The sequence below is a fragment of the Urtica dioica genome, chromosome 4 (genome assembly GCF_054948205.1).
Source record: "Urtica dioica subsp. dioica isolate 48M chromosome 4, U.dioica_male_clone48M_v1_H2, whole genome shotgun sequence".
Classification (NCBI taxonomy): domain Eukaryota; kingdom Viridiplantae; phylum Streptophyta; class Magnoliopsida; order Rosales; family Urticaceae; genus Urtica; species Urtica dioica.
This window is the reverse complement of record NC_142759.1, coordinates 12,632,475-12,751,169: the sequence shown is the minus strand read 5'-3', so window position 1 is coordinate 12,751,169 and position 118,695 is coordinate 12,632,475. Positions and strand designations below refer to the sequence as shown.

Below are 118,695 nucleotides of genomic sequence, written 5' to 3'. Positions count from 1 at the left end.
GGAACTAAAACAGTTTAATTGTGATTGTGAAGGTACGACCGTCGTCGGTGTACGAGTTCGAGGTCATTGACAGGGATGGTCAGTCATGGGCTGTAAATTTGACGAATAAGACATGCACGTGTCGAATGTTTCAAGTAGACAACTTTATATGTCCTCACGGGATCGCATGTTGCCGCTTTCGGAACTATGTTGTTGAGGACTACATTTCTTTGTTTTACACTACAGAGTATTGGAAATCTTCTTATACAGGTGTAATCCATCCACACGGCAACGTTGAATCATGGTTGATTCCCGACAACGTGAAACAGATCATAGTCAAACCACCCTCAACGTACGCACGTCAGGCTGGCAGACCGAAAAAGAGAAGAATACCATCTCAAGGCGAAGGTAATACCAATGGTTGTCGAAAATGTTCTCGATGCGGAGGAGTAGGACACAATCGGGCAACTTGTCGTAGTCCAATTCCGTTGAACGAAATGCAATAATAAATTTGTTATGAACTTTTAATTTCAGTTTTATGGTGTATGTGACTTTGAATTTTACAATAAATGTAGCTTAAAATTAAATCCAACATTACTATATGAAGCACTGAATACTATTTATAATCGATCATTTAGTTACGTACATATAACTGAAATCGATAATGTAGTTACAAACAGGTAACTATTTGTTACGTACGTATAACTATAATCGATAATTTAGTTACAAACAGGTAACTATTAGTTACGTACGTATAACTATAATCGATAATTTAGTTACAAACAGGTAACTATTTGTTACGTACGTATAACTATAATGGCTAATTTAGTTACAAACAGGTAACTAACATCGATAAGTCGTTACAAACAGCTAACTAAATGTTGTTGACGGCAATAAATGCAAATGTAAACATTATGGTGTAGGGCTAACTATAAATTCCCTCAACCATAATTCTACGAAGCATTGAATGCTATTTAATATAGTCAACAATATAAATGTATCAGGTTTGAAAGCTTCCATTATCGTTATTAAATGCCCTCAACCATAATTCTAAGAAGCATTGAATGCTATTTAGTATCAGGTTTGAAAGCTGCATTTGTTATTAAAGGCACTCAGCCATAATTCTTAAATCTGCATTTATTGTCGTCGTCATTATCCGATTGGGAATGGTTTTCCCTATCAGTTACGAATCGATCATTTAGTTACGTACGTATAACTATAATCGATAATTTAGTTACAAACAGGTAACTATTAGTTACGTACGTATAACTATAATCGATAATTTAGTTACAAACAGGTAACTAACATCGATAAGTCGTTACAAACAGGTAACTAAATGTTGTTGACGGCAATAAATGCAAATGTAAACATTATGGTGTAGGGCTAACTATAAATTCCCTCAACCATAATTCTACGAAGCATTGAATGCTATTTAATATAGTCAACAATATAAAGGTATCAGGTTTGAAAGCTGCATTTGTTATTAAAGGCACTCAACCATAATTCTTAAATCTGCATTTATTGTCGTCGTCATTATCCGATTGGGAATGGTTTTCCCTATCAGTTACGAATCGATCATTTAGTTACGTACATATAACTATAATCGATCAGTTTGTTACAAACAGGTAACTATAATCGATCAGTTTGTTACAAACAGGTAACTACAGTCGATCATTTTGTTACAAATCGGTAACTACACTCGATCGTTACAAACAAGGAACTATTATTAGGAAAAGTAGGAAGTACAATTAGAAATCCGAAGAACTAGAATAACAAAATAAGTTGAACTATTATCAGTCCTTCTTCTCCGCTTCCGAGGTTGGCGCAGAAACCTTGCCTCTAGTGTTTGGGACTTCCGCCATAGCTCCATTGGCTTTCAAAAATTCCTCCCAATTCTGGCCGAATAGTTCTTCCATCACGGACGGAGCAACCAATATGGGACTATTATCCTCACATCCTCTATTCTCCAAATATTCATTGTATTCAGCTTCTGTTAGGTCTGCCCCATACTTGAGCCTTCTTTTTGTAGAACCCGATGAAGAAGCTTCATCGCGTATTATGATTACGTTCGGAGTCGCTTTGGTCGTGTCAGGCTTTCCTTCCATTCTGAATTCTAAAAGTACTTATTCCTAGGGTTTTTTGTGTACTAATCATAACATATGTATATATAACGTTTTTTGGGGGCTTTTTTGGGGCTTCTTGGGCCTGAGAGACTATAAACGTCTTGGGCCTGGGAGAGGCTTCATAGTTATATGTAACTAATTTTATGAATTAGTTATATATAAGAAACTACTAAACTCTAATTTCTAGACTGTAGTTACGTATACATAACTACTATTATGATTTAGTTACAAATGAGTAACTACAATATAGATTTTAGTTGCATGTGCGTAACTAATTAACAGATAGAATTTGATAATATATAACTAATATTATGTTTTAGTTACATATGAGGAACTATTCTGAACTCATATTACGTTTTAGTTACATAATTACAAAATACTTGTCCCAAAATACAACGTCTAATCTTAAATAACACATACATACTTGTCTCCAAATATGAACCCTATATATAATTTTCCGAGTCCGAATTAACATTCGGACTTGCGTTTTTAAGTGCCCCGTGCTTATACAAGTCGATACACAGCTTCTGTCTAAACATTATCATGTCGTCTTGTTTCAGATTGGCCAATGGAGAGTAATGTACAAGAAATTCTGCAGCTTTGATGGTGAACATGCCGCAGTCACCACTACAAAAAAAGTCACCAAAGTAGTGTTGTTAGATTCAAGTAACTCATGATCACATCAATGGTATAATATGTTTCTTTCATTACCCGTTACGTTGTTGTGGCATGAAAGACGCGTACACTACGTCGAAAGGCAGTGAGCTATGATATTCATCTGTGCGAATATCCCAAACTCGTTTACAGAGTATGATTGGAATCAGCTCTGCCATGTGATCGATGACAGCATATCTTCCGGTGAGCAACGAGTCGTAAACAGTGACAGACCTCTCAGGGATGGAAATCACCGCAAGGACCCAATGGTTGCCTTTGACATGGACGGGAACATATATAGTCCCGGCTTTCACCCACGGCCTTTCTGCTCTATTCCGGGGTCTCTCAGCCAGAATTTGCTCAACCAAGGCGTGTCGTCCAGTCCAATCGTAATTATCTTTATCTTTCAATTCATCCCACTCTTTGTATGTTTTTTCCACTAGCTGACAAAAGTGACTGTCCGCAGTAGTGTACCTATGCGTCACCAGTTTTGCTTTTTTCCTCAGGTAGTAGAAAGCCACATTTAAGTGCTGCAAATTAACATAAGTAACAAAAACAATGTAATTAATTATTCATACGTATCTATGTTAGAGTAATTATTTATCCATAGTTACTAAATTATAGTCATTAGTTATCAACATGTAACTAAATTATATTCATTAGTAATTCGGACGTAACTAAATTAGAGTAACTAGTTGTCCATAGTAACTAAATTCTAGTTATTAGTTATCAACATGTAACTAATCAGTTCTCCATAGTAACTAAATTATCGTAATTAGTTATACGTACGTAACTAAATTATGAGTACTTAGTTATTAGGACGCCACTAAATTAGTTATCCACATGAAACTTACGGAACCACTGAGCCAAGCTGCCGGTGTCCAAATCTTGTAGAACCAGGTCTTCTGTGAAATGACCTCTACACGAAAATCAAACACCCTTGGCCATAGTTCTTCTTCCAATTTGGTGTACATAAGCTCATCGTCAACATCAATAACCCTGTTCATCAAAACAAAAATTAATAACCACCATTCAATCATCCTCAAACAACAAATTAAACAAAGGGGACTAACTTCTTTAATCCCTTCAACACCCACTCCTGCATTACTGGCACATCGCCATCGTTCGGGGGCGCGAATGGGTCCGCCAGTGGATGCTTTAAAGGTTTGGGCCGCCCTCTTGTGAACTTTGAGTAGATCTTCGGCTCTACTGTTGGCGTAAAATGTATTGGCGCCCGCCTTACACGTGATTGTCTTTCCGGTGATTCACAAAGGGAAATCACCTGGTCAGTGGTCACCTCAGATGCCTCTCCATCCACTGTTTGAGATCTTTCGGGTACAGTGAAATTACATTCAGATCCCGACATGGCATAAGACTCAACCCCTCCATAAGAATATGGTTGAGGAGAGCGAAGAGGTCCTAGTGTGGCCGATATGCCATCACTGTCGTTGTCGTCTGAGTCAGACGCTTCAACGCCACCTTTACCTCCCCCACCACCACCAGGACACTCACTATCAGTTGTTTTATCTTCTTCTGTCTTGCACAATCCCTCATCGTTGTGTGTCTTGCGGGTGTCGTTGTGGTTCCCTCCTTTTTTGTCCTCTTCGTCGTCGTCTTTTTTTTGGACTGAATCTTCTTTGCACTTCGTAACCAACTCCTCCTCATTATCATCTTCTTCCCTCTTTCCATTTTGGTTATCTTTCTCTGTTTCTTCTTCTCCTTTCTCTTTCTCTAATGCTATCTTTTCTTTCCCATCTTTCTCTTTTGGTTGTTCCTTTTCTTCTTGCTCTTCTTTCTCTTCTCTCGCTTCTTGTTGCTCTTCTTTCCCATCTTTCTCTTTTGGTTGTTCATTTTCTTCTTGCTCTTCTTTCTCTTCTCTCTGTTGTTGTTGCTCTTCTTTCTCTTTCTCTTCCTCATGGTCACGTTTCCGTCTCTCCTCTGACAGCTTCTCTGCCTGGTCCTCCATAAGCTTTTCCTTCGCAGCCTTTTGTGCCGAGAAGGTGGTCAGCGTATCCAGGACAAACTTCATGTCCTCTGATATCCTTTTGATCTCTCGATGAAGATCAATGAAATCAGTATGCATGTTACTGAACTCTTTCTCCAGATTGGCTAATCTATCCTGAAACAACGTCATTAACAATGTGATTTAGTTACATACACGTCACTACAATCTGTAAATTAGATACATACAACTCACTAAAATCTGTAACTACAATAGAAACAAGTCACTAATATAATAAATTAGTTACATACACGTCACTACAATCTGTAAATTAGATACATACAACTCACTAAAATCTGTAACTAAAATAGAAACAAGTCACTAATATAATAAATTAGTTACATACACGTCACTACAATCTGTAAATTAGATACATACAACTCACTAAAATCTGTAACTAAAATAGATACAAGTCACTAATATTATAAATTAGTTACATACACGTCACTACAATCTGTAAATTAGATACAAACATCCACTAAAATCTATAACTTAGATACAAACATGTCACTAAAATCTATAACTTAGTTACATACAAGTCACTAAAATGTATAATTTAGTGACATACATGTCACTAAAATCTATAACGTAGTGACATACATGTCACTGAAATCTATAACGTAGTTACATGTATGTCACTAAAATGTATAATTTAGTGACATACATGTCACTAAAATCTATAACGTAGTTACATACAAGTCACTAATGATCATGTCACTAAATTACCTCATGATCAGCACAAGAGTTTTCATTCTCCGCAAATGTTTTCAATTTCTTTCGACTGCGACTAATGGTTGAGTCGGGCTGAGAGGGGGGTTGTACGATGTCACTCCCAATGGCTCTAAACTCAACCTGGAAAACATTATAAACACTTCTTAGGATCTGTGCATAAACTATGGTACCTCTTGAAATGTAAATTTTGGTACCTCTTGTAACCGAATGGACTGCAATGCAGATTCGGATACTCTGGCGGAAGAAGACCATCGCAGAATCAACGGTCTAGCATCGTCTTTAAATACTGTGCATAAACCCAAAGACTCCAATTTGGGTATACACTCGTACGCCCATACCTGCAAAGGTAGCAGGAAGGCCTCGAAATGAACCTTTTTGGTTTTGGATGGGCTACTTGGGCTGGCAGCTTTCTTCACAAAACTCCTCACGGTCAGCATGAAGTGATCCCATACAACATTTCCCCAGGGGAATCCGTTGAATGTAGCCGGATCATCAACCATCTTTATGTATGATTTGTTCTTCATGGCAACTGTTCGTTGGCCCGGGAGAAGCACATTGTAGAGGAAGTGGAGAAGAAGAAACCGGACTCGCTTCTCAACGTCATTCCAGTCCGTGCTGTCCTTGATGAGTGCTGCAATGTTGCCCCGAGTGGCAAGTGCCCCTTGCTTGAAGGTTTCAACATATAGACCCCCTGGTGCAACCTGGTCGTACTCCGTCGCCTTGTACGACTCATCTACTCGGAGACCTGTGATAAGACTGAAATCTTCCCTGGTGAACTCCCTAGGGACGCCACCAATCTCTATATGTAATCTATCTTCTGCTTTGGGAAGTCCGTCAAAGTAACCCGTCCTCATCATAAGGTTACTGAGGATCTTAGACGAGCGGGTTATCGAGGGCATCTCCAAAAAATGGCCAAAGCAGGACTCTCTAAACAGGTCTGATTCCTGTTTCGACATGGCAGCTTCTTCAACGAAAGACATGACGTTCCCGTGGAAGTTGAAGTTGAACTGCCCCACAGAATCATCTGTCACGTATCTAGTCCAACCCTATAAATATATACATAAAAACCAGTAACAATTAGTTACATTTAACAAAAAAAACAGTAACGTCACAAAAAATGGTCTCCATCCATGGGTCTTCGAAATCAAACTTCTAGTCACAATCAAATTCCAACATCATTACAACCAATCCAAACATGCACCCAAACAAGTTTTGAAAAAACTACCTAAACTCACTCACCGGAATTACGAGTAAATTATCCTATACAAACAAATTTCAACATCTCTACAACCGATCCAAACATGCACCCCTATAAGTTTCGCAAAAATGACCTCAACACACCTGAATCAGGTTTTCCTGCCTCTGATTAACGTCACAGTAGGAATCGGACTCCTCACCGTCGCTCGCTCTCCGACGCTTTGAATTTGGGGTTCTATTTGCTGGACTCTTTTTCTTTGACCTAGATGACTCCGCCTCAGTTTTCTTCTCCGTCGTTTTCTTCATCGGCGACGAAGCGACCCTAACACTCCGCCGCGGTGGCGTTTGATCGGGAAGTTTGGATTTTTGGTTTTTTTGGGAGTTTCCATCGCCTTCTACCAGTTTTCTTTTCTTCATTTTTGGGTAATCTCTTTTCGTCATTTTGGGTATTCTGCAAATGGTATGGGTTTCGAACAAGGACAATGGTGGTTGAACTTGGTTCGCGATTTGGGTTCGCGACTGCTTGAACTTAGGTTCGCGATTTGGGGATTTCGCGATTTGGGGGTTTGCGATTTGGGGATAAAGCAGAGATCGTGGGAGAGAAACAGGAAAAAGGGGATAAACCAGAGATCGTGGGAGAAACAGGAAAAAGGAGAGGGAGGTGACGATGAATGTGAAGGACTCGGCGGCGGTTTCCTTGGTTACGTTGAATCGGTGGAGAAAGAAATGAAGAGGAAAATGAACAGTCGCGGGATAACAAACGTTTATATAGAGGGAAACAAATTGGGGATAAGGGCATATTTGTAATTGTACACATCAAATTCAAATACCTACTCCTAGATGTGCCATTTTTCAAAAAAGATAGTAATGTGTCCAAATCTAATAATTTACTCCTACTTGTGGCAATTTTTTGAAGGGAAACAGGCCTCTTCGAGGACCGGCAGGGGAAGCCAGTCATGAAGGAGGCCCAGGCAACGATTTCATTAAAGCTCTTTCAAAAGGTTGTCCCGAAACTCAAGCATGTGACTCATATGGTCTAATTTATCAAGATAAAAGGAATACTTTAATGTGAGTCATTGCAAAATCAATTATTGTACAAAATCTCAAGTTTTTGCACAATTCTGGGTCTTCAGTCCAAAATTTGATGCCAAAGTTTCCGAAGATCATGGACTCCTAATGCCAAACGAATCAGGGAACCAATTTTCCACAACTCGCAAAATTCAAAGGCAGTGGATAAAAAAAAAAAAAAAAATCCTAAATAGAAAGATTTCGCTAAAATAATAATAGTTTCCCAATCGTACATTTAACAAAAATAATATACATACATATATATATATATATACATACATATATATATATATATATATATATATATATATATATATATATATATATATATGCCTATATATTTCTAAACTTGTTGCAAAAATGATAGACTCCAATTATTTTTCAACTTTTTAGCTTAATATAAATACAACGAATTAATCATCTTGGACTTTGTTTGTTTTTCGTGAATACTACAACAAATAGCACTTTCAGTCACGACATTCGCCGCGGCTGTTGCACAAAATGTCACGGCTAAATTTGTAGTGGAGGAAATAGCGAAAATTTATTAATCTTTCATTATCGTAGTTCTTGAACTACTTTAATAAATTGCACTCGCCTTTTAAGCACATAAAATGTATATACGTTTCTATTTACAAATTGAGAATAGCTAGAGAACCGTCAACTCCATCTACCGTCCATATACAATGCATTCTATATCTGATTTTGTAGGAGCTACATAAGCAATTAATTATTGATATTTATTTAATAAAACTAATCGCATGTCGGAATTGAATTAAAAGGAAGCTTTACGAGGGCGAGCTACGTGGAACTATAATTTTCATTAGAATAGAACAAAAGCTACTCTATTTCAACTTGACCGAATCTGCATGCGTTACTAGGACATAATTTTGTAGTTCAAATCGCTCGCACGGTTGCAATATTATTTTCCGTTAGCTTATGTATACAGTTGTACCAGTTTTGTAGTACCGTTGTCGAAACCAAATTTTCCACAATCTGTAAAATTCAAAGGCAGCGAATACCAAAAAAAAAAAAAATCCTAAATGGAAAGATTTCTCTAAAATAATAGTGTCCCAATCGTACATTTAACAAAATATATATATATATATATATATATACACACATATATAATTCTTACACATTTCTAAACTTGTTGCAAAAATTATAGACTCGGATTATTTTTTTTAACATTTTAGCTTAATATAAATACAAAGAAATAATCAGCTTGCACTTTGTTCGTTTTTTCGCGAACACTACAACAAAATAGCATTTCCAACCACGATAATTGTCGATGCTGTTGCACAAAATGTTATGGCTAAATTTGTAGTGGAGGCAATAGTGAAAATCTATTAATCTTTCATTATCTTAGTTCTTGAACTATTAATTGCACTCGCCTTTTAACCACAAAAAATGTATATACGTTTTTATTTACAAATTGAGAATAGCTAGAGAGCCGTCAACTCCATCTACCGTCCATATACGATGCATTCTAAATCTGATTTTGTAGGAGCTACATGGGCAATCAATTCTTGATATTTATTTAATAAGATTATTCGCATGTTAGAATTAATTTAAAAGGAAGCTTTATATGAGGACGAGCTATGTGGAACTATATTTTTAATTAGAATAGAATAAAAGCTATTCTATTGCAGCTTGACCGAATCCGCATGTGTTATTAGGGTATAGATTTTAGTTCAAACCGCTCGCACGGTTGCAATATTATTTTTCGTTAGCTTATATTACTATTAAATAGTGTCTAATTGATACTGATTTCACAGTCATGTAAATTCTAAAGCTATTCAATTTAACAATGGAAGCAATTTAGTTTCTAGAAAATGAGGAATAATATAGAGAAAATGGAAACAATATACGAGTATGGTATGGGTTTGTATTTACTTTGTATAGGTTTCAAAAACAAAAAAAGGAAAAAAAATATAAGAGCTAGCGTTACCATTTTAACAGCCCGAACCAGCTAAGCACATTGGAAAGCAAGGCAAGCCTTTAACGACGCAATAATGGATTACTATTATCCTTATAGCAATTTTGCCTGTACTCACCTTCTGAATTATCAATATTCATGCATCTATTTATTAGTTTTTGGAAACATTACATGGACAATATAGAGTACCAATTATGCAATTTGTTTTCTCAAATCCTCACTACTATTTAGCCAACCTCTAATAACAAAACTCTATTTTAAAAGTTAAAAGAATAATTTAAGACACTGTATATGAAATGCAACAAAGGGAATAAAAGACCAGATATCATGGAATTCCATTTCTTCCCATATATACATAAAAATAATAATAAATAAACCCACCGTTACCAACTGTAGTAGTAATGTTGGTCTGAGAGAGAACCCTGAATAGGCCTTGTTCTTCACACCCCATAAACACCAAACATACACATATAAATACACTCTATTTGGTATTTGGCCTATAGCCACAAACTTAAATTTGTTCTTACACCTCTCTCTTGCTCTCTATACAGTGATATCAATGGATGCCACCACTCCGGTGCCAGCTGGCAAGATCAAACAGAACAATGGCGAGGTCGAAGATGTGGGGCCAAGCAGTGGCGTGAGAAGGAAGGAACAATGCAGGTCTGTGCTAAACCCTAACGCAAGGGAATGGAGACCAAAGAGAGATAAAGCTCCTGTGGAAGATAGGTGCTTGTTCCTCACTTTTTCCAACGGCTCTCCTTTGTCCCAACGCCAAATCTATGAGTTCTTCACCAGGTATTCGTTTTAACAAAACCTCTATATATCACTCCCTTTTCTCTTTTCTCTAATTTTGTTTCAGATAAAACGTCGTCTACATATCTTATATTATAATATTCCAATATTAATTTATGTTGCGGTATGTATGTTAGTTGTGGATTGTGTATAGATGTGCAAATCTGTATGGGTGAAGATTAATTAGTTGTAGATCAAATGGCCACTGAAATTTTGTAGATTTTTAAGTAATTATGTTTTAGCACTTTCGTTATGATTTTTTTCTTCAACGTGACTCGAGTCTCCTTTGTACATAATCCCCATTTTGTAGTGGTGAATCTCATTTTTTAGGACGGAGGTGTTTATTAATTAGCTAATAACCCATTCTGTCAACTTATAAAGAATAAGTTGTATGAAATACTTACATGTCTATCTTCAATTAAATTAACAACCTAATTATTCAAATATTAAACACTAGTCCAATTGTGGTAGCTAGTTTGGTCTAGTGTTAATAATCTCACTCATACCACAGTTGAGAGGTCTTGGATTCAAACTCAATATGGGTTGCAAAACTGCTTGCCTCCTTAAAAATTTACAAAAAAGAATTGGGTAACCAGCCAATTAAAACGTTTGATATTGTTATATAACCAACGTTTCGTAAATTTTAAGTAAGTAGCCATAAGGATGATGTGACATTTCTTATTTTCCCTTTCATTGAAATAAAATGATGGGGTATTTATGTAAATTTACACTTGTAAATAATGGACGTGACTATTTATCTAAGATTTACGAAACGTTGACTATATAACAATGTGATATAAATATGGCTATATACCTAATGGACCCTAAAATTTATCCTAAATTATGTAATCTTGACCTATAGTGCCACACACGCTTTGCACTGCTAATATACCATATAATCTTAGTCAATAATATCAATTTAAAAAAAAAAAAAAAAAAAAAAAAAAAAAACTCCGACTCATGATTGACTACATCTGTGGAAAAATGAGGCAAACATCTTGTCTTAGTTTAGACTAATTTTTTAATTTTCTAGATGGCTAAGCAAAAATTTAACAAAACGGGTTTAAATATATGCCAACCCCCTATTTATAAAATGGGAGTACTAAACTACATAGTTCGCAAGGGGGTGGATGAATATTTTCCAATACAGATATAGTTTCAAAATTAGATTGCATAAAGAGTCTCTAGATCCAATATATTTAGCTTTTCATTGGTACACATAGTTAATACTTATATAAGCAGTAAGTATATTATAGCGATAGTTAATGAATAATTCTACGCTAAATCAAGTTTTATTGTATGGGTGATGGGATGTTTTTATTACAGGGGACGATGTATGAACTAAAATGGATAAAAAAAATATATTATATTATAGGGATGGTTAGACTACGCTACATGATACCCGTAACGGTCTCAGTAGTTTATTTAAGATTAAGAATTATATTACTTACTTATGATAAAATTTCTATGAAACAGGTTATACAAGATTAAGAAACATATTTCATCATACTATTTATCTTCGATCATCCGTAATTTGAATTTTTGGTATAGGGATTACGTGAAAGTAGACTCTAATAAAGTATTAATAGGGATAACTACGACTAGATAGGTACTTGTTAAGGATTAAGCACATTCTCATATGCGGATGTATTAGATTTGAAACATGGAAAATAAATTTGTATAGAAACGGAAATTTGATAATTAGTAACTAGTATGTTTCTTAATCCTGAATAACTCATTTAATATGATAGAAATTTAACCATTAGCAAATTATTCAATCATATAGTGAAAAAAAATCCAACCTTATTTAATCAGTCATCTGATTAGTATTTTATAATACTACGCACATTTACGTTTTTTTTTTTCCTTTCTCTCTAAAGTCATTCTGAATGTAAACAGAAAGTATGGGCTGTGTGTGGAAAAGGTTTACGTACAAACGCAGGACAAGAAAGACAAACCACCGATGTTTGGGAAAGTGCTTTTCGATAAATCGGCGATAGCAGTGGCGGTGATGGGCGGTCAAACTCAAGTCAAGTTCATTGTTGACGAAAAGCCTCTTTGGTGCAAGAGGTTTCAGATCAAGGATGTTAATATGAGCAAAAAAAAGTACTTCTTTTGAGAAAAGGCTGTATGATATGATAATATAAGCCGTAACAAGGAAATGAGAATAGTTATAAAAAATGGAATTACATTAGTTGAGTTTTTGTGTTTATATATATATGTTCATCAGCCATTAGTCTTTGTTTATTTTTTGCTGTTATCGTGAAATGTATGGCTAATTTTCTCTCCGAAATTTGGGCTTAATTAGTTCTGATTTTTACTAATCAAAGCTTCAAAATTTCATCGTCAATAATATGACGATGACCTTGGATCACAAAAGTGCGTTGACGGCTATTGAAGATGCGGATGGAAAAATTACATAAAATGAAATATTTTGGTGGAAATTTTTTGAGAAATTACCCTATTTGTCACTCTTTTGATAACTTTTTCCCACATTCCACTAAAACCTTAATTTGTCCCAAAATGCCACCAAGACAAGTGTAAAAAGTCAAGTTTGCCCTTCACTATCTATTTTCTTTACAAATTGGCATCTATGTTTACTCAGCCATTTTCTCCCGAAATGAAGACCGAATTGTTCTCCTATTTCTCATATCAAACTCAAACTTTTCTCATTTTCCCTCTCTCTCACGTCAAAACCGTCGAACTTCTCTCTCTCTCTCTCTCTCTCTCTCTCTCTCTCTCTCTCTCTCTCTCTCTCTCTCTCTCTCTGTAACTGCATGTAACCTCCGGGAAACCGTCGACTCAAACCCAACCATTTCGTCTCTACAGTAACTCTTTTTCTGAACCCACTCAAACCCATCACTTCTCACCCGAACCCCTAACATCGAGAAGAAAAATGGCGGACTCAAATCCATCACCCCTGCGTCCGACACCCCCGCGTCGGAGTCCTCGAATCGTAACTAAAGTCCCGGAGGAGCCGGCAAGTCTAATGCCGGCTCGGAAACGGAAAACAACAACTTCGCCCAAACCCAAACCCCGGACGAAAATCGCGGCGGCGAAGCCCCCAAAGAGGAAGAACATCATGGCGAGTTCGTCCGACACGGAAGAGGAAGAACTGGTTCCCAAAAAACCCCGTAGAAGAATGGGAACTTCAAAGGTTAGTGTTGTTGATGAAATTTTCTTGATTTTTCCGAATATTAGTCTCTGAACATGGGAATCGGTTCATCTCTGAATATTTGTTGGTGATTTTGTCTCTGAATACGTGTTGGAATATTTGTCTCTGAACATGAGAATCGGTCTGTATTGTTGTTGTATTTGTCTCTGAATACTCATAATGTTGTTGTATTTGTCTCTGAGTAGATATCAACAATGTTGACATCGATGTCAACATTGTAGACATATATGTCAACATTGTTGAAATCTATAAGAACAGTGGACAATGATGTCAACAATGTTGACATCAGATGTCTACAATGTTGACATCAGATGTCTTCAATGTTGACATCTGATGTCAACATTGTTGACATAGATGTCAACAATTTATTGTTTTTTTTTTCTTGATTCTCATATCATTTTCTGATCTGTTAAATCTTTATTTTCAGGGTTGGTCGAGATTTGTTCCCGAAGGGAACATTGTTGACCATAATTTCAGTTTCTTTGGATCCCTCGAGAAATTCGAGGAAGCTGCAGATATGAACGAAGAAGAGATGTCATTGTTTAGCAACTGCTGCTTTGGCCAGTTTCTGCAACTACCAAAAATCAACCGCTCTTCGAAGATTATCAACCACTTGCTAATGAGGGTTGGTAGGTATGATGGCGAGGAGGAGTGCGAATATGCAATATTTATTGAGGTTGCCGGACAACCACGTGCTTTCACGATAAAGCACTTCGCGGAAATCACTGGTCTCCGCGTCGTCGACAACTTTGAAGCTCTCGAGTACAATGAAGTTGCTGACGGTGGTTTGTACTCGGACATTTTTCAGAAGAGATGGACTGGAAGAGAGAGACTGGAAGAGAGAGACATAAGAGATGGTCGAATGAGGAGAGTGAGAGAGACTGAGACCTAGATGTACTGGACAAGAAAGAGAGAAGAGATGGACGAAGGAGAGAGATTGACTGAGACTCACCTATTAATCGGTCTTCATTTCGGGAGAAAAGGGCAAACTTGACTTTTTAAACTTGTCATTGTGGCATCTATGTCTAATGTCAACATTGCAGACATATATGTCTACAATGTTGACATCGGGTGTCAATATTGTAGACACATATGTCTACAATGTTGACATCTGATGTCTACTTTGTAGACACATATGTCTACAATGTTGACATATGATGTCTACATTGTTGACATAGATGTCAACAATTTATTGTTTTTTTTTCTTGATTCTCATATCATTTCCTTATCTGTTAATCTTCATTGTTGACCATAATTTCCACTTCACATCCTTCGAAATCCTCTTAAAAGCAGTCTTCAAATTACCGGCGAGATGGAACATGCAAAAACCATGATAACCATGATAACATGCAATTCACAACATTACACATATATAAGACATAGTGTAAATAGACATATTAAGCAGTTTCAAGCATTCAAGTCATACAAAAACCCATACAAAAATATAAATATTACGAAGTTTAGACCAATGATGTGGGGAATTCATCGTCAGAGTCATTTTTTGTTGATCATCATCCTCCTATAATAGAGAAGTTCATCTCTCTGGGTTTTCAGCATAAACAGTCGTGTCCCCTTGGGCACGACTTCCATAAAATCTCCTTTTTTCTTCAACTGAGTCTCCCAGTCGTCCCCGATGATTTCTTTCATAACACTTTCGAGACACATGATCGGACTCGATTCAGTTTCACTACAAAAAGTATTCAAGTACCATATGTACTCAGCCTGGCTCATTTGAAACTCCGTGAGTTGTGCATCACCGAGTTCCGATCCGCTTGCCTTATTAACATCAATTGACTACAATTTTAGTAATTGTCTACAATTATAGGTACGAATGTCTACAATCATAAAAAATAATAACAAAAAATCAGCTTTGCTTGGCATCAAAATGTACCTCATTTTTAGAACATTTTCTCTTTCGGGGCTCGAAGTCATCATAGCTTGTCACCGGAGATTCAATGGAGCGTTTTTCTGACATTTCTGCATATTTTTGGCAATATTAGAGTCAACAACGTTCATTAGTTGTTGACATCAGATGTCAACAGTTGACGTCCATTGTTGACATCTAATGTCAACAAGACTTCCAACGGCTTTCCATCTCACAAGTTCACATCAACATTAAGCAAAACCCCACACTCTGATTCACAGTCACAAAAACATGCAATGTAGAACAAAAACTCACCATCATGTAATGCGAGCAAATGAACAAAATCTGATTCAAGTATTAATCACAATGCATTAACATAACAGTCACATGTCAGTTCAAATTGAGGTGAACTTGTCAGAGAAAATGAAATAAAAGAGCTAACTATATAGATTAACAAACTTGTCTACTAGCATTTATGTCAACATTGTTGGCATTTATGTCAACATTGTTGACATCTAATGTCAACATTGTTGACATATATGTCAACAAATAATGAACGTCATCTTCAAAAATTACATAACATACCCATAACAAACCCATGCTTTTAAACAACAAAAACTTCATTATTTCAAGATGAAAAGCTTTTTTTATACCCGAAAAAATGAAAAAAAAAAAAAAAAAAAAACGAACCTAGGGTTTTATTTCGTGGATTGCAACTTCTCTTTTCAAAAATCACATAACATACCCATAACAAACCCATGCTTTTAAACAACAAAAACTTCATTACTTCAAAATGAAAAGCTTTTTTTTATACCCGAAAAATTAAAAAAAAAAAAAAAAAAAAAACGAACCTAGTGTTTTATTTCGTGGATTGCAACTTCTCTTTTTTGGGTCGGAATGCTCCTACGACGATAACTGAGCTCCTCCGACGAATTTTTTGAGCTGTGTTCACGAGTTTTCTCAGGTTGGACGAGATGCGGGAGAGTGAGGGAGAGAGAGAGAAGATCAGGAAGACAAACAGAAGAGATGGACGGGAGAAGAGATGGGTTTGACTGAGTATTAATCGGTCTTCATTTCGGGAGAAAATGGCTGAGTAAACATAGATGCCAATTTGTAAAGAAAATAGATAGTGAAGGGCAAACTTGACTTTTTACACTTGTCTTAGTGGCATTTTGGGACAAATTAAGGTTTTAGTGGAATGTGGGAAAAAATTATCAAAAGAGTGGCAAATAGAGCAATTTCTCAATTATTTTTCGGCAGAAAAGTCAGTGGAACGCCGACGGATAATACATTGCATAATATAATACAAAACACGCACTAACATTTACATATGCATATTTTTTTTCAATCTCTAAGAAAATAAAAATTTATTGTATATTGGAAGAAAAAAAACCTTTAACTATGTATTAAAACTATTAGTGAGGTACTCCCTGATATCATAAGGGAGATGGACATACCTATGAGTAAATTTGGACAAGTTTTTTTTTTATTTTTTTTTATTTTTAAGCGGACATATCCATGATCACTTTGTGACAATATTGTTACAATATTGAGTATTGTTGAATGCTGTCACGGAATTGAGTATTTTGTGATAGAATGTTGTCACAAAATTGAGTAATTTGTGACAACATTCTCACAAACACTAATAGATGTATCCTTTTTGCGCATATAAAAAAGAAAATCTGCCCAAATTTACTCATATATATACGCCATTTCTCAGTATCAAAGTTGTCCTGCAAACAAGACTAGATAAAATCAGAGTGGGCGTGTCCTAAAGTTGAGAATTGGACATGAATATAACTGTTACTATGTATTTGGATACAAAAATTATAACCAAAGTTTTATTTTTGACATTCCCAACACCATTTTATGACAATGACGTATTAAAAAATTTCAAATTTATGACGACAATGTTATCGAGTATCATAATATCATAAAAAATAGTGATTAAAGTATTAAAAAAAAACATATGATGTTTTTGTCCAAGTCTTCGTTATTGGTAATATTAATTAGATATGACATCTAAATGAGAAAAAAAAAAAACCAGAAACAAAAATACCCATGTCTAAGCTTATTCTCTTATTCCCTATTAATCAAGACAAAGTGCACGTTTGTCTTAGGCTCCAAAACTACCCCTATTGATCGTGTTGTTCGTATAAGTTCTATCCTTGGTGAATTACAATTTGAGATCTCTTAACTCCCAAAGAAATTCTCCCTGCTTCCATACGCAATTCTCAGTTGATTTACACCATGCTCAAATGACTCACCCATCCAAATATCACACTTAAACCCGTAAAACTTGAAGAGGTTCTTGAAAAACTCGTGCGCACGTACTCTCTTTATGTTAATTTTAATTTTGCCACTCAATTGGACGAGGTCGCTAGAGTCCTGATTATTCCATTATTTTTTGTTGTTAGCAATGTATAGGGATTAAATTGTCGGGATGGCATTGAGAAGATTTCTGGCCCTCGGATGGTCAAGAATACTTATTTTTGGTGATTTTTCTTTTTAATTTGAATTTACTGCGAGACGATGTTGTCGCATTATAATGACTTAGGTCTCTTGGTGACATTTTTACTCCCAAAACGCATCCTTGTAATTTCAATTCAATCTGAGAATAGTTGATCACGTCTAGGAAACTAACCAGCATGATCTAGATCAAAACATGTGTGGTTGATGATCAGTTCTTATAGGCAAATTATAGACTAGTCGTTAAAAGCACAAATTATAAACATGTGTGGTTGACATTCTTCTATTGAGCGTTAAATCTATATTATTATCATGCATACATCAGTATTATTGTTTTTATTTATTTTTCTTGCGGTAATTTTCATGTTATTACTTACTCCATCGTGCTCAAAAGAGTTGACAATATTTTTCTTCGACCTAGTCTTGTATGATAACACTGCGAACTTTCTTAATTAATGAAAAGTCCTCGAGTGCTTGTGGCGGATATAATATAATATATATATATATATATATATATATATATATATATATATATATATCAAACTTCACTTATGATAAAGATTTACATACGGCTTACCATTAACGTATTGCAACTATAATTTCAATTAATGATAATTTATTTACTGTTTGTAGATACGGTTGGTATTTCTCAAGGAAACTAATAATCATTAGTGTTTGATAAATAGACTTGTAAATCATTCCTTAAAGTGGAGGAATCTAAAATGAATATCGAAGACCTTCTTCACCACTAAATTGTCGCAATTAGAGCTTAAAATCGAAGAATCCTTCACATAATAAAACAAAAATACCTGATAAGTTCGTATAAAATTAGAGATATGAAAAACTTAAATCTATAAATCAAATATTATATACTTAAGACTAACTCACTAAACTCAAAATCAAATTTATAATGCAAAAACCCATCAGAAAAATAAATAAATAAATCACAAAGTGGTAAAGTGAAATGAGTCGTGATAAGGGGTACGTAATAGTAAGGTGCAATTTTCTTCTAAAATATAGTGGATCGAATCAATTAACCTTATAATATTATGACGTAATAATGGCGGATTAGATATCTAGCCCAAACAGTCCTCTTATTTTAAAATTATTACCATATTTAGGAAAATAGCGAATTTATTATAATAACATTCCAATATTCTAATAATACCCTTAATGGTTGTTATTATTAACTGTCAGAGTAAATAATATTAACGGTTACAAGAAAAATAGTAAATCTCATTATGCGTAACAAAAACAACAGTAAATCTTATTCACTGTAACAAGAACAATAATGAATCTTATTAACTTTCATCTCCGCCGTCTCCGGCCCAAAATCTGAGTTTTCATCAAAGTTTCAAACGGCGAAATCTTAACCCTACCTTCAAACGGTCGGATCTGTGCAGCCGCATGACTCGCTGATGTTCGAGATCGTTTCTAGAGGAGGATCGTCATTGTTAATCGAATTAACCTTCATACTTAATCCGATTAACTATCACAGTTAATATGCAGAACTTAACTTGCGACCTTCGAACGGTCGGATCGGCGCAACCACAAGACTCGCCGATGTTCGAAATCGCTTTCGGAAGAAGTTCGTCGCAGTTAATCAGATTAATGGTGATAATTAATCATATTATCTGTGACAGACTGATAATCAGATTAACCGTGACAGTTAATCCGATTAACTGTCGAACGAAAAACCCTAGAATCTGAAAATCGCACCTATACCTCTGCGTGCGCCGGCCCCGCCTCCGCCGCCCTCGAGTTCGACAAGCGATTTAACCCGGACTTTGGCGACCTGAGCGACAACCACGTAGGAATCAACCTAGGAACCACCGGTGAGGAGAACCGGTGCGAGCTTCTCCGGAAGGGACAGATGCAGTGGCGATCGAGTCCGAAGCTCTTTCTTTGTCGCCGGCGACGGCGAGCCTCCGGCGAAAATTCGATGGATCGAAGAGGAAGATTGTGGTGTGGTATTTGGGTGTGATGTTTGGTTGTTTAGGTATAAGAGAGAATGATTTTTTGAGACTTTAATTAATATCGACTATCTTTTAAAATAAATGGATAACTTTACTACTATTTCAATCTCTCCTTAGGATATTTGCAAACCCCCTCAATATTTGCAAAGTCTCGGGATTTGCGAGATATTTATGGTATATAGTGACCTTTTAAATTCCCCATCCATATATATTTTAGCTGACAAGTACAACTTCAACTTCTTTTCCGATGCAACTTCATGGAAATAACCAACAAATAAAAGAAAATTACAAAAATGTGGACCGAGTCACGGGAATATTTCGTTGTCAGACCACAATCATGCGGGGGGCAAACGTGATGCAACAAGATTCTAAATTGTCGATGTATCATAATTTTTCATCTTAGTCGACGAGTCAACGCGCAAATGTCACGAAAAGAATGGCAAAACATTTGACGTCACAATTTGTGACTCACAACGCATAACTCTTTTTTGAAACCCCCATTTAAATAGAGAACCTCATCTCCTCTTTGCTCAATCCACTCACAGCGTGCTTGAAGAATTTGTCTTCCAAGGTAGCTCATTAGTCATGCTTGGTTCTTATTAATTCTGTTTAATATTAAATGTCTTTCTTTTTTTCTTGCCTCTTAACCCCAAAGTCCAAACAATTAAATAGAAACACCCCCGCCTTTATGCCAAATCCATTGAGAGCGTAAAAAATAGCGAATTCATAACACGTCACAATGGCTCATCAGCCATGCTTTGGTTATTGCTTCAGTTTAATATTTAAAGTAATTTTTTTTCTACCAAAAAAGTAAAACAATAATGGAGCAAGTCAACGTGGCAGATATGTATAAAAACTTGCTTATTGCTAACTTTTATTTTTATTTATAGGAATAGTTGAAAAGAGAAAAAAAAATCGATAGGATTCAATCGTCGCATCTTATTCCGTTATTAATTAATTCGTTAATGACAATGCTAATCACACTTCTAGTTCTAGTGTCCTCACTCAAAAAACCTCTCTCTTCAAAGTCTCATTCCCATTCTCAGCCTCAGTCCGCGATCCGATTCTCTCTCTCTCGCCCAATGGAAACCCTTAAACCTACGGAGGTGTACCAGAACGTGGTCGTGATGCGCCACGGCGATCGGCTCGACAACGTCGAACCTCTGTGGCTCTCCACGGCGGCGCGTCCGTGGGACCCGCCGCTCCACGACTCCGGCCTCAGCCGCGCGTTCTGCACCGGCCGGCGACTCCGCGGCCACCTCGGATTCCCGATCCACCGCGTCTTCGTCTCGCCGTTCCTCCGCTGCGTCCAGACCGCCGCCGAGGCCGTCTCCGGACTCTGCGCCGTCTCCGACGACCCCGCCGCCGCCGTATCCGGTGACGTGTCCGTCGATCCTACCGGGATGAAGGTCTCGATTGAGCTCGGACTCTGCGAGATGCTCAACAATGTCGCGATTCGGCCGATTTCGGCTCCTAAGGACGGACAGTTCAGCTTTGATTTGGCTAAGCTTGAAGCCTTGTTGCCTTCAGGCACTGTCGATCGCTCCGTCGAACCAGTCTTCAAAGAGGTGACAATATCTATTCAGCCTAATTTCATTGAAAAAGTCTCAACCTCTGTTTTTTTTTTCTATTGATTTTTTTTTTATATAGTTACCGAAATGGCAAGAGGAGACGGAATCTGCAAGACACAGATATCTCCAAGTGATCAAAGCATTAGCAGATAAACATCCGAACGAAAATCTTCTTCTTGTAACGCACGGTAACTAAAAGATTAGGTCATTTGATTTTTGGTTCATTTCACAAGTAATCGAAATGTTTTCTTCTCTCCTTTTTAGGCGAAGGTGTTGGTGTTGCTGTGTCGACTTTCATGGGAGTGGATGTGTACGAGGCGGAGTATTGTGCGTATGTGGTTCTGAACAGGCAGATTCTCCCCGTCTCCGGCGAGTTTCAGGTCGATCAGTCTCCTAGAGGACGTTACGGCCTCCGATTCCTCTCTCGCGGAAAGGACGAACTCTAGTTGATGAATCGGGACTTGTGAATTGGGACACAAGCATTTATGGGTCTGGAATTTGGTTGTTTTGCTTTGTTCTGTTTACTCTGTTAATTCTGCTTCGCAAAGTCAAGCGCAAGTAATGATGGCATTATTGATTGGGACTTGATGTGTTGGTGTTGGGTTTAATAAAGGAAAGGACGATTTGGACGTCATAAGTGAGTATATACCGGTCGGAAACCGGATTTTGGGCGGAGACCGGTACTGATTCGAACATATTTCGTTTTTCCCGAGTAAATCGGGAGGACCCAATCGATTCCCGGTTTGGTTTCCATTAGACAAAACTCGGATCGCTGAAGGCTTTAAATTGCAAAAAATCGGGGTTTCAAAACTAGGTTATGACCTCTAAATTCAAAACCAGATCTACTTCTTCGATATATTTTTTCGTCGCCCAGCTCGCCAATTCTCACTGCAAACCGTCGATTCCCGCCGAAGTCATCACTTTCCCGACGTCGTAGAGCCATAATCTCACCAGTTTTCGGTAAAATCGTCGATGCCTTTTTTTTTTCTTTTTTTTTTTTGTGAGTTCACTGATTTTGTTTAAAATATGGTTCATTAAGTATATACCCAACTTAAATGTTTGCTTTTGTAAAATAGTCAACGTTTCGTAAATCTTAGATAAATAATTATTGCATTTTATTTACGTTTATTTACAAGCATATACTTATAAAGAAACCCATAAATACAAAAAAAAAATGAACTTATTTATGGGTATTTTTGTAAAAATACACTTGTAAATAAAATACACTGGCTGTTTACGTAAGATTTACGATATGTTGGCTATTTTGCTAAACTCAAACGACGATTAAATTAGCTATTTTGCTAAAAAAAATGTGTAAAATCACCGTTGTTATGTTTGAGGTTTGAGTTATTAAAGATGAAGTAGAATAGTTGGGCCCACTTTTGAAATGTATTTTTAAAAAATAAGTAATAAGTCAAAGAGTCTCACCCTCTTTTTTGAGAAAAAAATATAACAAATGTATGTGTATTTATGATGACATGACTAAGTTAAGAATTATTGGTTTACTTTTTTTTTAAATCAAAATATAAAAGTTTATTAGTTAGTAGTTAGTACCAAGGGTTAAAATATATATATATATATATATATATATATAGTTAATAAATAAAATATTAAGAATGCCAAAATAAAAATAAAAAATAAAACATCTTTGATGTTATTTAGCTAATAAATAAAGTTCTCCTTATTGTGAAATTAAAAAAATTGAATCACTCCATATAAACCTATGTGGTTCTATGAATTTTCATAAACAACAATGGGCCTTCATCGATCCAAGAACTCAAGTTTAAATTTTGAGCCTATTTAGAGTTATAAAAATCGGTATTTCAGGAATAATTTTTTTATTTTATTTTGGCTATTATAAAATTGAAAGAAATCACTCTATATAAATCTACGTATATGAATTTTCAGAAGCAAACATGGGTCTTCATCGGCCAAAGAACTTAAGTTTAAATTTTGAGCCTGGTTAGAGCTATAAAAATTGGTATTCAGGAATAACTTTTTTATTTTGGCTTTCATAGTAATATTTCTATAGATATCGGTATTTGATGAATAAAAACGATATTTAAACTGTTATAGTAATTTTTATAACGAAGTTCAAATTTTTTCTTGATATCGTCGGTATTTTTCCTTGATATCAACCTTGGTTAGTACTTAGTAATTAAGAGCAAGAGCAAATGTAGATAATGATTTGTTTATCTTATTTATGTATATGTATAATCATTTAATAGTTCATTAAGTTTGTTAATTTATTTATTTTACAAAAAATTAGAAAAATAGCCAACTTAAACGTTTGATATTGCTAAATAGCCAAGGTTTGGTAAATATTAAGTAAATAGCCATAAATGATGACGTGGCTTAATATGGCAGTGGCTATTTACTTGATATTTACGTTTGTAAATATATAAAAATGGCTATTTACCTACTATTTACCAAACCTTGGTTATTTAGCAATTCTCAACGTTTAAATTGGCTATTTTGCTAAATTACCCTTTATTTTAATACCTACGGTTAAATTTAATTATATTATATAAACTTAATTTTATTTATCTGTAGATAATAGTAATGAAGTCTTATTTTGCTCGAGAGTCTAAACCAAAGATATTGTAAATTATTTTCATTTTTAGCTTATGATATATATAAAATTTTATAAATATATGTTCATTTGATACTCTCTTGATGGTAAATTGGTAAATCATATCGGTAACGGTAAGTTCACCGGTACGATTTACCTTTACTTTTATTGGGTACCCCGGTAAACTAATGATATCTCTCGATAACCCAACAAAATTTGAGTACCGGTACAGCATCGATCGATAATGGTATTCGAAACCTTGATCATAACAAACAGAAAAATATCAGGTGTTGAATTAGTGATGATGACAGCAAAAGTCTGTCACAAAGAATTAAAGTGGAACGCCACAAGCTGATAAATAAAAATTATAAAAAAATGATAATAACAATGATCTAAAAGAAGTACAAATTAGATTTGGGTTTTGCTCATGGGATCATCAGAGGTCGGAAGGGCTCGGGAGAGGCTCGATTTGGTCGAACATGTCGACCGGGAAATCATCGAAGAAGCAATCGGGCGCGGTCGTGGATTCGTCCTCGACAAACAGAGGAAATTCGTGCCCGGGCCCGAACACGTCGTAGTAAGGGTCGAGCATATCGTGGCTCTCCGCCGAGAACCCGGGCTCGGGCTGTTCTATCTGGGCCTGAAGAGGAGGATAGTAAGTAGACACGGGCCTACGATCATCGCACTCCTCGGCTCGGTGCTGGTCCTGAGTACACAAACCCTCCTCGAAGCTAACCAGCCTCGGCCCAAAAAGATCCGGCAGCGACACCATTCGCATCGTCTCATTTCCTTCTGACGAAGAAGATAAAACTCCCACCTTCAAAAACAATCACAAGGTTTTTTTTTACTTGGAACAATAAAAAAGCATTTTATGAGAAAGTAAAATTCATCCCAATAAGTGTTACCTCGGAAATAAGTGGCTGCTCGTCTTCTTGCTCGGACATGGCGTTGCGAGGCTTGGAAGATGAAGAAGAAGAAGTGTTGGAGTTGTGAAGAAGCCTCGCGAGCCTCTTCTGACGGCTGCTCCAGAAATTCTTGACGTCGTTGTCGGTTCGGCCGGCCAAATACGTGGCAATCCTCGCCCACTTGTTCCCGAACTCGCTCTGTAACTCTATCACCACTCTCTCCTCCTCCAGAGAAAACTTGCACCCACTGAAAACCTTTTTTCTTTTAAAAAAAATACTGTGATTTATTTGAATAGGATTTTAAAGTTAATTAGACAACCTCTTCAAGTTGGGGCGGAGCTTGTTGACCCATCGGAGACGGCACGATTTCCCGGTCCTCTGAAGAAGCCCTTTGGATTGAATGGAGCTCCAGTCTCTCGGGCCGTACTTGCTGACGTGGCTTATCAGCACTTCGTCTTCTTCGGCCTTCCATGGTCCTTTTCGTATGCCTTCCACTTCTCTGTTTCCCTCCATTTTTCTTTTTTTTCTATTCACTCGCCTTTGTTGATCTGTGGATCGTTGGTTTTTTTTTTTTTTTTTTTTTTTTGCATAAGACCGAAAGATCAAAAGCTTGTGTTTGTGTAGTGTTTTTGAATTGTCTGATAAATATTTTCAATTTTGTTTTTGAAAAAAGTAGATATATAATTGTTTTTTAAAAATACAAATGTTTGTAAGTGTTCGTGTGTGTTGTAGTGGCGGTTATTGACACCCCACGTAGTTACCCACTTTCGCAAGAGTCTCTCCGGCTATTTTACTACTTATTTACATAATTGACACGAGAATATTTGAAATCACGGTCTTTCCCTTCGACTTCCAAATATAGTTCAAAATTTAATTGACCGAAAGATTTTTTTTTTCTTTTGAATTTGAAATTAAAGCCTTTGGAAATCGGAAGAGCGAATCTGAGAGAGAGAAGGTGGAGACTCACAGGAAAACTTAAGCTCTTGAGGCTCGATATTGAGAAGATCGCCTGTACTCATTTCTACACAGGAAAACGAGCTAGTCTGAACCTGTACATACATTTCACACAGTGATACAATGAATATACACATGAACATATTTGGCATAACTTCGATGCAGAGACGATCATTTTGTCATACTTCGATAATTCAAATTAATTTTCCTTGTCAAAATCACGGCATGCATATGGGATGGTCAGTGACAGAGAAGCAAAGCCAGCTTCATTTTATAACCGAGGAAAAATAGAGGCCATTGACTCTATGAGAACTTAAAGCCTAAGGCTTCACAAAAACGATACTAACGGCCTTCAACATCAAAAGGGTTAGTACATTTCAAAACTACGGCAACACACAAGTGTTGTATGTACAAATTAGGCCTGAATAATGCCAAAACAAAAAAGTTATTCAACAAAATGCTCGCTCCATTAAGTTAAATTACATCAAAAGTTAATGTAAATAACAATAATAATAATAAGAAAACCAGATCAGAAATAGAATAAAGTACCTCAGACGAGTGGTTATCTTGAGTCGCCTCAGCTCTACCCGAGTGCTCAACAGTGCCTCTCGAAGCCTACAAAGCACAAAATCACGTAAACCAGATTAGATCATCCGTCAACCAGATATGAAAAGAAAACACTGATGAATCCAATTAGAAACACCAACAAGAATATCACTCACGGTGATGCTGAAATCAGCAGAGACCCCATTGTCGGATATGGAAGCCCTCGGGGACGAACTCTCCTCCGATCCCTCTCTGACCGGCGACGGCGGCCGAGGAGGAGGCACATACAGAACCTTCAACTTGCAGTCCTCAACGAGATGACCCGATTCCTTATTGAACTAAACACCACATGACAAGAACAAAGAGAATCCGTTATAGACACAGCTTTGCTTTGCTAATCTATCGATTTGATGGCTCTAGTAATATTACCATCTCAGCAGTAACATCCTTTGCGGCCGCACCGGCGCTGGCAATTACGCTCTGAACCAAAAACTTGTCCTTGCATTGCATGTCAATTGGGGCTTCCTTTTGCGCTTGCATAGTCACTGAAAATACCCAAATTTTGATCAGATCATAAGATTTTAAATAAATAACAAACATTCAAACTCTGCTGAATTGCACAGGACTTCATTAGAACCAAAAAAAAGGTTCGAGTCTTTACCAGTAACATCGCAAGTTGACCTTGGCAACGCAATCCCAGTGTTAGGCCTCACACAATACTTCTTAGGATTCGTCGTCTTTACCTGTGGAAAATGAGAAACCCATATTTTAATCACGAAATTGAGGTTATAAAATACAAATCTTCGGAAAAATAAATCCCTAATAATGAAATCGACAGAATTTACCTTGAAAGCAACATAATTGTCGGAAGAAGAAGAAGAAGAAGAGTGGGAGATGTTACGTGATGTTTGAGTTGACAGTGACACACAATGACACAATCAATACAAACATTATATTAAGCATTTTTTTTTTATTACGTTTGCCCACTTTTTTTTTTAAGACGTGGGAGAGTTTTTTTTTTTAAAACGTGGGAGACATTTTTTTTAGAACGCGGGAGATTTTTTTTTTAAACGTGGGGTTCTCTCTCTCTCTCTCTCTCTCTCTCTCTCTCAGTGGGTGGACACAATCAACCAACGTTAACCTATGACTCATATGAACAAAAGATTATATAAATACACATATATATCATTACAATATTATATAAAAATAATTTAAATGAAAATTTCAATATGAAAATGTATATACACTAGAAAAAGAAACATATATACCATTATGTATAAGTCTATATATTAGATCTATAAATATTATTATAGCTTCAAATTTAAATATCATGTAAATTACAAAGTTAAAAAATTAAATGATGTATATATGTATGTATTTATATATTTTATTATAATGTGCAACATTATTTCCGTTCGGTTTTCCATCGGCGTGTCGATTTTCCATGGAAAACGGCATTTGAAAACGGCATATCAGTTGCCATTTTCCATATTTTTTCCGTTCGATTTTCCGTCAATCATGAGGTTCGAAACGGCGTCGAAAACGACATTTCAAACCTTGGTTTAGTTGCTAGGGTAATTCTATCTTTTCCTAAATTGCTTTTGGAAATTAAAATAATAATAGCCTAAAACAAGAGTATTATCTATTATGTATATAAATCTTGACAGTCCCTCCAGCCCAGAGACTTGAGCAAAATAATAAATATAAAAAGATTTGTTTCTTTCATTAATATCTCCCCACCCCACTATACAGAGGAATTATCACATTCACATAAACCAAAATTCAGAATATGAATTTACGAACAGAAATAAAATCCTTTTAAAAGAAGTGACAAACGTTGGAAAATTCAAGAGGAAACGAGACAATAAAAAAAAAGTTAGGTTACACTAATTCGTAATACATCATGCGCTAAAAATAAAAATTATTCTATGATGTTGCTATTACTTTATTATATAGTACAAAATTTAAAATCATTTATTTTAAGTTACGACAGAATTTGAGTTACACTTATCCATGGTCTTTTTGCGATAACTATGATTGGAGTGGACTTCACTTTTAAATTTGATCACGAGCTACAGTTGCCTTTGAAATTCAGTTTTTAAAGTCATATCCCAAATATTTTCAACACATCACGTATGCTTCAAAATCAAATCACTACCAAATTTGTAACGCCATTCAATGGCTAACCAACTCAGTCAAACAGTTAGGTGACAAATTTGATGTATTTTATCATTACATATACAGTGACATAGTACACTATATGAGTATAACTTCATATTAACTTTGCCTATAAATTTTCGCCAAATTTTCCACTCTCCCACAACACTAAAACACAATCATGTCCGCTTAGTAAACTCTTGGTTGTAAATTGACATTAAGTTGCTTTGTCGGAAAACGAGCAGTCACTGCTTTAAGGTTTTCCAATGAAAGAGTTATTGAAAATGGTGTTGGTAGTTGGTGTTGTTGGTTCCTAGAAGATATTGTCGTTTAATGGTATTGTCAAAAGGAAACGACATTTCATGATGCAATGCAATGTCGTTCGGCGTTAAAAGGAAACGACCAAGGAGCACATCAACCATGTCCCCAAAATCAATCATCTGATTTTACACTGTGGGTTCTCATGAGGGATCGGTCTAGAACAACGAATGAACGACGGGACGTGAATGAGCTTATCATTCTTTTTTATGAGCCCAAACAACATTTGAGAAATGACCTCCAGCATTTTTTTTAACTCAATCCTTCAAATTCTATCTATGTTTTATTTTTCTTTTTGTTTACATTTTTTTTAACTGAGTTTACAGTTTCATTTAAAGTAAATTAAAAAATTCTCTGAAAATTAAAATAAATTTATTTGGGTAAATTTTGAAATTTGAGATTTTCTGAGTTTTAGCATTGAGGTAATTATGTAACTCTCCCAAAGGGATTGATTTTAGTTTGAAGGGATTATACCACAAGTATGACATTTCCAATAATTTTGAACTAAAATCTAATAAATCTATTTAAATTCAAAAATATAACTTCTCATTTTGTGTTTTTACGTTTTTAACCTCTCTCTCTCTCTCTCTCTCTCTCTCTCTCTCTCTCTCTCTCTCTCTCTCTCTCTCTCTCTCTCTCTCTCTCGTGCGTGGTTGGTTTTTTTGTTTCTAAATTGTTGAATCCTCGTGTTGTTCACTTTCGCTCTCATAAAACTGTTTGAATTTTTTTTTTCATTTGAATAAGGGATTATTCTAGAAGTATGATTTACTCAATACTTCTGGACCAAAATCCAATATGTTCAAATGAATAAAAAAACTATGACTTATTATTTTGTACAACTACTATTTTATCCTTTGTATTTCACACTTATTTGTCATTTCATTCTCTCTCTCTCTCTCTCTCTCTCTCTCTCTCTCTCTCTCTCCTTGATTCATGTTCCTCAATCCGTGGCCAAACTCTAAAATCGAAACCTAAACCGTAAAAGTAAATTTGTGGCCAAAAATCCAAATCCTTATCGGCCAAAGCTGGTACTACTTGAAGGAGCTTTTGCAGAGAATCAATGACCTCCACAACGAGCTGGAGCGAGCGCGTCGCGGTGAAGATAGAGAGCGTGATATGGCTTGGATCCTAGCGTGTGATTGATTCGATGGCCTATGACTACTTGAAGAACAACAGCTAAAAGGATTTGTCTTATTCGGATCTCCTTATCAGGAAGTCCCACATCGATTAGGGATGTATCATTTGTGCTCCTTATAAAGGTCATGGGTTACTCATCCTATTGCCAATTGGTTTTAAGATGAAACCTCATGATACTTTAACATGGTATCAGAGTCAAACTCATTCTCGATGCTGAGCCACCTGTTTCTACAAACTTCACGCACCAGTTGTTCAATCCTGGGCGTGAGGGGATGTATCAGGAAGTCTCACAACGACTGGGGATGTATCATTTGTGCTCCTTATAAAGGTCATGGGTTACTCCTCATATTGCCAATTGGTTTTAAGATGGAACCCCATGATCCTTTAACAGGACCGGCTTAAGAGAATCGGAGGCCTAAAGCGAAAATATAATGAAATCATAATAACGATATCATCAAATAATAAAAATATTTAACAAAAATATGTTTTTACTTGACATAATTATACCAAACAAAAAACAATTGGCAATTAACACTACAATTTCAAGAAGGAAAAAAAAAACACACTATCACACACACATCACAAACTAATTTAAATCTAAAAAACAAACATGCAAATAAGCAATACACACGTGAGAAAGAAAAAAATATAGATGAATAAAACCTGAAATATAAGAGTTTTTTTTTCTTTTTCATGAGCATTAAAAATGTAGGTTGCGGCTGTTCTTCAAACGTCAATCAATCATCAATGGTGTGGAGTTTGGAGAAGTCAAAGATGAAGTGTCTCACTTCCTTTTCTCTTTTCTTTTTAATCGTTGGTTTACATTACGTTACATTTTATTCTGCCTTATTATGATGTAAAAGGTAAAATGAGCTTTTCTAATCAAAGGCCCAATAACATATGTACATTCAGTCAAAGTAACCACATGTACAATCACGTATGTTCACTTGCTCTTTGATTCCAGGAGCATCAATTTTATTATTGTCACATTATATACATATAATTTTTTTTGGGCCTTCTTTTAAGAGTGGGCCTAAAGCCTTTGCTTTAACTGCCTAGAAGGTGGGTCGGGCCTGTACTTTAACACTCCTCGATCGGCATGGTCTCCGACTCGAACGAGTTGCTCAGGTGGGTCGCCGAGCTTACTCGGGCCAAGTCGGATTATGAGCGTGTCGTGTGCCTAGGCAAAAATTATGAAAAAATCTTCAGGGTTTCTAAGTCGATGCCGAGCCGTTTGCTCAAGGTGTTACTAAGTCGGTAAGGACTTTGTTATTTTTAGCCTTCTTTTCAAGTCATAATAGAGTTTTAATATCGATTTTATTGAAATTATGTTTAATTTGATTGGAATTGGGAAGTGGAGAATGTGGAGACAGTTCATAGAGAGGCCGTCGATGGTGGGTTGGTGATGGATTGCCTTGAATTGAGAAGCAAAAGCTTGAAGGGTTTGGTTCAAATACTCAAAGATTTAGCCTTGCAATATGCTTCTTCTCATGCTGAAAATAATACCCAAACTGACATGTGACATTTTGTAGATATCAACACTTACGAGCTTTACTTTTATTTTGGGTTCTTTTTTTTTTTTTGGTGATAACTGCAGTTAATTGTTTGTAGGACTAGGAACAAATGGATTTCAAACCCACTTTATACAGAAATGTAACAATGATTTTGCAACGAAATTGTTTTTTTGTTTTTTTTTTTTGTGTGTGTAATTTAATGATTTACATTTCTATGAGTACTTGAATTTTTATGATTTATGGACATACACTTCAATAAATCTAGTAATTTATTGATATATTGGTCAATAAATACAGTGATTTATTGACATGTTTATCAATAAATCCAGTGATTTATTGATACATTTGTCATAAAAATTATTTAATAAATCTTCAAAGAATAATCCTAGATTTTTTGAAGACTTATTGACATCCATATAATTTATTGACAAAGAAGTCAATAAATCTTCAAAGAAATTCTCAAATTTTTTGAAGATTTATTCCCATATATTTTGAAGATTTATTGACATCTAGAAAATTTGATGACAAAAATGTCAATGAATCTTCAGATGAATTATTTTTACAGATTACAAAAAACTTAAAAAACAAAAACAAAAAAACACCTTAAATGCATAATTTTAACCAAGGTTCGAAATGCCGTTTTCGTTGCCGTTTCGAGCCTCATGATTTACGGAAAATCGTCATGCCGATGGAAAATCGGACGAAAAAATTATGGAAAATGGCAATCGAAATGCCGTTTCGATGGAAAACCGACGTGCCAATGTAAAACTGAACGGAAAAGACTTCTCTCTTATGTCTTGGTCATAGCTTGAGATTAAGTTGATTTTGATAAATAATAAAAAAAAAAAAGTATTGAGAATGTCATACTTTTGAATAATCTAGAAATTCGTTTGAATATTTTTTGATATTTTGTCAATTTATTGACATGGATGTCAATATATATTCAAAATTGAAAATGTCATATTGGTATAATCCATATTTGAATGCGTTAGGTTTGGTTGGATTGGGCTTTTCCATATTTACAGCCTATAACCTTTAATTACGTCTTTAATATAAGTTTTATTGAATATTTCGAGTTATTTCACAAAGCTAGTCTTTATCACATCTATCAGCAAAATTGTCTCAAAATATTAACTTTCTTACAAGTTTCTTATATAAAAAAAGGATTCGTAACAACTTTGATATGGGAAAAAACCAATTTTGAAAAAAGTATCCAATATGGTAATAGTCATGTCCGATTCCCTTGGACATGTGTGGAAAAAAATGCCGTTTTCATTGCCGTTTCGAGCCTCCTGATTTACGGAAAATCATTATGCCGATGGAAAATCGAACGGAAAAATTGTGGAAAAAGGCAAGTGAAATGCCGTTTTCAAATGTCGTTTTCGATGGAAAACTGACGTGCCGACGGAAAACTGAAAGGATATAATGTGGCGAAACAAACACATAAATATATATATATTTTTAAATGTAGTTCAAATTTAAAACACTTCAAACTAAATGTCTAATTTTAAACTCAAACTAAAATAATCAAACAAACATAACTAATATATATATATATATATATATATATATATATATATGAAAAAAATAAGAAAAATCAAGATATTATTTTTCTTATATATGTATAGATGTTTAGAAAAATAATATATATATATATATATATATATATTGTTCTTAATATTGGGCTCTCACGTATTATAATGGAGCATTTTCAAATAATATATATTATATAAAGAAACTGAAAAGAAAAAAAAAAAGAAAAAAAAAAGAGTACATGTCAGACTCTCAATTGCAATTTTTCTTATTAAACAAAAAGCTTTTTTTTTTTCCTCTCTCCTCTCTCTAGTCTGCGTTCTCCATTCTCATTCTCCCTATTTTGTTCTTTCCCAGTTCAGAGTTCACGCTCAAAAAAACTCACACCCAAAATCTCCGACATTTTTTTTCTTCCCTTTTCTCCGAACTTTAGTCGACTTCCACAGAAAAATGGAGGGTTTTATACTCCAAGTGCAGCGAAAATGACCGGCCGTTTGTCATCGAAACGACATGTCGTTTCGCCGAATTTCCACCGAAATAAACGGCGAAACGAGCTTCAGGCGTGTCGTCGGCCGCTGACTCTCCGGCAACGACTTTCGGGCCGACTTTCCAGGAATTTCGGCGACATTTTATTCCTTGGTATAAAGTATAAACCAAGGACATGTGCATATATCACCGCAAACCAAAGTTTGAGATACCGTTTACCGTTATCGTGTCGCGACTTATATATCATGGGTTTATATCATGGGTTGTCTTGAAAAGAAATTGGTAGATTTTCCATAATAAATAAATATAAAATAAAATTTCATACATTTTATTTTTATTTAAATTTATTTTATTTAGAATTGCCATAACCCCCGATCTTTATGAAGTTTTTAACTGGATCGGACCGGTTCTTTGCATCACATAATTTTCTACCGGTACCTGCGCAGTAAACCCCGATTTTATGGGTATTTCACGATTTTGGGATTTGGGTAAGCGGTATATTGTGTGGTAATCCACCGGTTATCCGGGTAACTCAAACTTTGCTGCAAATTATTTCATTTTTCATTTAATTTTGAGGCGCTCCTAAATTACAGAAAAATAGATTTACTTTTGAAAAATCGAACGAAAAAGTGTAGCAAACAGAAAATATATTTCGACGGAAAACCAAAATGCGAATGAAAATGACTATGAAAGAATTGTTGAAAAACATACCAAAAATTATAGTTTTTAATAAAGTTAAAACATTACAAATTATGCATCAAGTATGATCCACACTTAAAATCAGACAATAGACTATTGATCATATAGAAATAATAAGTTTAAACATTATAAATCATGAATTAATAATAAAGAATTTTGAATCATCGCAATACAATAATCAATTAGTATTTTAGATTTCAATTCAATTTCAATTAATTTTAATTTAATTTACAATGTTAATATAATTGAACAAATATGAACTTGCTGCTGATGAAAAAGTTCAATTTTTTTTCTTAGAATTGTCGCCAAAAAATATGGTTCGCCGGAATAGATAGAATTATGTATATATCATGCGGAATTAATATTATTGCAAGCTGTTAAAGAGGTGTGCGCACGAGCAGTAAGGTACAGATATATCATTTTCCTTTTTGCTACAAAACAAAGTTCTATCTTTTGCTAGGAAAACAAAGTTCTATTCAAGTCAAAACATGTCGTTAGTTAGTGTGGATTAGTTCATTTCATGATCCTTTTTCAGTTTTGATCTATACTGCTTCCTATATTATTGATCTAAACTGGTTCGTATATATTTCTAAGATCAATATATAATATTGACTTATGCCACTCCTATTTTCTAACGTCTTCTAATTGAAATTGTGGAACCAGTAAAAGCCTAGTGGTTTCGGATACGAATATTATTTTTGCAATCCATTTCCAAGATATTATTCAACCATGACAAAGGTGGAGGAACCGGTGTGATTACTGCGGCCAGACTACAGAAATCTGGCATTGATATTGTGTGTTTAGTGAGAAATGAACACGTTTCTACCAGTCGAATAAATGTGAAGCATTTTAAAGGGAAAAAAAAATATAAAATGGATATAAAAGCCAATCAATCTCACAATAAAGACAATTAATTCTAATTTTTTCTAGGGTAGTAGTATTTAATCATGAAGTGATTTATTAAAAATAAAAAGTTACTAGTGTCATTTATGTTGAAAATTGTCGTATTACATGTAATTGCGTCAAACATGTTTAAGTAGAAGGAAAAAAAATTAGAATAATAAAAAAACCCACCAGTGTTATTAACTTTTGTGTTATTTTATCTATCTCCCTCTTTTTTTATATATATTGGGAAGATGTGTCATATATGATTCGTGATCCGATATAGCGCATCATTTAAACCATTTAATTTGCATTCGAATTGTTTATTTTAAATATTAAATTAGGTCATTAATTTTTTTTTTTTTTAAATTACGTAGAAAATCTGTCGATTGGTATTCATCTTTAGCCACTGAACTCAAGCTACCTCAAACCTTTACGTAGCCAATGTATACGGTGTCCTTAAGCGAAAAGATAATATTTTAGGCCCGTTAAAGAAAAAAAAATAAAAAAATAATGACATATTTAAATAAGAACAATAATTTTAACACACATATATTAAAATCAGGCATTGTCCCATGTACAATATATATTTCGTGTTATCTCATCTTATTTTCGCTAATTAAGCCATCAGATCTTACACACATTTCAAAATTCTTCACAGTGATTGTAAAGCATTTCAAATCCATATGTTTATATTTTATTTTTACCATAAAACCTATAGTAATAAGAATAGAGCTTGTTAACATATTAGAAGTTCAATATGTAATCATGTGGTGTTTTCTAAATCGTCTTGGCCTCAAATTCCCATTGATTATTTGTTCAAAACCTTAGCCTCATTCTTATGAGCGATCATCTTGTTCAGGTTGGAGTGTATATTCTGATATTTTATTTGTGGATCTTTATTCTGTACTTCATTCTGTCGTCGGTTGCGTGGACGGTTCAAATTTACGGAAATACCGACAATCAATAAGAATGTGGACGGAAATGTTATAGAACAAATTTTTATATATAAAAAAAATGAAATTGGCCGGAAAGTGGCCAAATTTTGCTGGAATTTCAAGGAAATTAGTAAAGAAACGAATTAAGTGGCTCGATCCACTGTAAACAATATCAGCCATTTTTTACTCCTTGTTCATATAGACTGTGAGTTATTGTTGGCTTGTAGTGTGAGAATATGAAATTCCATTTGATGCCATGAGCTTCTCTCATTGCAGATCGACGTGGATATATATATGTACTAGTTTCAAAAACGCGCTATGTGCGGGTCTGTAAAATTATTATTAATTTTTAATAAAAAAAAAATTGTCAACTCTTGAAGAAGAGAAAAATATAGAGAGATTTTATAGGAAAAATAAATATATTATATTTCAACACTATAATATAAAGGTACTACGCAATTCTAAACTTTAAGAAGGATACAAATCATATTTGTTTTCGGAATATGTCTAATTCATATATTTATAATTTGATAACTTTGTTAATCATTCGTGTGTGCTGCATATATATAAACTCTACATTGTGCTATGTTATTACGGGTTTAATTGTTACTTACTTACAATAACGAGCGAATATCATTCTTCGATAATAGACACGGTATACTTCATTCCTAAAAACAATAAAAGGATCTAAATGCAAATCTGTTACCAATAAAAATCAGTCCCCATCTCCTTCATTTTCAATCCATCGATCGATGACTGCATAGAATAACAACACATATTGAATACTGTTTCTACCAGTCAAGTTAGAGAATACCCTGTTTCAACCATCTTGAGGAGATATATATATATATATATATATATATATATATATATATATATATATATATATATAAGAAGCACGCGTTTACTGTTCAATCAGACTCAAAATATTGTTACGCAATTCCCTGAAATTACGAAAATGCCATTTATTGATATCATAATTACAACAATGCCACTGTGACTCTAGACAGAGTCTGGACAAATCTTACGAGATATTAAAAAAAATGCCACTGTGACTCTAGACATCTCCAGAGTCTGGACAAATCTTACGAGATATTAAAAAAATAAATCTATACAATTTACAAATTACAATGCCACTTCTCTAGAAGAATCTGTTTTTGGATAAGTCTTACAATGCCACTTCTCTAGAACAATCTTCTCTAGAACAATCTGTTTATGGATAAGTCTTTTATATATATATATATATATACACACACACATAGCCATCAGACAGGCGCCACTCAACCCCACCCTACCGCACCGCTTGCTCTTCAAGAATCCCTGTAAACACAACAAACTCAGGTAATTACAAGAACCACACTATTTATGAGAGAGGTCGGGAAGTGTAACATACAAAAAAATATCCTTACTAAGTATTGTTTTTCACCAGAGAGATATATATATATAAATACCTGCGCGTTGCTGCGGGTTCGTTAATATATTTTATTGTTAATAAGTTATCAAATAATTGATAACATTCTTTTTATGAAAAATTTGGGTTCCTTAGAATATTGTTATCAAATAATTGATAACATTCTTTTTTGTGAATATGAGTTATTCAAAATAACACAATAAAGTTTCTGACATGTAAATTAGTAATATAAGATTAGTTTTAGTTCATATTACATTAGTGACATATCATATACATACACCAAAAAATCAAAATAAAAGTTGCACAAAAATAAAAAATTATTATAGCCCATAAATTGTTTGCGGTGTTAATTCAAAATATTTATAAAAGGTAAAACACATATTTTGAAATTAATCATCATTCAGTTTCCTTTTTTTGTTGATTTCTTTGTCGCTGCATAAAAAAAATTAAAGAAAACAAATTAGTTTTGATAATTAAAATGCGAATGATAATTTTTTTTTGCATATAAAGTAGAAATATGAAATACCTGGATGAGGCGCGTTTTCGTGAATCGTTCGAGCTGTATATTAACATTCTATAAATTCTTACTCGGATAAAATTGCATCTTTGTTTTGCCTTCAATTCTCTAATAGGGGTTGCCATTTTCTAAAATTTTTATGTACATATATTCAAAAATTAAAAAATATTTGTTAATATTATGTGTTAAAAGAAAATTTTCAAGCTAACTAACAAAGTAAAATTTCCAAAATAAATAAATTGATTGTATTATAGATAAATTGTCATTTGCTAAACATTTAATATGTTAATTAATAAATAACTGTTTTACAAACATAATATATAAATTTTGAGAATAAGTAAATTGGTTGTATTCTAGATTTTGTAAGAATTTAATACGTTAACAAATAATTGTTTTACAAACATATTTATAGAAGCTATATGGATATGCCTTCCAAGGTATGTGGTTTGATTTGATCCTTTTAAATTATTTTCAATTAATTTTCCAGCTAAGCTACAATACCAAACGGCAGTTATATCTAAGATCAAATATATTTTTTATAGGACTGTATACAATTTTAGAAAGAAAAAAAAAACACTATAATATATTGCATATACTAACTATATGGAAATACACAAACGTAATTAAATGAAAATGGAAGTCCAGTTAGAAAGCCCAAACAAAAAGACTACCGCCATAATTATAATAACAAAGGCCAAGTTCAATTAAAAAAAAAAAAAACCAAAGTAAATGAAAAAAGCATTTAATTAAATGAACTTGGCCTTTGTTATTATAATTATGGCGGTAATCTTTTTGTTTGGGCTTTCTAACTGGGCTTCTATTTTCATTTAATTATGTTTGTGTATTTCCATATAGTTAGTATATGCAATATATTGTAGTGGTATTTGCATCTTATGTCACAAATTGGTAATCCAATTGCAAATAAGTCACACGCAAAAATTTTAGAAAGTTTTAGAGGAAAATAAAGTGATTTTTAATGAGGTATTGTAAAAATTCAGAAGATATTGAGTAACTAATAAAAAGATTAAATGATGAGAGAGAGTAATTTGAAATTTGCACATGTGACACGAATATAAATACGTGACACAAATGCAATTTTGACAACTTTGTGACATAAATGCAAAAACCCGACGAATTTGTGACATTGACGCAAATCTCCCTATATTATAGTGTTTTTTTTTTCTTTCTAAAATTGTATACAGTCCTATAAAAAATATATTTGATCTTAGATATAACTGCCGTTTGGTATTGTAACTTAGCTGGGAAAATTAATAATAAATCATTTAAAAGGATCAAATCAAACCACATACCTTGGAAGGCATATCCATATAGCTTCTATAAATATGTTTGTAAAACAATTATTTGTTAACTCAAAATTTATATATTATGTTTGTAAAACAGTTATTTGTTAATTAACATATTTAATGTTTAGCAAATGACAATTTACAATCTATAATACAATCAATTTATTTATTTTGGAAATTTTACTTTGTTAGCTTGAAAATTTTCTTTTAACACATAATATTAACAAATATTTTTTAATTTTTGAATATATGTATATAAAAATTTCAGAAAATGGCGACCCCTATTAGAGAATTGAAGGCAAAGCAAAGATGCAATTTTATCCGAGTAAGAATTTGTAGAATGTTAATATACAGCTCGAACGATTCACGAAAACGCGCCTCATCCAGGTATTTCATATTTTTACTTTATATGCAAAAAAAATTATCATTCGCATTTTAATTATCAAAATTAATTTGTTTTCTTTATTTTTTTTTTATGCAGTGACAAAGAAATCAGCAAAAAAAGGAAACTGAATGATGATTAATTTCAAAATATGTGTTTTACCTTTTATAAATATTTTGAATTAACACCGCAAACAATTTATGGGCTGTAATAATTTTTTTATTTTTGTGCAACTTTTATTTTGATTTTTTGGTGTATGTATATGATATGTCACTAACGTAATATGAACTAAAACTAATCTTATATTATTAATTTACATGCCAGAAACTTTATTGTGTTATTTTGAATAAGTCATATTCATAAAAAAGAATGTTATCAATTATTTGATAACAATATTCTAAGGAACCCAAATTTTTCATAAAAAGAATGTTATCAATTATTTGATAACTCATTAACAACAAAATATATTAACGAACCCGCAGCAACGCGCGGGTATTTAAGCTTGTGTCTTAATAAAAAGGACTTCAACTCTGTTTCACATGTAAAATCTTCACAACGCATGATAAGGAAAAAAAAAAAGGACAGCCTAAAGAAAACAGATCTTTTCATGAAAACCAGATTAGAACTAACCAGCAACAGTAACCACGTTTTGTGTGAATGTAAGTTAACTGTGAAAAATAGAAAATTGAGCATCAAACATAGCACACAATTCCGATAAGATAGGAATATTAAATATAACGAATTCCGAATAAAAAAATTTCAAATGAAAAAAACTAAGGAGAGAATTGAAACCTTGAACAAGTATGGTTTGAAATAGGTTATTGCATCATTAGTTGTTAGTTTCTGCGAATTAGCCCTGTCTACACTTCCTCTTCCTTCATCTTCTAGTCCATGAATCGAGAACTGCCTGGGGCTTCTCATAACACCCAAAAAATAAAAATAAAAAACTCATCATGTTTTGGCCAAAATAACTTATGCACGGTTTCTCAAGTGTACATTTTCATTGGGTTTGATTTTTATCTAATATTAGCATGTAGATAACTTTATGTTTACCTCTAAAATGCGAATTTATCATAATATATGAGTTTCAATCAAACAAGGAGAAACAAAGAGCTCACCCGACACATCATGACTGGCCCGATCCTTTGACGAATTCGCAGTCAAACTCGAATTGCCGTAAAATCGCTATCAAAGTCTAGCTCCTACATGTCATCCAACTTTTCCAAAGCCACATCGTTCTTAGGATTAAAGGTCTAATTGACCTTGTAATCTTCTGACTGTAATCTCTCAGTAGCCTTATTAAACAAAATAAAATAAAAAATTCATAAGCTTGAAAGCTTTTAATGGATAGCATGTTGTGTACTTCACACATCTAAAAAGCATTCCTTCACTACCAAACAAAAAATACATCAAGATAGTCTACACATTAATAAATGATCAAATAAAGTCTACAAACTGAGTAGAGTAAGTTTAACTTGATAACTTCTCAAATAAAGTGTACAAGTCAATACTTAATAGCATATTACAAATTTTGCAAACCAATATTGCAGTTAATAATGATACCAACTTCATGTTTTCCAGTAGAGTAGTACCTAATTAAGTCTTTGTCGACGGACTGGACGATTCCGTATGCGCTATTCCTCCGTGCAGCTTCGAAGAAGCTCAACATCGCTGAGCCAAACACTAAAGATGAATTTAAACATTGATTTTGACTTAGAACCTGGATTATTCCTATGATTTCATCCTATATATTTCAAATTTCTCTGTTATTTTGATTTGAATAACCCGTTTTTTATTTAACCAAAAAGAAAAAGAAAAAAAGAGCTTACATATGGCCACCCTTTTTGCAAGTGAGAGAATCCAAAGTAAAATCAAGATTAGCTGATAAATGCAAAGCCATTACTTGGCTAGTGTCTCGAGGTTTACCTGTATCTGCAGACAATAAAGTTTTCTCCCTTTCGGCTCTCGACAAACTCGTAAGAATTAGTTCCAAAGACCCACAACGGTTTCGAAGACTCTGTGTCCAAGGAATAAATTGATGCGACCGTGTTGTCATTCTCAACCTGTGGAAAAACAGTAGAGCATGTGATGATCGGCATGTTGAATTTTTACCAATTGATACACGGCATAAAAAATCGAGGTTGTACCCATTTATGAAGATTCCAAAACCCGCTTTTCCGATCAGTGACGAAAAATTGTTCCCACCCATGCATCTATTCAAATATGATGATGAATAAAGAAATGAATTTATGATCAAAACAAAACGTTTTAGCTTCCAAACTCGTATATCCCAATAAGGCTATACAATTACAAAACTAATTCTTAATTATAAATTTGTTATAAAAAAAGACTAATTCTTAAACTACCAGTTGATGACCAATTGGATTTAGTTGGAGCCTCGCGAATAGAAGGGTCAGAGTCGGCAATACAGACGCGCTTCTCAATAGCTCTTCACACAAAAAACTTGTCAACTTTGGAGTGAACAGCACATCGACGAAATTGAGAGGTGAAGAAACAAAACGTGAATTACCCAGTTTCGAAAATATATCCGACCCAGAGCTCCGTTTTGTCCCATGACATGTTGAGGTGACTCCACTCGATCCCCGTGATTCGCTTGCCGCTCAGGTCGATACGAGAGAATGCGTAAAAGTCATTTCCTCCGATCGCTACACGCGGTTCTGTTCATAGCATCACATTTCAGCCAAATTTGATCACAAAGAAAAACCGATTCGGTGAGATAACTAACCACGAATGTTGTCGCATCCAAGCTGAACCGCAACAATCTCGGTGGTCGCACCTGTGCTGCTTCGGCGGCGATATGCAAATCCCATCAATGCAATAAAGCTTTTTTTTCGATGCTAAAACGAGTATGACCATCTCAGGGGCAGCGAAAATGTACCTTCTCGGACATTGACAAATAGATTAAACTGTGGATTGAACACTCCGTTGGTAAAAGTGGGAAAAGACAGAGAGTATTAGATACAAGTCCAACCTTATCTAATGGTGTTTGTAAAGGACTTTTTTAAGAAAATAATAAGGAAGAAGTTGAAAGGTCGGGACCAGATTTGCTTCAGAATCGCCACAAAATAATGAGGAAGAAGTAGAAACGTCACCAATTTTGATCGCTACGTGTCGCTCATATAGATAGCCACGTGTCAGATCGTGGAGAAAAGTTGGAAGACGCCTCCTCTTTATTACTTATATATAATTATAATATAACTAGTTTTATAAACGCGCTACGCCCGAATGATTTAAAATAATATAAATTATAAAAATTAATAATGGCATCGTTTGGCATAGCTTTGTTTTAAAAAAAAACGCTTTTAGATTCAGTTTTTGGAAAAAAAAAAAAAAAAATTTAAACTGATAGGTGTTTGGTAAGCAGTTTATAAAACAGTTGTTGCTGGTAACAAAAGCTGATTTTGCGTTTGGTAAAATAAATATATTATAGTAAAAAGACTAAAATAGACATAAAATAAATATTTAACAGTGATATGAATAATCGCGTGAGGATATTAAAGTAATTTTATATCAAATACAAAAACGTTTTTTCTAAAAGCTAAGATTCGTAGCTTTTGTGACTCATGTACAATTTTTAAAATCGTTTTTGAATTTTTTTCTAAAAACTGTTTTACCAAACAGTAAGATTGTATTTTGGTTTTTGTTAACAGCAAAAACAGGCTTAAAAAAGCTGTGCCAAACACAGCCAATATTACATAAGTTAAAAAAAAAGTTCTTCACAGTTTCCATTCAATCAATAGGCATCACAAAATATAAAGATCTAAAAAAAACTATGAAAAGTGATAAATAATTAAAATGTAAATAACACTTTATCTAATTTTTTTAAAATGGATAAGCATGAAATATTGAGAGAAATAATAGATCAAAGAAAAAGATTGTGCCCTTTATTTTTTTGGACCAAGACATCCATGTAAAGTCTTGATTCGAGTATTATCGAACATTTACGTCTCTAATTACTTTGCCACATTAAATCTACAGCTAGTTCTCCATTAGAGCACTACAAAGATGCATTTCCTAAGAATAATCAGTTGTAAAATACAATAACATATGACCAATTGAACACAACAATATATAACAGAGAGAGCTTCTCTTATAATAAATATAACGGGGGGAGCTTATAAACACTGAACAGTAATACCAAATTTAGAAATGAACTAAAGTTTTTACATTAACCGAAATAGTAATAGAAGGCTAACAAAATCTCATAGAGACAACACCTGCCATATTCTCTCAAACTAAAAAACAAACAGCCTGCAACACAACTTGCCCAAAAACAGCAGAACCCAACCTCCTAAAACATGCAAAATACCTGTAGATTAAATATCAAAAGGGTAGGTTCAAAAACCAAAAGCTGCAACAGTTCAGTTAATTCTTGGTTTTTTCTCAAGTCTGGTGCTTTCTTCCTTATGAGTGTCGGATATAGGTGCTTCAGCTATCTTCGTGTCTTGTTTTTCCTTTTCCACAGCTAAAACGATGGCACCGTCATTTTTTTCCTGATATTCTTGATGTGGTAATGACTGAGAAGATGAAACAGGGGCAGCGTCTTCAGCAGCGAAAACTATCGTGAACTTTGTTCCCGTGGTGTAGGATGCCTCATTCTTTTGGGTCTTTAAATAAACAATGTAGTTGTCTTTTCCAGAGAGGTCAAAGAATGGAACCAAAGTTTCTTGATCAATTGCCTAGCAAATAAACATAAATAATAATTAATCCTAAATCGAATAAGGATTGACAACTCAATTAGCAAACTGCATTTTAAGCCTAGGTAAAGTACAACGAAGACACCTTTTTTTGTCGGGCCCAAAACATTAGAAAGCAATAGCTAAAGTGTCATGAATTGCATGATTTCTCAATAATAAAATTTCCTTTTGTCTAAAATTAAATTCACCACGTTTGAGCAATAGTGAGACATTATAATTCAGTTAAAAAAATAAAACAATAAATGATCATTTCTTTCAAAAAATAAAAGACAACATTTTAATTTTATTCATGCGGTCTAAAAATGTGTTGGTAACATTTGGTTAGGTTAATGACTTACTTTTGATGTTGCATCAACAAAGTCCGATGCAGTCCCAGAAAATATTTTCTCAGCGACCCCTCCGAAAACAGTGGCCGATATGCAACCAGATGAGTCTTCAATATCCACAACAACTCTAGGCCTAATATAAAATTGATGTTTATATGATATTATATATTGTATAACAATGTACCTAGAATAAATAACTATTTTGCATCGTACCAAGGTATGGCTTTGGCTTGGGGAGTGTCACAAAAAAGGCATTCGAACAAGCTTCGCAGAGCTGATCCGGTCGATCTATGACATCTATCACAAGATGTGTACCAAAAAGGTTGTTTGGTGTTTGTAACAACAAGCTTACCCTTCACCCAGAATGTTGGTCTCTGTAAATTTAAAGAAATAAATAAATGATGATAAATCCGAAGAACTATGCATAAACAGCAAGAAGACTATTTGATTAAAAAAAAATTAAGCGAATAATGATGGGTTGCTATGGTTTAAATGTAAAATCAGGAAAGAATTCAGCATGTGAAAAAAGAAAATATTATACCGTTAGAAGCATATCATCGACAAGGCTGATTGGAACAATGTGATCAACGGGAGGAGGACGGAGAGGGATGGATGAAGCTTCATAATTTTTGTTGGTTATGATATCAAAAAGTCTAGAAGAGTTTTCGATGATCCTGTTTTACAATAGGAAGATACAAGTTAATTGACAAATATAATTTGACAAAATAAATTTTACTATTAATTTTTTTTTGTTTAGTAATATACCATTCGCGAAGCTGTTTTGCACCGTTGAATTGAGGTTCGATGACAAAGCAAGTTATAGGTTTTGTCTGGACATTAATAGTACCTGAAAAAAAATGCAAAAAGATAAGCGACATAAGCTACATTTTTTTTCTTCTTATTTATAAAAAGTTTTAACTAAGAAATTTGATGGTACATTAAACATAGACAATCAAAGTTTTTTTATATATGGTTTAAAAAGCCTTGTAAAGCTTATCTGAAATGTTCATTAAATGATCTAAATAGCACATTATGCATCTTCTAGTTCTAGCCTAGCACTGTCAACTTATCACCTAAATGACAAAATTCATGATAAGCCAATGATATGCCAAGTAATTTTACCGAATGTCCTGCTTGTAACTTTGTATTAGAGGACTGACCATTGTGCGACACAACACGTAACTGAAGTCCAGCAATGATTGGCTTCTTATGAATCATGGCTGAGAGTGTTTCGCATTCATTTTCGGTGAAAGAATCCCACATAGTTAGGGTGACGGTTTGTAATCTGAAAATGAGAATTTGAGGTAATGTATGAGTCAATATTGACTTGATATATAAGACTAATTGCATAAAATTCTTGAAGGGTGAAATTTCATACTCTGCATTCATAAGAATCAGCTCTTGGATTGTGCTTGAAGTTGACGCCTTTGTCTGGATTTTTCTTTTCGGACGAATATCTAAAACAACAGCCATGATATCTGCAGAAAAAAAGAAATGAGAATAGTTAATAAGAAATGAGAAGAGTTCAGCGAACAAATAAAAAAAGAAAGCTAGATGTAAGTTATATTACTGATATCTGAGACTTTGTCCATATAAGATTGAAGTTCAGAGAAAGGAGTAAAGTTGTAAGTAGACTCCAATAAAGTGGCATTGTTTTCTTCAACTTCTTGAATAGTTGTTCTCGAGTTTAGAATCCAATACAGCTCGTCATTGCGCTCTCTATATTCTAGTTTTGCTTCCTTGACAGACGCATTAGATATGAGATACGTTTTTGTCAGTTGCAATTTGTTTTGAAATGCGTTAATGGCTGAATCAAAAACAACAGCGCGGATCTTGTTTCCCTGAGAAAATAAAAGCAAAGATAAATATCATAGCTTTACAAAGTTTAGATATTAGTTTTGTTATAAAATAAAGAGACCTGTGGATCCACTAAGATCAGCGACTGATATTTTGTAGGACTTCGAGTTGATGAACGAGGTGTTGTTTTTTCAGCAACAACTATCTTTGCTGTCCAGCCCAATTCATCTTTTTGCACCTCTGGAATCAACTTGTATTTTTTTGATGCAACAAGAGTACTACAAATGTAGGCATGACTTGATGAATGATAAAGGTTGACAAAGTTGGGAAAATGAGTGTTTCGTGTAGCAGTGACATAAATGAATTATCAAATGTAGTGATGGAGTTAATATTTCTGAAACTAAATAGAAGCTTACCATGAACTCATCATGTGGAGAGAGAGTCAATATCTCAGATAAGTTGAGAGTAAAAAGATTGTGACAAGTGAAGTAATTTGATATAAAAGCATTGGTTATGGTATTTAAAGACCTGTAAGAAAAACAAAAATTGGCTGATTATTTTTCTATTAAATGTAATCTGTAGGTTCTTCATATTCTTGCTTCTTCATATTCTAGTGGAATGATAGAAGTGACATTATAATGTCAGAGTTGTTTCTTGGCTTAAAGTAATAATGTGACTCTTCATATTCCATTTGGTGTATGGTAAGAAAATGCAAAAGAAAAAGTTACATTTTTACTTGAGCTTCATACCTCAAGTTCCCTGACTCTTCCAGGAAATAACAATGAATTAAAAAAATGAGATATATTTTTAACTAAAAGTAACGTAACTTTTTGTCAGCCTAGAATTTAGAGGAGAAAGAAAAGCTTATTTCTTAACCAAAATTGCACATTATTTTACTAATTGTTTTTTAAGTATGTATATATATATATATATATATATATATATATATATATATATATATACATATTATAAATAATTGCCTAATATAATTCTTATTATGTATTTTCTGAATGTCCATTAAGAATCACAGTGACTTAGAAGTAATGTTGTAGCATTATTTAAAAATGGATTGGGAAAAAGGCAGAAGTGACCACAATACTTGAAGGAAATGAACAATGCCAATACGTTAAGGAAATAAACAATGTCAATACGTGAAGGAAATGAACAATGTCAATACCTGAAGGAAATAAACAATGTCAATGCCACCATATCGAGCTTAGGAAATCAGTTTAAACTCCAAAAATGAGGTTGTCTTAATGACCACAATACCTGAAGGAAATGAATAATGTCAATACCACCATATCGAGCTTAGGAAATCAGTTTAAACTACAAAAATGAGTTTGTTCTCATGTGAAGGAAATGAACAATGTCAACAATGGCAATACCACCATAACAAAAAAAAAAATACTACTTTTACTGGAAATTCATCTTCCTAAAAAAAAGTTTCATAGCTTAAAGTCTAAAAAAATACAAAAAGTAAGTAATATACAAATGTAATGGAATATCATGTACCTCATGTGTTACAAGATGAGGTAATTATGCAATTGGAATCAGTATTCGCCAAGGATAAGACCTCGTGATAAACAACATTCTTTGTGCACGGAAGAGAAATATTGTCACCATCATTTGGCTTGATCAACACCTTTATAGAACCAGAATTTCTAGCCCTCGACAAAGCAACGTATAATTGTCCGTGTGAGAACACATGCTCCGGTAAATATAAACCAACATAGTCCAAAGTCTGTCCTTGAGCTTTATTAATTGTCATTGCAAAACATGGGCGTATCGGAAATTGTCTACGCTTGAAAGCAAATGGACATGAGTTGGTGTCAAGTGGGATAAAAGGAATCCTAGGTAGGAAAACTATTTTCCCTGAGTAATCACCCCCAACTACTTCAGCATGAATAACATTTCTTTCAAAATGTTTGCAAATTAGCCTTGTTCCATTGCATAGTCCCTCTGATGAGTTGATATTTCGCAGAAGCATCACCGGGCAATTTTTTTTTAGGATCAATTCGTGAGGAGGTATTCCATTAGGCACCAAAGTATTGAGAAAATCTTCAGTAAAATGTTGACCCACACCATCAAGGGGTTCATCAAAGCTGTAATACTTGACAACATCTCCAGGGAAGCGATCCATCAGCAACTTGTTGATTTTATCAACACATTCATTTTTAGGTGTCAGAATGACGCGACTAATTATGAAACGCAATTGATCGGGATGTAGACTAACCTTCGGAAAGACAACATCTACTAATCGGGTTAAAGATGTGCCATCATCAATAAATGGTAAAACCATATTATTTTGTAAATGAATTCTATCAGAAGAATCACATGGTTCTTGTCCATCTCCGACCCTGAGCAAGAAATCTGAAAATGTAGAGTCTAACCTTGCTCTCATATTTTGAACCAACTTGATCTTCGTAAAATATTTCCATAAATGCGAATGAACAAGGCTAGCATTCATAATATCTTTTTTAGAACCTTTTGGCACCACCGGCAACACTTGACGAAAATCACCTCCCAGAACAACGACCTTTGCACCAAAAGGTAAGGAAGAATTGTTCACATCTCGCAACATTCGATCAACAGCCTCAATCGCTCGCCGGGGCATCATTGGTGCTTCATCCCATATTATAAGCTTTGTTAACTTAAATAGTTTGGCAAGAGACGACTGTTTGGTCACACCGCAAACAGAGTTCTCATCTACCTGGAGTGGAATTTTAAATCTTGAATGAGCAGTGCGTCCGCCAGGCAATATACCTGCTGCTACTCCAGAAGATGCTGTTGCAAGAGCAATTTGATTTTTAGATCTTACGGCAGCAAGCAATACACGGTACAAAAATGTTTTCCCTGTCCCTCCAGGACCGTCAATAAAAAATAAACCAGGCTCCTCTGAAGAAACTTTATGAAGAATCTGATCAAATGCTTTTTTTTGCTCGGTGTTTAGCATATTCACGGCGTGGATATCATCATCGGAAACGCATAACTCCATTTCTTCGGAAATAAGTTCTGATGTATTGTCAAATAATCGAGAATCAACCTAAAAATTTACAGAGAATCAATTATCGTAATTTTTTCCCATTGGTTAAAAAATAAATAATATTTCATGCACTATGTATAAAGCCATCACCAACCTGGAAATTGACGAGAAAATAGTCGTTGATATTTTTCCCCATTGGTTCAAGAATGGAGTTGATGTTTTGCAATGCTAGAACTTCTGATGTGTGATGTTCTGAATGAACATTAGTATAGTCTTCTGACATTGGTCCTTTGAATTGGTCCCACAATAACCGTGGGTCACGAGGGCTGCAAAACGAAAGAATAGTGGCAAACAATCTGCGGAGTGCACAAGGCATTTGATAGGTAGAAGCTTCTCTCAAACATACTTCATAGCTATCATCTCCATCAAGAAGTCCGTGGAGCAAAGCAGCTTCTCGAAATGTAGGAGCATGGATCCCATTTACAGTTTTCAAGTCATCAAAGGATGTGGGGCCAGTAACATGGTTTAATAACAGCCGCATATAGTATCTTTCACCCTCAGCAAGACTGGCAGTAACTACTCTTCCAATGGCACCTTTTATTTTCCTTCGAGTCCATATTTTTTCACGTTTATTCCACACAAAGTGCTCGGGAAATTCCCTATACAACAAAGATTTAGCCTTTGAATTTTTCAGATTCATCTCAAAGAACTCTGTAAGCATAGTTCTTTTAATCATTTCATCATTGACCAATGAGTGAAGATCAGCATCATTATCGAACGTGACAAGTTGACCTTCCAGGAGATGCAACTGCAATGAGCAAATTGGAGGATGCATTTCTGTTACAGCAAAACCATAGAGTCGCCATGTTGCCTCAGGTGGAGAAATCCATCTAGCTGTTTGGTAGACATCTATCTCATTTAGCATATCTGTCGAGGAATTTTCGCCAACCCCGAAACATACCCGATCATGGCCTTTGTACACATATTTATACAAATATTTAACAGCCTTGATGGTACAACAAACCTCAACATTTAGGTGACAGTCAAACTTTGCCAACAAATATGGATTGTAAGGAACAACCCACTTATTGTTTAAATCATGGCCACGAACCCGAACTTTGCAACCATTATCTCGGCGCCGATAAATGGGATAAGAGTCATCACTTTTTTGTGTACGAGAACAAAATGACTTCGGGTAGGCACTCTTGCATTTTCCACTACTTTTCATGCATACATTTTTTGGATTCAACGAACCGCAAGGACCATGCATCATGTGTTTTGCAACAAGAGAGTGTAAATGAGGATGTTTGTCTTGGTTTGGGATTTCAGCTGAAACAATGTTATCGTAGTTTTCAGGTCCGATGAGCTTCGAGTTTTGATGGAGAATAAGCAAGAAATGAGCATGCGGAAGACCTCGCTTCTGAAACTCGATCACGTAAACATAGGCAGCAACAAACCCCAAAATTTGTCTCTTAAGTACGTCGTTCTTCAACTCTTTAACTTTTGCTCTAAACACACGCGACACCAAGTCTGGCCTATCTTGAGCCAAATCAGTACTTCCTAATTGTTGCTTGATCTCTGGCCAATTTGGGTTGCAAGTCATGGTTAAGAAGATATCCGGCTTTCCGAATCGTTGAACCAGAGTCATAGCATCCATGTACCTCCTACGCATATCTCGAGGACCACCTGTAAAAGTAGCGGGTAAAATAACTCGTTTACCAATGTCATGGCCTTTAGATTGACCCATATCAACACTGTCTATGATTCCTTGGTAAAGATCCGCTCGTATTTCTTTTTGTTTATGCCGAAAGTAGTCTAGCCTTTGTGTCTCCAATTTGACGTACATATCAACCACATACTGCTGCAATAAACGGCCCGAAGGCAACAACAAAGTCTTCTGTAACGGCCTTATCTGCAATCTATAACAGTAGTACTCACGACAAGAAACTGAAGCTCTAGCATTACTTTCAAAAGCTGTGGGAAAAAAAAAAGAAATTGGAAAGAGCTCATGTCAATTAACATGAAAAACTAAAGTATTTCCAAGTAGCATGTACCAAACACCACAAACATACATGTCGTCTCATTTGTTATTAGCTCGTCAATCGAATCCATTTCATTCATATGAGGGAGAGATGAGTGAACAAAGTTGGTTCGAGTTCCACTTCTTTTAGCTTTAATTATGCCTCGGTGCCATCCAGCATCTCCATAGGGAAATAATAACGGATATTGAAGATGATCATAACACCCAAAATAATAATTAATTCTGTATTTATCTCCGGCTTTAGCTGAAACAAGGATATCACGAGCGTTGATGCCATTAGTTGAATCCACATCAACCCATAAGGCAGCAACTTGAGACGCTGAAGGGGCATTATAAACCCGTTGATCAAGCCCAGGATCGCAACGAATTGATATTTTCAGGTCCTCCAAATCTGGAACATCTTTAAGACTCCGGAAAAATTGACAGTACGGATTAACTTGTAGGATTTCACGTATCTTTGCAAGCAATTCCATATTCAATGAATTAGAGAACTGTAATCGATTTTCCAGTTCATGCTCAGTGTCGTAAAAATACAATTGTAGAAAGGCTGGACTCTTATCTTTTGGTATCAACTGATTGATAGTATGGTGAACTTGCCCTTGGATACGAAAAGTATATATACCTTTATCCATTGAGCTCAGTTTTTTGTCACAATTAACTCCAAGGGACGTGAAAGCGAAGCTACTGTTATAAATTCGAGCGCATCTTTTGAATTGTCGTGCTTCCTCGGCCGGAGACACAAATAACTCGTACAGTTCTTGAGGCACGTCATTAAGTTTTAGCGTAACATATCCATTGGAGCAACACAACCCCTTCCTTTCAAACTGAAATAACAAAGCCCCACAATATGTGCAAACAGTTGGCTCGTCAAGCACGCTAGATTTCACAGGAATTACATTCAAGCTGAAGTTGTTTTGTCTTCTCCTTCTGAATTTGAGGCGGCAAGACGAAGACGAGGAGCCTAAAATAGAAAGAAAATAAAATAATAACAAAAATTAAAAACGTAGGGCTTCAAGTTGTGAAGCGACCAGAAATTGTTAAACTGAATGCAGATCATGAACTTGATACGAGGACAAAACCTGGTATTGGATCAAAAGAAGTTCGTTCATGAGCGGTTGGAAATGTTTCGCAAGAAGTATTTTTCTCCGACACTTGTGGAGCATGGGCAGTGATGAAACGGCGCCTCTTGCATTTTTTTTTCATTCAGTATCAAAGACCTTTTCTTTCGTGCAGCAGCCGCAAGATGAAGTTTTCGTAATTTTTCTGGATCCACGACGGTCCCATGAGGTAAGTTATGAGAGCCAAATGTTTCAGTAGAAGGACACGTAGTCTTATTTATAGAACAATCAAATGTTTTTTTTCTTTTCTCGTTTAACAAGAAAGTTCGCCTATTACGTGCATTTGCCGTTTGAATGTGTTTCTCTATATCCATCGGTATATCATGAGAAGAAAGCGAAGTGTTAGGTGTACAAGTAGTACATGTATTAACAATCGTAGTAAGAATTTTAGGTACAATGTTTTTAATTTTTTTTTTCCTCATGGACATGGCTTAAGAGTTTGCTGGAGATCCTTGGATGAAGGCTAAGCCTAAAAAGTTCAAAGCAAGAATTCTCAATTTCGTTTGTTATCAGTTCTGTGGGAAATGAAGTGCAAGTTTAGGAAAAATTAAAACGAAGAATTGCAAAATACTAATTAAAAAAATTTCTGTTGTCATCGGCAAACTTGGTAAGTAAAGATAAGACTCTGAAATTTCAGTGCTCTCGGAAAACATATAACACCCAGCCCCTCAACTATATTGTTAAAAAGAAGGGCTAACCTATAGAACGACGTGAATGCCTATGCGGTGACGAGACCACAATCTAAGTCCGAATCCGACAAAAGCTAACTATTTCTTTTTTGCCTGTGAAAACAAGCCAAATAAAATTATTATGGATGTATGGGATGAATAAAAAAAATGCCAAATTAATATCAATAGATAGCTCAAATAACAGTAATTTTTTTTATATAAAAACAAGCACATCAGAACCATAACATTATACAGTGTCATCAAACCAAGAAAGCAGTAATAAATAAACTAAGACTAAAAAATGGTAGTACAAAGGAAAGAGAACAACTAATCTCCGCTGACCTTCACACTGGTTGAGAACGATGGCCTCGCTGCGACAGCATTGGGCGTCGAAGTATTTCTCCTCCGGAGACTTTACCTACCTATCACCCAAAAAAATTCTAATGGGTCTCTCTCTCTCAGCAAGGATTTCAATCTGTCTATATATGGAATCTCATAAATTTGCAAAGCTATGTAAAGTTTTCGGGTATTAAACCTTGGTAATAACTGAGCAATGTAACGTACAGCAATTGAAGTTCCATACCCCCCATTTCATACCAATATTTACACGGATACCAAAATTTTATCTTCAAAGCGTATTAAAAAAATTTCCAGATAAATTCATCAACATCAGGAAGTGGTTCAAAGTTTTTTTGTTTTGTCCTATGTAAGTTTTCTCAGGAAAAAAACAGAGTAAAGAGAACAATTATTTGCTAGTGACCTCCACCTTAATCGAGAACGATGTCCTTGGCGCGACATCGATAAGCAGCAAGAGAACGAGGTGCTTCGAGTTTCAGCGAAGGAGTTTCAACAGAGTTAAACCTACAAAACTTCCTTGGCGTCGCCGCCTTCAGCGACAAAGCCGAGAACAAAGCTGAAATGTTCGGAGCAGATTCTCAAAGCGAAAGATCCCGAATCGAATTCCCAACTGGAGAACAGAGGCGAAACGATCGCTGGCTCAGAATGAAGTTGAAGAAAACGAGTAAGATCTCTGAGATTGTTGGGTCCAAAGAAGAAGAGACTGAGAGGAAATCCCAAACGGAAAGACTCGTAGCTTAGCTGAACAAGAGAAAGAGGTAGTGATCGAAGAACTAAGTATGAAGCTGAAGAGAACATAGAGTGGACCGAGACCCGAAATCAACTAACGAAAGAATGAGAAACGCTGAAGAAACGGAAAGGTCTCAAGCTCAGAGCCGAAATGAGAGTGAAGCGTATGGGAATGAATTGTTAATAGCCACGTGTCTTTCATTGAGGTGCCGACGTGGCAGCCATATAAGAGGTGCGATAATAGGAGGTTCTCCTTATTAACTTTGTTATGGATATAATATATATATATATACTAGTTTTTTAGCATCGCGCGTAATGATTTTAGCATATTATAAATGATAATAACAAGTAAAATTTGTAGAGGTTAATTTGTGTTATCAAGATTTGTAAACAATGGACACCAAAGAAATCGGCAATCAAGAAAAAACCCTTAAAAATCATAAACGAATAATAAAATGTAAAAAATTTATATTGTACATTGATTAGACTTTCATGGGTAAATAAGACTTGCGTTCGCTTTCCAATGAAATATGGAGACACATATAAGGTGAAGGAAAATAAATATCAAAGAGAAACTAATAAAGAAAATATAAAACTAACATACACTCAAAATAATATATATTTAATTATTAAGAACATGGTTATTTTCGTTTTTTTACTATAATATATTTATTTTACAAAACGCTAAATCAGTTTTTGTTACCAGGAACAACTGTTTTATAAACAATTTACCAAACACTTTGTCATTTTTTGAAAAAAAAAACAGTTTTTTATAAAAGCACTTTTTTAAAAAACAAAACTATGTCAAACGGGGCCATAGTATAATATAGCATTAGTAATTATGATTATAAATACATAAAAAAAATTACACAAAATATATTGATGAGAGAGAGAGGAAAAAAACAATATATATATATATATATATATATATATATAAATTACAAAATAGATTGGAAAAAAACTAAAAAAAACAAAAAAAAAAAACGAACCAATGAAATATGGAGACACATATAAGATGAAGGGAAATAAATATCAAAGAGAAAAAGAAAGATAATCTAATAAAGAAAATATAAAACTAATATACACTCAAAATAATGTATGTTATTGATATAGTATAATATAGCATCAGTAATTATGATTATAAAATAAAAAAAAATTATACAAAATATATTGATGAGAGAGGGAGAAAAAAAAACAATATACATAAATTTTTTTTTACAAAATAGATTGAAAAAAAAAACCCCCCCCAAAAAGGCAAAGGCAAAAAGAAAAAAGAAAAGAAAAGAAAAAAAAAAAACCAACCGGAAAAGGCAAAGGCAAAGAAAAGAAAAGAAAAGAAAAACCTAAAAGGCCGTCACGTGTCGCCTCCTGGAGACGCCACGTGGCGGCCCCAGGATGAAAGTTGGAGGAGAGTTCCTCTTTATTATCTATGTTATAGATATATAGATTGACATGAGAATATTTGAAATCATGGTCTTGCCCTTCGACTTTCAAATATAGTTCAAAATTTCATTTACCCCCGGTTTCCTCTAGAGTGTAGACCTGAGGAAATTCCTAAAAATAATTATCAATGTTTTTCCCCGTTTTATATCCACGTCATTTTGCTGTTACACAATCAAGTAGTAGCACTACTCGTTATTTTTTGTCTTTTAAAGTGAAAACGTTGAATAAAAAAAGCAAGTAGTAATTAACAGAAATTCGTGATTACTAAGATAATTGATACGTTTCAAACGGTGTTTTACATAGTAAAAAATAAGTGAGGACTCACACTCTCATCAACAATATTTACTTACTTCATCACATATATATATATATATATATATATATATATATTGATTTTGTTAATTATATATGTTAATCGCGTTTTTGGATTAGCACTAAGAACCGTCCGTAGTTTGATCTAGGGTCGGACCCTATGACCGCACGTAGGTTGAGTTTGGTGAAGTTATTCTCTTCTCGTTGTGTTTGTGTTCTTCGTGTTCATCGTGTTCTTCGGATCTTCTAGCGTCCGGGTCTTCAGATCTTCGAGTCTCCGGGCTTTCGAATCTTCCACGTTCTTCGCGCTCTTCGTCGGGTGTTTGAATCCTTGCACTTTCACCTAACCACAAGAAAACGTGAATCTAGAGGGACGCGGAGTGTTTTCCCTCGACGCGTTCTCCGACGCTCAACATTAGTCGTGTTGTATTGTGTTTTTGGTAAACGATTTGTACTTGTCTCTATGTTTTCTAGAGAGAGAAAGTGGTGGTGTGATTTTTGTAGAGTTTTGACAAGTTGAGAGAAACTTACCTTGTGTTGTGAATGAGTGAGATATTTATAGGGACCAAGGAGTTTGGTGAAGAGTGCTTGGTTGAGTGGTGGAGATGACCGGGTGGTCTTGGTCGAGTGAAGACGACCGGGTGATCTTGGCCGAGTGAAGACGACCGGGTGATTTTTGCCGAACGAAGACGACCAGGTGATCTTGGCCAAGTGAAGACGACCGGGTGATCTTGGCCGAGTGAAGACGACCGGGTGGTTTTGACCGAGTGAAGACGACCGGGTGGTTTTGACCGAGTGAAGACGACCGGGTGGTCTTGACCGGGCGAAGATGACCGGGTGGTCTTGACCGGGTGAAAATGACCGGGTGGGTCTTCTTTTTTGGCCGACCGGGTGGTCTTGGCCGGGTGAAAATGACCGGGTGATCTTCCTTTTTGGCCGACCGGGTGGTCATTCTTGTGATTTTGTCTTGAAGATTTCTCAAGGAACCTAACTTGAAAACATTATTTAAAAGTATTTTGAAATACATTTTATGAGAATTAGACTCGGGTTTGACTTCATGCATATGTTCATGGGTTTGGGCCTTGTGCGTTGACTTGACGTGTCATTTTTTGTTCTTGGGGTAATTTCTACCTTGTAAAAATCTGACCCAACAATATATTTATTACTGGATATCAATTGGTATGGTAATCGGTATATCATTGGTATAATAGGTGGTAAGTATTGTTATCTATTTATAGGTACCAATCCATATATCAGTCGTCAATAATCTATATATTAGTCAAATCATAACTTCAGTCGGTATATTTTAACCATTGCCCCAAACCATTATTTCTACAGTTTCCAATTTGATATCCCTATTTTGTAACACAAAATCTACACTCATAATATTATTGCTAAATAAATAATGGACAAAAAAAAAATATTGTCACGAGTTTGGCAACCCAAACATTTTCTTTTCCCTCCCTCTCTCTCTGGCTAGCTTTTTTCTTGGGACAGAAACTTCTCCAGTGCATTGACATCACGGCCTTAAGTCATTCTTCCTGAGATTAAGGTGTTAGAAAACGCAACATCAGTTAATATGACATAAATATCCTCTTTGACAGGGTTTTGCTTGTTCCAAAAGTATAAGCTGTACTAAGTACTAAACACTAAAGGAAATGTGAAGTACATGTCGGAGAGTTTTAGAAACATTGGTAACAAATGTTTTTGGGTCACACTTTAAGTACATACTGCAGAATTTATCTTTAGTAGTCAAGTCATATAATGTACTTCCAACTCTGATGGCTTAATTGCATGCCCACTTAACTCGTGTATAACTATCCCCTCTGTTTATGATCTTGAAAATAAGTTTTTTTTTTGTCTGAAAGTGGGCTGGGAACGAAGTAGCTTGTCTTGATTTGTTAGGCCACAACTAAAGGACTTTGAAGTTTGAAAACCAGTGCAGTGTTTCTTTGGCGCGAAGACTGAAAACGAAATCCTTTATTTGTGGCCGGATGCGAAACAAGACAAGTTGTTAGGCACCGAAATCTTGTGAAACACATTACAGTTTGCTCGAGCATCGATAACCAAGGTAATGTAATCAAAGGCCTAATCTCTGAGTTTATGGAAAATGGTAGTCTGGTAAGCTTGTTGCACGCAAACCCACAAGCAGAGAGCCATTGTCCTTTAGCTTTGTCAAAGAGAATCGACATTGCTATCGATGTAGCCTGGAATTTATCTTCACAACAATATCGAACCTCCAATAGTACATTGTGACTTGAAGCCGATAAATAATCTACTTGACCAAGAAAGTATCGCATATGGTGATTTCAGTTTGTCAGGAACTATTCCAAACGAAAATACAGAAAATGTCCACAATCATATAGACATGAGCAGACTAAAAGGAACTACTGGATATGCTGCTCCATGTATTTTAAAATATTTCTCATGTTCTATACTCGAGATTATTATAGAAAGAAAAAACGTGAGATTTCGTAGAATAAGGCATGGGAATCGAGGTATCAATGGAAGGAGATGTGTCTAGTTTCGGAATCTTCTTGCTCGAGATGTTCACGGGAAAGAGACCCAACAGCAGAAACTTACTTTTGAGGAATTAAAAGTAATGAAACCTCAGACAAACACTATCTTCAGCTCATGTCTTTCAATGTAACCCACAGTGATCTATTTCCATTGTTTTGCAGGAATTAAAAGTAAGCCTAGCCTCCCCAACTAGCTTTTTTGAGGAAGGTATTCGATCGAGGTCATCGTACGGATTCTTTCAGCGTAATTTTTCCATTGTACCAGCGAATTATAAGTTATAATTTGATGTACGAATATGAACTTCGAACCGACAAGTGTAAGCTCTATATGTTCATTCACTTCAAAGTAAATCATATTGAATATTTAGAAAAAAAAAATACCTCGAACTGAAGGCTCATTCTACGCCTCCGGCGGCTTAATCTGAGCCCTAATGCTGGCTCCGAGCTCAACCGCGTCTTTCATCTGCGATACCATACAACGACAAGAAGCGAGTTATATAAATAGAAATCAGAGAAGGAATTTCGGCGCGGCGAGTGTTGCGACGGTTACCTGGCGGATTCCGGCGGCGTGGAGGAGCGAAACGGCGGCGCAGGCGAAGGAGCTGACGAAGAGAGTAGCGACGCCGAAGGCTTTGACCGGCATCAGGTTCGGATTTCCGTTACTCTTCCGTCGCACCGCCGTGACGGCCCACGCGAGCTGGCCGGCGCTCCCCGCCGCCCACCACCACTCGCTCCTCCGCTCCTCCATCTTCTCTCTCTCCCGGAACGGACTTGCCTTTACTTAACACGGGCTTTCGCTTTTTGGGCTCGATATTGCCCACAAAGCCCAAAAGGTTTGAAGCAAGGGAAATGACTGCTAGTAATTTCAGTACTTGCACAGTAACTTTATTTTCTTCAATTAGACAGATCTAGTATGCTGTGCCTAATGTGCAATCTCTATAATTATCCTAATGTGCATATTTTTGTAGAATTCCACACTACTTAATGTGCCTAATTGGACATTTCTGGTGCATATTTTGTAGAATCAACCATTTATTACTTCAATAATATGTATTATGTGCAATGTCTATTTTGGTCTTAAATTTATTTTCTTTAAATTATTGTTCTCTTTTTTCTTATTTTCCCTCTGTTTTTTTTTTTTTTTTTTTTTTTTTTTTTTTTTTTTTTTTTCCTCTCTTTCAATGAAATAATAGAGGAATGAGTGCAACAAAGCTTCGACTCCGAGAAATGGCCGATCAACAAATAATAGCCGCAATCAGGCTCATTATAAACGCTGCACAAGAAAATATAACAGGTTCTATATTTTCAACAAAATGATCATGTATTATGCACAACTTGGGATTTTGAACGGACAACTCAATCGCGAGTAGGAATAAAGAGAAAGGCCATTTATGGAAGAGATCCAAGGAAAGATTGCATAGTGCATAACAATCCAGCCTAATGCTTAAAGCCAACGTATCCACACAAAATAACAAGGTACCTTGACCAAATGGTCACCTAGCTATCACATAAACAATCAATTATTGCTGGATAAATAATGAGTAAAGTTTCATGCAAGATTAACGGAACATGAAAGAAAATTGAAAAAGAGAATAAAGTCTCCAACTGTCAACGAGAATAAAGTCAAGTCAGACGATGATAAAAGAGAAAACTATAAATGATGTAGTTGATAACAAGATCCAACAATGAGTTAAAACTAAGACCCTCAAAATGATTCACCAAGAACATGTCCATAAGACTGAGAGGCCAATGTAAAACCAGATCTTCTTACAGAAACAATGAACAGAAAAGCCAAAAAGAAAGAACCCACAATCCACATTTGGGAGTGAGCGCGATCTGAATGAGGCCATATGCCAGGGCTTGATGCTTTCCTTCAATCAAATAAAACTATGCTTCTTTTATATTGACAACATCAAACATACAAAAAATATTTAGATTCGAAACCTGCTGTCACAACTCAGAACACATGAGATGATAGTTACAAGGCAGAAAATTTGCGAGTCGGTATACCTATGATGCAATAGAGAAGATGTTCAAGGAACTCACTGAACCTTGTGAATGGTTTCACAACATTATTAGTCTCTTCTTCGCATTTGTTGTGTGCCATATGGAACTAAATCGGGAAGGGTTTGCCTAGGTGGAAAGCGAGTTATCCTAATGTGCATTTTTTGTAGAATTAAAGTGGAACGCCACAAGCTGATTAAAAAAGCAATGATAATAACAATGATCTAAAAGACGTACAAATTAGATTTATGGGTTTTGCTCATGGGATCATCAGAGGTCGGAAGGGCTCGGGAGAGGCTCGATTTGGTCGAACATGTCGACCGGGAAATCATCGAAGAAGCAATCGGGCGCGGTCGTGGATTCGTCCTCGAAAAACAGAGGAAATTCGTGCCCGGGCCCGAACACGTCGTAGTAAGGGTCGAGCCCGGCCAGGATATCGTGGCTCTTGGCCGAGAACCCGGGCTCGGGCTGTTCTATCTGGGCCTGAAGAGGAGGATAGTAAGTAGACACGGGCCTAGGATCATCGCACTCCTCAGCTCGGTGCTGGTCCTGAGTACACAAACCCTCCTCGAAGCTAACCAGCCTCGGCCCAAAAAGATCCGGCAGCGACACCATTCGCATCGTCTCATCTCCTTCCGACGAAGAAGATAAAACTCCCACCTTCAAAAACAATCACAAGTTTTTTTTACTTGAAACAATAAAAAAGCATTTTATGAGAAAGTAAAATTCATCCCAATAAGCGTTACCTTGGAAATAAGTGGCTGCTCTTCTTCTTGCTCGGACATGGCGTTGCAAGGCTTGGAAGACGAAGAAGAAGAAGTGTTGGAGTTGTGAAGAAGCCTCGCAAGCCTCTTCTGACGGCTGCTCCAGAAATTCTTGACGTCGTTGTCGGTTCGACCGGGCAAATACGTGGCAATCCTCGCCCACTTGTTCCCGAACTCGCTCTGTAACTCTATCACCACTCTCTCCTCCTCCAGAGAAAACTTGCACCCACTGAAAACCTTTTTTCTTTTAAAAAAAAAATACTGTGATTCATTTGAATGGGATTTTAAAGTTAATTAGACAACCTCTTCAAGTTGGGGCGGAGCTTGTTGACCCATCGGAGACGGCACGATTTCCCGGTCCTCTGAAGAAGCCCTTTGGATCGAATGGAGCTCCAGTCTCTCGGGCCGTACTTGCTGACGTGGCTTATCAGCACTTCATCTTCTTCGGCCTTCCATGGTCCTTTTCGTATGCCTTCCACTTCTCTGTTTCCCTCCTGTGTTTGTGTAGTCTTTTTGAATTGTCTGATAAATATTTTCAATTTTGTTTTTGAAAAAATTAGATATATAATTGTTTTTTAAAAATACAAATGTTTGTAAGTGTTCGTGTGTGTTTATTATATATCAATTTATTTTTCTCTATCTATCTCTTGAAAAGTAAAAATTGTCCCGTTTGAAACAACAACAGACTCAACTGTTCACTTCGACCATTTATTCATTCATTAATCACTGCACACACAAAACCCTCGTCTCCCGTGCCACACGGATTATTGCCCAAAGTCTTCTACTCTCACACACATAAGCTATTCTTTATATTATTATTTGATACAAAATTTTCACAGAGACGTACGAACAAACCCAACCAGAAGAAGAACGATCCACAAACTAAAATAAAATAAAATGAAGAAAAAACGTTTAAAGAACGTTAATTACCAGCCCTAATTTAACAAATATTTGGGGTTTTGTTTTACCTGCAAATGGCTTTTGACATGAGCCAGTGTGAGGTCTTTCACATCCATGAGTTCCAATACTGATTTTGGAGTCGCTCCTATATTACAAGAAAAAAGAAAGAAAAAATAATTTAATTAATGAACATGAAGAGGTTAGGAATATAAAGAAGGGAATGAGTACTTTCGTGGCCTCCGAGGAGGTTACAAAAAATAAAATGTTTGTAAGAGAGATCGTACGGCGGTTTACGTCGAAGTGTCGCGGTTTGACGGCGACGGAAGTGGATATTCCGAAGAGAGAGAGAGAGAGAGATTTCGAACCCAACGAAGCGAGGCAGAAGAGAGTGAGAGATAAAAAGCAACAACGTGGGACAGTGGTTATATTTTTGTCTCTCTTTGATCTCGACTTTGCGGTTTCTCCCACTATCACCACCACTCGCTCCTTTTCTTTTACAACGTGCGTTCTGAGTTTTGTTTTACAAAATAGACTTGATCGCTATTTTGAAGGAAACGTGGTCAGATTTATGACTCGAACTTACAAATAGTGTGCGATCATTTGAAGAAGGATTATAATTTATAAGTAAACACAGATCTCCCCACCCCACTATACAGAGGAATTATCACATTCACATAAACCAAAATTCAGAATATGAATTTATGGCGGTTATGGCGGTTATTGGTACCCCCACGTAGTTACCCACTTTCGCAAGAGTTATTTTACTACTTATTTACATAATTGACACGAGAATATCTCCTGAACTACAATTACAGTAATGTCCTCATTTATTTTTGAAATTCCGAAATTATTTCCTAATAACCCTTTAACAAACACACTACCTTCTTCTTCAGACTCACGTACAAACCAAAAATATCTCCTAAAATTTCTCAACAGATTATCATGAATATCTCATATACAGCTTAAGTGTATAAATAAATTAGCAGATTATCAAAAGCAATCAGATCAATCAACCTCTGAACATTACGCTGGGGAAGAAACTGAAAAGAACATATTCCAAGTTAGTCTTTTTTTTTCTATTCCGAAATGATCTGAGTAGACAGTAAACCTAAAGTGCAAAACAATGAAGAAATAAAACAAACCTAGTTGGAGAAGACACATTTGCCGATATGGCTCGAGTACAGAGTTATCTGAAAGAGCGGTTCATCTTGGAGCAGAAGATCAACGAGCTCTGGCCAATGACCCCGAGAACTACACCAAAGTCCAGACCAAGGCCTGGAGCCACGTGGCGGACGATGGCGACGGCGACGTGGACCCCTCATTGGACGACGCTGGGAACAAGCTCGACTACACTTTTGGGAGGCGCGGAAAGCTCCCGATGGCGAAACAAACAAAAAAACAGATCAAAACCCAAACAAAATAATCCCGGATTTGAAATAAAAAACCTAGAAAACCCCTAAACCAGAAAACCTAGAAATAAAAAAACCCCCCACTTATAAATCAGCTCAACAATTTGAAAATCGACCTCGAGCACAAAGGATTTGAAGAAAAAATCAGCTCATAGCCTCATTCCCCGGCGTTCTGCGCGCTCGCTCGCTCTCTCTCTAAAAGAAAAATGTCGCGAGGTTTTTGAAAGTTGAGGAAGAAAAGAATTAACTTCGGTTAGTCTCACCACCGAGTGAGTTAAGTAAACCCGTGTATATCCTGTCACCGAAAATTTGTTTCCTTAAGAATGATTTTATATGAGAAACTTGATAAACCAAGCATTTTGTAACACCACATTTGAAAATAAAGTCATGTTTTGGTACTTTTAAGAAAACCAAGCATTTTTACTTATGAAAAGTCATAAATACCCTTAATTAAAACTCTCTTCTCTTATCCTTACCTTCATTCTTCTTCAGTAACGTTCAATAAAATCAAAACAAAAACGTGGAGCAAAACCCAAAACATCGAGAACGGAAGAAACCCACGCGAAAGCTCAACGTCCAAGTCAGCCACTTCGTCACGAGTCAGTCCAGCCCTCTTCGTCGTTACACAGAGCGCCCAAGCAGGAACGGACGATATCCACGCCCTAATTCCTTTAAACTCAAATTTTTTGGGTCTTCTACGTAGTTAACCACTTGAGAGAAGAAAAATGGGTAAGTTTCGATCCCTAATTCGATGATATTTTGTAAGAGATTTGTTTGATTTGTTGAAAAAATGAGTTTGTGTTCGTCATTTTATTTGGGATCCTGGAAAAAGTTCGAATTTGTTGTCTGTAATTTTGAACTTTATAGCTGTTATTTCGATTGCATTTCGAACTTTTTAACTTGTACAGATTTGACTTCTAATGAATACTTTTTAACTTCTTAACAGGTCCAAACGTTAATATATGTTGTTTATTTGATGGTACTTGGGTGAACAAATATACAAAATGGGAATATACTGATGAATCGCGATTCAGACTTTTAAGTTATTTTATGTCGTGGATTTCAGACATTTCAGTTCTTTTATGTCGTGGATTTCAGACATTTCATAAAAGACCCTCCGGCGAAAAAAGACCCTCCAGCGAAAGAATGGTATCGTTTGGCATAGCTTTGTTTTAAAAAAAAGTGTTTTTAGATTTAGTTTTTGAAAAAAACTGTTTTTTTTAAAAACTGACATGTGTTTGGTAAACTGTTTAAAAAACAGTTGTTGCTGATAACAAAAACTGATTTGGCGTTTGGTGAAATAAATATATTATAGTAAAAAGACTAAAATATACATGTTTTTAAAAATTAAATAATATAAAAGACAAGAAGAACTAATATAATGTTAATGTGCATATATAATTGAACGTCTTTGTCTTTTATAATAACCAAACCTTGGGAATAGTTTTTTTTATATATTATATAATAGTTTTTTTTTTTTTTTTGGATGTAATTGGGAATAGTTTTTTACGTACATACATTGCTTTGCTCAGAGATGTTTGTTTGCTTCGCTCAGAGAAGAAGAGAGAACAAGTAATTGTGCAAGTAATTGTGCAGGCTGAATAAAAATAAAAAACATGATACTGAGAAAAGTAAAAGGGGTGAGGAAAGAAAAGTCCAGGACGCGTGGCATAGAATGTGGTGAGATAAGGGATAAAGACACGGACGCGTGTACTGTCAAATTTCCAGGAACTAAAAAGCAAAGGACAGACACTGAGGATATTAAAGTAATTATATACCACAAACATAAACGCTTTTTCCAAAAGCTAAGATTTCTAGCTTTTTGGAATCACGTACAATTTTTAAAATCGCTTTTAAAGTTTTTTCCAAAAACTGTTTTACCAAACGCAAACAAACAGTTTAGTTTTTTTAAAAAACAAAAACAGGGATTAATAATCTGTACCAAACGGGGCCAATATGTCCGCGTCTATAGTAAGTTCATGTTTATTTCACACTGTTTTGCCTATATTTAATGTTTTATTTTCTCAATTTCAAAGTTTTTGGTTTTTAATTATTTTATGTTGGAATGTGTAGTTTCGAAGAGAAGGAGCAAGCGGCCCATAAAGTATGATGATTACACTACGTTGTACATAGCCAAACTGAAAACAATGAAAAAGGGGTGATGAAAATTGGATGAAAACAATGAAAAAGTTTGTACTATTTTTGAAGACTAGTTTTTTGGATGAAAATTGAGTTTGTAATGTTTAATGATAATTACTTTGGTAGTTTTGGTAGTTTAATGAAATCCCTTACATAAAATTTCTGAAATGTCTGAAATCCACGACATAAAAGAATTGAAATGTCTGAAATCCACGACATAAAATAACTGAAAAGTCTGAAATCCATTACATAAAATACCTGAAATGTTTGAAATCCAACACATTAATAAGTGGAAGTTTTGAACTAAAAAACATAAAATAACTGAAAAGTCTGAAATCCATTACATAAAAGAACTGAAAACTCTGAAATCTATTACATAAAAGAACTGAAATGTATGAAATACACGACATAAAATAACTGAAAAGTCTGAAATCCAACACGCAAATAACTGGAAAGTATGAAATCCATTACATAAAATTTCTGAAATGTCTGAAATCCACGACACAAAATAACTGAAATGTCTGAAATTCACGACACAAAATAACTGAAAAGTCTGAAATCCAACACATAAATAACTGAAAAGTATTAAATCCATTACATAAAATTTCTGAAATGTCTGAAATCCTCTGAAATCCACGACATAAAATAACTGAAATGCCTGAAATCCACAACATAAAATAGTTGAAATGTCTGAAATCCACGATATTAAATAACTGAAAAGTCTGAAATCTATTACATAAAATACCTGAAATGTCTGAAATCCGCGACATAAAAGAACTGAAATGTCTGAAATCCACGACATAAAATAACTTAAATGTCTGAAATTAATTACATAAAATACCTGAAATGTCTGAAATCCACGACATAAAATAACTGAAATATCTTAAATCCACGACATAAAATAACTTAAAAGTCTGAAATCCATTACATAAATAACTGGAAGTTTTGAAATCAAAGACATAAAATAACTGAAATGTCTTCAATCCACGACATAAAATAACTAAAATGTCTTCAATCCGCCCGAGATATGTCTTTCGCTAGTGCACGCAGTTCGAATCGCGATTCATTAGTATATTCCCATTTTGTACCTTTGTTCACCCAAGTATCATCAAATAAACAACATATATTAACGTTTGGACCTGTTAAGAAGTTAAAAAGTATACATTAGAAGTCAAATCTGTACAAGTTAAAAAGTTCGAAATGCAATCGAAATAACAGCTGTAAAGTTCGAAATTACAGACAACAAATTCGAACTTTTTCCTAGATCCAAAATAAAATGACGAACACAAACTCCTTTTTTCAACAAATCAAACAAATCTCTTACAAAATATCATTGAATTAGGGATCGAAACTTACCCATTTTTCTTCTCTCAAGTGGTTAACTACGTAGAAGGTCCAACAAATTTGAGTTTAAAGGAATTAGGGCGTGGGCATCGTCCGTTCCTGCTTGGACGCTCAGTGTAGCGACGAGGAGGGCTGTGCTGACTCGCGATGAAGTGGCTGGCTTGGGCGCTGAGCTTTCGTGTGGGTTTCTTCCGTTCTCGGTGTTTTGGGTTTTGCTCCACGTTTTTGTTTTGATTTTATTGAACGTTACTGAAGAAGAAGGAATGTAAGGATAAGAGGAGATAGGTTTAATTAAGGGTATTTCTGACTTTTCATAAGTAAAAATGTTTGGTTTTTCTAAGAGTACCAAAACATGGCTTTATTTTCAAATGTGGTGTCACAAAATGCTTGGTTTATCAAGTCTCCCTTTTATATTATCCTGTGAAGTAATTAGTTGACCATCTTACACTGCGCTATTCCGGGAATTGAGTCAAAATCAAGCCTTAGATTTCCGATTAGCACGCTGGCCGGATGAGCAACTCTACCTATCCTTCTAATTTTATACTCCTTTTCAGGTGGTCGTACCCTCGCTTACCAATTCTTATCATTTCTATCTTTGTAGACCTCTATATAATAAAATACGATGGATTAAATAACTAATTCAAAATTCTAAAAATTATTTCATTTTGATTCATTCGAGTTTTTAATGAATTTTTAAAGTCGAATGTGGATTTGAATAGTGGGAACTGTAGTAATATTGAATACAAATTTAATTTTTCTTATATTTGATCGTAACATTTCTAGATTTGATCTTAAATAGATTAATAGAGATATTTTATCAATTTTTTTTTTTTTTTTTTTTATTGCAAAATCTTTTTCCTCTTCTATGAGAGGTGAGAGCTCAAATTCCCTTTCCATGACAGCATTTTCGACGCCGCAATCCTTCAGTGCAGACAACAGCGACGTCAATTTAAGTTCCAAAATATAAGTTTCTCTAAAGATTTAATGGAACAAAATGTGGCTTTCGAAATCGATCAGCATTGCTATGTTTTGTGCATGTTCGTGGTATTAGATTCTGGGCGTGTGTGTATCAGTTTTCTCATTCAGTACCATAAGATTTTTCCCTTCTTTATGTGCGTCTTTATTTAAATTTTATTGCTTCACTTTTAAAAAACCATTTGGCAGGCAATGATGAATTGAAGCAAAGCTGTAGAAGATCTGCTTGTATATCCGAAGGTGTTCGCCAAAGACGGAACTGGGCAGTCTTTGACTATTTCAATGTCTATGACAAACGATTTTAGGTGAGTGAAGCATTATTATCAATTGAGTTGTTTCCTTAATTTGGAGAGTGTTTATTGGATTATCACCTAATTAATTCCCAAACTAAAGAGAAAAATCAGCAAATGTTGAATGCGATTTGTGCATTGTTCTTACTGCGTATCCCTAATTTTTCTTGAACATTTGAGTCGTTGAATCACGATTTCTTAAATTCCTGAAACTCCTTGGAATATAAAGATACTTTACGATCAATTTCTTATGATGCATTTCTGACCCCGTACGAACAGGTTCCCAACTCTGAACCGATGAGATACAAATGAAAACTCTTAAGAGGTTTTAAGAGCTTCTCGCTGTTGATTTCCAATCTCCCAGTTCTAATGCTTTCTTAAGCTTTCTCTCCAAGGCTGAAAGATCGGGAGATCAAATGTTGAACTATTTAACGTCCATGGGAGGGTGTTTTTTTTTCATCTCTGAAGCTTGGGAGTTAACCAGTGAGCTATGTTATGTTATGTTCTTGTTTATGAAGAAACTTACAAGGTATATATTTATATTTATTTTATTTTATTTTAATTAGCATCAAATTAACGGCAAAACAAGTATTTCTTGGAATCTCAGGTCTCAATGAACCAGAGGACGGTAGTTATGATCTGAACAAGGACGACGGAGAAATAAATAACAGTTATGTCAGCACAGACGAAACCCATGACGGAGAAGCTAATTCCTCAAAAAACTGATGGAAGACAAGTGCAGCCTTAATACGTGAAGGAAAAAAATACAGTATGTATTGAGCCTAGGTTTAGATATGTAAGTCTTTTCCAACACTTGTTACTAACGTTTGGTTTCATAGATAGCAGTGAAAGAGCATGTTAAACCGGAGATGCTTCTGGGTTGGCAAGATTTTTTGTATTGGTGTTGTGACTAACACTTTGTTTGGTATGAAGGATTTTGGAGGGATGGATTAGAATAAATGGATTTGAGAGGATGGATTGTATTTATTTGTTGTTTGGTATTAAAGAGGGAAATGTTGTGAGGTATGGAGGGATGGATTTAAATCCATGGGACCCACCAAAAATGCTCCCCCCCCCATTTTGCACGGATGAAGAAATGAGAGCAACAAATTTTTATAAAATTACAAAACTAACCTTCACTTATAATATCTATATAATATATTAGAGTAAAAATGACTTTTTCACTTCCATAACTTCATCTTCTACATCTCACACATCTCACATAACAATGGAGTTTGGTGAATGAGTTTCTCCACCATTGACAACTTGAGTTCACAAGTAAGTTTTTTTTATTTTAAATATTTTAACTATCTAATGCTTAATAAAATTCTTGTATGTTACTAGAATCAAGGTCTTGAGCTTATTCTAATCTCTTCATAATATATTGCTTCATTGGTATGTATTTTATCTCTTTTGATTTCCTCTTTTTTATATATCTATATGAAATTTATGTGCATTCTAGTCTTTTTTTTTTTTTTTTTATGTTGCTTATTAAGTACATTTATTTCCATTTTCATTGTGTGGTTATGTTCTTTCATCACCAATTTATGACTAGCTTTTCTTTTGTCATGATCAAATAATTGTTTACTCGAACAAAAGTTTGAATATTTTTATCACTTTGCATATCGATTTATTTTTCTTTGCTTGAATTTTGTGTATTTGGTAATACAACTTATTTGCTATATGGTTAAAAATTATTTTTTTTACATAGATGGATGAACAAGAAAACTCAACAAATGATTGGGAGATAAGTTCAAGAGATGAGAATTTAGGAGAGAATGTCATTGTAACATTCCAAGAAAATATTAGAAGGTTCAAGAATGAATGGGAAAGACAAAGACGCATAGCTACTATCCAACTCGTGTGCTACATAGTGGAGATGATTTGCATGATGGAATTGTTTTATTGCTCCAATTACGTAGATCCGGGCTTACGTAATAGTAGTGTCGATAGTGAAACAATTAGGAATCAACTTATAAACCGTATGAGTGTTGACGAGAAATGCCGTGATGTCATACGAATGAGTCCATTTGCATTTGTTAAGTTGTGTGATCTACTTCGACAATCGGGTCGCCTCAAGGATAACAAAAACTCAATAATAGAGGAACAAGTGGCTAAGTTCCTCTATGTAATATCACATTGTGCTAAAAATCGTCTTGTATCATTTTTCTTTCGTCGGAGTGGTGAGACAATAAGTAGACATTTCCACGAAGTGTTAAGAGCAATAATATCATTAGAAGACACTTTTTTGAGGCAACCCGATGGAGAAAAAATACCCGATGAAATACTCAACAACTTCAGATTCTACCCTTATTTTAAGGTATTCATTACCACTAATATAATTCATATAATTGACTTGATAGGAATATTTAGTTAGAAATTGAAGTATAAGTTAATTTCAGGATTGTGTTGGAGCAATTGATGGAACTCATGTCCGAGTGAAAGTGCCTCGAAATGAGGCTTCGCGATATCGAGGAAGAAAAGAATATCCTACACAAAATATAATGGCCGCATGTGGATTTGATATGAAATTTACTTATGTTTTGCCCGGGTGGAAAGGAACGGCGTCGGATTCAAGGATTATCAAAGATGCTTTAGTAAGGGAAGATAAACTAATGATTCCTAAAGGTAGACAAGTAGACTATTTTCATATATATAAATATAATTTTATGCTAACATAACTAACTAAACACAAAATTCTTTTGTATAGGAAAATATTATTTAGTTGATGCGGGCTATATGTTACGAAGCGGGCTTATCACCCCATATAGAGGAGTGCGCTATCATTTGAAAGAGTACTCACAACGTGGTCCGGAAAATCTAGAAGAGTTATTTAATCTTCGACACGCGTCATTACGCAATGTCATAGAGAGAGCCTTTGGTGTGTTAAAAAAACGGTTTACAATCATATCGAGTGGTACCGAGCCTCAATATCCTATCAAGACACTCACGGAAATTGTATTAGCTTGTTTTATTTTGCATAACTATCTAATGGGCGTGGATCCGGATGACGAATTAATTAGACAAGTAGATCGAGAACTTATGGACCGAGAACCGGAAGTAGAAGAGTTTAATAACATATCAAATGATGGAGAAGATGCTAGAAAAGGAGCCGTCTTGAGGGATAATATAGCACAAGTCATGTGGCATGACTACTTAATGAATAGGGAATAATTTTTATTTTGTTTTATGCTATGTGAATTATTTTCCTACTTGTATGTTTGTACTTTTGTGGTAGTGACTACTATGATACTCTTATGATATATATAATGAGACTTATGATTATTTTTGTTATAATATCATCTTTATAATTTATATTCATGCAGATATTCGAACATATAATCAATATGACGAAAAAAGGAAAGAGTGCACTTGAGGTTGAACAAACAAAGAGAGAGACGGTGAAATGGACGGAACAAATGGATGTTGTACTTATCGATGCTTTATTGGAGCAACATGTTAATGGAAATAGGGTTGATGGAACTTTTACAACAAGTGCATATAATAATGTTCTCAAAATCTGTCAAGATGAGTTGAAATATCCATTTGATAAAGACCACCTCAAAAATAGAATCAAAACATTGAAAAGTAATTTCAATGGAATTCATGATCTTTTCAAAGGATTAAGTGGCTTTGCTTGGAACCCAACGACAAAGTTATTTGAGGCCGAACCCGAAGTTTGGAACGCTCTTATAGAGGTAATCGTAGATTGTTAATATTTTTAAATGGTCTTGCATTTTTATCACTATTATTATTGTTATTATCTTCTTTTTTATTTATTTTTTTGTCATGTTGTTGTGAATATGTGTAGAAAAATCCTAAAGCAAACAAGTGGAGATATAGTGCAACTCAAAATTATGATAAATTATTTGAGTTATTTGCCAAAGATAGAGCGACCGGGGAACATGCAATAAGTGCAAAAGAGAAGGCTAAGAAATGGCAAGATGAAGTTGAAGAAAATGAATTTGTTGATCTTGAGGTTGACGAGACTACGCAAACTAACATCTCCCAACAAAAGACTTCACAACAAGCCTCCCAAACTCCAAACTCATCTAGAGGTACAAAAAGAAAATTAACTATGATGGATTCGTTTGATAAACATATGGAAGCTATGCAATCAAGCATAGGAGGCGTTGTTGATGTAATGAAAGAAGGTAATCTCGTCATTCGAGAGAGCAACATCATAGCCGAAAAAGGAATTGATGCAATTGAGAGAGGAAGGCCAAAAGTTTATTCGGAGGAGGAAGTTTATGCCGAACTATTGAAGATTGATGTTCCGGATCATATTCAACTTGATGCTTTTCTATTTTTAATCAAGGACTCCTCTAAAGTCCGAGCTTTCTTTGCCGTCCCAAGCGAGCGTCGTCTTGAACTTCTTCAAAAGATGATGCCTTCAAACAACAAGGAGTGAAACTTTGTGCTTATGTGATTCTAGAACATCATATAACACTTTTTTGTAAAAAAATTATTAGTAATTGCCTATTTTGCTCTAGTCCATAAATTTATTTTGCTTATTAAGACGGGATATTAATAGTTAAAATATTAATCTTGTGAACGTAAAAAAAAAATACAAGAAGTTGTAATATTTATAATTTTTGTAGGGCAATTACTTTTGTTTAAATACTTTATAATATATGCAATTTTGCATTTAATAACATTATATATATAATATAATTATTCAGCTACGTAATTGCATGCATATGGCTTTTATAATATAAATAAAATATGTGCAAATTAAATATCAATTTGATAATATATAAGGGTATTATTGTACTTTACCATATTAAAAATTAATCACTCTATTTTTTTCTCTATTCATACCAAACAACAGGACGGATTGATATTCATCTTTCCTCTCATCATACCAATCAACTTTTAAAAAAGTTACAATCCACTCATTTCCTTTCCTTTCTTTTCCATCCTAAACAATTCATCCACCCATATTTCTATCCTTCGTACCAAACAAAAACAAAGCCTAAAGGAGGTATCAGGTTCTGTGATTTTGGATAGTTTGGATTGTTTCAGTTTTTCCAATATTTACTTTTTTTTTTAAACAGCAACTTTTTCTATTAATAGTGGCACAAGCCAGATTTACATATCTTTTTCCAATATTTACTCACTAAAGTTTTGTTTTCTTGTGCGTTGGCGGAGTTCAGTGATCAAGTTGTTTAATGATGCAAATGGCTTCCCTCTAAGATCTGATCCAATCAAGTTTAAGATGTAAGTCGCTTTTAAGATTTGTTCCTGCTTCTCTCATTTCCATACTCATCTCTCTCTCTCTCTCTCTCTCTCAAAGTTTTCTAAATTAGGGTTCTCAGAGACCAACCGACCACCCTTGTTCACCACACCGTCGGAGTGTTATTGTACATATTGGTATAGTCTAGGGTTTAGAGTTCATCTGGGAGAATTAGAGTAAAAGTGGCTGTTTTCATGGCCAGATCTTCTCCCCTCTATCAGGTACAATATCTTCCACACACACCGACACAGTCTCTGTCTCTCAAACTCTTTTGTGAACTCTGTGTCTCTGTCTAGGGGTTTCTTATCAGGTCTCGAACTGAGAGACCTAAAGAAGAAAGATAATATCGCACTGGGTGTGTGCGCTTATATTATCAAGAGGATAAGGTGATCGCAGTGCTCCAACGCATAGCTCCGACGACTCTCTCTCTCTCTCTCTTAGTTTTTAATCAGAGGACATTTGTTTTCCTGACAGCCCCGGGCTTGCCTTTTGGTATGAGTAGTTAGTCCTTTGGTGCAGACTAAAATTATTAAAAAGTCTCTCTCTCTTGTTTTTAATCAGAGGATATTTCTTTTCCAGACAGCCCCTGGGCTTGCCTTTTGGTATGAGTTGTTACTTTGTCCTTTGGTGTGAATATATGTGTTTGATCTAGTTCTTGTTCTCTGTAAGTGTAGCGGATTGCAGAGGATAAAAAATGGGGTTACTCAATGTGTTTCAGTGGATAAGCTCAAACTAAGGTAGGTTCCTTTTGTATTACTCTCCCTTTCCCATCGCATCAAAGCTCATTGCATGGTAGTCCCCGCTTCGGACTATGTCCGAGTTCTTTTGTCATTCCATTTTTGTTTTCTTTTTTGAATGACAATGAGGTTAATCGTTAAAGTGTGAAAATTAGGGAAATGAGATGTAACTAATTCTTCTTCTGCTGTTTTCTATATGAGTTTTCGATCAATTTTTATTTTTTATTTTTGAAAGAAACTTAATATTTAATATAATACAAAAAATGGCAATATGCTGTGTTACACATGCTTTTTACATCCCCAGTGCAGACAGAATACCGAGCCCTAGGAAAAAAACCGACCGCACGCAAAAGGAACACACCAGCCAGCCTTTCGAAGGGACAGAATCACTGACCTAAAACCCCACAAAAAAATGAAAACCTTGGAAGAAGATGTGAGCCACAGCGCTATGTAGTTCGCGTTATCAGTTACATCTATGCCGTTCCAAACAGCGTTGTCAAAAATATATTTTTTGCGTTTTCGATCAAATTTATAAGAATCAGGAAAAACGAGAATTGGGTAGCCGAAGTTGCAGTATACATTATTTGAGGAGTCGGTCAGGATCACCATATCTGCAACTTAGAACTTTCCATTCTCAGGCAAACACTTGGAGAAAGGGCTAGACTTTCCTGCCTGATTCAGAAAAATACTAACTATAGGTAACAGGTAAGCTGATCTCTAGTTATTCTGTATCATTTCGTTTGATTATAAGATAAATTTTTAACTGTATCGTTAGCTTATCGATGGCCGTACCCTACTTCAAGGGTATATCAGCTCATTGAGTTTCCTCGTACTTATATCTGTTTTTGCTTCCCAGCAAAAAAAAAAAAATGTTTTTGTTGTCATTGCGTGTTAATGTGGCAGATATGATAGAACCTTATATCTGATAATTCATTACCGATTGCATGATCTCTACTCTCTTAAGTATGTTCTTGGTGATTCAAAATCACGTTTCTTCTGGCATCATTATAGAATAGTTACTTAACGAAGATTCATTATTATTACTACTGTTATTATTATTTTTGCACGTTCTCTACGGTTTAGACTTTTTTTCATTAGAAGAAATATTACCTGAAATTGCTACTTTATATAAATTCAGGATATCCAACCAAAAGGAATATCCTGTGAAGTACTTAGGTGACCATCCTTATAGCGCTATCTCCTAAATCGAGGCCCGGTTTTCTAAATAACACACCAGCCCGATGGGCAACTCTGCTTCTAATCCCAAAGGTCTCCATAGGTAACTAATGCCTGTATTTGATACATGTAGATTTTCTTCTATTTTCTTCTTTCAGAAGTCTTTAAGTTTTAAATTTATATCCTTTTTCGGGCAGCCTTACCCTGTTTCTCGCTTAATAATTCTTATAATTTTCTATTTTTAGAAAGATACATGACTAACTTCTAATAGATTTTAAATAAAAATTGAAATTCTTAAAAAGTTATTCAATTTTGACTTATTCGTGTTTGTTAAATGAATTTTTTTTATTCGCGAGTAAATTTGAATAGTGGGAAGGAAGTGTAATAATATTGAGTACAAATTCAATTTTCCTGCCTGATTCAGAAAAATACCTACTATAGAGGCGAATTCAGATTGACAGGTGGTCAGCTGATCTCTAGTTCTTCTGCATCCCTTTGTTTGATTATAGCATAAATTTTCAACTATATCATTTTTACTCGAGATATTTGGGGGCAACCATCGTATTTCTTTGATCCAGTGTCATAAAGTATGCAATTATAAGCATGTGTTGAACCATTTGTTCTTATTTATATGTGATGTATCTCATTTAATATTCTTCAGGCAATTCATAATTGTGATACTAATTGATTACAAAAAATAGGCATGTTGAATCTCTATAAAATGGTGTTACCAAGCAATTTAAAAAACTAGCCATGTTGACCACCAGTTGGTCAAGTTACCTTGTTATTTTGTGTATGTGATTGTTTTGCAATGATTGTTGTCCATGCGTTTCTCGGAGTCGAAGCTTTGCAGAATTCGTTCCCTACAGATTCTTTTTCTCCAGCAGAATTATGGCTCTGTGTTTCAATTTATGGATTCGTTCACGGAGAATGGCAAACATATATACTGCTGTAAATCGTCCACCGGAATGTCGGCCAAGATGGTGGATTTATTGCCTGAAAATCGTCTCCAGAATTTCTGACATCTCGGCTGAGTTAGACGGAAAATATTTTCTTCCAAACAAAACTGGCAAGGAATTGATGATTCTTGAATGTGAGCCATATATATAAAGTAATAAGCCATACTCAGGACCAGGTTATAAAGCGATATTTCCATGATCTAATACTTCCTCGTATGCGTATCCTTTTACTTTTCCATTCCTATTTCTCAACATTTAGCTTTCTAGAAGTTGAAGCTTTGAGGTATAGTACAAGGTTAATCTATGGCTTTCCTGTAAATTTATTTACGAGTATTATTATATACTTCAAGTTCCTTATTAAACTCTCGGGCTTGTTAGAAGTTGAAGCTTTGAGGTGCAATTACCAGGTATATCTCTATTGTATGCATTATTCCGAATAGTTGCTTCTCCAGGCTGTTGTGGTCTTGTGGGGATTTATAGATTCATCAGCAGCAAGTTGCTTTCAGTTGTCTTTCTTCGTGTTATGCTAGTTGTTGGATGACAAGAATAATCTTTATGTGGTTCGGCAATATTTGACTTTTTCATTGTTGGAGTAGGTCATGACTTGGTCTCTTGAGTTCGAAGTTTTAGGCTTCATTTTTTTTAATATTGAGCCACTTGATTCTCCGTTGGTCTCTAATGGTTCGTGCATTTTGTTACTTTCCACTATTCTTGTTCCTTCTAATCAATGCAGCCTATACTTTAGCAAAGAGGTTTACGACGTGCCTAACAACACCCTATAGTTTGCAGTTTAGAATTGAGTTGCAGTTGAAGCTTTAAGGTCAATTGGTGGTGTTATCCTTTCCTTAAACAATGCTTCTGGATTTGAAAGTACTTTTTTCGGCATCAGTCCATAGTATTTGCTTCTCTATGGGTATTGTGAGTTCTGGTCACGGATTATTGTACAACGACATATGACTAGCTGTCTCTTATTCTCGTGTTTGTATTGTGTCAGTCGTTGAATGTTTATATTTACTTTTGCCTGCTTCGTTTGCGTTTGTTTCAGGACTCCGTTTACTTTGATTGAAATTTGTTCTAAATGCTAACACCACGTCTTTCCTTTTTCCACCATAATACGGATGATATTTTGTACAAAAATATGGCAACCAACGAAAAGAGTAGAAATTCAACTTCAAAGCTTAAATGAATGTGTTATAGCCCACCTTGTTGGTAAGAATTTGGTCATCAATAGCTTTAGAACTTTTTTTCTTTATTATCACTGCAAAATTAAACCGGTTGTGTACCTAGTTATTATCACTAGGTACCTGATTTTTAAAAAATTAGTAGCACTTGCATTTATTTTTAGTTGGGGCATCCAACGAGTGGACTCGAACAACAAAAAACTACAGGAGAAGATAAGGTAGGTCACGACATTAATTACTTTTTGGGCTTTAGACATTGCGCGACAGCAATAACATTTGTCTCGCTCATCAAAAATACTCGAAAGAGTTTAGCACCAAGACACATATGCTCAACTCAAAGGCATGTCCTACGTTGATGTGTCCAAGTTACACCGATCAGATAGTGATTGGTTTGATCAATCATCATTGTACAATAGTACATTTGGATCACTACAATACCCGGCTATGATTCATAGCATTGCATTCTCCACGAACAAAGTTAGCCATCGAGGCTCCTACTAGTCTCATTGGAATCCTTGTAAATGAGATCTCAGTTACTTAGTTGGCTTGACTAATTAAGGTATCAAGTTCACAACATATCCAAAAATCAAAGATCATTGTAGATTCAGATATGAGTATGTATCTTCCTCAGTGATATCTCGATTTCGTGGTTACCAAAGAAACATGACGATGCATGGTAGCCAAAAGCAGCACCAGATCCGAATATCGAGCATTGTCAACCACAACATTTGAGCTGATTTTGAACTTGGCATTGGGCTAGATCTTGAACAATCGATCACTTGGTGTATAACATGGGAACGACTTCCTTAGCTTGAACACATGTATTTGACCCTCGAAAAAACATACTGAAATTAGATGCACAACTTGGTCAATGAAAAAGAGGAATCTAAGAAGCTCATGAACCGTTACGTTCTTAGTGAAGGAGGTTGTTAACTTGTTCAAAATACTAGTACAAGAAGGGAATTTTATAATGGAATAAAATTGTTGTAAAAAGTTTCTACACAAAGGATTCTACAACAATACGGTCATTGTAGGACAGTTGTAGAAAGTTGGGTTTCTATAGTCGTACTTAGAAACATGAGATTCTACAATATTTTTTGGACTGTTGTATAAAGACACTAAAAAAATATCTTCCTAACCGTGGCGCATTATGTCATAGTCGCAGCGGGACTTTCCAAAATGGTATACACATTGTCGTTATTGAAGAGGTTTGCGAAATGGCAACTGCTTTAGAAGTAGTTGTTAATTTCCACTAAATAACCATATCATAATTTCAATCACACCCCAAATTGTAGAATACCAAAACATAATCAGAGAATACCAAAGACAATCCTCGAAACACATGGCTCACTATTCAAAAGAGATCAACAAAAATATCAAACAATACAGTGGGAATTAGTCGTCAAAGCAGTGGAAGATCAACTCCGCGACTCAAACATCATTGTCTATTCAGATGATGGTTAGGCAAGTAATTTGGATGATCAAAACTCGGCAACATGGCTTTGCATCTTCCTCATTGATATCTTGATTCCTTGGACATCGAAGAAACAAGATGTGGTAGCCAGAAGCAGAACCAGATCCATCATTCTCAAGGTACTTGGCATTGAGCTCGAGCCTCAAACCATCATTCATGCCATTTGGTGTGATAACATTGGTGCGAATTCGTGAGCTGTAAACTGTGTTCCACACTCGAATAAAACATATTGAATTAGACGCACAATTTGTCAATGAAAGTGGCATCTAAGCAATTCGAGATATTTACATTCCTAGTGAAGGTTAGGTTCTTGACTTGTTCACAAAGCCAATGAAAACATCCAGCTTCGTCCGACTAGGAATGGCTACACCTATTTAACTTGAGGGGGTACATTATTATGTATGGATGTGTTAACATTGATAACCTAGTTGAGAACCAATTAGTGTTAATTGTGTATTAACGACTGAGATTAAGCCTAATTTTTTGTTTAAATATAAAAACTAATCTGAGAATAGTAGTTCACACTAAAGAATCAGTTACACATCTCTCTATTTCCATCCTCGCTATCCATTGAACCCGCTCTGAATAATCCCCATTTTGAAGGATTATTGCCGATGTAATCATAAAAAAATCAATTTTTCGAGAATTTTAGACCAAGCTTTAGATAAACTTTGCTTTTCAGCTAATCCTGGACTAACTCTTCGATATATTTCTTGTTGGAAATAGCCTTGATCCCATTGATACCGAATGAGACCAAATAATTCAATCAGGCTAGTTGTTGTACCATACCACATTGTTCTAGCAACTACAAAAGCTGCAAAAAAAGACAGCAGTGGTCTCTCTCTACGTTTCTCACTTTCATATTTGTTTATATGATTTTTCTCAAATAATGGTCTCTTGGAAGATAATGAGCCGTATAAGAACATGCTAACAAACGTCATAAAAGAGGAGTAAATAGTAATTTTTAAAACTTAATTATGGTTCCTACGCATCAAATTTTACCAAATTTTGCTCTATATGTTTCCAAAATAATTTAGTGCATGTGATTTTGTAACAACGTTATAATACCTTGAAGATGCTCAACTTGAGCCCGTGAGTTGGTTAAGATGATATATGGATCATGCGAAGCAGTTTTACTCTGCCACGTATGTTTTTCTGAATGATATAAATTGACTGGTTTTTCAATTAAGTATACTCTTTGGTTGTTTTTAGTTAATTTAGGTAATAATAATAACCGTTTCCTTTCTCTTTTGGATTTAAAAGAGAGCTGGACAGAATAAACAATAATAAAAGGGAGTGATTTTTTTTATATTATATTCATTTGTGATAATGAAAGCACATAGGCTAGCTGTCTTTTATACAGTGATGGTAGGGCAACGGTAACAAGATAAGCATAAAGAAGGACAGCTGCAATAGGATATTCCTTTTTGATTCCTATCCGCGTCAAGCTGAGTGCACCAATAGTAGTGTTGTAGCTTGTACGAGAGTGAGTGAGGATGACGCGTGTACAGTGTCCAAGAAGGCAGAGCGGGAAGAAATACTGGAGGAGAAGCGGGAGAATTGGAAGAATAAAAACGACAGCTATAGCCTGAAGCTTGGTGTTTTACTGTCGTTTTTATTGTTTAACATTCCCCCTCAATTCTAACGCTCCCAGCGGCACTACCTTGAGCTTGTTTATGAGTTTTTCAAAAAAGGCTCCAGACAACGGTTTTGTGAATATGTCCGCTGCTTGATCAGTGGCTGGTACGTGATTTACACACAAAGTTTTGCGGCTGATCTGCTCTCTAACGAAGTAAAGATCGAGCTCAATCTGCTTCGTTCTAGCATGCAAGACTGGATTTGCTGAGAGGGAGACTGTACCGAGATTGTCGCACCAGATGACAAGGATCTGTGTTTGCTTGACCTTGAGTTCATGGAGAAGCGATTTGAGCCAGAGAAGTTCATCTGTAGTGGAGGCTAGACTTCTGTATTCTGACTTCGTGGATGATCTTGACACCATGTTTTGCTTTTTTGACGACCACGCAACCAGATTGCCTCCGAAGTATATGCACAGCCCTGGCGTGGATTTTCTGTCGTCTCTGTCTGTCGCCCAATCAGCATCGGAGAAACCCACTAGATTGAGAGAATTTGAGGGGGTCATATGGAGACCATGATTAGGCGTTCCTTTTAGATATCGGAGGACACGTTTGAGAGCTTTCCAATGTTGGTCTAGAGGGCAGTGCATGAACTGGCTGAGTTTGTTGACGCTGTACGAGATTTCTGGCCGAGTGATGGTGGCGTATTGCAAAGCACCGACAAGGCTGCGATACTTGGTGCCCTCCTCAATAGGATCACCATCATAGGCCGAAAGACGAAGACTTGAGACCATAGGCGTAGGCGAGGCAGCGGCGCCGTCCATACCGGCACGCTGGAGAAGATCGGAGATGTATGCAGACTGATTGAGATGAATACCAGTTGCTGTGCGGGTGATTTCTACGCCAAGAAAAAAATGAAGGGGACCAAGATCTTTGAGTGCGAAATGTTGGTGAAGGACAGTAGCGAGGGAGTCAATCTCTGAGGAGGAGCTTCCAACAACAATGATATCGTCGACGTACACTAGGACGAACATTGTGGAGGCTGATGTAAACCGGAGAAAGAGGGAATTGTCAGACCGCGAGTTGTGGAAGCCTGAGTTGAGAAGCCAAAGCCGCAGTTTCTCGAACCAAGCTCTCGGGGCTTGCTTGAGCCCGTACAAGGCTTTGTGAAGGCGACACACGGGAGTCGGTTTGGAGGAGTCTTCATAGCCCGGGGGTTGCGCCATGTAAACCTCTTCATCAATAGTGCCATTGAGAAAGGCATTATTGACGTCGAGTTGCCGCGTATCCCAACCGAAAGAGAGGGCAATTGTGAGGACCACCCGGATAGTGGTTTGCTTCACGACCGGTGAAAATGTTTCGGTGAAGTCAAGGCCAGCAACTTGATTGAATCCCTTGGCCCCAAGGCGAGCTTTGAGACGCGCAACACTTCCATCGCTCGCTTCTTCACGCGGTACACCCACTTGGAACCAATGACGCGACGATTTGCCGGGGGTTCGACGAGTGACCAGGTCTGATTGCGACGAAGAGCCAGAATTTCTTCGTTCATAGCTGCTGACCAATCAGAGGACTGAGAGGTGTCAGAGAGAGACTGAGGCTCGCGCGGCGTCGGTGGCGACGAGTGAACAACAAGGGCCTTCGGCTTAAAGATCCCAGCCTTGGCGTGAGTCGTCATGTTGTGTATGTTGATAGGTGGCTCGACAAGCGGCTCGGAGGGCTCGGCAACCTGTTCCTGTACACATGGAGCAGATTCAACGATGTCCTCGTGGGCATCCGTGTTAGTACAAGATGGAACAAGATCTTGGGAAGGAGCAAAAGTGACATTCTCAGTGGCTAGCTCATCAATAGTCATAGGAGCGGAAGATGGTGGTGTAGGAGGTTGGACTAGGACTAAGGAGGGAGCTGGAAGAAAGTCGGTGATGTGGTGATTGCTAAGGTCCGTAGGTGTGTTGGCAAATGGAAATGTATTTTCATCAAAAGAGACATCACGAGATATGAATAGGCGGTTGTGAGAGTCTATGCACTTGCAACCCTTGTGTTGATTGCTATAACCAATAAATGTACATGGTTTGGATCAGAATTGTAATTTATGTGTGTTGTAAGGACGTGTATGAGGATAACAAGCACAACCAAAAACTTTAAGAAAAGAGTAGTTGGGCTGTACCTTATAGAGAGTCTCAAGAGGGCTCTTGTGCCGGAGGGTCCTCGTCGGGAGTCTATTGATAAAAAAACACTCGAGGTGAAAGCATCTTCCCAAAACCGAAGAGGGAGGTTTGATTGAGCAAGAAGGGTTAGGCTGGACTCGACTATGTGACGGTGTTTACGTTCAGCAGTGCCGTTTTGTTCCGGTGTGTGAGGACAAAAGAGTCTATGTAAAATCCCGTGTTTAGAGAAGAAAGGTTGTAGCGATCGATACTCCCCTCCCCAATCACTTTGAACAGTTTTAATGGATTTGTTGAATTGATTTTCTATCATTTTTTTGAAGTAAACAAAGGTGTCAAAAACTTCAGATTTGGTTTTCAAGAGGTAAAGCCACGTGAATTTGGAGTGAGCATCAATGAAATTGACATAGTATCTATAGCCATTTCTTGAGGTGACCGGAGATGGTCCCCATAAATCCGAATGAATTAATGAAAATGGTTCATTGTAGGCAGTTGTGGATGCTGAGAAAGGCTGTTTGTGACTTTTTCCTAAATGACAAGCTTCACAAAAATGGAAAATACTTTTCATTTCTTTGACCAAATTACAACGTTGAAGGACCTGTTGCACAACTTTGCTAGCTGGGTGTCCAAGACGTCGGTGCCAAATATCCATTGGAGTTTGGACATTGGGGTCGACATTTGGTTTGAGGAAGGAAGGAGCGACACTGGATAGACATAGACGAGTTTTTTTAATTGAAAATAAAGACGATTTTGAGCTATCATTGGGTGACTTGGCAGGAACGATGTTCTGGGGCTCTAGATGGGTGATGAGGTGAAAACGGTATAGACCCCGATCAAGGCTCCCTCGCAGCAGTACTTCCCCCATGGCTTGGTCCTTCACAAGACAAAACTTAGGATGAAACTAAAAAAAGACATGATTATCATGGGCAAACTGTGAAACACTCAACAAATTTTTAGTGATATGAGGGACGTGAAGAAGGTTTGAAAGTAAAAAGGTAGGAGAGTTTTTAGAGGAGACTAAAGTTGAGCCAACATGAGAGATGCGCAAACCTGCACCGTTACCGACAAGAAGTTTGCTCCCACCATTGTACTCGGAGCCGAGATTGAAGTTACTGAGGTCGTTAGTGACATGGTTGGTGGCTCCGGAGTCTGGATACCAGCTCAAGTTATCGGAGCAGTCATTTGGCGTGGAGATGTTGGTGGAAAAGGCTGAGGAGTTGTTGAAGGTGCCTTCTGAGCCTGAGCCCGGTTGGTGCGGCGGTGCTGAGGAAGAGCCAGAGAAGGATGAGTCAAACCTGTAAAAGCATCGTTGAACGGTGTGACCCATCTTGCCGCACAACTGGCACTGAACTCGTCCCCCATTGTTCCATGCTCTGCCGCCACGTCCTCAGCCACGGCTGATTCCTCTGCCAGATGGTTGTTGGAAGTTGTTTGAAGCCCCTCGCTGAGAGACAGTTTTCTTCAGTGGCTGGTGCGTAGTTTGGGAAGCATACTGGGCTGATGGTGCTATTACATCTCCGCTTGGGTCGAGTCTGGTTTTGAAGCTTAAGAGCAGAGCTGCAACATCTTTTAGGGGAAAAGGCTCTGTCTTGGAGGTGATTGGAACGACCACTGGGTCGTACTCATGGCCAAGCCCAGAGAGGATGTGAAGTATCTGATCGTCTTCGCTGAGTTTGTGGCCTGCGGAGGCGATAACATCGGCATAGGACTTCATCTTCGTGAGATATTCTCTCATGGTAAGACTTCCTTTCTTGAGAGTTTGGAGTTGGAGCTTGTATTGCATGATTCTAGCTCGTGATTGAGAAGCAAAGGATTTCTCCAATGAATCCCATATTTCACTGGAGGTTTCGAAACCGACCATATTGACGAGGACCGTTTCCGACATGGATGCCAACAGCCAAGAGGCTAGGAGTTGGTCCTGTCTAACCCAGATAGCATATTCACCATTGGGTTGGCCTTGAGTTGGACGGCCGGTGACTGGATCTGTTGCCTCAAAGAACTCCGCTGGTTTCGGTATTTTTCCGAACAAGAAGGCTTCAAGTCCATAGCCTCTGACGTTGGAGAGAACTTGCTGCTTCCACACCAGATAGTTTGAGTCTGAAAGTCTGATGGTGAGAGACTGGTTTGAAGGGTTTATGAAGTAGGATTGGGGTATTTGTGGGGTAGAGGTTTGTCCATCGGTCTGTGAGCTTTGCTCAGTTGGGGTTGGTAAATCTGCCATTCCTGGTATGCTCTGATACCATACAAGAGAGCTGGACAGAATAAACAATAATAAAAGGGAGTGATTTTTTTTATATTATATTCATTTGTGATAATGAAAGCACATAGGCTAGCTGTCTTTTATACAGTGATGGTAGGGCAACGGTAACAAGATAAGCATAAAGAAGGACAGCTGCAATAGGATATTCCTTTTTTATTCCTATCCGCGTCAAGCTGAGTGCACCAATAGTAGTGTTGTAGCTTGTACGAGAGTGAGTGAGGATGACGCGTGTACAGTGTCCAAGAAGGCTGAGCGGGAAGAAATACTGGAGGAGAAGCGGGAGAATTGGAAGAATAAAAACGACAGCTATAGCCTGAAGCTTGGTGTTTTACTGTCGTTTTTATTGTTTAACAGGATTGAAAAAGATTAAAGAAAAAGAAGGAGCCGTATTGTTTAGCCTTACGAGTTATACCCTTTCTTTCCACTAATTCAAATTAGGCTGAGTAACAAAATCAATTACTCTCTTTCGCTTGACAAATTAGGGCAACATACTTAAGCAAAATGAAGAGTAATATAGAACTTTAAATGCTAAATATTATATCGTTTAATAGGCGAGTAAAATTTAAATTCACACTTGCAAAATATAAAACACTTACTCATTTTTAGAAGAAATAAATTGCTCGATCAATACTTGTGACTTTAAATCTCTATTTCTTACCGAAAGTGATATGTAATATTTGTTTTTCATACGATTTTCACTACTTGTCCTTTTTCAACGATTATTATGATGAGGACAACCATGTGAAGATCCTCAAATAGTCAATGTTTTAAAACCAATCTAAAATAAATATTACGAAATTTCTTCACCGTGATCCAATTACAATGGGTCTTCAATTTAGTTTCTAACTTTTTAGACGAAAAAAAAACAGAAATAAACATAACCCATGTTCTTAGATTAAATTAATTTAATGTTTTTGGTTTGTATGATGATCCGCTATATCACCATTACATCATCACCAAGAAAAAGAGAGGTTTTTGCAGGGATATATAATATGACCCAAATCCTGCCAAATATTACGTGCTGTTGTTTTACAACGATGTGGACGTGCACGTGGAGATCAGATTTAATCACGACCGTCCATTTCCAAATGTACGAATGAGATACGAATTCAACGGTCTACCAACCACCATTAACGGCAACATCAACGACCGAGTTTCGGGTTATTAAGTTGAGAAAACTGGAGAAGACTAAATACCATCGCTTACTTGAGATTTTATAGCAGCGTATATACCTCCTGGAAAAGTGGGTCTATATATATATATATATATATATTGAAATTGTGGGTCTTTTTATATTATAACTGCGTTTTATATATACTGAAATGCGATGCGTAAATGTTGGACCCATTAAGTTTAATTCTACTATTTTCTGTCTTTTTTACATATGAATTTAAATTCAAGAGGATATTTATACTATATCTAGTATAACTATTCTAAGAACAGCGTGTGAAGCGAAATGTGTATATATATATATATATATATATATATATATATATATATGTATATATATATATATGTATATATATTGAGTATGCGAAGTAACGCATAAAATAGATCAACACAATTTATAATATTGGCTATATATATCAAAGTACACAATATTTTGCTATAAAGACACATTTTGTCTACGTCAATAGGTCTATATATTTTTAAATACTTGTGAGCCAATGCCATATACCTTTATATTTACACTTTTAAGTAACGTGCAAGAAAGCTATATAAATATATGGAAACCGCATGGTGCGCTCATTGGTTTATAAAAACGACTGAAATTCTTCTAATATTGGAATTAAAGTTCAATTGTATATTATAAATAATAATTTTTTTTAACAGAATCACATATTCACATGTCGCTTAAAAATCACAATGATAAATCACATATTCACATGTCGCTTAAAAATCACAATGATAATCCATAAAAATATTTACTCGTATCCAATAATTAACTGCCATGTCATTTCTGGTAAGATATCATTCTTCACACAGACACACACATATTATATATACAGAAGAAAATCAACCTTATCTACCCCCTCACAGAAGAGGACACGTGGCTAAATATAAGGGGGTGAATCCGAACCCCATGCGATCTTAAACCCTCTATATATACTCGCACTCCATGCTCACAAAACTCACCACAAACACCCACGAACAAATACAAGAACAACATAACATAAACACTAGAGAGAGAGAGAGAGAGAGTCACGGGTTGTAGAAAAAGCAAGCAAGCAACAATGGCCTATCATTTCCCTCAAAAACACGTCCAGCCAACAATCTTATTCTTAGCCACTCTCCTAGTCTCACTCTCACTCTTCTCAAACCCTAGCTTTTGCTTCAACCCCAAGAGCTTATCACCATTGCACTTCAATTATACCACCACCTCAAGCCGTCACTTGTCCGAGTCCGGCTGGTCCGACGCCGGTGCCACGTGGTACGGCGGCCCTCACGGCGATGGAAGTGAAGGTACGTACGGAGTATATATATCTACACACACACACACACACACATATATATATATACTAAGTTTGACGTGTGATTATATTACTAGGCGGAGCGTGTGGGTACGAAGAGGCGGTGGGAAAAGCGCCGTTCTCGTCGATGATAACGGCGGGAGGGCCGTCGTTGTTTGACGGCGGGAAAGGGTGCGGGGCTTGCTTTGAGGTGAAGTGCACCGCCGACAAGGCTTGCTCCGGAGCTCCGGTGAGAGTGGTCATCACCGACTCTTGCCCAGGCTGCACCGATCAGGCCGTACGTTTCGACCTCAGCGGCACCGCCTTCGGAGCCATGGCCGCCTCCGGCCAGGACGACCACCTCCGCGACGCCGGCAAATTGCAGATTCAGTATCGAAGGTAAGTTTATCATAAATATGTAATATTTTGAGATTTACAAGCATTGTGAATTTTGTGCCGTTTCTAGAAATCTGATGGAATAATTATTCATTAATTTACGCAAGATTTATGGCTCCATAATTGAGCAGCTCATTTATTGATTATGATAAACTTTTTTAATTTGGGTTATATAGTGGAGTGTGATTAATTTTGTAGTAAGATTTTTCTGTCCATTTATAGTGTGATATTAATTAACGGGGGTGATCTTAAAATTTAAAGTAATATGTTACTTAATAATAAGAATATTATTCGTATAAATCAGTCTAGAGCAGTAATTATTATTTTTGTATCCTATTCTGTTTCTGTCACAGTCAATAATGAATAATTCAATAGGATCAGCATACAATATACTAATTATAAATAAATTACTACCACAGGTTAATTAACTAATACGTACATTTGCAGGGTTAAGTGCAACTATCCGGGACAGACCATAGCCTTCAAAGTTGATCAAGGGTCAAACCCTAACTACTTCGCTACCCTGATCGAATATGAAGACGGGGACGGAACTTTAGCTGGAGCGGACCTCAAGCAGGCTTTAGATTCTGACACGTGGCAACCCATGCAACAATCATGGGGCGCCAAGTGGAAGCTCGACGCGGGCTCCACGCTCAAGGCACCTTTCTCAATCCGCCTCCAATCGGGAAAGTCCGGCAAAGTCGTCGTCGCCGAGAATGTTATTCCGGCCGATTGGACCCCGGGCCAGACTTACAGATCATATGTTAACTTCAATTAGTTTATAAGAGTTAAAATTAATCTGTGTCTTGTGTCTCGCTTTTAAAATGTTGCATGCTACAATTTACTATATTAAAGAAATTTAACCCTAAGTCCTTATTACTATGAGTGACTTGGAGGTTTGTGATTGTGTGTCCTTATTGAGGACTATATACATGTCACTATTGAATATTAAAGAATAATTGAGAGCTCTTATATTGATTTATCCTTGATTTTGTCTTTATTCGCTCTTATCGTGAGTGATTTGCGCGTAACCTATGTTTATAAGTTTTTCTTCAGCGTACTTTGGACAAAATGATGATACGTTCCTGATCATGGGTCAGGACTAAATGCATGTTGCATTCTAAAATCTCCAGTAAACTTATATTTATGGCGTTATTTACGCCATAAATATTTTGATAATGACTTCATAACAACGCCATGAAGGCCACATGGTCAATAATAAGCACTTACGTAAGTACCTTAAAAAACTGATAATTAAACTGATTGGCTTTCCTAAATTTGACATAGAACGCAACTAATAAGTATGTACAAGTTCATGAGTAATTTATTTCACTGTCAATTAATTTTGATATAGAATCTTGATATCTTTTACTTTGATACATCATCAGAACTCGGCAAAGCCTAAGATGATGATTTAACGCAAAGAGTCAACCATATCGAGGGATGCCATGTTGAAAGAAAACTGACAAAGATTTATAAAGTTGTGATTTGTGAACTAATGGTTTACCCTTTTGGTAATATTGTGGTCAGGCATGTGGGTCCCATCAAACGGACATAACCGTCTAACCATAAGTCTATGTGAGAGAGACACATGAGACAAGATGGTACGTTGACTTTATTTATTATACATCCTAACAATAAATAGAAAGTTGTCGTTTACTTTGCCAGAGAAATAATTATCATAAATAATAATTAATTTTATTGAAATTCTGCATTCCTACCCTGTATTTTTAAATGTATCATATCACTCCTCACATATTTTACTTTATCGGTAAATTATCCGTATGCTTTTATTAATTTATACAAATTTATCTGTCTTATTCTTTAATTTTATTCCTTCCAAGATCTTCTTTCTTTTGTGCAATGACCACCTTCAAAACCGCTGACAAGGTGGATAATGTAGGTCATCTTTGTCCAAAAAAAATTCGTGGCATTGTATTTTCACACAATGTCTTGTAATTAAGTTAGGTTATCTCCAACCATACTCCATTTTTTTTTTTACAAATGCAATAAGATTAAGCTCCAACCAAATTAACTTCAAAATTCTTTCTAAAATGCAGTTTATGCATTTTAGAGTAGGTAGGCGGTACTGTTCATTACTTAAAATGTAGAAATGATTACACTTTGACCCATATATTAATGGAGATAATGTAATTAAAAAAAATACAAAATGACATTTTCAAGTTGAAAGAAAATTACAAAACTAAAAACTACATTAAGTAATAAAAATACAATGCAACAAAACAAAAATAAAAATACAATAGATGGAGAAGAAGAATTGATAGAAAATACATTAACAAAACGATAATAATCGAAAATGCAACCATTGTGCAAACTATTCGAGAGCCTCACGGCCCCAAAAAACCAATATCTTGCAATGAAGGAAGCCTGCAGAAAAGACGTAGAACATGCTTTTGGAGTTCTCCAATCACGATTTGTAACTGTACTGAGGCCGTCAAGATTTTGAAAAAAAAAGTGTTACAAGATATAATGATAGCATGCATAATTATGCATAGCATGATAATCAAGAATGAGTGTGATCTTAGTGCACCCATTGAAGTTGCAAGAGAAACACCATAACTGGAGGTTGAAACTATGGTGGATGAGGATACACGACTTCAAGAGGATGGATTGGAATATTTTGATACATTCTCGGCACAACTTTATGTGAACAATGCATTTTTGAGTGGAGACTTGTATGAAGTGTTTATCGAACTACCTCTCGGTTATATGCCTCACGTGAAGTCATCAGCAAGCAAGCTAGTGTGTTGCTTTCACAAATCAATCTATGGTCAGCCTCGCGTCAATGGAATCTCAAGTTCACCGAAGTGTTAACTATGCTTGATTTTCAACAATCCAAGTCAAACTACTCCTTATTTACTAGGATTCTAGAAGGCCACATGTTCAGTTTTGAGCCTATCTTGTTGTACGTTTTTTGTCGCCGGGCCTAACGCACAAGTTATTACTGATGTCAAAAAGTACAACTACGTACATAGCAGTTTCAAGATCAAAGATCTGGGAGGTTTGAAATATTTCTTCAATTAATAATAAGTCACGACAACTCCATAATTCATTTAAGAAGTTCATATTGTTGAGTTTTTCCTTTGCGCCAAATCACACAGAAACCAGAACACCACAAGTTTGTTTACGAGGTTCAGTCAAATCGACCTAATCCCCGGAATTCCCCTCTCGGAATTCGTTTTGCACTATGATCAAAGAACACTCTTACAGCCACTCACCTGGTGATCTCACAATCCGAGAACCACCACCTAAAGAAATGGAGGAGAAGAAGATGACGAACTACCCAAGAATTTCCCAACTCTCTAGCTCAATCTCTCAGACTCTCTCTCTCTCAATTCTTTTCTTTATGCGACTGTGTGTTTCTATTACCGTTAGCACAGTACTATATATATACATCCCCTTTTTAACTCCTCAGGACTAACAACTAACTTAACCATTTATAAACCATGATTAAGATTAGCTTTACAAAAGAGAAACAAAAGCACTAACCGCTAACAACCTAACCACGGTTAAGGTACAACTAATATCAACAAACTCCACCTTAGTTGTTCCTTGACCACCAATCATAGTGCAGAGCTCCGAGAGGATCATCACTCAATCTTCTATCTTCTTGCTTGAACCCCAAGCAACTTCAAGCAGTGCTTAAACTTGCTCAGAGGAAGAACCTTCGTGCCACAGTCCGCCGGATTCTCTTCTGTTCCCACTTTCTGAATCTCCACCACACCTTGCATCACCTTGTCCCTTATGAAGTGATATTTCACTTCTATGTGTTTAGTCCGGTCGTGAAACACTGGATTTTTGCATAGGTGTATTGCACTTTGACTGTCAGAAAACACTGTAGCCTTTCCGGTGAAGAACTTCAACTCTCTCAACATTCCTTGTAGCCAAATCCCTTATTTCACGGCTTCTGTAGCAGCAATATACTCTGCCTCGGTGGTGGACAGAGTTACCACTGGCTGAAGCTGCGATCTCCAGCTCACACAGTTATTACACACAAGGAAATAATAAGCTGATGTTGACCTACGAGTGTCTCTGTCTCCAGCATAGTCAGAATCCACAAATCCACACAGATTAACCTCTTCATCAGGCTTGCCAACGTACATGAGGCCAGTTCGAGTTTATCCTGCGATATATCTTAACATGCCCACAATAGCAAACCAATGAGGCTTTCTCGGATTCGACATGAATCGACTGAGGCAGCTAATGGCATAAGCCAAATCCGGACGAGTACAGGTCATGGCGTACATGATAGAACCCACAACATTGGAGTAAGGTTTATCAGCCATGAATTGATGACCCTCTGCATCAGTCGGACACTGAGATTTTGACAGCTGTACTTGGCTTCCCAACGGCAAACTGTTCACCTTGGCTTGATTTACTCCAAACTTTCCCACCAGCTTTTCAAGGTACCCTTGCTGATTTAAGAAAAGTCTTTTTTTTGCACGGTTCCTCTCGATCTTCATTCCTAAGATCTTGCCAGCTGCTCCAAGGTCTTTCATATCGAACTCAGACCTGAGTAGTTCCTTCATTTTTTCGACTCTATGTTTGTCCTTGCTTATTAACAACATGTCGTCAACATAAAGTAACAAATACTCAGCATCTACAGGACTTAGTCCTCTGAAATATAGGCATGAGTCATAGTAGCTCCTACAGAACCCTTGAGCAGTGATAAAAGTGTCAAAACGAATGTACCACTGTCTCGGGGACTGTTTCAACCCATAGAGAGACTTTTTGAGTAGACAAACCATGTCCTTCTTCTTCTGAACCTCATACCCTTCGGGCTGTTCCATGTAGATGACCTCATCTAAGTCTCCGTGTAGAAACGCAGTTTTGACGTCCATTTGTTCTAACTCAAAGTCGAACTGAGTTACAAGAGACAACATCACTCTAATGGTTTTGTATTTGACCACCGGTGAGAATATCTCGTTGTAATCAACTCCCTCCCTTTGAGTGAACCCTTTTGCTACTAAGCGAGCCTTGTATCTCACGGCATCACTGTCCGTAGCTCATTCTTTGACCTTAAAGATCCATTTGCATTCCACTGTAGACTTATCCTTTGGCCGCTTCACCACCTCCCATGTATGATTCTTGTGGAGTGAATCCATTTCTTCATTCATCGCCATTCTCCACTGTTTTGACTCTTTACACTTCATGGCTTGTGCAAACGACTCAGGCTCTGTCTTGTTGATTTCCACAGCCGCCATAAAAGCATAAGCCAGCAACTCTGTGTAGGCTGAGAATCCATATCTCTCAACAGGCCTTTGCACTCTTCTATCCCTGTCTCTTACTAGTTGATAGCTCGTAGGAGATTGGCTTCCATCTTCCGGTAAGGATTCTTCTTGAGGCCTTGGTGTTTGAGGCTCAATATCAGCAGCTTCATTTTCTCCCTTGTCTTGTTTCTGTTGAGTGTCTAAACTCAGCTCCACCTGATCAGATAACCCATGTATCTATTGTACTGTGATATCTTTCTCTACAGTCCCTGCAGGGTTAGTTTTCACAGACATAGTAGTAGACATATCACCAGGTTTTTGAAGACAAGGAAAATCATTTTCATTGAAGATAACGTCTCTACTATTGATAACCTTAAAACCCTTTTCACCTCTAAGCCACAACCTATAACCTTTTGTACCCGATGGATAGCCCAAGAAAACACATTTTATTGCTCTAGGATCTAACTTGCTTTCCTTTTGGTGAGCATAAGCACTACAGCCGAAAACCTTAAGGTTAGAGAGGTCATGAATTTTACCAGACCATACTTCTTCAGGTGTTTTGAAAGCTATGGCACTTGAAGGACTTCTATTTACCAGGTAGGTTGCTGTCATCACAGCCTCTCCCCAGAAGTTCTTCGGCAGTCCAGAGCTAATCAGCATGCACCTTGATTTGTCCAGCAAAGTCCGGTTCATTCTTTCAGCTACACCGTTCTGTTGTGGTGTGTGCCTCACCGAGTGATGTCTTTGGATTCCTGTTTCCTTACCATAAGAGTCAAACATCTCACTGCAAAACTCCAACCCATTGTCAGTCCTCAAGGTCTTGACCTTTCGATCCGTTAGATTTTCAACAAGAATTTTCCAAGTTCTAAATTTTTCAAAAGCATCACTCTTATTTTTAAGTAAGTAAACCCACACTTTCCTAGAGTAATCATCAACAAGAGAAAGAAAATAAATGTTACCACCATGTGTAGGATTCTTCTCTGGTCCCCACAAATCGGAGTGGATATACTCGAGAATGTGTGTGGATGAGTGTTTGCCCGACTTGAACTTCAACCGGTGATGTTTGTCGAGCACGCAATGTTCGCAGAAGTCAATATTTGACAATTTGTCCTTGCCAAAGTATTGATTTCCTTTCATGATCTGAAGACCCTTGTCGCTTATGTGTCCTAATCTCCTGTGCCATAGGACAGCTTTCTGGTCCTCCGAGGAATCAATTGCTGGTGCTGCTGTGCCTGATATTGTTTCTCCGATAAGATAGTATAGACCATCTATCTTGACTCCCTTGATATATGTCATGGCTCCCTTGGTGATCTTCATTGTCCCTGACTCGATCTTGTTGCTGTAGCCTGAGTCATCTAAAACTCCGAGAGACACCAAGTTCCTAGTTAGACTAGGGACTAGCTGGACATTCTTTAGCACTCTGCAGCAACCATCGAACATCTTTATAGTGATATTCCCAATGCCTGCTACCAAGCATGTTTCACTGTTGCCGAGGACCACTTTGCCTCCTTCAACCCTTCTGAAATCCGAGAGATATTCCTTGTTGTGCGTTATGTGATACGTACAACCGGAATCCAAGATCCAATCACTATTCTCTCCTTCATTTGAGATCAGTAGAACCTCTCCGTTATCGCAGCCGTCGCCATAGTTGGCCGAGTCTTGATTTGTGGTACTTGAACTCGCTTTGTCCTTCTGATTCTTTTGCCATTTGAAACAGTCTTTTTTCAGGTGCCCAACCTTCTTGCAGTAGAAGCAGGTTCTTGTCTCCTTATTGTCATTGTTTGTTGACTTTTGCGGATTCTTGTTACTGGACTTTCCTTTCTTGGTCTTTGGAGTGTTCTTATTCTGACTTCTTTCTTGACCATAGTGAATTTCTGCATTTGATGAGTTGGTCTTCTCTGATTTCATCTCAAATTCCTTGGATCTCAGAGCAGACACAACTTCATCAAGAGTAATATGTGTACGACCATACTTGATAGCAGATTTCACTTCCTTATAAGCGTCAGACAAAGAATTCAGAATAATAATGGCCTGATTTTCTTCACTCAAAGATTCTTTTTCGCCAGAGTTAGCTAATTCGATAGTCATTCTTCTAAAGTCATCAAGATTCTCCTCTAATGATTTGGACGAGTTCATTTTGAAACCAAAAAGTCTTTCTTTCAGAAAAAATTTGTTAGTCAAAGATTTTGCTTGAAAAAGTTCATCAAGTCTCTTCCAAATTTTAGCAGGAGTGTCGTCACTATCGATCTGGCGAATAATGGAATCAGAGAGGTTGAAAATCAGGATACCTATCGCAGTTTCGAGGATCTCATTCTTCTGATCCTCAGTTGTCTCTTCTGGCCAGATTATCGGTTCCTCGATAGCCTTCAGAAGATGTTGTTGAGCGAGCAACGCCTTGATTTTCCTCTGCCATATCCGATAGTCGCCGGAGCCATCAAATTTGTCGATGTCGATCCTCATACTGCTCGCCGGGATTGGATTGGAGAACAGCTGGATTTCACCGATACGACGACTCTGAATGGCTCTTGATTCTTCTTTATCCGTGTTCCTTTGATCTTCAGATTCTTCTTTGACCGGATCCGATTTCGGCTTTGAGTCCGCCAGCTTGATTCGATCTTGATTTCACGAGGTGTGATTCTTGAGCAAACGCCGACCAGGCTCTGATACCACTTGTTGAGTTTTTCCTTTGCGCCAAATCACACAGAAACCAGAACACCACAAGTTTGTTTACGAGGTTCAGTCAAATCGACCTAATCCCCGGAATTCCCCTCTCGGAATTCGTTTTGCACTATGATCAAAGAACACTCTTACAGCCACTCACCCGGTGATCTCACAATCCGAGAACCACCACCTAAAGAAATGGAGGAGAAGAAGATGACGAACTACCCAAGAATTTCCCAACTCTCTAGCTCAATCTCTCAGACTCTCTCTCTCTCAATTCTTTTTTTTATGCGACTGTGTGTTTCTATTACCGTTAGCACAGTACTATATATATACATCCCCTTTTTAACTCCTCAGGACTAACAACTAACTTAACCATTTATAAACCATGATTAAGATTAGCTTTACAAAAGAGAAACAAAAGCACTAACCGCTAACAACCTAACCACGGTTAAGGTACAACTAATATCAACACATATATTAATATTATTGCTCTAGTTTCAGCGGCTCTTGAAAAGGGAAGAAAGGATTAAATTCCAATTTTTAGATAGGAATTCGTGATATATCAAATAACTATTCCGAATATCAAAAGTACTGATTTTTATTAAAATTTGAGCGAATTTTTTCTTGAACATACTATGATGCCGACTAAGGTTGAAACTAAATCTTCGATAAATTAAGGTTCATATGAAATTATCAGACTCACAATATAGGTGAGAATAAATAAAGATTAATGTGAAAATTACAAGCTGTGTTCTTAAGATTATATTGATTAAGACAGTATTTTCAAATTGGCTGATCAGTTTCTCTTAACTTAAATAATCACTCTACATAACCATTGCCCATCACCCTGCTTCGGTTTTTATATGCTTTGAAAATAAGCGAAAAAGTGTTCAGAAATGATTGTTTACAGACTAATCTTACTTCACTCAAAGAAGCAATGTGTTTGCTTAACCAAGAGTTCACTGACTAATTGAAATAGTACGTACTATAAGTACAATCTCATGTCCCACACTATTCTGAAAGCTCAACTATATTAATTAAGAAACATGCATGATGTTGAAAAACAAAATAATACACAAAGATATATTAATTGAACAGGAAACCATGAACAGCGCGCATATATATATATATATATATATATGTATATATATATATATATGTATATGTATATGTGTGTGCGCGCTCGCGAGAAATAGGTAAGATTATCCATAGTAGACATGAATAATACTTTCAAGAGTCTCTAGAAAAGTTTTTCCTTACCATCCATAAAATACTACATTTATGATGAGATCGTCATAAAATACTCCATTTATAGGAAGAGTGAGATTGGAAAAGTAAATTTTTTTCGGATCCAGTGGTTATCTAGTCATATGAAACGTTAGAAATTTTGAAATAACTAACGTTTCGTTAATTTTTTGTAAATAGTCAGGTAAATCTATTTACGCTATCAAAATAGCTAAAAACGCATAATAAATTTATAGTAAATATGGTTATTTACGAAATATTTACAAAAGTTTTTGGTTATTTACGAAAAATTTACAAAACGTTGACTAAAAACGCAAACGTTTATGGTTATGTGGCTTATAACTAAACTTTGGATTTTTTTTCTCCTCTGAAAGTACGATTAGATTTGTCAACAACTTTCTTCTATAATAATTAATTATTTAGAAAGAAACACAACATAGTAATATCAGCTGTCTATAGTTTTTATTACGTCTATGTCTACGATTTTGTGTTAAGATTTGATTGTATCGCGAGCATTACACTAAAACTATTCAGCGCAGCTATTACTTTAATAATGCTAGTAAATGATTTAATACTAGCATCTAACTATGAGTTATGCAGTTTAACAGGCTCAAAGGCCTGATATAAGGGATATTCCGTAACAGAGGGGAAATTCCGTAAATATCTCAATCTAAACACTGAATTCCTTATATACCTTCTATTTGAAAATGTCTTCCGAGATAAATATCCGGGAAAAAATTATGCTTAATATACTTTATATATAAATCTAAAAATTATGCTAAATATCCGGTAAGAGCACATGACCATTGAGAATGAGATATGAGAAATAGAATGGGAAATGAGGTGTTATAAAAAAAATGAACTTTAAATAAACATTTTTTTAGAGATTTTGAATAGAAAAATCTCAAGGATTAGGCCACTTGAAACATTAGATTTACAATCTAAACATTTTAAACATGTTTAAAATCTAATCAAATAACATTTTATATCATTGTTAGCATTTTTCATATGTTAATTTTGATAAATGGCTTATTTAGGTAGCGGTGGTGTTCGTTGTGGTGGCTTGGTGGAGTCGTGGTCGTCGTGATGAGAGTGAGAGAGAGAGAGAGAGAGAGAGAGAGAGAGAGAGAGAAAAGTCGAGAGTTTAAGTGAGAAAGAAATTAAGTAAGAAGAAGACATACTGAAAAAATTCACAAATATTAAGCGCGAATAATTGATCGCGTGAATAAAAAAAATGAAATTAGAATTAGCCAAGACAAGTCGCGAGTGTAGCATTGAATGTCGCAGTTATTTAGTCACAACTTGTCGCGGCTATTCTCGAAAAAAATAATTGTGGTTATTGATGGTATTTATTGTAGCGACATCAACAAGAAGTGAAGAGGAAAAAATAATTAAAAAGGAATACTTTCATGAGTGGTCCTCGTATTTTTAAAACATTGTACTCTGACTCTGACCTTATTGTTTTCTTAAAATACGTATTGTTTTCTAAGTTTTCTTAAATACGTAACTTCACTAAATAAAAAATAAAATTAAAAAAAAAAATTAAAAAAAATCTTCACTTGTAGATTGTAAACAGTTTCATAGTGTATTTGATAAGTAAAATTACCAAACCACCCCTTAAAATTGGCCTCATCAAATAGGGAGAGCTGGACATATATGGCTCATTCAGATCTGCTTAGATCAGATACATGTTAATTAGACATCACACGTGAATAATATTTTTTATATGCTTTTTAAATTTAGTAAAGAGAAAGTAAATAACGAATATTGACGAGTTAAAATACAAAAAATTCAAGGGAAATTAATAGCTTTGTTAACATCTAAGGTGAAATTAGCAATTTATAAGTGGAATACAATTCAATTCAAGGTGGGTGGTCATAAAAATTCAAAGGGAAAAGAAGATATATGATCAAATTAGACCATTATATATATATATATATATATATATATATATATATATATATCCAAAGGCGGAACTGCTTTGGGCCCATGAGGGTCCAATGCCCCCAATCAACTTTTGAAAATTGTAATATTTACTCTAAATTTTTTTGTAAATTTTTATAATTTTAGCCCAAATTTATATAACTTTCCTAAATTTGCTCCTTCTGATTTTTTTTTCAAATTTGTCCCCACTCATTGGAATAGATCACTTGAAACGTTAGATTTGCAATCTAGCCAACATTTTAGACATGTTTAAAATCTAGTCGCATTTGAAGATGTTGCCTTATTAATCAGATAGTATTTTTTATAATTGTCTCTAGTATTTTCATACGTTAATTTTGGTAAATAGCTGCTAATTTACTCAAATAAAGGAAACATTGACTAGTTACTTAAAATCAAGTTTGAAATTGACGGGATGGTTATAACGCTTTTATATGTAAATAGTTTTATATTTATTTTTCCATAACAGCTTGTATCGGTGTATTTACCCTCATAACGTTGTCCACGTTCACAATAGATCAAATCAAATAACTGAATTCCCCATATTTCGGCTGCCTGGTATAGAAGAGGCCTTGAGTACACATTGGTAGACCTTACATTTCGGAACTATATCGTACTAAAAACCGTACAAATGAAAATTATGCGGCACGTAAATAGTAAAAGAAAAAATTGATATGTGGTACGTACATGTTTTTTTTTTATTTTTTTAGACTTTAGTGGCACGTACATGTTTTGAGTGAGCAATATTTTTCTTTGACTGAAAGATGGTCCGAAGCAAACTATTAATTTTGTTATCAAAAGAAAATAGAATAGATAAGAAAGAAGTTATCAATTCAATATACTCAGCTCTAAAATGGAAACAAAAGGTAACCATTATTTAGAAAACAAATATTCCCTCACAGAAACTGTATTACTAATAGTGTCCCGATTTTTTTTTCTTTCTATATATTATGTATAAATAAGAACATTCAACGTTTTCATGTCCGAGTTTTATTACAATTTTGTTGTCTTAAGTCTTAACTTAATTAATAAGCTTCAAGACTAAATTGTATCATACGTGGCCTTTACTTCTATGCATCATCATTGGTTATCAATGTTTGTTTCGATCAATGCATTAATTTACCCGCATATTCGTCCACATTAAGATAAATAAATAAATAATAGGAATTCCACATTTTTCGGGTCCCTAGAAAAAACATGAGGCCTTAGTTAACTGCTAAACTTTCATTCTGGTTAAGTTTAGAATTGACTATATCGTACGTACTAAATAAAAGGAAAAGAAAGAAAAATCACTTGGACATAAATAAAAAGTCCTTAAAAAGACTCGGCGAGATCCTAAAACTTCGAGTCGACCTTTTGATATCGTAAAACAAGAAAATCTTCAGGTTGGCCGTTTACAAAATTAGTAAAGAAAAACGTAAAATATCGAAACCTACAATGTGAACACACATCAATGTGAACATACATTCAAACTTGTTCAAAGATAAACTTGACTAGCTAATCTCACGACACATTGTACATCCAGAAACCATGCATTTACGTAAAGTACGATGTACAGGTAGTACTGTTATACAACGAATATATCAGACAGAACATTTGTCTTTATTAAAATATATGTACATTATACATATATAATGGAATATAATTAATTAATTGGACAGCATTCTTTTTTTTTAACTGATTAATTGGACAATTCTTAAAAGATGTTAATTTTTTTTTTTTAATCAAATTACCACGAACGACTTTTTTTTTCAAGAAAAAATTAATTAAATTTGTTAGCCAAAATAGTACATGATATTTTTATGCAGTGGTAAATATGTAATATTACATTTTAAGGATTACTAAATAATTACTATGTAGCGAAAAAGGAGGTTGAACCAACCGACAGAGAAGGGGAAGCATTGGAGGAGATTAGTTTTCTTAGCTTGGAATTGAAGGGATATTAATAGGTATGGCAGTTAGAACCACTACTCTCACTCTCTTCCTCTCTTTCACTCCCCAACACTCATAACTTCTCTCTCTCCTCTCTCTCTCTCTCTCAACATTATTCTTACAATTGATTTGAGAGTCAATACATTGTACGGACACCCATTGTTGTTGGGCTGAATCCGGCGGCGGCGCCACCACCACTCCTCCTCAGTCCAAACTACACAGAAAAACGCGGTAGAAAAAGTCTCATACCCTCTTACATTCCTGCCACGTGTCACCACTCCTCAACACTAACAAAAATTGCATGCTATATCATGTTTCACTCTCTCTCCTCCACGCAATTCACACAAACACCAGTACTCCAACTAAAAACATGGAAGGCAGAGAGAGAAAGTACAGTGGTGCCACTAATTCACAACCTCTCATCACTACAATTATAACCCATTCATTATCCACAGCGATCCATCGCTCAATATGAATCCCCTCTCTCATTCCTCACCCTCCTTAATTCCCCCACTACTCTTTTCTCTTCCTTCCCGAATCCCCATCATTACAAGCTAATAGTAGTAATAAACACATGTACACTAAATAGCAATACCTAATATCTTAACATTCTAATAATAACAACAACATTGGTACATGGCTTTATTCGTGGACAACCAAACCGCGGACGCGACGCTGAAGCACTTCTGCCGAATCTGCAAGAAAGGGTTCGGGTGCGGGCGGGCGTTGGGCGGCCACATGAGGGCTCACGGAATCGGCAGCGAGGACTCGGGCCACCTCATCGACGACAACGAAGACGAGGACGAAGACGAGTGGGACGACCCGGCCCCCAGCAACAAGCGAATGTACGCTCTCCGAGCCAACCCAAACAATCGCCTCCGCAGCTGCCGAGCCTGCGAGCACTGCGGCAAGGAATTCTCGTCCTGGAAGTCCTTTCTCGAGCACGGAAAATGCGTTCCCGACGACGACGACTCCCTGGTCTCGTCGTCCCCGCCGGACTCCGGCGGCCACTGGTCCAAGCGCAAGAGATCCTTCAGAGCCATGGCGGCCAACAAGCAGATCTGTCCCTCCAGCGAGGACGAGGATCTCGCCAACTGCCTCATGATGCTCTCCAACGCCGCCGTGGACCCCGAGCCCGAGGAGTCCTGCGCCTCCGCCAGCAGAGACGAAAACGATCAGAAGAGGACGAAAGAAGAGGCGAGGAATCCGATGGCGCTGCAACAGCACTACGCGGACGCGCCGCCGATCTCGTTTCGAGTTCCGGAGCAGAAAGCCAAAGGGGTGTTCGAGTGCAAGGCGTGCAAGAAGGTCTTCAATTCCCACCAAGCCTTGGGGGGTCACAGGGCGAGCCACAAGAAGGTCAAAGGCTGCTTCGCCGCCAGACTCCACGATCCTCCGCCGCCGCCGCCGTACGAGGACGACGACGACAATCACGGCCAGCTCGTCTTCGCGCCGCCCAAGACTAATCACTCGGAGAAGAGGAGGTCGAAAGTGCACGAGTGCTCGATCTGCCACCGGATATTCTCGTCGGGGCAGGCGCTGGGAGGCCACAAGAGGTGCCACTGGATCACCTCCAACGCCGGACCGGCCTCCGTCGTGGGACCCGGCCCCGAGGCCACCGCCGCGCTCGCCAGGTTTCAGGAGAGCATCGACCAGATCAACCTCGCCGCCGTCGCCGCCGCCGTCTCAGCTCAACACCACGCCAACAACGTTGTTGTTGCGGCGGCGCCGGCGGCTCTGGACTTGAAGCTGGACCTGAACCTGCCGGCGGATCGTCAGGAAAGCGATGAGGAGTGCAAGAAGAAGAAGAGTGGGAACAGTGGTGAGGTGGCTGGGAGTGCGGTGATGGAAGACGAAGCTGACAGCAAGGTGAAGTTAGCGAAGCTGAGTGAGCTGAAAGACATGAGCGGGGGTGAAGGTTCGTCACCGTGGTTACAGGTGGGGATTGGTTCAACTACTGATGTTGGATCAACTGTCCCTTAAAAAAATAAAAACAACTTTTTTTTTTCCTGCCTTCGAAAAGCAGTGTTGTACTGATCAGGGAGCTTTCACAATCGGTACAGTTCTCTCTCTTTCTCTTTTTCTTTTTTTTTCAATTTCTTTCACCTTTTTTTATTTATTATTCTTTTTATTAATTTAATATCGTAAGTAGATATTTAGTCCCATGAGGATATATATTATATTTTTTTATGTTTATTTTTTAAGTCAATAAATATGTAAATTTTGGTGGGTCAAGCATACCCAACTTTGAATACTAATAGCACTATATTCTTTATTCTCGTTTATTTTAGAGAATCGCAATTGTATTTGACGTCTTTTGTGATAGTGAATAAAACTTGAATGTTGAATGGATGGGTTAGAAATAGTGAGAGAGAGAGAGAGAAGCTATTATGCGTTAGACTGGATAAATGTTCACTAGGAAATATAGTAGCACTGCAGTTTCTATTTTCTTGATGTAAAATTAGAACAAAGAAGATTGATGATTGGTTTTAGGCTTTTAGCACATTAAGAGTTAGAGGATTGACAAACGTGAAAACCACATGATCCTGCAATAGCTTCGGGTTTATTAATTTCTACGATAATTAACTTGCTAGTCGCAACGTTTTGAATCATAAATTATTCACATGCATATCAGGAACACCCCTAAGATCAAGAACGAGCTATTAAACTTGATCCTATTTTTTTTTTATTCCCCCCCTATTTTTGTCTCTTCTCTCATTCCATATTGATAAGCTTATACATGAGATCATTACTTCTTAATTAACTTCACAAAGAAAATTAGCTTATAACCTTGTTGATATTATTATACAATTACTTACGTAGTTGGGGTGAGTTCTTGTTTTTCCTATACACGAACGAAGAAAAGAATTAACCAAACTACCTAGTCACTAATATGTAACTACGTTATAAATTTATAATTGATCAGCTCATAATTATACATGCAAAATGCATTTTTATTTTTGGCTTTCCTTTGCTCTTTATGGGTTTGTACAAGAATCCATTTTAGTTTTGAATCCAAATAAGAGCTTCCCGTTGACATATCCAAAAATGTACACGTAGGATATCTTAAGTCAACAGAAGTAAATAATTATATGCCATCATAAATAAGATAATATATGTATATCAAATAAGTTATACTAAAAATAATAATAACAATATCATTTGCAAAAGCTAAAATTCTTAAATACCTTAGTACGTACAGTAAAATCCGACTTGTGACGCAGATATAAGCGATATTTCAATATTTGACTAAAATATTACTCTTGCTATATAAATATACATTTATTTTTTGTTAATGTATTTTTTATCAATATTCACGAGACACGTGTCGGAGTGTGAGCTTGCGACGTGTATCGATCTTGAGTTGTGGACATCAGATCTCCCATGGCTCCGAATGGATCATAAGGGGTCGGCGATATCTCGTGATTACGACCATGATGGAGACCTTCGAGAACTCGATGTGAGTGGTGTGATTCGCCGTGATCTCTTTTATTTCTGCTTTTTTTTTCCTTAGCAGAAATAAAATATACAAATGATGATATTTCTCAAGTTCTTGGACACTTTTTTTAGCGGGAATGTAATGTGGCATGATTTCAGTCTTTGTTTGTGAAAATAAATATGAGAGAGAGAGAGAGAGAATAATTCTTCTTCAATTCTAGAGAAATGAAGTAGATCATTCCTCTTTTGTATTTTTCTAAATCCAATGTGAGAGATGTGGAGTAATTCTAGCATTATTTTACGCGTATGTGTTGAGTAAATTTTTAGAGAGATAAAGAGAGAGAGAGAGAGAGAGAGAGAGAGAGAGAGAAGTTGTAGTATTTTGCTTCTCTTATAATTAATGTTGTTCCTTTCTTCCAAAATGTATGCAGTATTTATAGGAAGTTGGATTCTTGGGCTCCAAGTTTCTTAGGCTCAGCCTTGAGAGCCGTTTTGTGGCTCAACCCTCATAGTGGCTCAGCCCTCAAAGCCGTTTCATGGCTTGATCCTAAGAGTCATTGCATGGCTCAGCTTTCAGAGCCGTTTCGTGGCTTGGTCCTCAGAGTCATTACATGGCTCAGGCTTCAGAACCGTTTTGTGAATCAGTCTTCAGAGCCGTTTGGGGCTCACCCTTCATAGCACGTTTGTGGATTAGCCTTAAGTGTCGTTTTGAGTTTAGCCTTCAGAGCCGTTCTGGGCTCAACCTTCAGAGCTGTTTTGTGGCTCAACCTTAAGAGTCGTTTGGGGCACAGTCTTTAGGGCCTTTTTTATCGTTTTTTTAGAAGTGTCGTTTTTCACTTATGAAAAATAAGGGAGTAATCTCTCTTTAGGTATGATAGATATACTACATATAAGCATATACTACATGTTAGCATATACTTAATAAGTGACGATCGACTTTGATGTGTTTCAAAGAAGTAGGTATGATAGCATATACTACATGTTAATCGCGTTTTTGGGTTGACACTTAGAATCGTCCCTGGTTTGATCTAGGGTCGGTATGACCGCACGTAGGTTGGATGTGGTGAAGCTCTTCTCTTCTCGTCTTCTCCGTCTCGTCACTTCGTCAGTAATTTTCCGTCATGTTCTTTGTGTTCGTTGTTTTCATCGAGTTCATTGGGTTCGTCGTGTTCTTCGGGTTCTTCACGTTTCTCGTATTCATAGAGTCCTTCGATTTAATTGTGTTCTTCAGATTTCTCGCGATCTTCGGGTTAGAACTCATTCTTTGTGTTCATCAAGTATTTCGAGTTCATCGTGTTCTTCGGGTTCCTCGTGATCTTCGGGTTCTTCGTGTTCATCATGTTCTTCGACTGAAAAGACAAGAAACATGACTAGAGGGAGGCGGATGGGTTTCCCCCGGCGCGCGCTCCGACGCTCAACACTAGTCGTGTTGTATTATGTTCTTGGTGAATAATTTGTGTTCATCTCTATATTCTCTATAGAGAGAGTCGTGGTCTCAATTGTGTGGAGTTTTGACAATTTGAGAGAACTTACCTCGTGTTGTGAGTGGAGAAGATATTTATAAGAGTCAATGAGTTTAATGGTGATGGATGAGTGGCGGACGGTCGAGTGATTACTGCTATATGTTAATGGATGAGTGGTCATAGCTGAGTGGATGAGTGGTTGAGGCCGAGAGATCAATTTTTCTTTCTTGGACGAGTGGTTGGAGTAGCTTCCAGGTGGTTTGGAGCTGGTGGCCGAGTGGCCATTTCTCTATCCCGGCCGAGTGGTTGGCCATTTTCTTTGTCGGCTGAGTGGTTTGTCACTTTCTTTGGCGGTCGAGTGGTTGAACATTTTCTCATGATGATCGAGTGGTTATCTCTTTTGGTTGGCCGAGTGCTTATTTTCTTCATGACGGCCGAGTAATTGATGCCGAGAAGGTCATGGCACGGACATATCATTGAGTTTAAATCTCCTAAAAGTGGGCTCGGGCCCTTGTATTATGGCTCGCCTTGTCCTTTTTTGCTCTCAGGGTGTCGTTTTAACCTTGTGAAAATGACGGCATAACATTAACCCCCTAGTTTCTTGTGCGACTTGTCGTGTATAAAATTTCTCTTGTATTCCCCGAGAGCTTGGTGGTCGACGTCTTTGGATAGTTTAATCTTGTGACTTTGAGACGTATCTCGTATGGCGCACCTAGTGGGGCGCGACTTTTGTAAAATGTGATCCTGTGGGGTTGCGTCTCCTAAGACATGGGTTTCGAAAAAATTTGATCTCAGATCGTGCCTTGGAAGGCGTGAGTCTCGCAAGACTTTTATCTCTTAAGATCGTGTCTCGGAAGGCATAAAAGATCGTGCCTCGAAAGGCGTAACTCTCGAAAAAACTTTTATCTCGGAAGATCGTGCCTCGGAAGGCATGCGTCTCGAACGACTTTGATCTCGGAATAATAGCTTTCAATTGATTTTTTTATCCGGATATTTTAGTATGGGGAGATACTGGACATTCTTATATTAAATTACTATTATCACATATCATACTTCAACAGTTAATACTAGTGTATTATTTTTTCCGTATGGCTTCTCTCACTGCGAAGTGAAATCAGACTCTTCTACGGAAATCGATCTCATCAGCGGCGTCTCTTCCTCTGCAACGGAAGCTGGTCATCTTGGTAATGTTGTTGTAGCCCATACAGCTTCAATCAGTCTATATAAAACCGTTTTTTACTCGATTTGAGGTTTTTTCCTGATTCAGCCTGGTTCTTTTCTTTTGGCCGATTTGGCCTCTTGAATCAAGAGTCTCGATTGAAAAGCTATAAATTTTATTATGAGAAATTGCTCTATTTGCCACTTTTTTGATAACTTTTTCCCATATTCCACTAAAACCTTAATTTGTCCCAAAATGCCACCATGACAAGTGTAAAAAGTCAAGTTTGCCCTTCACTATCTATTTTCTTTACAAATTGGCATCTATGTTTAATCAGCCATTTTCTCCCGAAATGAAGACCGATTAATACTCAGTCAAAACCCATTTACCTCGAATTGTTCTCCTATTTCTCATATCAAACTCAAACTTTTCTCATTTTCCCTCTCTCTCACGTCAAAACCGTCTCACTTCTCTCTCTCTCTCTCTCTCTCTCTCTCTCTCTCTCTCTCTCTCTCTCTCTCTCTCTCTCTCTCTCTCTCTCTCTGTAACTGCATGTAACCTCCGGGAAATCGTCGACTCAAACCCACCCACTTCGTCTCTACAGTAACTCTCTTTTCTCAACCCACTCAAACCCATCACTTCTCACCCGAACCCTTAACATCGAGAAGAAAAATGGCGGACTCAAATCCATCACCCCCGCGTCCGACACCCCCACGTCGGAGTCCTCGAATCGTAACTAAAGTCCCGGAGGAGCCGGCAAGTCCAATGCCGGCTCGGAAACGGAAAACAACAACTTCGCCCAAACCCAAACCCCGGACGAAAATCACGGCGGCGAAGCCCCCAAAGAGGAAGAACATCACGGCGAGTTCGTCCGACACGGAAGAGGAAGAACTGGTTCCCAAAAAACCCCGTACAAGAATGGGAACTTCAAAGGTTAGTGTTGTTGATGAAATTTTCTTGATTTTTAGGAATATTAGTCTCTGAACATGGGAATCGGTTCATCTCTGAATATTTGTTGGTGATTTTGTCTCTGAATACTTGTTGGAATATTTGTCTCTGAACATGGGAATCGGTCTGTATTGTTGTTGTATTTGTCTTTGAATATTGTTGTTGTATTTGTCTCTGAATAGATATCAACAATGTTGACATCGATGTCAACATTGTAGACATATATGTCAACATTGTTGAAATCTATATCAATAGTGGACAATGATGTCTAAAATGTTGACATTTATTTCTACAATGTTGACATCTATGTCTACAATGTTGACATCTGATGTCTACATTGTTGACATCTGATGTCTACAATGTTGACATCAGATGTCTACAATGTTGACATCAGATGTCTTCAATGTTGACATCTATGTCTACAATGTTGACATCAGATGTCTACAATGTTGACATCAGATGTCTTCAATGTTGACATCTATGTCTAATGTCAACATTGTAGACACATATGTCTTCAATGTTGACATCTATGTCTGATGTCAACATTGTAGACATAGATGTCAACAATGTTGACATCAGATGTCAATATTGTAGACACATATGTCTACAATGTTGACATCTGATGTCTACATTGTAGACACATATGTCTACAATGTTGACATCTTATGTCTACATTGTAGACACATATGTCTACAATGTTGACATCTTATGTCAACATTGTTGACATAAATGTCAACAATTTATTGTTTTTTTTTCTTGATTCTCATATCATTTCCTTATCTGTTAATCTTTATTTTCAGGGTTGGTCGAGATTTGTTCCCGAAGGGAACATTGTTGACCATAATTTCAGTTTCTTTGGATCCCTCGAGAAATTCGAGGAAGCTGCAGATATGAACGAAGAAGAGAAGTCATTGTTTAGCAACTGCTGCTTTGGCCAGTTTCTGCAACTACCAAAAATCAACCGCTCTTCAAAGATTATCAACCACTTGCTAATGAGGGTTGGTAGGTATGATGGCGAGGAGGAGTGCGAAGATGCACTATTTATTGAGGTTGCCGGACAACCACGTGCTTTAATGAGCTAAATTGATTCATAAACTCTTATTTATTTAATATCAGTTTTTGTTAAAATTATGGTACTTTAATGATTATGGTATGTAACTTTCTCATTCACTCATCGTGTATGCCTTTGCGGCACCGTAAAATTTCCACTTCACATCCTTCGAAATCCCCTTAAAAGCAGTCTTCAAATTACCGGCGAGATGGAACATGCAAAAACCATGATAACCATGATAACATGCAAAAACCACTTCACATCTAGTGGATGAATTTAAATTTAGTTCTTCACTTAGGCATGCAATTCACAACATTACACATATATAAAACATAGTGTAAATAGACATATTAAGCAGTTTCAAGCATTCAAGTCATACAAAAACCCATACAAAAATATAAATATTACGAAGTTTAGACCAATGATGTGGGGAATTCATCGTCAGAGTCATTTCTTGTTGATCCTCATCCTCCTATAATAGAGAAGTTCCTCTCTCTGGGTTTTCAGCATAAACAGTCGTGTCCCCTTGGGCACGACTTCCATAAAATCTCATTTTTTCTTCAACTGAGTCTCCCAGTCGTCTCCGATGATTTCTTTCATAACACTTTCGAGACACATGATCGGACCCGATTCAGTTTCACTACAAAAAGTATCCAAGTACCATATGTACTCAGCCTGGCTCATTTGAAACTCCGTGAGTTGTGCATCACCGAGTTCCGATCTGCTTCCCTTATTAACATCAATTGACTACAATTTTAGTAATTGTCTACAATTATAGGCATGAATGTCTACAATCATAAAAAATAATAACAAAAAATCAGCTTTGCTTGGCATCAAAATGTACCTCATTTTTAGAACATTTTCTCTTTCGGGGCTCGAAGTCGTCATAGCTTGTCACCGGAGATTCAATGGAGTGTTGACTTCCAAAGGCTTTACATCTCACAAGTTCACACCAACATTAAGCAAAACCCCACACTCTGATTCACAGTCACACAAACATGCAATGTAGAACAAAAACTCACCATCATGTAATGCAAGCAAAGGAACAAAATCTGATTCAAGAATTAATCACAATGCATTAACATAACAGTCACATGTCAGTTCAAGCGGGTTCTTCATTGCCTACTCAACAATAATTCATTTTTTTTTCTCATTTCATGAGGGTTTCTTAATGTCATCCTTTCCTACTGTTATCTCTTACTTTACCATATACTAGTGTATGATAAATAAATAACTAGAAAACCTACCAGGAAGAAAAGAAAAATAACAAGGATAAACTTAGTCTATATTCTTAAGGGTTAATAAGTTCTATTTCAAGGTCCTATCTTTTTAGCAATTCCTAATTAAGAAATTCAATAAACTTCAGACCACAAAAAAAAGCATTCAAATGTCACAATACATGCTAATAATCCAAAGGATGATTTGAGATGCTACTTAAATAAATGCATATCCAAGGGGTTTTCAAATTGAGGTGAACTTGTCAGAGAAAATGAAATAAAAGAGCTAACCATATAGATTAACAAACTTGTCTACTAGCTCTAATAATTCAAAAGTTCCCAAATCGATTGCTAGATAAAATGATTAACATTGTTGGCATTTATGTCAACATTGTTGACATCTAAAGTCAACATTGTTCACATATATGTCAACAAATAATGAACGTCATCTTTAAAAATCACATAGCATACCCATAACAAACTCATTCTTTTAAACAACAAAAACTTCATTATTTCAAGATGAAAAGCTTTTTTTATACCCGAAAAATGAAAGAAAAAAAAAACGAACCTAGGGTTTTATTTCGTGGATTGCAACTTCTCTTTTTTTGGTCGGAATGCTCCTCCGACAATAACTGAGCTCCTCCGACGAATTTTTTGAGCTGTGTTCACGAGTTTTCTCAGCTTGGACGAGATGCGGGAGAGTGAGGGAGAGAGAGAGAAGATCTGGACGAGAGAGCTTAGACGAGATGCGGGAGAGTGAGGGAGAGAGAGAGAGAGAGAGAGAGAAGAGATGGACGGGAGAAATGGGTTTTGACTGAGTCTTCATTTAGGTTGAGTAAACATAGATGTCAATTTGTAAAGAAAATAGATAGTGAAGGGCAAACTTGACTTTTTACACTTGTCATGGTGGCATTTTGAGACAAATTAAGATTTTAGTGGAATGAGGAAAAAAATTATAAAAAAAGTGGCAAATAGGACAATTTCTCTTTTATTATGTTTTCAAATTAGTTGCAAAAGGCCCATGATGAAATTAATTGTTTTTTTTCCTTTTTTTCTATAAAATAAAAAAAATAAAAATAAAAATACTAAGCTTCTTCACTTGGCACAAATTCCTTTCTTCACAGTCGCACTAATCAAAGAAGCTTTCGATCTAATGATGCACGAGACCCCTTTTGAGCTGTAAAATGTTTTGAGCCTTTTACCATTTAACCAAGCACCTTCCAAGTATCCAAAAACAACTCTAGCATATCAAACAAAATTGTGCTCAAATAATAAAGTATCAAAAATAACAGCTAACAATGTCTGAGAACTCAAAACGCAAAAAAAAAAAAAAAAAACCCCTACGAGGTTAAAAATATAACCAGCAAACAAACAGCAGGAAATAAAATAACACAGGAGACAAGAGAATCCACGGATTCAATATCTAATATCCTCCTTTGAGATCGTTGACAACGTCGTAAGGAATTGGAGTGACGGTCTCGAGCGTAGCACCCTCAACAACCATGAATCCTGGCTTGGGTCCCTCGGGCTGCCTCTTTGTGCTAATCACCTTTCCCTCAGCTTTGGCCTCAGCTTTGAGCTGGTCGTTCTTTACCTTCCTCAGCCTGAACTCTTCTGTGCACCGAGATGGCTGAACATGCTCGATCCTCACGTGGATCCTCTTCTTTATGATCCGGTTCCCAACCTGCAAATTCATTCAACATACATCGTATTGTTTATGTGACTTCGAGATATTTACTATTAAGGTGGTTGAACAACGACCCAATTCATTTCTTTCTTGTACATGCTTCACTATTAGTGAGAACAGAAACCGTACGGATAGACAATGCTATGATTTTTAGTAGTTAAAATGAAGTCGCTACAATCTTTTTTTCCTTAGACTGCCAGACATTTGACATGGACGTGAAATAATGAATTTACTAAGCTCAGAAATGAGATGCGGAAGTCATAAATGACTGTTTAAAAAATTGAAAATTTCAATAATACCAAAAAACGAAAACATAGTATCATGATCCGAAGCAAAATTTTAAACAAGAATATCAAATCACATAAACTGCAAACTAATTTGGGTATCTGGAAAAATCAGCGAGCGTCGGTGGAGACAGCTAGAGTTAGGATATGTACAACTTAAAAATAAATCAATTAAATTTGAACAAAATTATCTGGTTTTTACACTCGTCAAGTAACAGAAAAGAGCACACACTGTCTCGAGACTAAGGAGACCAAAAAGAAAGAAAAACTCAGACGTGATTTACAAGTGAAAGATTTTTCGACAGAGAAAGAGTTAGATCAAGGAAGAGTCGGTATGATGTGTATTATCTTGCATGCAAATCCATGCCAGCTTCACATTCATTTAGGAATGACAAATGTCGAAATCCATTCTCAATTCATAGATACGAAAAAAAAAACATATTAAAGGCAGATATAATCAATATGAAAAACAGAGAAAGTTCCAGCAAAAATACAGTCCACGAAGAATAAAAGTAAACGGAAATGTCTAATCGAATGAATAACTAAAAAGCAAACAAAAGCTAAATAGACAGAGAGAGAGATATATACCTGTTTGTTGACCTCGACTCCGATGGCGCGCTTGGTCACGTTCCAGACTCTTCCGGTGCGACCGTGATAGAACTTGTGGGGCATGCCCTTGTGGATAGCACCGTTGACCTTCACGTCGACATAGTCGCCGATCTTGTAGATCTTCAAGTAAGTCGACAAAGCGATGTAACCCTTCTTCCTGAACGGCCTCGCGAACAGGTCCCGAGTCCTCGAGCGGAGACCATGACCAGCCGGCATTTCGTTTTCGTCTGTGGATTAGGGTTTCGGTTTGTGTTTCTGCTCAATATAAACCATAGGGGTTTTTGTATGGGCTTGGTTTGGATTTTCGTTTTGGGCTTAGTGTTTGTGTGGGTTTAGCTCATTTATTTCTCAGCCCACACATATTAAGCTGAAATCTTCATGTTTGTCCTTATACTTGAATAAAGATTTACATGGAAAATATAATCTAAAACTTTAATAGAGATTAATCATAATATTCGTTAAAACATAAATTTCGTTTAAAATTACTTAACAAACACATAATAAAACTACTCATATAAGTTAACCTCACTTGTATTTATAAGGAAAAATTGTACAAAATAGTCATTTGAAACTTATTGATTAGCAAAATATCCAAAGTTTCAATTTTTCAGCAAAGTAACCAAATTTACGTTTTCAAAATTCTTTTGACAGCAAAGATTAAAATTTTGACGATTAATAAAAGCAATTTCTCACTTTCAAAAAAATTAATCTTGGGATCAATTTATTTAAAAACTAGATTGCGGCATATTTTGGCTATTTCATTAAATTATGACAAATCTTAACTATTTTATAAATTTATAACTTTAAATTGACTATTTAACTACATCACCCTATTTATAATATATTATTATATATTATTTGTGCGAAAATATTTAAATACATGCATTTATATTGATTTCAAGGAGACGCATTGTCTTTTTTGAAAAAAAAAAAAAAAAAAAAAAAAAAAAGGAGACACATTGTCATTGAAATCAGCCTCTAAATATCATGGGTCTTTGCAACAGTGTAGTCTTTGTCCCTTGAAATAATTGTAAACCATATTGGTTTTTCAATTCTTTTGCAAGCTCTACGTCCGTGAACTGGATTCTCAGTGTACAGCCTCGCCTCCAAATATCTACACATTCTTTTATATTAGGATTACCAACACCTACATGATAATCAGTGGATGGAAACCCGAGAAAACAATCAAATTAGCGAAGCAGTAGATGAATCAAAGGATTTAAATGGCTTAGCTTTAGAAACAGCTCGGTTAATAACGAAGGCCTTCACTCTTAATATAATTAGAAGGATATATGTATACACACTAGAAAACTAGCCACATGCTCTCCAAATGGACTTTGCTATAGAAGTTATCTGAAATAAATATTCACTATATTAACAGTTCATTCTGAGGAAACATATGCAATAGCTTCGAAAAAAAAAAAAAAACAACCCGGATGTCAGATTTAAAAAATCATATAAATTTGGGTTATATATTATAAAAAATTTTGTATAAAAATTATAGTTTTCAAAATTTCAGGGGGATTTGACTCCCTTGGACCATATATAACTATGCCCTTAGTTGTAACCAGTATTTGTTGTAGTAATGCTGTTGTGCTTCCATTGAGCTCTCCCTCGGGGACGACGTGGTACAGGACCATGAGGAGTCCGACCAGACCTCGGTCCGAGAGGCCGAGGAGTACATCCATTGGGGCCGGCCCACAAACTTCTAGGCCCAAGGGAAGATACTAGACATTCTCTTATTAAATTTCTATGCTTACATAGTACTTCATTATCTAATACTAATGTATTTTAAATTTCAAATGATTATAAAATAGCTACCATTTTTATTATGTTTTTAAATTTCAAATTAGTTTATACCGGACCGTGATGAAATTAATTGTTTTTCTTTTACCAACTAGTAAGTTCTTTTGTGATTCATTACTCATTCTGCCGCGATTTCGACGCATCGTTCATTTTGTTCAAGTTGCGAGTATTCAAGTCGACCACTACCGAGAGATACATGTCGTGTTAATTTTTTTTTAATCCTAATTCAATTCAAGAGAAACAAAGCCAAAGATCTAAATAGCAAAAGCGTAATCGAATTCATTTGATTGAATGCACAAAAATGTGATGATTTTTCAATTGCAGTTTGCCTGAGTTTGGAGTATTCTTCTTGATGGGGATACAAAAAAAAGATATGTACTGCAATTAGGGAACATATCCGTTATTGATAACTGTCGGACAATTACTAATAAATATTACTTATTTTTAATTTGGCCCCTGATCAAATTAGAATTGACACTTATGGTATCCACATAATAACATCATGACAAATATGTACTTAAGTTACAAACTTTATTCTGAATTAGACCACATTAATTTTGACTTAATAAATAATGACCAAATAAATTTATTTAATAAAATTAGTAGTCCCAAAATAATTTAACATGTCGTTGACCGTCGTGGTACCTTCGAAACTATTTGATTTTGTAGTTGTGTTCTTTTTTATGCGAATTGTTATGTAACTCTCTTGTACTTCGTTCTCAGGTACTCATAACGGTTGAATGAATAGTTAAGTGTATTTACTTTCAATGTTAAAAATATTTTATGTCTTCTAAATATAATTTACGATCATACTTTATTTTTATTTTCTTTAACTTATAGTTAAGCCTGTTTATACATTTATAGCTTGTTGTATTTATTTTCATAGTTATCACAGTTAATGACATTAACATCTGATATTATTAGTTGATTTATTTGATTAGCAGATGAATAACTTTGTTGGAAGAAAAGTAGCAGAGACTTGAATAGCTGAAGGTCGATCAATATCTTTTTCGTTCCAGCATATGAAAAAAAAAAAGCTCCATGCATCAATTTGGTATAAAAATCAATTAAAATCGATGTTTTTGACTATATGCTTAAAATAAGTAAACTCTGACTGCTATTTTAACTACCCTTAATCACTATAAATTCTCCTTTAAACTTTTGCTATATATACAAGTCATATGCATATAAGATTTATTTTCCTCCAATATTGAATAAAAATTAATAAAGGGAACATGAGTTGCTTGTAAGGCCAGAAATCTGTAGCCGGTATGGGTTATCAACAAAACTTTTCGAAAGTATCTTAACTTTATATATATACATATGTGTATATAAATATATATATATATGTAAGTATGTATATATATATATATTATATGCATTTACTTTTTTTTTTTTTTACATTTTCGTTAGTAACAAGCTGTCATGAAACTAACTTCATGGCAGTCCAAAGAGATAGAGTTAATAATATATGTGTCGGTCGGTATATTGCTGGAATCGGACGTATACATACATGCGTGTTGTGAATATATGAATGAGGATTATAAATATTTTCCATACAACTAGATTTCACCAAATAGAGGCCATAACTTTGACTTTGCGAGTCCAAATATGTGAAAAAGGTAAACCATGCATCAAGTCTCATTCCATTTTTCTGAGTGCACTTACTTTATCTCATCAAAGACCACTCTACTATATCTGCTCTTAACAAAGAAAAAAGTTAAAACGCTTATTGGTAACAAATCCATCATATTCCAAAACCAACCAACCACTCAACTCACTTTGAAGATCACACATGAGAAGAAGGGAAAAAAAAAAAATCATGCGTGCTTTAACTTTAGTTTCTAAAGCTTAATCATTAGCGCGCTCTATTTCTCCTTCTCTCAATGCATATATAGAAATATGTATTATCTGTAACACTTTAGATATTAAGGGCAGAAAATAAAAAGGGTCCCAATCTTTAAGTACAATCTTGCCACAGAATGCTGCCATTATAAGTATGACTTTGGAAATTGTCCACTTGTCTTAGTAGTAGACGCTATTAGTTAAATAGTTAAGAAAACTGCATTTGCTTTCAATGTATTTGGTACCCACTTCTTGCACTTTTATTGGCTTTCTCATTTAGTCTTGAATATTAACTATTATCCATAAAAGAGATATTTATAAAATAATAAAAAAAGGTCAATGAACGTGTAGTATTGCTATTAGTCCACTCTAACCCACGGATACTGGACTCCGTTTGTTTTGAGAATATACTTCTGGATATTAAGTTTGATAAACATAAACGCTTTCGAGAGAGAGAGAGAGAGAGATGGCTTATCACAGTGAGTTTTCTTCTTTACTTTAGTCTGATGAAAAGTCAGAGTTTCAATCAGAGGTAATTAGTTAATCTCTTGCAAGGCTCAACTAGCTAGATAGATACTCTTAAACAAAAACCTTTGGATATAATTTTATAGTATGTTGTTTCCAACTACACAACCACCAAATATTACATACCCATATCATGCGCGACGTGGGATTGTGGCCACTCAACATGTCACCATATATTAATTCATTTCCTATTTCTGATTAACAATATTTTGGTTTGGTTTTATGTTTTTGTTTGCATGTTAAAATCCACAGCTCACAAAGTCAAATGGAATAGTCAATCAACTTATTTATATTCGCACTCAAAATCATTTTCCTTAGTGATGACGAAATATTTAATATCTACGGTAAAATAAAATGTTGAAGGAGCTAAAGCTTTTTGTTATAATACATGTTAAAATTTCAAATATAATTAAATAATGGGATTTTAGTCATACTTTCAATATAATTTATGTCACTGTAATTTAAAACTTTTTCACAACTTATCAGAACTTTATAAAAAAAAATTATTTCTTTTCGACAAAAAATTTACACTGATAAAAATGATAGTATCTAAAATTTCATGTGGTTCGTTTATAGCAGTCGTTTGCTTGCCAGCATCATTTTAATTGAGTTTTGAGTGAAATATGTTTTTCTTCATAATAAATGCCTGAAATTAAACGTGGATTAATTCAAAGTAAAATAACATATTTTTGTTTAAAGAGAAACAAAATCTATGATTAATTCTCAAGTAAGCTCAATTTAGTTTTAATTTGTTGGGCGTGGGTTTCCCTTCCACTAATTGTTATACTAACACCAACATCAAGGTAACAACGACTCCCAAAGTGCAAAAAGATAGAGGAATAATTACAGTACCTTCTTTTCAAATTTAATCTTTCAATTTGTTTTACTATTTATTCCATAAATATACTTTTTTCACAGTAATTTTTGTTGGAAGGATTGTAAATAAAGAGAATTATTTACAAGTGTATAGATGATTTTTGGCTAATATTTGAGTGGGGTCTACTCATTGGAATTTGTTAATTTTTGCGTATTTTTATTCCTCGTTGCGGCGGGTATAAGATTGATTATTTATTTGCAAAAATCATTACTATAATGAACGAGAAATTGATGCTCTAAGTATGCTTAAATAAGAACACATTTGTTATGTGTAAATGAAGTGAATTGCAAGAGTCCCACATGAGTTGGGTAAGTGTATTGTGTGGTGTTTATACACTATCATCTTTCTTTAGTGGTCAAGCAAGTGCAAGAGGGGAGAGTGTGGGTGGATTATCTCTTAACCCCCCGCGCATACACACACACGCGCGCCGCTGAGCTGAGCCGGGCTCGGGTTTTGGGAATGTCTCGGTCTCGGGCTTTGGGCTCCTTGGGCCAATCCTTATCTTTTTATTGCAAAATTCACTTAATATTTGTTTT

At 36.0% G+C, this 118,695-nt stretch overlaps 10 protein-coding genes, 2 long non-coding RNA genes and 1 pseudogene across 33 annotated transcripts; 7 read left to right on the top strand and 6 right to left on the bottom strand.

Moving 5' to 3' along the window:
- Positions 1-20,523: 20,523 nt before the first annotated feature.
- LOC149400543 (Phosphoglycerate mutase family protein) lies at positions 20,524-22,124 on the top strand. Of its 2 annotated transcripts, XM_089613826.1 has the most exons (4): positions 20,524-20,541; positions 20,967-21,538; positions 21,621-21,729; positions 21,806-22,124. In XM_089613826.1, exons 2-4 carry the CDS (start codon positions 21,053-21,055, stop codon positions 21,985-21,987), a joined length of 777 nt encoding a protein of 258 aa, XP_089469952.1. In that variant the 5' UTR covers positions 20,524-20,541; positions 20,967-21,052; the 3' UTR covers positions 21,988-22,124. The 2 variants fall into 2 exon arrangements, with proteins under 2 accessions (XP_089469952.1, XP_089469951.1); XM_089613825.1 differs by lacking the exon at positions 20,524-20,541 and having other exon boundaries at positions 20,961-21,538.
- A 2,340-nt stretch (positions 22,125-24,464) lies between these two features.
- On the bottom strand, positions 24,465-27,420 carry LOC149400542 (transcription factor DUO1-like; the record flags this gene model as incomplete). Its single annotated transcript, XM_089610448.1, has 9 exons — positions 24,465-24,930; positions 25,019-25,265; positions 25,338-25,566; positions 25,986-26,067; positions 26,522-26,587; positions 26,695-26,856; positions 26,948-27,063; positions 27,180-27,261; positions 27,364-27,420. Coding segments are annotated over 9 exons (1,422 nt in total), but the record flags the coding sequence as incomplete, so codon positions are not given.
- Positions 27,421-31,229: 3,809 nt separating this feature from the next.
- Positions 31,230-31,652, top strand: LOC149400541 (uncharacterized). The gene is made up of 2 exons (XM_089610447.1): positions 31,230-31,383; positions 31,486-31,652. Exons 1-2 carry the CDS (start codon positions 31,230-31,232, stop codon positions 31,650-31,652), a joined length of 321 nt encoding a protein of 106 aa, XP_089466573.1.
- A 5,210-nt stretch (positions 31,653-36,862) lies between these two features.
- LOC149400540 (uncharacterized) lies at positions 36,863-42,971 on the bottom strand. Of its 10 annotated transcripts, XM_089613397.1 has the most exons (9): positions 42,696-42,960; positions 42,543-42,598; positions 42,327-42,474; positions 42,163-42,245; positions 41,944-42,009; positions 41,723-41,859; positions 41,389-41,479; positions 40,915-41,091; positions 40,399-40,709 (listed from the first exon to the last, which is right to left on the bottom strand). In XM_089613397.1, the coding sequence occupies exons 5-8, from the start codon at positions 42,003-42,005 to the stop codon at positions 40,992-40,994; spliced, it is 390 nt and encodes a 129-aa protein (XP_089469523.1). In that variant the 5' UTR covers positions 42,006-42,009; positions 42,163-42,245; positions 42,327-42,474; positions 42,543-42,598; positions 42,696-42,960; the 3' UTR covers positions 40,399-40,709; positions 40,915-40,991. The 10 variants fall into 10 exon arrangements, with proteins under 10 accessions (XP_089469519.1, XP_089469517.1, XP_089469518.1 ...); XM_089613398.1 differs by having other exon boundaries at positions 42,543-42,971; XM_089613391.1 differs by lacking the exons at positions 41,944-42,009; positions 42,163-42,245; positions 42,327-42,474 and adding an exon at positions 36,885-36,938 and having other exon boundaries at positions 40,427-40,464; positions 40,589-40,709; positions 42,543-42,967.
- Positions 42,972-45,887: 2,916 nt separating this feature from the next.
- On the bottom strand, positions 45,888-53,093 carry LOC149400539 (uncharacterized). Its single transcript, XM_089610446.1, has 8 exons — positions 53,057-53,093; positions 51,693-52,622; positions 49,775-51,594; positions 48,211-49,680; positions 46,411-46,681; positions 46,219-46,318; positions 46,001-46,125; positions 45,888-45,913 (listed from the first exon to the last, which is right to left on the bottom strand). Exons 1-8 carry the CDS (start codon positions 53,091-53,093, stop codon positions 45,888-45,890), a joined length of 4,779 nt encoding a protein of 1,592 aa, XP_089466572.1.
- A 4,446-nt stretch (positions 53,094-57,539) lies between these two features.
- Positions 57,540-59,645, bottom strand: LOC149400538 (StAR lipid transfer-like protein). The gene is made up of 3 exons (XM_089611066.1): positions 59,358-59,645; positions 59,189-59,270; positions 57,540-57,829 (listed from the first exon to the last, which is right to left on the bottom strand). Exons 1-2 carry the CDS (start codon positions 59,553-59,555, stop codon positions 59,208-59,210), a joined length of 261 nt encoding a protein of 86 aa, XP_089467192.1. The 5' UTR covers positions 59,556-59,645; the 3' UTR covers positions 57,540-57,829; positions 59,189-59,207.
- A 397-nt stretch (positions 59,646-60,042) lies between these two features.
- Positions 60,043-62,852, bottom strand: LOC149400537 (transcription factor DUO1-like; annotated as a pseudogene). The gene is made up of 5 exons (XR_016296654.1): positions 62,760-62,852; positions 62,544-62,620; positions 61,879-62,097; positions 61,482-61,804; positions 60,043-61,440 (listed from the first exon to the last, which is right to left on the bottom strand). The product of XR_016296654.1 is annotated as a transcription factor DUO1-like (transcript).
- A 4,939-nt stretch (positions 62,853-67,791) lies between these two features.
- LOC149400536 (uncharacterized) lies at positions 67,792-69,546 on the top strand. Of its 4 annotated transcripts, XR_016296701.1 has the most exons (5): positions 68,197-68,411; positions 68,532-68,647; positions 68,912-69,161; positions 69,240-69,401; positions 69,472-69,546. It is a non-coding gene; the product is annotated as an uncharacterized LOC149400536 (long non-coding RNA). The 4 variants fall into 4 exon arrangements; XR_016296700.1 differs by lacking the exon at positions 68,197-68,411 and adding an exon at positions 67,792-67,921 and having other exon boundaries at positions 68,912-69,401; XR_016296698.1 differs by having other exon boundaries at positions 68,912-69,401.
- A 1,070-nt stretch (positions 69,547-70,616) lies between these two features.
- Positions 70,617-73,043, top strand: LOC149400535 (uncharacterized). The gene is made up of 3 exons (XM_089612146.1): positions 70,617-70,760; positions 71,959-72,330; positions 72,444-73,043. The coding sequence occupies exons 1-3, from the start codon at positions 70,617-70,619 to the stop codon at positions 73,041-73,043; spliced, it is 1,116 nt and encodes a 371-aa protein (XP_089468272.1).
- Positions 73,044-73,613: 570 nt separating this feature from the next.
- Positions 73,614-77,761, top strand: LOC149400534 (uncharacterized). Of its 8 annotated transcripts, XR_016296695.1 has the most exons (6): positions 73,614-73,852; positions 73,929-74,089; positions 74,165-74,470; positions 74,543-74,605; positions 74,910-75,310; positions 75,744-77,761. It is a non-coding gene; the product is annotated as an uncharacterized LOC149400534 (long non-coding RNA). The 8 variants fall into 8 exon arrangements; XR_016296694.1 differs by having other exon boundaries at positions 74,165-74,360; positions 74,543-75,310; XR_016296693.1 differs by having other exon boundaries at positions 74,543-75,310.
- A 9,769-nt stretch (positions 77,762-87,530) lies between these two features.
- LOC149400533 (putative expansin-B2) lies at positions 87,531-89,219 on the top strand. Its single transcript, XM_089612315.1, has 3 exons — positions 87,531-87,854; positions 87,940-88,240; positions 88,685-89,219. Exons 1-3 carry the CDS (start codon positions 87,626-87,628, stop codon positions 89,013-89,015), a joined length of 861 nt encoding a protein of 286 aa, XP_089468441.1. The 5' UTR covers positions 87,531-87,625; the 3' UTR covers positions 89,016-89,219.
- Positions 89,220-101,781: 12,562 nt separating this feature from the next.
- LOC149400532 (uncharacterized) lies at positions 101,782-103,508 on the top strand. Its single transcript, XM_089610300.1, has one exon. The coding sequence runs from the start codon at positions 101,887-101,889 to the stop codon at positions 103,231-103,233; it is 1,347 nt and encodes a 448-aa protein (XP_089466426.1). The 5' UTR covers positions 101,782-101,886; the 3' UTR covers positions 103,234-103,508.
- An 8,188-nt stretch (positions 103,509-111,696) lies between these two features.
- Positions 111,697-113,361, bottom strand: LOC149400531 (large ribosomal subunit protein eL21z/eL21y-like). Its single transcript, XM_089610302.1, has 2 exons — positions 113,086-113,361; positions 111,697-112,210 (listed from the first exon to the last, which is right to left on the bottom strand). Exons 1-2 carry the CDS (start codon positions 113,320-113,322, stop codon positions 111,950-111,952), a joined length of 498 nt encoding a protein of 165 aa, XP_089466428.1. The 5' UTR covers positions 113,323-113,361; the 3' UTR covers positions 111,697-111,949.
- Between the last annotated feature and the right edge of the window lie 5,334 nt (positions 113,362-118,695).

Excerpts from the sequence above, each read along its gene's own strand:
- LOC149400543 (XM_089613826.1), top strand. The coding sequence starts at position 21,053 with ATGGAAACCCTTAAACCTACGGAGGTGTACCAGAACGTGGTCGTGATG. Across the intron at positions 21,539-21,620 it reads TCGAACCAGTCTTCAAAGAG|TTACCGAAATGGCAAGAGGA; the intron begins GTGACAATATCT and ends TTTTTTATATAG. Across the intron at positions 21,730-21,805 it reads TCTTCTTCTTGTAACGCACG|GCGAAGGTGTTGGTGTTGCT; the intron begins GTAACTAAAAGA and ends TCTCCTTTTTAG.
- LOC149400541 (XM_089610447.1), top strand. The coding sequence starts at position 31,230 with ATGGTCTCCGACTCGAACGAGTTGCTCAGGTGGGTCGCCGAGCTTACT. Across the intron at positions 31,384-31,485 it reads TTTGCTCAAGGTGTTACTAA|TGGAGAATGTGGAGACAGTT; the intron begins GTCGGTAAGGAC and ends GGAATTGGGAAG.
- LOC149400540 (XM_089613394.1), bottom strand. The coding sequence starts at position 42,673 with ATGGTCATACTCGTTTTAGCATCGAAAAAAAAGCTTTATTGCATTGAT. Across the intron at positions 41,860-42,542 it reads TGGATGCGACAACATTCGTG|GTTGAGAATGACAACACGGT; the intron begins GTTAGTTATCTC and ends GTTTTTCCACAG. Across the intron at positions 41,480-41,722 it reads TTTATTGTCTGCAGATACAG|TGTTTGGCTCAGCGATGTTG; the intron begins GTAAACCTCGAG and ends ATTCATCTTTAG.
- LOC149400539 (XM_089610446.1), bottom strand. The coding sequence starts at position 53,093 with ATGGATATAGAGAAACACATTCAAACGGCAAATGCAC. Across the intron at positions 52,623-53,056 it reads CATTCAAACGGCAAATGCAC|GCTCCTCGTCTTCGTCTTGC; the intron begins GTAATAGGCGAA and ends TTTCTATTTTAG. Across the intron at positions 46,319-46,410 it reads GGACAAAGTCTCAGATATCA|ATATCATGGCTGTTGTTTTA; the intron begins GTAATATAACTT and ends TTTTTTCTGCAG.
- LOC149400538 (XM_089611066.1), bottom strand. The coding sequence starts at position 59,555 with ATGGAGGAGCGGAGGAGCGAGTGGTGGTGGGCGGCGGGGAGCGCCGGC. Across the intron at positions 59,271-59,357 it reads ACGCCGCCGGAATCCGCCAG|ATGAAAGACGCGGTTGAGCT; the intron begins GTAACCGTCGCA and ends ATGGTATCGCAG.
- LOC149400535 (XM_089612146.1), top strand. The coding sequence starts at position 70,617 with ATGAGTGTTGACGAGAAATGCCGTGATGTCATACGAATGAGTCCATTT. Across the intron at positions 70,761-71,958 it reads AAGTGGCTAAGTTCCTCTAT|ATATTCGAACATATAATCAA; the intron begins GTAATATCACAT and ends ATATTCATGCAG. Across the intron at positions 72,331-72,443 it reads TTTGGAACGCTCTTATAGAG|AAAAATCCTAAAGCAAACAA; the intron begins GTAATCGTAGAT and ends GAATATGTGTAG.
- LOC149400533 (XM_089612315.1), top strand. The coding sequence starts at position 87,626 with ATGGCCTATCATTTCCCTCAAAAACACGTCCAGCCAACAATCTTATTC. Across the intron at positions 87,855-87,939 it reads TCACGGCGATGGAAGTGAAG|GCGGAGCGTGTGGGTACGAA; the intron begins GTACGTACGGAG and ends TTATATTACTAG. Across the intron at positions 88,241-88,684 it reads TTGCAGATTCAGTATCGAAG|GGTTAAGTGCAACTATCCGG; the intron begins GTAAGTTTATCA and ends GTACATTTGCAG.
- LOC149400532 (XM_089610300.1), top strand. The coding sequence starts at position 101,887 with ATGGCTTTATTCGTGGACAACCAAACCGCGGACGCGACGCTGAAGCAC.
- LOC149400531 (XM_089610302.1), bottom strand. The coding sequence starts at position 113,322 with ATGCCGGCTGGTCATGGTCTCCGCTCGAGGACTCGGGACCTGTTCGCG. Across the intron at positions 112,211-113,085 it reads GAGTCGAGGTCAACAAACAG|GTTGGGAACCGGATCATAAA; the intron begins GTATATATCTCT and ends ATGAATTTGCAG.